Raw genomic sequence first — 103,175 nt, forward strand, 5'->3', positions numbered from 1 at the left:
CTAATTTAGAATTAGAACACAATGAAAATGTTAATTAGAGAGTATTGCTATTGTGAGATTACTCATTATTCTCCCAGTCTGTACCACCTCTTGCTATATATATATAATAACTTTCATTCTGATTCTCTAAGGAACCTGGACTTCGCTTTGTACATTGGAGGTGAAATATTGAACCGAAACTATTGAGAAAGGAAGAGTGGTCTTTGCTTCAAAACTTCTCAAAGTGCAGTGCAGACAAGCAGTATGATGTGGGAATGCAAAGATTCCTTCATGCATGTTACCTCGGTGCTCCCATACCACAGGAATGTGCTGTTAGCCCCTGGCTAATTTATTTAATTGCACATTTATAAGGCAATATATGAATTAAAAATAGAATAATATAAAAAAGATAATACTACTGTGTTTGACCTCTTTATTAACATATTTTATGTTCATATTTTACAATATAATAAGTTATATGTACAGCATTAAACAAAATTATTAGAAAGTAAGATTTGGCAAGATATACAGGGTTTTTTTGTTCCTGTACATCTTTTGTGTAACAATAAAAATACTGTATACTATATAAAATAATGTTAAATAGTCTGTGTTCACATTGGCACCATTGATTTCAAGACCCTCACTTTTTAAGGCCCAACAAATGTACGAAAGAGGATTCCTTTGGCTTCTTTTAAACAAATGAGTGGTGCGTACTATTAAATGAAACATGAAATAATGGGGATAGTCAACTGAATAACACTGCAGTTATACACTGGCACAAGAGAAGTAGAATCCTCCCATTCTATTTTTTTTCCTTTTTTTAGTAGCAATAGACTGAATCTGCAAATGTAGGGTCTTGGAAATCTTGTTGAAGATTGCAGAGCTGTCAGCAAACCTCAGAATCTTACTGAAGCCTGTTGAAGTCTGCACTAATTTGTCATTGATTTCAAGATAGCAAGAATCCCATCCATAAATTAAACATCAGTTAGCCAGTTAAATATTCAAATAAATGCAGTTTGCATCTTCCTTTATAAGAAAAGTCAAAATTCTCCTCAGATTTAGCACATGCAAATTAACAAAGAGTGAGTTAATGATACTGAAGAAATGGTGAAAGAACAGCGAGGAGAGGTTTTATGTTGCAGTATGTACTTCCTCTGCAATACAGATGAAGTGCTGAAAAGATCAGTAAATACAGACGTTAAAGGGTGATACTAAGTGTTCAGCACAATTATGATGCTATGATAGATAAGATCTGGTTATTAATGGAATTAATGGAATGCTGGTTACCAACGTCAGAGTTAGAGTTAATATTTTTCTCACAAAATTTTTTTTGGTCAAGCAATTTGGAATTGAAAAAGTGTAGGTTGGTAAGCGATGGTACTCTCCATTTAGTGATTAAACACTGAAATCAGTCATTGCCAATTTTAGCTACAAATTAAGGGCAGAGATTTGGCATCACCTTCTGGATTGGGATCTAAACAAGTTCACAAACCTTTTGACAAAGAAAATCAGAGTAGCTAACAGGAACAAATAATGGGATTTCTGTTGTGGTTTTTGATTCTTTACCTTCCAGAAGAGCTAATTTCCATCTGTGGGGTCTGTGCTCACGTTTCAGGTTTGATGTTAGGAAAGATTTCTTCTCTGAAAGAGTGGTGAAACACTGGAACATGCTGCCCAGGGAGATGATTTAGTGGGGAAGTATTGATGGTAAGTGAATGGTTGGACTAGATGATCTTAGAAGTCTTCTCCAACCTTGATGATTCTATGATTCCATGTTTTACATGCACTGGAGCACAGCATTTCCAAGCCACTCGTTTCTGTACTTTCCAACTATCTAAAGAAATCTACTGTTTTTGCTCTCAGCGTCGCACATGCCCAACTGTTGTCTGAATATTCCTCTGCTTGAAATATTGACATACAGACGTCACTATTGGAAAGTCAAGTTGTTTGTGCACAGTTTTTGCATTGCTTTTTTTTTTCTGGTAAGGAAGAGAAAAACTTGTTGCTCTCCTCTGCACTTGTGAGGGATCACTGCCAACTCACACTGCCCTTAGCCAACTGGTTTGTCTGCAGAGTGTGCAGTTTGAATTTACAATTTCTGAAATGAGGGTATGGACCACGAGTGCATTTACATGCATTATATACAGCGTTTAGAAGCGCTTCCATCTGTAAATTATCTTGGAGCTTTTTTTCATATACTATAATTAGTTTATCTGAGGACTGTGTATATACACTTATGCACATACTTTTAGATTTAATAAACCCATAGGGAATATAGAAAATGAAACTGGTTAAATATTAAATGTGTTAGAGCTGATAGAAATGTAGGTGCCTAATGTGTATTAATGGATACTGTGGCTGTGGTGCCATTTTTGACTGTAACTGCTAGACCAATGGTTGACCAAAGCCCCAGGATATAAAGCCATCTCCGGCGAGCAACTCAACAGCTTGCAAACCAGGCAGGAAGGGCAGCAGCAGGCATATCTGCACATGTACTCAAAAACAGGCTGCAGAATTCATGTTTTTGTGTCTGCTTATTGTCAGTAACTGTTTAACATAATTTTTTTGTTTCACCACCTGTTTCATACCAAGCTTCTTGGGAGAATTCTGTTCTTGTTTTGGTAGATGTATAACTTCATTTTCGTAGAAGTAAAAGAGAAAAGCTTCCCATTGGTTACCAGGAGTGATTATGTAGAAGAAATGGTCTCTTATCCAAAGTCTCCAACATGCTGCTGGCTGGGATCATTGTTCTCAGAGGTGTTGTGGGAGCACAGGCCCCAGCCAGGCCCATCAGGAAGTCACTGCTGGTTCAGGAGCAGGCATTGCTTGTGCCCACTCCAGGATATCTGCACACAGAGACTCGACAGCATCCAACCGCTCAATTTGTACCAGTTTGGTGAGCAGTTCTGGGATGCTGTAGCCTGCTGTGCTGATGCGGTCAAACAGCTGCATGCCATCTGTCATGCCACCAATTTCATCCCTCTTCAACCCGAAGCTCTCAGCAAGGTGACGCCACGTTTTCACTATGGCCTTCTCGGTGTTGTATGTTGAACTGAGCATTCGGCTGGTCTTCTCCAGGCAGTCAAACGGCAGCTCCGTAGGGCTCAGGCCTGCAACATGAAGGGTTCTGGTCAGACAGCTCTGTGTACAACTCCTGGCTGTTCAAAGAATTTCTTAAAATACTATTAGCAATAGGCACAGCTAAAATCTTCAAGTGTGAGTTCACGATAGGTATGTTTAGCTCCAAACAGGATAGGTATGTTTAGCTCCATATCTCACCTGGAAACAGTAGGCTACAACATTCACAGAATAATTAGAGTAAAAAGTTTGCTGGGGAAGAAGTACTAAACGGGCTGTGTGCATTCCTATGGTACTGCCCCCTCCTGCAACAATTCACTTGCTATGAGGAGTGTATTGGAAACATATCCCTCATGAATGGCACCTCTGCATGTCCAGCACAGCATTTGAGTCAAGAGCTCTGACCCTTCCCTGACTCCTTCAACAGCAGCTGCTGTAACATCACTGTAATTGAAAGTTGCCCTTGTAGGAATGCAAAGAGTGAGGTGCAGCAAAGACACCAGATGCTTGCAAGCATAAAAGTCCCTGCAAATGTTCGCTTGTCACTGCTAACACTGAATCTCTAGAGATTATTTATGTTTCATTCTGTGAGGAAAAAGTTATTCCTTCTCATACAGTTTTTGTTTGCACTGCTGATCACTGTAGTTTTGTTCACTGTTTCTGAAAACAGTCTTTTGCTTCTGTAGTTTTCCTGCTTCACACACAACAGCAGTAATTTGATGGGAGATAGTGCTCCCTGAATCACAGAAAACTTGTTCACGTGTGTGCACAAAGTATGTGAGACAAAAAAAGGTAAATGCAGTCACATCCTCTGTACTGCATGAACATTAGTTTGTGTATCTTCTGCTGAAATACTCCAGCTAGCCAAGTGACAAAGAGGGTTAACATGGACAACGCTGGCCTACTTGGAAACTCTGCTTGTTGTCATGAGAAGTGGGACAGCTCTTAGAGAAGCAGAGTAGGTCAAGACTTTTGTCTGAAACACAATCCTGACCCTCCACAAATCACACTTTCGTATTTGGACCCAACTTACGCCTTTTATCCATGCAATTAAACAGATAAACACATTTCCTTTAGGTGAAAAGGAAAGTTCTCTGCAGTTTGGTCTGTGTGGATGTCCACATCACTCTTGCATCTCTCCATCTGGAGAGCAGCTGTGGTGCACAAACCCCAACCTGAACAGCTTTGGAATCAGGGCAACATAGTGCTTCCCGCCAGACGGCAACAAATCTGCCCCCAGGAGCTTTTTCCAGAGTTGCACTTTCTTTCCATGAAACTGTCCTTTCCATAGGAAAATAGAGGGATTTACATTTTACAGCAAACAACTGTGATTTAATTTTGTGCTTTTACAAGAGGCACAAGTTCTGTACACTCACCTTCTGCAACATCACATACGTTAGCGTACACATCAAGTATCTTTTTCCTTCGACTTTGAATCTAAAAGAGAAGAGATTTGTTGCATTATTTTTTTGGTCATGAGAGTAAACAAATGGCACACAGTAGTGCAAAACCTCTGGGAGACCCTCCTTTCATGGCTCAAGAGATTATCACATCATGTCCTCAAGGGTCATTTTTGAAGACTGATGGAAGAGGATGCAACAATCCAGCAAAAAGTAAAAGTTTCTGCTTTGGCTTACCACTGCTTGAGGACTTTCTTTCAGTCTGTTCTTCTTTTAGATAGTGTCTTTTCTACTCTAAGTGCTTCTGTGTTTTGTTTCTCTTTCAGACTGAAGGAAACTCCAGATAATGAGGACAAATTCAATGTCACACGGAAAAAATGCAAGGGATTTCCAGGTAAATTGGAAATCAGACTGAAATTGCCTTCATTCAACAGTGTAAGAGAACTTTAGAGGGGATCACCTTTTCTGTCTTTTGGCATAAAACTGCTTACTGCATTGCTGATTAATTAGATATTTGCTTCCACAATACATTACTTGTGTGAATCTGAAAGATTTTATAGAGAGACAAAAAATCAGTAGCAATTTAGACAGGGAAAATTTAAGGTCGAGGGTGCTGTCATCATTTTTGACAAGAAAGAGTGTCAAACTGAAAACTTGACATCTTCTAAGCTGAAAATGGACATTTTGATGTAGTTTCATTTAGCCAAAATATTCTCAAGGTTTGGCCTTCGATTCAGCATGGATTGAAAATAAATGTCAAAATGTCAGGAGTTCTCAGGGGCTGGAATTGTCATCTCTCTGCCAGCTTTCATTAGGACTGAGTTCTTTGAAAAGCTGTCATTTTGATAGGACTCCAGCATTATCTCTACAAATTCACCGCTTTTCACTGCAAACCAGGATGAAAAAAAGCTCTATTATTTTCACTATTGTTTTTTAAAAATTTGTTTGTTTGTTTTTGGGGGTTTTTTTTAGGAAGATTTTTCCCATTTTATTTGGACTCTAAGTGGCAGGACACATCAATTACTTGGATTAATAGACTTGCAGCTGGAGACAACCAACTGGCTGCTCCACCCAATGCCTGTTTCACAGTATGCCATTTTACAGGGAAATGCAATACAGACATTGACTTATTCACAAATTCTGGGTACAGTTTACACATGCTAATCTTTGGGATCCTGATGTACATTTGATAAGCTGTTTCAGAAGCTTATAAACAGAAAAATTTCTTTTAAAGGAATTTGTTAAAATTCATATAAGACAATGAATAGGTGCCTATTTTCATTCTCTCTTCATTTTTAGAACAAGGAATGAGGGTAAAGAATTTCAAGCAGAAGCAAAATTACTCAGGATGATCTTTTTGCTTGAGCCAGAAGATGGGAAATTTTTAAAGCTTTGTGATGGAAGCAAGCAGGTGGATTTGGGTTTGGTGATCCTCCATGTGGTAGCACCTTGCATAATGGTTTTTGGTTTAACCAGAGCAGCCTTTGATAAGAGCAGGTCTTCGACTTTCTTTACCCCTCTCAAAAAGCTACTTAATACTCTTTCTAGTACTAGAAATGCTATTCAGTCTCTAGCCTCAAGCAAATTACCGCATTTCTAACTTCTGGCAACTGGCTTAGATGTGAAATCTTAGGTATGGGCTGGGGAATCTTGATGTAATCTGCACTTTCATTGACAACTTTGTCTTCAGCCTTGTTAGCAGGCCTCCGCTCATTAGCAATATGTAATGACAGTAGCTCTGAGAGAAAAGCTCAAGTTTCAGATGTACTTATGAGATACCTAAATTGCTCAGGAGAATGTAACTACTATGTACAGTCCTTAAAAGGCAAGCAGTTTCTTATTAAATGTTCTGAGTTCCTACTTGCCCAACTTATATAATGTAATTCTAAGCAAGGGCATACAGAAGTGTGATAATGTTGGATTTTTACAGAGACCTCATAAAACTGAATTTTAAAATAGGAATGTTAGAGTAGTAAGTTATTTTCAGATAGTCTGACTAACTACACAGAGAAAAAACATCTTTCTTAGGCTGAGACTTCGTGTGTCTGGCTTCAGCTGAAAAATGAGCTTTTTTAGAAAATCTGACAACCATCCCAGCAAAGTAAAACATGCAAACAAGATGCAATTTCAAACCTTTTTTATTCTTCACAACATAGCATCTCCCTCATGAGGAAAGGCTGAGAGACCTGAGACTCTTCAGCCTGGAGAAAAGAGGACTGAGGGGAAATCTGTGCTTATAAATATCGGTGCTTATAAATATCTAACGGATGGGTGTCAAGTGGATGGGGCCAAGCTGTATTTGTTGGTGACAGAACAAGGCACTAATTGGAACACAGGAAGTTCCATATAAACATGAGAAAGAGCTTCTTTCCTTTGGGGGTGACAGAGCACTGCCTGGATGCTTTCCTGTGTGACTTGCTGTAGGAAATCTGCTTTAGCAAAACTCAACAATCTCCAGAGTTCCCTCCAATCCCTGCAGTTCTTAAATTAATGATACCATTTTGTCCTAGATATTGCTATTTTAAAAATTATTTCTGAAGTTCTAAAAACATACAAAATGTCAGAGCAAATGCTTTCTTTTTAAGGGCAGATTCATCTTAATATAAACTAAACACTGTGTGGGTGAGGGAGTGCCTAACCCTGCTTTGAGTAGCCTAAGTGAGATAAACTGCCCTGAGCAATACAGATTCAGCAGGAAGAAGTGAGGGCCTTCCACAGCAAAACAAACAGTGCATTTACATTGCCCTTAGGAGCACAGGAGTGTTCTTAAGCACATATGTGTTTTTGGAAGTTACACGCACACACACACACAAAAACAACCCACTGAACACAACTTCAGATATTGCTGAAAATTCGAAGGCATAGAAATAGCCATGCCCCTGAGTCAACACAGGCAGATGCTATGCTATTGTGTGACTTCAGCCCCACTGTCCAATTATTTTTCTGTCTGATTTTCTGTTGTCAAAGTAGCTTTGGGGTTAGTTATATTAGCATTAACTATACTGGGGGTTTGCTGTTTTCCTTTTTCTTTCTTTAGACTGTGAAACATACAGTGCAAAAAACCAGACTTACTTCTTTTATAGCAAATGTGTTTTTCAACCCTGAAGAGTATTAATACATCTACACAGACACGCTCTTCAATATTCAAGGAATTTCATGTGCCATTATGCAAATGAGAGTCAGTAATAAAACTGTCAGAAGAAACTCTCTTGTATTTTGTGGATTAGTTCTATCTGTCTGATAGTGCATTTTTTTATAGTTTGTATCTTGTTTTCTTTAGAAAAAAAGAAAAAAACGAAAAAAACCCCCACCATCACCACCAACAAAAACACAGAAAGCAACTTTCAAATTTGAAATCTCAAAATTGCCTTACCCCTGTTGATTTATTGCTTGTAGAAGATTTATCTCTGGCCAAATGCACTAAAGATAACAAGCATCTCTCTGGTGTCCCTTGTTTGTCAACTGCAGCTTCTTCATCACTATCCATGCTACGACTTAGAAGTCGTTCATTCTCAGAAGATGCATCGTTTTCACTGTAAAATGAAGGATAAGGTTGTCTTAGTGAAGTCTCTCATGGTTTGACTCCAATGATTTCCTTTCTGCTATCCCAGAGTAATGGAATAGAAATGTTTTCCATTGTTTATTCCCCTGAAATCCTGTGAATGTAACCGCATTCATCTTCTGAGGATATATGTGCAATGCTCACCAAGTTGCACAATCATGCTTATCTTGCAAGAATCCTTCCAAAGAAGGACTTCCCACTGAGGACAGTGTTTGCCTCAGTGGAGTTCTGTAATTCAGCACAGAATCTCTGTAGGCTACAACCCAGAGCACATGGTGCTCAAGGTAATGTTTCAATGCATGGTGGCCTTGGTCACTTCTTCCAGAAACTAACCCCTGCAGCTCTTTCATTGACACATTTTTCCTTGATCTACCAGACTAGAAAACTACTTCTACTTTGTTCTTCATGAATTTCTCTGTACCAGGATAAATGGTGACTCTACCCCTTTCCTACTTCAGTCAAAATTGAAAGCATCTTTTTTTTTTTACCTACCTTTTAGCAGCCTTAGCTGGAGTTGCTGTAAGTTTTTCAAACTCTTCTTTCTCAGAGAATATCACAACATTATCTGCAGATAAACAGTTAGAAAAATTTACATTGGAAATGGGTATTCCAACTGGTATTCCAACTGTCTGAGGAGCTACCTTAGCTGGCAACCTTGCTGCGAATGGAAATCTCTCTGCTACCTTTTGAATTGCTATCAGAGGGTTAAATGACATTCTGGAAGTACAAATGCTATTACAAGAGGGCTGCTCCAAAAATAATGCCTCCTATTTTATGATGTTGGCCCACAGTATCAAGAAATGGATGTTGGTGGTATGGCAAAAGAAGCTGAACCTTCCTGCCAAAATCCATTACATGTTGTTGCTGTGTGACAGGTGGCAGCAGAGGGGTACTCTGACACAACAGCATCTGACATAGAAATGCAGATGAAACAGAGGGGTGTCAATGAATTCCTCCATGCAGAAAAAATGGCACCCACTGATATTCATCAACACTTGCTGAAAGTTTACAGAGACCACACAGTGAGCACAGTGAGGTGACAGGTGGTGCATTTCAGCAATGCTGACAGTGATGTAAAAAGCAAACCATGTTCTGGATGGTCATGCACAGCTGTCACACCACGAAATGAAGAGCATCTCAATCAGCTCATCAGCATGAATTGGTGGATTATGACCAGGGAACTGTCTTTGGAGCTGAGTATCAGTTTCAAGGTTTTGGAAACAATGATGGCAATACTGGAATATTGCAAAGTTTGCACCAGGTTGGTCCCACTGATGCTTATACAGTAACTGAAAGAACACTGTATGCAAGTTTGTCAGGACCTACTGAACCAATCAATACTGGGCAGAAGGTGACAGTTTCCTGGACTGCTTCATTACCAGTGACGAGACATGCAGTCACCATTATGAGCCAGAATAAAAATGATAGTCCACATAGTGGGAACATGTGAATCCCTCATTGAAGAAAAAGTTCAAGATGCAGCTTTCAGCAGGTAAAGAAACATGCAGTATCTTTTGCAATAGGAAAGGAGTGGTCTTTCTGGATTTTCTAAAACCTGGACAAACCATCAACTCTGACTGCTACATCGTGACACTGATTCTAACTTCCAGAGTCAGGCCAGAGAAGAAGACAATATTTCTCTTGAAACCCAATAGCACCAGGCCGCACATCAGTTTGAAGACCATGGAGCACATTACAAATCCTGGCTGGACTGTCCCACAACACCCACCACATAGTCTAGGTTTGGTGCCTGCTGACTTCTATCTGTATGGGCCGATGAAAGATGAACTGTATGAGCAACAATCTTCTAGCAACAGTGCAACTGTGAAACAGTGGGTCATTTCCACGGGTGAGGATTTTTACAAGCACAATATGCAGGCTCTTGCTCATTGCTGGTGAAAATGCATAGCTAATGGTGGTGACTATGTTGAAAAAGAGTATTTTGTAGTTGAGAATTTACTCTATCAAATAGTGTTTTTGTGCTCTTTGTATCTGCTGCAGTTTCCATGAAAATAAATAAGAGGCATTACTTTCAGATCAACTGATGTACATAATATTTTGTAAACAGACATTGAATGGGGGAATTGTAATTAAGAGAAATGTAATATGAATACTTAAGCCCAATGGCATCTTGGATAGAAAACGTAAAACTAAAGCAACATATACCTTGTACTTCTTTCTTCTCTTCTTGTGTATTAGCCTGAGCTTCGACATTTTTTACTGAGTGGCTCTTGCAACAGGCTAGAATGTAAAAATAACAATAATTATTCTCAGAAGCTATCTAAAATAGCATTTGCAGCAAAAGACTTGTCGTGCTGAACAATTACCTTGAGCAGAAGGTTTGGTTTTCACAATGTAAAACATTATGATGAGGACAATGGCAATTGCCATTATGAATATGGTAGACATTGCAATTATCAGAGCTGTAGCCAGATGTCCTTGTCCTGAAAGGTCTGCTGGAAAAACAAAGAAGTATTTTTGTAAATAATCAACTCTTCAGACCAAAGAATAGTTAACAGTTCTCAGTCCACACTACCATTAGAATCTGCACTCTCATTTTGTTGATCTGAGTCTTGTTTAAGCATTGCAAAACTAAATGCTTCTTCTCAAAGGGGAGCTATCTAATAATTTTCAAAATTGTGACTTAGGCTGCAAGAACAACTTAATAGTATTCATTCATATTCATATTAAAAAATACACATATTCAAAAACGTGATCAGATGACTATACAAAGATACAGGAAAGATACAGGGGATGGTATTACCTGCTGATAATACAAGAAACTATGTGTACGCAGGAGTAGCAGCGTTCCTAACAGTGAACTAGTGAAATAGTACTTAAAAGAAAGAAAAACAAACAACAAATACTAAACCAAAAAATCCCCACAAAATGGGCTGAGAGATAAAAGGTCCATTGATGTCTCTGACTGCCTCAAAATCTTTGCAGTAAGGGAGAACACAATGTACTTGTGGAATAAGTAATTTTTTTTAATAGACTTAAAACACAGCATGGCTGCAGGGTGAATTTAAAATAAGATATGCAGAAAGACTGAAGCAGAATCTGGATGGACAGGTCAGAATCAAAAACTCGTGAAAGAATGCAGAAAATATCAGGTATACTAAAAGGCAGGAGAATAATTTTTCTGAAAACATGATCTTCAGGATCTTGTTTACAGACAAAACGACCAGGAAGATCAGTGTGGTCTGTACCTCATTAACTGCATGCTTCCTGTTACATGTACTCTGTTCAAACATTTTAAAAGCCTAATAATCATAGTGGAGAACAGTTTAGAACAGTTGGGTAAGAGACTGGCTTTAGTCCATTTTTTTGCCACCATTCTAAATGAGGCTTTGCTGAGGCACAGTGCCCTATCTGTATCACCACCAATAATGTGCTAATTAATTGCTGGCACTGCCCACTAATGTCCAAGTGCATTTTAAGTCCATCCTCCTAGAGCAGCAGTATTGATTAGCCAAGAAATAAAAATGAATTCTGAATTGTTTTTAATAGCCATCTGAGAAATCTGGAAAGAGTGGCAATGAAATTCACAACAGATACCATCAGTTCAGTTGCACTTTTGCTGATGCTATTTTTGAGACCAACAGCTGCCGCATTCAATCCAGGAATGTCTTCTTACCTTTGTGAGCATGCTGGTAAGGTGAGAAGGTACTTGTGCCAGAGGTGCTTGGGAAAATGGCTGAAATGCCAGAGGTAGCCCCTGCACCTGCAAAAGAAAAACAGAAATGCCATAAACTTCCACACTTAGTTCATATAGTCAAAGCAGTATCTTAGCCCAGGTAAAGAGAGCCTTGGCTTTTCTTGATTGCATTTCCTGTTGGTTAGCAAAGAGCCATGAATTCACCGTGACGTTTTGAAATGTTGCTAACCCCAGTATGCATTGCTGGCATGTTGAAAATTCTATGTAGAAGACAATTTTGCACAGCATCTAGAAGGAGGAGAAGTCAAAGCTTGTGAGCGGTTATGAGCATAGACAAAACTCATCACATCAATGTTCTCATGGTTATCCTTCACTAGCAGGATCACCATGAAACTCTGATAGTAAGCAAGCCCTCACGACCCCACAGGAAAACCTAGCAAAAGCAACAAGCAGGACTGTTGGTTCTGTTTCATGGAGCTGCACTGTAGTAGAAAGAAATACTAGAATTTCTGCCATCTAGCTGGATAATTTTTTCTTATGATCCCCTCCTAAATCTGTATCCAAGGGAGAAAAAAGCCCTCAAAAACAGTGAGATGAAGTACCTCAAGTACTGCTTCTTGCAGGCAGAATGAGGTTGCCCAGTGGAGATTTTCCTTTGGTAACTTCTACAGTTGGGTTTAAAAGTTAGCTAATATTTTTATTAATCTTTCACATGTTGCCACACACCATATTTTCAAAGCAGTAAGCCAAGTCATAAACTAACATCTTTTCACAATACTAGACAATAGTGAATATTACTGGGAATAAGGTTGTTGATGAGAATGTCGTATGAAAATACAGGGTGGTATTGGCATAGAATTCCAAGAAAGGCATGAAAACATTGGGTTTGGAAGAAAACATCCTCTTGATTCTCAAATAATTTTTCAAATAATTGGTGAGGAGGTTATGCAAACAGCCACTACGAACAGCCAAGGAAAACCATCCTCTGGCTGGGAGCAGGGATAAAAAATCCCTTCTGCTTTATATTAGCTGTGCACAGAAAAAATCCAGTGATGACATTTAAATTCAGCAGACCTAAAGCCAGAAGACTGCTCCAATCACACAGCACATGGCTCAGCAAGCTGGTGTGGCAGCTAGAGTAGCTGAGAACTCACCAAGCCATTCTTTTGACCCAGTAAATATCACAAGAAATTCGACCCACTAGGTAAAGTTGACAGGAAATTAAGTGGCCTGGAATGGTCTGAGAAATGTTCCATGGTTAAGTACAAAGAAATGTACATGCTCTTCAAATTAAGAATAATGTTTTCCAAAAAAAGGAAGAAAAAAGATATTACCTAACATAAAATGTAGCTGCATGTAGTGAATGCAAAGTGTACATTCTTAGTATCCACAAAGTACAAGTTGCAGATGTCTTCAAAAGATATTTCCTTTAACAACGGTAAAATTTCTTTCAAACGTCATTTCTTGAAAGGAAATGAACTCATTTATTATGAAAACTGAAGGAATTTTTGAAACTGACAGAGTGTTTTCATAAAGCTTTAAATGCACTAATTGGTTAATTCAGATACTTTTACCATTATGTACATGGCAGGCAGATTGCATATATCTTGTTTCCAGTCCCTTCCCTGAAACAGTTCTTGGAAGAATTGTTTATAAGTTCCAGAACCTGCAGCACAGCAGTGGAGCATCCACACGTCAGTAGATGAAGATACCGTCCCTCTGTACTGGAGGTTGAAGACAGGTACTTTGTAAGATTGCTAGTAATTCTTCACAAACTGAAATGAATCACACTTCGTTTCAACCTTATATTTACTCATTTCAGCTGAGCACTGGAAGCAGTCTAGTCAATGGCCAATGCTGCAGCTAGAGAAAAGTCTGTTCTTTCATGTCCACAGCTACTAGGTTTATGCCTTTTCTTGCCATCTCCTGGCAAACCCAATTACAGACAATTGCAATTCTGTGCAGTTCTTACAGGCTGCAACAAGTCAACAGCAGCTTTCTTTCCACTGCCTTTCAATTAATATGGCAAACTGCTCTGCTCTGTCTGCCTGCAGTTTATCTAATAAGCTTGAGTTCATCTCCTTTATAAGCAGGGTTTATCATACTCTCTGTTCCTTCATTTGAAAAGTGGAGTAATTGAAGGATTTCTGCCTAATCCTTCAATCATTCAATCACTTGGTATTGGTAACGTAAGGTTTTTCATCTGTAGGAGGACGGAGAGCCTTGGTGGGATGTCAGGGAGCAGCACTTCCCAGGAATGGTAATGGGGAAGGCTGTCTGTTTGTCCTTCAACATTACTGCCACCCAGCTCTACCCACATGAAGATATTGCGTGGTGCCCACTCTACACACACTGAAGCTTCTCCAACATACAAGGGTGGTCATTTTCATCTTTGGAAGAGCCTGCATAAGGAATGGGGCTATGGTGCTTCTGTGCTGTCTATCATGGCAAGAGGTAGCCTGATGCTAAAACTCAATGGCCTTGCACATATGCCTGTGTGGGAGTTAGATATTATGCATATTTTAAGTCTATTATCAAATTTAATAATTTGATATATTCATTATGAGCCAAGACTTTTCTTTAGATGTGGCTTAGAAACAAGTGCCAACTCACGCACCTGCACTACAAGGGGAACCAAAAATGCCAGCTTCTGCAGAATTTCAGTTCATGCCTTTTTCCATTTGAGCAAAAAGAAGCAAAGTAACAAATAGAAGCAAAGCAAAGCAGTCATGAAGTACACCATGACTCCAGTGTCAGCTGTTCCTGTGCACATCCAGTTTTGTGTTCAGATACATTATTAAATTTCGTTCCAATGCAGATGACACCAACACAGTCTATGAAGACTTAGAGCTCAGGGAGAGACATCCTAACATGCTACAGCACAACATATGGAAATAACTGTTTTAAGCCCCAAAAAAGACTGATGGCTGTAATATAGCTGTGCAAAGGAGTGGTTTGTATTCCTAGACACCTGTAAGTAATATTATAGGAATGTGATAAAGACACTAGGAAGAAGGCTTATCAGTGAAGCTTTGCCATTTTTTGCATTATGTTTTTATTAAAAAAAAAAAAAGATATCAGCAGAGTCTAAATAATATTTCATTAAAAAGCAGCATATACTGATTAGGAGAACAATTTCACCTATATTCAGATTTGAACATTTGTTGTTGTTTCTTTCTTTAACTGGAAAGATAGCTTTAACTTAAATTGCCATGCAGACAGCCATTCATCCCCACAGTGAACAAATGCAGGATAGTAACATAACATTTTTGTTTTAAGGAACCATTCTGCTTTTTGTAACAGGACTATTGCTGTTGTTTATGTATCTCAAGACAGATTTATAGCAAGAAGTGATGAACAAATGTGCCAGATCTGTGGGACGAGGAGGGCACAGGGAGGGGAGGGTTGCCCAACATGCCCTCTCACAAGTGTTTGTGCCTGGAGGAAATCTGGTGCAGCAGGGACCATATGTGCTTCTGACATATGTTGCTGTAAGTGGCAGCTTACTGGTCCGTGCAAAGGACTGCTGCTCCTAGCTAGCAACAGCTTTTCGTGAAGTTTATTTAATACTTAATGACTCACTATAAAAACACACAAAGTGTGTATGCAACAGACTACCAAAGTGATCCTGAAATACAAAGTGTTTAAAAAAAATGCCTTTTTGCCTCTATGTGTCTGCTCCTTGCTACTGGGAGCAGTTTGCTGTCTCTCCTTTCGCACCCCACTTCCCACAGCCATGGCCCATTTATGAATGGCAATCCATACTTGTTACTGCCAGCTGAGCTGTGCCTGCAGGCACTGTGGCCATTTTAAATGGGTGAAGTAAGATAAAGCACCCACGCAAATTAATAACCAGCAGCCTGAAATATGAGATGGAAAAATATATTACATTGAGTTGAAGTTCAATAAAGGTAGGTAGAAAGTTTATGGCTGACAAACTAATCGGAAACTAGATTATAACTAAATCTGGTCATAAATAAAGACCTAGCTATTGAGAAAGCCCACATCAGAATTTTCAAATTAATGTCAATCTGTATTCAGGTACTTACAGAAAAGGTTTTCAAACTTAAGGGAAGAACTTCCTATGGAAAACCTGTCCATTTGGACAGTCATGGAACTGAAGCTGCTGTCAAAATCCAGCTGCTCTTCAAGGCATCTACATATGGACTTAGTAAACAAACATCATTCAACTCTAATAATATTGCAAATCACACACAGCAGAAATTATCTCAGGCACTGGAGGACTACTTGAGTGCTTTGGATTTTCCTGTTATTTCCAGGAGATATAAAGAATAAAGGCAGTTCAGTTCAATATTTACTGTAGCCTCAGGCAGATTCTTCAGTTAGTTTAGATAGTTATTAAATTGGGAAGAGCGAGAAGCAAACAAATTCCCTAGTTTGAACGTTTTAAAACTTGTGATAACCCTAACCCTAATTCCTACAGACTTTAGTTTCAGATCTGGTCATTCTCACTGTAAGGAGCCACTACTGCTCAGACACCTAAAGACATACTTTATACTCTCATGCTGTGTAATGTTTTTAACTTTAGTTTTTGTCTCCCATTATTTTGCTGGGGCAGGGAAAAGTGCTGAGGACAGTAAGATGTATGGCCTTAGCGTGACAATTTATTTATTGTTTTGTTTAAGATTTACTGAGAGCTTTAACTGTACAGTGCTATTATGTTGCAGGTAGATGTGCAGGGACACCTCACACTTGTGAGAGGGAATGGCCCAAAGACCTCAGAGTTTTCAGGTGAGCTGCAATTGCATCAGATGCCCTCCTGTGTGATACCCAGTGTTACCTGGGCTCAGCTTTCCTGGCTGCTCAAGAGGGCAAAGTCCATACTTGATCCTCAGATCTTTTCCCTGGAAGGTTTATGGCTGAGGCTGGCCAATTTTCTCCCAATATTAGGTATAGACAGGCCCTGAGGGAATGAGTACAAGGCCACACCACCAGTGAACAATAAAGCACTGCCTTCAATGTTTCTCCTGTTCCACATGTAAAGAGGAATGGGGTGTTCGGAGATCAAACGACTCAAAAATAAATAAATAAGTAAGTAAATAAATAAATAAAAAGTTTGTTAGCTCCAGCTAACAAGCCTATTCATTTGTAAGCCTAATTTGAAACAGAAGGAAAATATCCCAATGTTGATCGTATTACAAAAGGACAAAACTGGCAAGAAAAGAAAATTAGTGATGTTTCAAAGATTGGAGAGTTAAAACAAAAACCTATGAAATAATTATTTTTCAGCAAGGCAAGTGTTTTTGATGTTAGGCTTGCTTGTGTTATACGTTTCAGTTAAGGAGGCTCAACCTTAAACATGTGGGTATAGAAGCGACCCCTGAGGAGAGCTTGCTGCACTGAGCCCTCAGCCTGTTAGTAACTTGTTCTGTCTCATCTGCTCAGCTGGTTTTGAAGTCCTAACGATGCAACAATAGATATCATCTTTTATGTTTCCAGATGCTATTCACTCTCTCATAGTTCAAAAATAACTTGACTACATTTATTTTTCTTTGTTCTCTTCCTTTTTTTTTTTTTTTTTCTCCTCCCTTTTGTCTTTTGCTAAGCCATTACTGACTTAAAAACTTACACAAGTTGATCATTACAACTGCATTCATGCCTATGGCCAGGAAAAATAAATAAGAGGAGTTAGCAGTATGCTTTGTCCACGTATACACAAGAACACATAGAAAAAGAAAACCCCCAATCATTTGCTGAAATTCCCTACATCAATAGTTTGAGTGGATAAGTGTTTACATATTTATCTTAATTGGGTAATAATGACTTCAAAATATAATGTTCAAGATTTTCTAGCAGAGTTTGGTTTTGTTTTTCTCCATCAATTTTGAACTTAAATGGCAAACATCAAAGTTCAAACAGAAGAGCAGTTAACACACATAAACTGGCTGAGAACTGCAGCTGCTCAAAGATAACATCTCTTCCAGCAGCAGATGCACTTCTGCCAGAGAAAACTCCATGTAGGTTAAATTCTTCTGTCTTTTGCATATCCTTCTACATTGGATGAAAGCAAAATAATAACCAACAGCTCTGCATATTCAAAGGCCTCAAGTGACTTCAGTTCCAAAACTGCTGACAGCAAATCCAGCACCATTAACTCTGGGAAGCCACATCTTAAAGTGTTTTGGTGCTCACTACCTGCAATACATCATCCTCCAATTTGCAACAGAAATCTGCATCCAGTAGCTGCTTCCCTTACCCTCTGCGAAGCTGATAGTTGTCACAGAGGTAACACATCCCAGTTCAGTGTCAGCATGGGTCACGGATGGTTCACAATGTTCTTCATGCACTGCTGAAGGCCTCACATTCAATGTTTTAACACTGTGCTCCTCTGTGCCCAGCACAGCCGAACTGAGGCTCATACACAGTAGACGTGAGGGCCCAAAAGTCTTACAGAGGCATTTCACAGTACACAAGACATGAAAAATAGAAATCTTTATGGAGATGCTGACTCATTTCAGAAGACAAACTCTTTTCCACGTAAGGAAAAGCCTTCCTGCATACATAGTGGACATCTTTGTACTCACATAAGCACACCCTTTGTTCCCTACCAGCACTTTTCTCACAAGCCACCACCAAAACCTGACATTCCTCAACCTGACATTCCTCACAGGGCACAGAGAATTACTGCTTTTATCTTTCAGTCCAGAGTGAGATTTTCGGCACTGCATTCTGGTGATACGGTTATCTTGATTAAATATCTGACCTCTACATGTCTCTCTCTCCTCCCATTCTGATCCATGCTACTTGTGCTTTTTCCACTTCAGGTCCCTTGAGAAGAAAAAAATAAAAGCAACATGGGCCCATCGTGGAGTTTCTTTCTCACCTCCCATACCCTTTACACTAGTATTTCCAGATGTTGGGACATGGGGTGTTCATCTTGTTTCCTCAGCCATTTCAAGGTTTATTGACTGTTTAGGAGATGAAAGTTGCACAGCAGGCTCTTGGAGTTGAAAGCTGTTTGTTTATCCTTTGATCAAAACCAAATATTTTTCTACCAGGTAGAATGTATGGTGAGGCGAGGTCTTTGAGCTTTCCCTGCAGCAGCACACATACCTAGCTCAGTTCTTACTCTCTCCCTATGTAACAGGAAGATCAAGCAGCTCCCAGACAGTATTTTTCCAGCTAAGGAGAACACCACGGTCCTTCAAGTCAGTCTCAAACCTAAAGAAGGCCTAAAATGGGATTCCTCTGCCCTAATTTTTGTGTCTAGAAGTATTAAAGCAGAGCTTGGCTTCCTACTCATGTAATTTGCCACCCTTGTTTCCCTGCAACACTTTGGGCCACCTCTCTCCAGTTACATGAAAGCGTTTGGAGAACAGGCAGTTTTGGGCAGCAGCACTCTGGAAAACTTTAAAAGGTTGAAGCTCCTGAAGGCTGTTCAATGCTACTTTGAAGTCTCAATAAAGGAACTGAAGAGGCCTGGGGCTGTATGGACTTTGTTAATACTTCCTGGGTCCTCCATCATGACAGTCAGAGGGAGAAGCAATGGCCACCAATAGGCAGAAGTTCTGAGTATAGGAACCATTCATACCAAAGAGCTGATATTATCCTTCATGTGACAAAAATCACGTTTGCTTTGGAGCTACATGCTTAGAGTGCAGAAGTTAGATTAGTTTGGAATTTGCAAACCTCAAAAAATTATGGAGCTGTGCAACACTGACATGATAACTTCTCGATTGGTATGATCTGATGGTAATGAAGCATGTGGTAAATAAGGTAATAAGGTTTTTTATTTACTTATATTTAAAGTCTTTTGCTAACACCAGATTTTATGCTGCCTGCACAACAACAGTGAGAAAACATTTCCTTCAGCAAGACTGATTTTCCATTTGGAGTACCAGTTTTTGTCTGTGAGCCAGGAAGGCACCATTACAAACAATATCCAGAAGTTTAGACATTATAAACCAAATAATCTGATCTCAGTGATTTGAGTAATTTGGATTTTTAAAACCTTTCTGGTCTATTCAACAGTTGTAATCAAATGGCTAGTTTCATGGATCTGACTAAAATGATAACATTTATTATTGCCAGGACTAATGTTTGCTACATGAGTATTCAGACAGTTTGTAGGCTGTCTAAACTACTCCCAAAGATAATATATTTATTCTTCTGTTGGCCAAGTTTAAAATGCAAGTGGTTAATCAGTTGTATAATTCACATTTCCCTTGCAAATATACATTATATATAATATCTGCCAAAAAGGCAAAAATTTGTGTTTTGAATTGAGCAATAACTGTAAGACCTTCAGGTAGCTCCATGCCACATAAGTAAGCTACAGTATGTTTATGCTACTAAAAGATCCACTTCAGCATGTGCTTAAGACAGAGTATTGGAGCTTAAGAAGTGATTCATCTCAAATTAATCCTACTATCTCATGCCATCTTCTATTTTGGAAACAAAGCAAATCTGGGATAAAATGTGCATCTCTATACTGGCTGGTGGCATCTCAAGGAACTGTTGAGATGAACACCCCACATCTTGAAGCAAGCCTTGGCATGCTGGAAGGGCAATTTCATCGAATCATAGAATGGTTTGAGTTGGAAGAGACTTAAGATCACCTGGCTCCAACCCTCTTGCTATAGGCAGGGACACCTCCCTCTAGACCAGGTTGCTCAAAGCCACATCCAGCCTGGCCTTGAATGCTTCCACAGGGGGGGACATCCACAACCTCACTGGACAACCTGTCTCAGTGTTTCACCACCCTCACAGTAAAGAATCTCTTCCTAGTATCTAGTCTGTATCTACCCTCTTTCAGTTTAAAGCCATTTCCCCTTGTCTTGTCACTACATGCCCTTATAAAAAGTCCCTCCCCAGCCTTCCCGTAGTACCTCTTCAGGTACTGGAAGGTTGCTATAAAGTCCCCCTGGAACCTTCTCTTTGCTAGGCTGAAGAGCCCCAGCTCTCAGTCTGTTTGCCAAGTTTCACTGATCACCTGTTGATCAAGTCAGTCTGCAGAGCTCAGTACCATCAGTGTTGGGTACCATCAGCAACGATAGCACTGTTAGGCTCTTGGCTGGAAGTGGGTGTGACTATATACTCACTGACAGAGCAGCCAGCCTGCATAGGCATGCAGAAGATGTGTCTGCATCCCTTCCTCTTATCACATGCCCTCATCTCCCACTGAGACTCTTAGCCTTGTGTTTCTACTTAGCTCTCCACGTTCCTCCCACTTCTCACACCAGGGTCCTCCCCAGCACCCTTGCCTTGCCTCCTAGGACAGACCTTATCTCAACAGAACCACACTCCCTCTGGCCTTGCCACTCCTGTCTCTGGGGCAGAAGTACATGTTTTAGGACCAAGTGAGGTCCTGCAGCCAGGCAGGGAGAGGTGACAGACAGCTGAGCAGCCACAAGGCATACACGTGGGTTGGAGAATGCCTCCTCCTGGACTACCACCCTAGGATTCTCTGCAAGATGATATATATAATCCAAGCTCCTGCACTTTAGGAAAAATAATAGATGTTAATAACCCATCCTCCTCCTTTAAAGCGGCGTGCAGGTTACCAACCATACACAGTTCAGCAGCATCTGAACTAACTAATTGCTATTTCTGTACATAAATAAATGTTCAGGGAGCTTTGTGTCATCCACTGCTTTCAAATCAAGTAGGCAAAGTGCTGCAATTCCTTTTCATGGCAAAGATTTTAATGGGCTTTTCTTTTTACATGTAGCAGGTTTCTCTGGCAGATAGCTTGTATTTGTCTTTTATATATATATATATATATATATATATTATTCTCCTGATCTACTCCAGTTTCTCTGAGGGAGCATCCAACTCATTTGCTGTTTCAGAGGGAACTTTATTTTTCCTTTTCTTTTTCTCAATTTCTTAATGCTTCAAAGGAGAAAGCAGTCTTCTTGGGGAGCTACATCTGCATTAGAGTGCTATTGCAGGCTGTCTTTCCTCTTCCTGGCCTGAGGATGTCAGCTATCGCACACATGAATAGGAACTGCCAGGATGTCATATACACTTACATACATCTTTTTTCAATCAGCAAACTACAGGTTATTTTGTCAATGAAATCCACAGATTTAGCTCTCTTATCAGTGCTGACTGTCACACTCCAGCATCAGCCCCTGTGTCACCCAGAAACCAAAGGATGTAAAAATGTGTGATGCATTTTTTTGACATCTATGAATTTTTCCATGTTTTCTTCGTAGTTGAACTAAAGCTGAATTTAAAAAATTGCAGTTTTGTGATGTCCTACTTGGTTAAATAACCATAATAAGTCCTGCATGGGATGTCTTAATAGATGAAAGCTGGAGCATAACTGAACAATAGCAGGTCCTAAAATCAAAGGTTCTGATCTCTCCCCAAATGTTCAGCATTTGCTTCCTTAGTTGGCAAGGCTAGTTGGAAGCAGAAATTGCTTTACTGGAGACTGAGTTATTGTTTGAACATAATAATCATTGCTGAAAGACTTCATATTGAGCTTCCAGATGATCCAAGTCAAAACCAGATGAAATGCAGAGAAATTGATGAGCACTTACATTCTTTGGTGTTAGGAGGTGCCAACAAGCATGAGTAGCAAACCATTCCATATATGTTTCGAGGTCTGTTTTCCAGCATGTAGTAACTGAAATGAAGGGCAAGATGAGGCAAAACAGTGTAAATTAATATACTGCATCCAAGCATGGTTCATCAGCACACAATTATACTGAGATAAAATCATTTAAAAAAAAAAAACACTTTTATAAGCAATTTGATGCAAAGATAATTATTTTTTTTTAAACTGCCTGAATAGAGACAGTGTTTCTCCTCTTCCTTTTACCCTTAAGAGGCAATTAATCAACCATCAAGCGTGCACAACAAGAAGGTATCATTGCCTAAAACAACATTATTCTCCTTGCTGTGTTCAAGCTGTAGCATACGGCATACCCTGAAATAAGACTTTTCAGAATAAGAGAACATTATTTTTGAAGCAGGGGTCGCTCAGGCAAGACCATCAGTTAGATATGGTTGTCTGATTCTCTTCTCAAGCATTATAAGAATAATCTCAGCAACAGAACCAAATCTAAATAGCAAATGCAGGAAAACACTGCCCTTACAGGGACAGATTAGGATTTACAACCATTTGTGTTTTTTTGAAGTTCCCTTGATTGTGGAGTTACAGCATGACGAAAAACTTTTCATGATTTGAACTGGGCAGCCACTGCAGTTAGTCTTGGCAACTGGTTCTACAAGAATTGGATCCACATACAATCTAATGAGTAAAATACATCCAAATCGTACACAGTGGATATGCTTCTACAGATGCTAAATTTTAGTGAAGAAATGAATAGTCATAGTCTATTCTATATTGATAAGAACTCAATGTCATAAACACTAAGTAAAGATCTTCTGCTCTTATGCTGTCTACGTAAGTGCAGAATGTTTTGGGTTTTTTTTTTTCCTGGAAAATGTATACATCAGAAAGTTACTGCTGAAACCATCCATCAAAATCGGTTGGTCATTAATGAATGACCCAGCCTATAAATAGTATATACAGATACAGGAAATTAAGCACATTGAGTCATAGGAAGGAGGATGGTGCTTGGAGATAACTAAAAGAACACATACACTGAACACAGTTCCTCTTTTTGTTGTTGTTGTTTTTATTTTGCTGGCATTAAAAGATTTGCTCTTACTCTCCCCTTTGGCTCATGTGCTCCATCTGCCACTCTGCCATTCTCTCAAGAGAAGATCATTATCTTTTGTCTTTTATGGGGGGCTGCAAAGCAGTTAATAAATAAGCAGTAAATGGTTGCCCAACCACAAAAAAAAAAAAAAAAATAAGAGGAGCAGACCAAAGATACGTATAAATCTATAAAGAAAAATACAGAAACAGTCAGGATCCACAACCTAATAGCCACAGTGGTTTAGGGAAGATATACAGCCCTTCTGACAGTTAATTAAAACAAGCTGGTGGAATATTTCTTGGTTTTCACCACAATGCAGAGTGTTGGAGGACAGGCAAAGAAAACTGAAGAGGATGTTCATGGGCAAGCAACTGTTCTCATATGTGAATAGGAAGCTCTACAATTGCAAATATTAATGGTTCGTCTCTGAATTACTGGCAACAGACAAGTTTCTGGCTATGCACTAATATTTAAAGCAATGCTGGAAGTGTCTGATTGCTTTATATTACTAACTATGGAAAACAAGTGGACCAATAACAAAATCACTAATTTTCATGGTGCTATTCTTGCACTACAAAACCTATTATTACTCTTTCCTTAGCACTTTTTAGGTTATTTTGAAGTGTTAGAGGGAAGATGCAAAAGTGAAGGCTGAAATGAAAAATGAATGTGTTCTCCTGCTTAACAACACGGTATTTTAACTTGGACTGATCTTAGTGGTGCCATGTCAAACTTGGTGACTTGATCCAAGAAGAAGAATCTACAGCATCATGTTTAGGTCTTCCTCCTGCAAGTACCAGCGCACCTGGGAACAAGACAGTAGGACAATCTGCAGAAAGTAAAGGGGAGGTGGCAAGCACATAGGTGGAAGCATGAGCTGCCTTACCCAGAACTGCAGGGAGGGCTTTTATTTCATTAGAAACTGACTGGCTAAAGACCTAACAGGTCACTGCATTGAGGGAGGGGAATCCAAGCTGTAACTCATTCCCTCATTCTTTACATTATTTGTCATGCTTGAAGTGCTTTGGGATAGGAGCATAAGCTGAAGCCTGCATTGTCCCAGGAGGTTGAGTCTAAGTACCTCCAGAGATCTGAACTTTGGTTTTGAAGACTATGGATTTGGACTTAAGCCTTTACATTCTCCCTGTGTGCTCATCTTTTCCTTAGGCTGCTTTACTCAGCTGATGACAAATAGCGAAGGGATGAGGTGCCCACAGACAGAGACTGCAGTATGAGGGATGTTATGTGAAGAAAGCCTGCAGCATGTTACAGAAGCACAGTCCTCTTAAAATGCAGACCTTAATTTTTCACTGCCTGTGTCTTAGAGGCTCTTGGAGCACCAGAGCCCAGGTGAGGGAGCACTCTGCTCACTGCCACTCATCCAGCTTGGCTTTCCCTCTGCCACTGGGGCAGTGGCAAAGAATGGCCAGGCAGTACTGCCTACCAGCTCTTATGCTCTGTGTTTCCTTGTTGTGACACAGATGGAACTTCTGGGCTCTCCAGGTTGATCAAGGCTCCAGGCCATGTTTCAGCCCATATTTAATTTATCTTCAGAATTTCATCTCTTTGAACTCAAGAGTGAGTCTTTGTTTCCCCTTAACTGCTGGCCATACTACACCATCGCAGGAGCTGCACACAGCCAGACACCAGCCCAATTTCTGCTACAGGTTACACCTGTGCAAACACAATGTTTTCAGATCACTCCCCAAGTACCAGCTGTGCAAGCTGATTATTTTCAGCCAGCACCCCACTCCCACCTGGGTGACCTCATTAGTTCTGACAAAACTGCAAAACAGCAACTGTGGTCACTATTTAACTTTCTTGTTCTTTATGATGTATGAGGGGAAGTCAAGAGGGAGTTCTTTTAAAATCACATCATCAGTTTGCTTGGCTGGCAGTTAGACAAGTCCTTCTTTTTATTTGTAAACTGTGAAAACTTCACAGAGACTTGCTGATATAATAAACCTGGAGTCTTGTAGGGCCTCTTTAGCAGTTTCCTTTGCTGAGGCTATGCTGTGTCTGCAAACAGTACAAGAGGAAATGCTGGGAGGAGGTACACCTCTAAGCTAAAGTTGCATACAGGTAGAAATTCAGAAGTAAGGTGAGTTTGTATTATAGGGTATTAACTTGTTTAAAAAAAAAAAGTTGCAAAAGTAAATTCATCTTTGGGTTTGCAGACTTTAAAAGGAAATATAATCAACAATATTTTAGTAGCATATCTGATGTAACAAAATGTTTTCTCATAATTATTATCAAACTTATACTGAGTTTAATGGGCCATTGAAAAGATGGACTTAATAAAACAGCATCTATTTTAGCTCCTTCAGTGAGCCTTGGAATTTGTTTTTACTCTGTATAACAGCACACAGACCATGTTGGCAGCTCCTTAGACCCCTTTCTCTCTCCTGATTAACCATGATCCTGAGAGACTAACATTGCCTTGGTGAACCTCCTCCTAACAGCTATGTGAGCTAATGCTGTCAGCTGCTGACAAATTGGCCAGCTGGTCATGTTTGGAGAGGAGATATTTTATGTTTCGAAGCACTGACTTTTAGTGCCAACGTGGAGCCTACAGAGAATGCAAGGCATCTTCATGGAGCTCGTTTGTAGGATGCAGAATCTATAATGTGGCTTCTGATGTGCTGTTGGAGGCCAAGCTGGACTTCTTGAACACACCTATACTACATAAGATACTCCCTTTCTGTTTCTAGTAAGAGAAGTTTCAGTTTTTTCTAGTTTTTCTTTTTTCCCTGATGTTTGTTGCTTCAATTGGTGAGATTACAGTAAGAATGGTGACATGTCCTGATTTACTAGATTCACAAATACTTTTGAAATATTTAAGCTTATTGTTTTAACAGGTATTATTCACCAATGTTGTACCTACAGTCAGCTAGGACATGAAGAGAAGCTATCAGAGATTTTAATATTAAAGGAGTATTTTGCAGCTCTTTGGACAGAGCAAAGGTTGAATCCTTACCCTGGGAGACAAGGCCCACACTCTGCATCATTCTCTTGATCTCCTGGTGTCAGGACAGTGGCTCGAAAAAATCCCTCGCAGTCTTTGTGCCTTCTGCATATCTGGTAACCTCCTCTGGAAAACTTCTCTGACGGGCAGGGGATGCAGCCATAGTCCTCATCTTTGGTGCCATACCCACACGTCTGCAACAATACAAAGTCATTAGAAAACAGGCTTGTGCTGTACAATGGCTCGTAGGAAAAGAGAATGTAATATCTGGCATGATGCAGTATTAAGTTCTTTAATATCTGCCCTGAGAAGGTTGGGGAGGTGTGTGTATATATATATATATTTAAGGATGTAATACACTGTGTCCTGGAGAGGGAAGAAGAAAGCTGGAGCATCGTACTCCTTAAAAGTGACTGCTTAGGGCTATTTAAATCATGCTGTAGTCTTGGAAGTGAATTTCAGCTGCTGTTCACATAAAAAGCAATCTATAATTGGAGAGCAAACGAAAAAATTACAGGGGAAGGAGTTTCAGCAGGGATATTGGTGATCCTGCTTTCATGACAGATAAGGCCACAAGGACCACTAGAAAAAGCAAGATTTGCATGAGGTTTGGTAACCTCTGAGCTCACATGTCCTGGAACACCGTGTTTAGATTAAATAAAACTGGTATGAAGTGGTTATTATTCAAACATCCTTGATCAGGACTACCAACTGTGTGAAATTCTTGCAGTGGGATGTTTATCCCATTAAAACCAAACAGGATTTCAGTAATTTATTTTTTAATATTCAACAATTATCTGCTGTAAATCAAACGGTTACTTAGGAACCATAATTTAAAATGTGGCAGAAGCTTCCAAGTTCCTCTAGTGCCAAAATATCTTAGCGGGAGAGCAAAATTAAATTCTCTGTGTGGGGGCCAGCGAGCATGCCAGAGTAACCTATTTATCACAATGCTAGAACGGCACTGTCAGATTTTAAATAGCTGTTGAGATGAGAATGTACTGGCAGAGAATGTGTGTGAAACTTTTATGTTACAACGCTTTAAAATCTATGAGTTTTAACAGACAGGGCCTGGGATGTGGCTTATGGATGGATATGGGTGCATGGGGCGACTTTGTACACGAGTGCTCCCACATTAGGAAGGTGTGGCCTCAGTGGTACATTGCTCAAGAATCTATTTCTTTCTTCATTTTCTCTCATATCAAAGCATCACCACTACATAACAGAACATTTGTTTTTAGGCAGGACTAATTGCATTTTCCATCTTAAAACTTCCCACCAGCTTGCTAAGTATGGGAGTGTCTTGTGTTGCAGACCAAGTGCATCCTGAGTCCTCTTGGCCATCCCACAGAAGTCACATCTGGAGCTCAAAACATGCCCCCCAACCAGCAGAATGGATTGAGATGCTAAAGTTACCATGTACGGCTCTTCACCCGGCTCGCATTTGGGGCAGTCGTGGCACATGCCGGTGGTTTGGTTGTAGTATTCATTCTCACCACAGTTGGAGTATTCAGCGCTGGCAGAGTACACCAAGGAAACCTGCACCAGAGACACTGGGCTTTTACTGTCAGTGCCACCACCTCCCTTCCACACCCCTTGTTCCCATCTCTTGTCCAGCCATTATGGTGGGGGCTGCCATTGTACCACAAAACACCCCTTGTCCAGCCATTATGGTGGGGGCTGCCATTGTACCACAAAACATCCCTAAAGCTATCTGGGATGGCGGAGATCATGGATTTCATATAAATGACCTTTGTGTCTATTATCACAGCTGCTCCTCAAAATATTGAAAGCTGTGGTTCCCAATCTGATAATTCTCCTGTTTTCTAGCACAGCAAATGCATGAATTTACACCCTTACCCCTCACAATATTAATGAGCGTTCAAGAATATAACTGCAAAGGACAACTATAACAACCTGAGATATTGAGCTGCCTCAATCACAGCACGGCTGTGTTTCACGTGACACATCAGCCAGGTGGGCTGGAGCATGTCCTCTCTATTTCTGCTCCATTTTAGGTCCTTCTCCTCCACCCTCCTCCTGAGTGACCTCTCCCATATTAGGAAATAGACATTTAGACAGATGTTCCAGTCTAAGCAGCACTGAAGGAGATGCTTGAGTGCTACTTAGATTGGAAACCGATCATTGCTTTGAAGTCCAGAGCTCAGACACCTGTAAATGTGACATGTCAATTTATAGACGTTTGCAAAGACTCAAATGGCCCCTGCTGGAAATGGCCCCCATGCATTGGAAATACCTATAAGCACCTAGATACCTACCACCAGAAAAGGGAACACGTGAGTCCATTTACATTCTCCCAGGTGAGCCATGTTCTCTTGATATTTTACCTAAAAAGATAGAATTGGTGATTGTTTATGAATAATAGCAAATATGTGTGCGTGTTGACAAAAGAAGAACAGTAGGGCTCATCATCAGAACACAGGTTATATGGGAGCAATGCCCAGAGTTACACACAGATCTAAACAAAAAAGGGAGAGATGTGCACGTGTGCTCCCACACGCACTGCCTTTCTGACAAAGCATGAAGCAGCCTGGCCTTGCAACCTTCATAAAAATCGGTCAAAGATGAAGAGTGAGCTATGAACCCTTGGCACCTCTTGGGCTTAATGAGAAATCCTCCTGTGGAGAAACCGAGAGCTGCATTCTGACCGCAAAACAAAAGAGAGCTAGGGGGCAGTAGATAACCCTGGATTGTGCCCTTGAGCCCACTAGATCAGGTTTGTCTAGGAAAGGTCCAGATGAAGCGTCAAAAAGGAGAGCCAAGGAGTGAAATGAGGGCCGTCAGCACAGATAGATGCCTCTTCAGGGCTACACCTTCATCGCCGGCACCCATGGACCTGCAGGGAAAGCCCAGAGCAGCCTTCAGCAGCAAGCCTTGGCTATGTTTCATTCCTGATAGGGAGGCTGTTGATGTAAGAGGTTAAGCTCAAGGAAGAAGCTGAACTCTGTATTTTAAGTGCTATTACAAAGGCTGGAGGAAAATAAAGGCTGTGATCTCTTGTAAACACATGTGCTAATTTATTTCATTTCTTCAAATTCAGTTCTATGAATAACTTTGAATAAGAGCAAATGTTAAATATTCATGTACTGGATTTCTTTCTGAGGGATAAAATGAGACAGGAAAAAGAGGCACAAATTGTTTTGTATGATACAACATATTAAATGGTATTGTTAGAGTACATAATATGCCTTAGGGATTTTACGGCTTCATATTGCAAATGTTTGCAGCACGTAGGTCCTCATAGATATGAGCTGCTCTTTAAATTTTGCCGGTCTCAGATGCTGCAAAGTTTTAAGCTCTCAGAAGAAGAGTACAATTACTCTTTGTGCCACACTTAAGCATACGATCTATGTTAGAGCAGCACTTCAGTGTTCAAGATAGCCGCTAACATTTACATTTTTAAACATTATATGGATTAAGTAAACTTGCATCACGCCAGCATCAAGCTAGGAACTTGCTTTCTATGCTCCTTCTAGCAATTGGGCTAGCTGAGACAGGTAACCGGGTGGGTGGGTGGACAAAGTGAGTTATGAGTATATTTCTTTCTGCAGGAAAATGCACTTTGAAACCTAGAAACAAAAGAGAATCGGAGATAAACTGTCCTAAATCTGGAGGTGAGAGATAGAAAACAGTTCATGCCATGGCATGAACTGTCAAACACTTAAGTTGGACAAAGGCTTTGGCTATGACAGTATAGTTACTTGGAAAAGTTCCAGGGACATAATCTTCACACACACGTCTGTTAAACTGAATCCTAATTATAAAACAGCTTGTTCAACTTCAGCTATGAATATTATCAAGGCTGTTTCCACAGTGGTATTGCAAAGTCATCACATTTATTATAAATTGGGTATGGACCCAAATTTTCACTAGTGAAGTCTGAATATTTAACTTTACACTAGAAACATGTTTTACCACAAAAACATGCTTCACTGGCTTTCGAAGCACCCAGATGTTTACTGTTTGGGGTACTTATATGCAATCACAGCCAGATTTGAAAAATGGAAATGAAGAAGTCTTGCCTATTAACGTATAATACAATCTTCTCCATCCATTTGGTATTTATTTACACAAAATGTTGAAAGTGTCAAGTTATACATACATACATACAATATTTTTCTCTTTCAATATAAATATACATGTCGGGGTACGTTTTGTGTGTAAACATACATTTTTTCCTTGCATTCTATTATACGTAGCAATGCATCAAGCATATGGCAAATAGTTTTTAACTGTAAAAAACGCAACAATTCAAAGTGCTGAATATGGCCGGATATGAACACAAGGGGAGATTTCTTTTCCTCGTATTGGAAAAACAAAATGTTAAATTTAATTATTCACCCCCGTTTTCAAGTATGCTGCCTTAAACTGGCAATGTTACTTTCTAATTTGTGAGCATGTGTGTGGTTTTCTATTTATTTTGTTATTCCTTTCAAAGATAAAAATCAAAATATGTACTGTATTTTCATAGTGCAGAGGAGTGGGGAAAAGCAGATGTAGGAGGTTTCTGGCAGTTGGGATGTAAGTAGCTCCTCAGTTGGAATGATACCTGCTGGTGTCTACCAAGACATGCTGGGCTGCACCTAGGCTCACTTTCAATTTTCAAACATTTTAATTTACACCCACGCTATATAAGCTATCACACATTAATCTTGTCTGCAGAACAAGGGATTTTCTAAGGCTAAGATCACTTTCGTTTCTAACTGACATATGTGGAAACATGCAGAGCTTGGACAGTCAGCCTGTGTCTGCCAAGAAGCAGGGAAAAAGTATCCAATTATTATGGGCCCTAACCATTAAGAGCAATTAGCTGTGAGGAATGCTTGAACAAATTTACAGGTGGTTCCCCTCCCCCTCATATTCCCATGTACTCACTGCTCCTGGGAGGCCTCCAGGGGCCAAATGAGGAGCCCAGGGCCTCAAGGGAGAGGGTGAAGGGAAACACCGGGTTACACAAATTTGGCTTCCAAGACAGATTTTCAAATGAACAAAACAGAAATCAGGCATTCAGGATGTGTCTGCTATCTCAGACTGAGAGCCACAGCACTAGCCTTGGACACTGCTCCAGAACAAACCAAAGGCTGTCCCTGTGGCACAGGGCATGCTAAGGCACTTCTTAGTTCAGGAGATGAAGAGCGGATCATGCATCTGTGTAGAGCTATGCTGCTCTATAAAAGTCTTTATCTATGAACATTTGGTAGGCAAAGCTGAAGTTTGAGTCCACTGCTGATTTTCTTCATTGTTGGTACTGAAGCATGTGTAGGAAATCCAGATTAAAACACGTACTGGTGAACAGAAATCATTTTGAAAATCCTTTCTGCCCCTCCACCACACATGATTTTTGGGAAAGCTTTATGGTGGTTCTGTCCTACAAATCCAGTCCTTCTTCAAGTGCATGTAAATATCAGCTGCAGCAATGCATCAGCTGAAGAATTATCATCAGCTGAAGAACGCTTCATTATAAAAATGAAGAATTAACCAGTGTGGAGTAATGTCAGTCTGCCTGTTTCGACTAATACACAAATGACGGTCCCATAGGATGGCAGGCAGTAATCAGCAGGAAGGAGCTCGAAGTGTATTTTTAGAGGGATCACACAATGGCTCCTATGCAACATGGGATTTCCAGCAGCTCATCCAGCGAGTCCTCCGCACATCCTGACTCATGCCTCAGCTGAGGACAGGCGGGTGTCTGGAGAGGAGGTGTAAAATACAGACTCAGGTCTTTGCAGATCAGGTGTGCAACAGAGCAAGTCTCAGCCTGACTAGAGGGGGTTGCTAATTACAGCCATATTTGCCTTTCAGGGCATATTCGTTAATAACTGTTAGGAATACGCACAGAGGCTGACAGGAAAAGGAAGACTATTTTGCCAGTGGCAACCACAGCAAGAGGTGCTAGAGACTTGCTGTCTCAGCTTCTCTCCAGGAGACTGTGAGGCACAAGTTTGGCCTGGGGGAATAGGAAAAGAGACGCCTGGGTCCCTGTCACTCAAGTATTTCTCTTCCCAGATGAAAGGTCCCTCTGTACAGTCTTTGCGGCATCTTACCATGGACTGGCAGGTACACATAAATAGATAAATATATACATATGTCCCCAGGCAGAAAATGCTTGGTTCATGCTGTCTGAAGGAGAAAAAGCAGCATTCACTGTAGTCAGCCTTTGAATTTAATTTACTTAGATAATTAGGTAGTGCTGCCACTGTGTTTACAGTATCCGTGAGTAAATGGAGTAAAGAAGTAGAATACGCAAACAGTGAGGTTACAGTAGTTGGTGGTCTAAGCTAAACAGCTTTCGATAAATGGCCTTAACTGTTATTTTAGTTCTGTGGCTTCTGTATTAACACAGTGTAAAAACTAATTTCCTGTCATCAAGACTTTTTTTTGTTTGTTTAAATAGAAATTGATGAAAAAAGGAGAAGAAGCACATGGACCAAGGTACAGAAATCTGTTCTTAACGCTGCAGAGAAGGGGTTTTTTTTGGTGTTTCTTCATTCCTTTAATTTCATCACTAATGTGGATACACTTCAAGGATGCAAATCTTGATTTCACAAGAAGAAAGGCACAACAGCTGTCTCAGAGAGCTTCACCATTTTGATATTTCTGTACGCGTACAGATCCATTCTGGACAGGAGAACGAGAGACAAAAAGTTTTGTATAAATAAAAGGAGGGTTGATCATTATCAACTTCACAGGTGCCACCAACAAATTCAGAGCCTGCTTGAGTTCCCAAGGTTTACGAGAGGAACCTTGTGAACCGCCTTCTTGCAGATTATCACAGTTTCTTGCATGTGCGTGGTAGATAATCTCTGTCTGCTCCGATGCTGCTAAATCCTTCTTAACGGAGATAAGCATATAATCCTCACTGCAGGGCCTCATCCATTTCAGAGTTGAGCAGCAGAGTTCAGTTTGGCTCCAGCCTCGCAAAAACAAAGATGTGGTTTGAATTTTCCTTTCAGGAAGAAAGAGGCGTCTCGGAACACATCATTGAATGACAATGATGGCAGTGCAAGCTTGGAGAGAGAATAAACTTAGAAAACTATAAGCAAATGAAAACACAGAGGTTATGAAGAAAACTATTGTGTAGCCTTGGTTACAGTTTGTATTATTGTGAGCACCAGAAAACAAAACAAAACAAAACAGTGCACAGAACAATAATGCATTTGCAGGGTAAGATGAACTACGCACTTTCCAGTATCTACTTTATATCACTTTGACCTTACAAATACATCTTAAGAATTACCTCAGAAAAAGATACAACTCTGTCCTTCCTTTTACCTGAAACATCAAAAAGAAGCTACAACAGCTCAAGCTACACATACCTCTTTAATTGCCTCTGTGATCTGGTACCTCCATCAGAAAAATAATTAACTGCTTGGGCATAGCAAAATGATTTTTTCCTGTGGGAGTTATGTTGACTAGAGGGGACATCAGTGATTCCTTAATTTGCCAATGGGGACAATGCATGCTGAAGATGTGGGGGCTATTAAGACTAATAGCTATCTGTCTCCTCACAGACTGGCTTATCTGGAAACTGTATCTGGAAGTCTGTACCAAAGCTGTTTTCTCATCTTACACAAAGACACACGTTGGTTCTCGTGTAAGCAGGCCATCAGCTTTTTGAAAATGTTTTCAGGAAGAAAAATAAAAGAATAAAGGATATGATGCAGGAAAAAAACACAAAAGAGAGAAAGAAGGAAAGGACTCTCCTTACATGTTTTTATATGCAGCTTGTCTGCTTGTGGAAATTGGGGCATGCATTAGGTGCATCTCCAGCCCACTTCAGAGGTGTTACCTCTAGGAAGTCTGCTGTCTTGGTGGAGAAGTGACAGAGCAAGGATAAGGTCCTTAAGACTTCTGGATGCATAGGCAGCTGCTGCAGCTCTCCTATCAGTGCTATTTTATGCACAAAAGGCTCATGAGGGCAAAAATGTGAGCAGAGACTTGCACTTTCCCCAAGTCAAAAGGCTGCCTTGACCCTTAGGCTAAGTCATGTGATCTCTTTTGTTTTCTATAATTAAAAAAAATAATAATAATCTGGGATTTGTTCTAACACACAATTACAAAAATAAAAATAAAAATAAAAAAAAAAAAATCAGCACCCTCATGTCTGTAATGGAGAAAAAAATCTTGACTTCTTTTGGCCAGCCCCCATGAGGATTTTCCCCAGCAGGAGAGGCTTCCCAACCTTCCCAAAACCAAAATTTTTTGAAGGAGGCTTTCATGAAGACTTCGCTTTTGAGTCCCTCCTAATGCCTGCCAGGAAGTGCTACAACACATTCTTCCCAGCTTGGTCACTTCCTTCCTCACTTGGATTTGGTGGGCCATCTCATACAAAAGACCAGCAGCAGGCAGGGGAGTTGCTTCAGGGACCAAAACTAGCTCACAGCTGCCAGAGGGCATTGGAGTTTCCATGGAAGGAGGAATAGGACAGACCTGAATGAACTGTAAATGAGCATATCAGGCTTCTTGATCAAACACCCCCCATGCAAGAAATAACAAGGAACTGCACTCATATCTACTCTGTCTGCTGCATAACACCAGAGCCACATCAGGGCTCGGCCCTGCCTAAGGAACAGAACACTCACTTTTGGTACTGCACTTTCAGGGGTGAGCTGAAATTGCTGTGATGAAAGCAGCTCTCTTTAGATTCAGAAGCTCTCTTTAATTCGTGAGACATGTGTTACCTCCCATTTGGAGCAGAAAATCAGCAGCCTATTAGGAAAATACAAACCACTCAAGCAATGATGATGTTTTTCTAAAATCTTTTCCCTCTTATAGGGCTCTATGCTTTCTAGTTGACAGATACCATAATGAGAGCAGTCTGAGCTTTGGCTTGCATTATAAAGATCAACAAGGATTTGAGCTCACACTTTGCTTCTGTTCCTCAGGGTCCAATCCTGTGAGCTGCTGAGCACCTTCAAGCCTGATGATATTAGGAAGCAGATAAGTTTTAGAGTCTTAGAAGAAACAGATATCCTTTGTAGACTGTAATTGTTGATTGACAGTATAGAGGTGGAGAAATTTAGAAATACTTAACTGGAAGGAATTGAGTTGAAATCCTACAGTGACCATCAACAGAATTCACAGAAAATGTAAATAGAATAAACCCTACAGTGACCATTAATAAATAATGTCTGTTCCTAGCTCTGCAGCACATTTGCATTTCTTAGCTAAAAGACAGAAAAATTGTTAAGAGAGCTCAAACCACAGCTGTTTTTATTTTCCATGGATTGCATGAAAACATCTGAACTGCTGCGTCCCAGATGGACACAGAATAGCAGCAGTGGGCTTTCCAAAGGGTGAATCTCCCAGGAACAGGTTACTACACGTGAGAGGATGTCACCGGGATGGTCCTAGCCCCGACTTCTTGTCTTTGCAAGTGCATTAAGCAACACTGAAGCCTCTTGTTTTCAACAGGCCTCTGTCTTGCAGACAAAGGGATATATTTGCTGCCAACAAGCATTATTTTTTGTATTATTCTCCTTTTTACATAACTGTGTTTGAAGGGGATTTATTGCTCTTGCAAACTGAAGGCTGGCCACATATAAATTCAGTTATATCCCAAGCTGCCCAGGCCACCACTGTCAGTGGGAAGAGCGGGGCGAGGGAGCCTGGGGGAGCTCTTAGATGAGAAAAGGCCCCACACAGGCAGCAAGGCTACAAGGGTGCCTGAAAGGCAAGGTGGCTGGGGGCATTGCTCTGGGTGGTGCTGGAAAAACTGTCCCTGTGAGCCCCATTTATCCACTCAACCCACCAGTGTGGGTCCCACCTGTGGGGACAGAGAGGGGATGTGGCCTTAAGGCCAAAACGTGGCTCCCAGTGCAAGGCAGGAGGGAGGAACGTGTCAGAGCAGCCAAAGCCCAGTGTCTGTGGATAGTTGTGAGCTAAGGCCTGCTGAGGCTGCTGACTGCAGCCACCAGTGGTCCTACCCAAGGAGAGAACACCACCATGTCTTAACTGCAGCCCAAATCACAGCCCACTCCATGCTCATGCCCACATAAATTGTATGCTTACAGGCATGTATGTGTACACAGAGACTTCTATTTTACACCCACACGCTCTCCAAATGCCGGCTGCCCCTCAGATCATTTGATGACCTGGCGGAGGCAAACCTCTCTGCTTCACAGAGGCACAGTTAGGAAGTGAAGATGAGAAAATGGCTTTCTTTGCTGCAACACTTTCTCTATTGACTGGATAATCATAAAATCTCTCCACAAGTTCTCTGAGGCCCTCTTTTTTTTTTTTAATGAAGGTGTTTGCATTCCTAATTAAGGAGCGCGTTAAGCCTAGTGGTACCTTATCTGATAAACCCATTACTAGGCTATGTCAAGCTGAGTCTTTCAAGGGAGCAAGCTGGTTTTAAAAACTGGTTGTCCTCTGGGCTGGAAATGTGCATCCAAGAGCCTGCAATTAACTTGGGTTAATTACAAAATACCAGAAATGTAATAGTGTATTTAAAAATACATCACAGGTGCTAATGACCTTTTTCCCCCTCCCCCCCTCCTTTTTTCCCCCCTGCTCTGCAGGAGCTTACAGGCTGTCACTACCTTCCCAGTTAACATACCCCCAACTCCACAGGTGTTAACCACTGTTTTCTCTCATGTGGTGGAATTGATTAGCATAATAAGATTGATCTGAGAGTCCCTGCTTCCATCTTGCAGTTAGCATGGCTTACAGTGCTGCTTTTGGACTTACTGAAGGAGTTAGGTCTGAGATCTGTTTGATGTACCTGGATACATCTGTCAGTCTAACAAAAAGGAATTGCTTCACTACGTATCTATTTCCCCTCAATCTACCAAAGCCAGTGTGCATACACACACTGCAAACTTCTTGACACCACTAGCAGCTGTGTTATGGAAAATACAAGCTCATGAGAGTAAGTACATGACCTCCTTTCCAAGGAAAAGCAACCCTGCAACTGTATCCTAGGTATTTCAACAGGAATACTGTCTTCCAGCTTGGCATCCTCAACAAATTTTGATTGCAGTTTGCAACTTTTTATACTCTTACATATTTTGGAAAGTAGGCAGGAGCCTTTGGTTCAGCAAATCCTCGCTACAGTTCTGTGCCTGCTCTTTTTTGATATGGTGAACAATGTCACAGTGCTTTATTGAAGTCCAGATTCCCTATGGCTCCTGCATCCATTTAGAAATTAAAGCTTCCTGTCAAGGATGACTTAGAAGCCTGGTTTTACCTAGCAAGGTCATAGTGTATTGTGCATTTAAAGGAAGCCTCTAATTCTTTTATGATTTAACATAGGTGTATTTATTTTGCAAAAAGCACTAACCAAACTATCGAGCTATTGACCCCAAAAGTATCTGGGAAGGGAAGAATACCCTCTGCATTAAATACTATCATCCTCCCCCTACAAGCCTCACTGCTGAAACCATATGAGGCAAACCATGAAGCAGCAGGGCATGAGAAGGATGAATGACTGCGGGTCTCACCGGCCTACATACGCACCGGCTGTGAGAGGTGTCATGCTGGAGGAGGGGAGCTGAAAGGTGAAAATGTATGCTGGCAAACACTGAGTGGGAAGTTATGCAGTGGTACAACTCCTCTATGCTCCAAGGAGAGAGATTTTTATCTCTCATATGTACATTTATTTCCTCATCCCATTCCAGTGACATGATGGCAAGAAAACATGAAGATGTGGTTTTAAAAGTATTACTCTATCCTGATGCAGAGATGATATGAAGGAAATGTGGCAGAACACTGTGGGAAAAATGAAGAAGATAACATTCAAAGAGAATTCAAGCAATGGTGAACATCATGGCCTTGCAATATTGAGTTCTAAAATCTAGATTTATAGTTGTGTGTGTTTTTTTAAATTTAGGTTCATCCAAAGCTGCTGTTTGATGAAAGAGTCTCTGTGCAAGCTAAGAGTATGAATGTAACTTTGAACCAGATTGTAGATTTTACAATATATAGGAAAAATGAAACAAGGACGGGAAAAGGAAATCTGGGAAGCAATGTCAGTCCTACGATGTCTGGAAGAAAAAAATCCAATGAGAGAAAAGAAAAAAAAAAAAAAGGAAAAAAAAAAAAAGATGTAAAGTTATTCCCAGAAATACTGAGTATGCTCAAATAAATATAATTCTTTCCTGGTAGAAACCAGAAGCTGACATATTTTCCTACCAGATGATGAGGGATGTTGTAGTGAATAAAAACAGCTCCTTCCAGCTGCCTCAATATTACATGCAACATCTGGTCAGTCTTGAGATTTTGGATTTGACTGTTCTTTAAAAGTGAGAACTTCCTAAAGTTTCCCTCAGAAACTCTTAAGTGCAAAATGTCATCCATAAGCAGCTGAAGACCTTCTGCTCTCTCTGACTGCAGTTCTTGCAAAGAAGAGAGAACTTCTGGGACTGCATTATTTTATACTTCAAAATTTAAACTGCAGGCAAACTATCCTCCCCATAAAACACGTTTGAACAGATTTAACACTGTCCCTCAGTGGTTAAGTTAATGTTGTGATTTCATATTTCCCATATGAGTGTTTTCTTTATGCGTGCTACAAGCAAAGGTTCACAGAGCACGATTTCCCAAACCAGATCCCGACTCCACTGGGGGGCAGCACATTAGCACATATATTAACGCTGCACTCGTGTTTGCTTCCCTGAAAGCAAATTTTCCTAGAGAAATGTTCAGCTATGATGTGAACTTTTGCTTAATGGAACAAATGCACACAAAAAAAGATATGCACACTATCTCTTCTTATACGTGCTGCTTGATCACTGAATTGTTAGCTAAACAATCAAATCTAAACCTGAGAATGAAACCAAGTCTGAAAGTACAGAGCGAGTTTAAAGATAAACTATTTATTGGCACCAGGATCAACAGATTCTAAATTAGCTATAAAGCTGCAGGGAATAATGACATGTGAAGTCAGTTTTCTTCTTTTTTCTTTTTTTTTTCTTTTTAATTCTTAGCCCCTCAGGAGATTTGGGATGGTTTGATGTTCATCTGGAGACTTGACAAAATCCTACAGAAACTTAATAGCCTGCCAACATGGGTGGTTGTTGCTCGAAGGCATTTTAACATGGCAAAGGTCCTGTCTATGTGCTGCAGACCTGCATCACTTCAAGGCAGCTTGGAATGACATGAAAACAGGAGCCGCACAGTGTCAGGACCCCGCACGCAGCATTGCGAGGGTAACGTGTGCATATCCCCGCTTTCCCGGGGCAGCCAAGGTGTGGGAGGAATCCATTTGGCCTTTAATTATTCTGAGCACCACCTAAATGTTAAACCCCACAAGCTGCTACCACGCCTATATACCAGGGCTTGGGTGGGACAGAGCTCCTGCCTCTTGGTTAGAACAGAAATGAAGGCTGGAGGGCGAGTTGATGCTGGATGAAAGCAGGAAGCAGGGCAAAAGTCTAGGCACAGAGCTGGAGGGAGGCATGATGGGCACACGTCTAGAGTGAGAGGCTTGAGCCAGAGCAGGGCACAAGGCTGCAAACAGGAGAGGGGAATCTGGTGTACCTGGAAGGCAGCAGAGCCAAGCACAGGCTTTGGTTCCCCTTTGGTGGGGTTCCATCTGCCAGTCAGCTCTCAGTCGTCTGGGAGATGGCTGCTGTGTGGAACCTGGGTTATGTGACTCCTGAAAATGGCACAGGGCCTCTAGGGCTGGAGACAATGCCAGTCTCCTGTGAGCAAACCACAAAGGCTTTGGGAAGCAGAAGTGAAGCCATGCTGTGCAGGGAGGCAGGATGGGGAAGAGGATGAGTCTTAAACCATCCTTGATGTTCATGTCTCTACTTGAAGGCACGTGAGAAGATTGCTCCACAGAGAGCAGTGATGCCTGCCCTGTGGCAGCTCCTGCTTCTCCTGGTAAAGCTCTGCAACACTGTGCCAACCTCTTTGGGATGGTGACAAGAATAAACACCCTGGTTACATGCCATCCCAAAGGAAGGAATACAGATATTCCAGCCTGAGGTCAGGAGCTGAGTAGTTGAGAGATACATGCACACAGAGCAGGCATTGTAGGGGAAACACCAGTGAAGAAAAAGCATGGGCAGGTTTTAAGCTGGTGTGACTTTCTGAAAGAAGCTCTGAGCTGTACCTGTAGAAAAGCTGTTCAGCTGAGAGAAGCCTGATCTGACATACTGACTGGGATTGCTCACAGCTCATGCTGGGACCTTCACAGATTTTTGCAGTGGCACAATTGTACCTTCTGAGAGGAGACAAACGCTTTCATGTTTCAGATTGTGGAAAAATGTGAAGTACACATTGGGTACATTTGCCAGCACTTTAACCTTCTTGTCCCTGTCTATTTCTTGTCCCTGTCTGGGTACATTCAAACAGGTTTTGGAGAAGAGCTGGTAGAGCTATTTAGAATCTCTCCAGGCTAGAAAGAGGCAGAACTTGCTGGAAATTTGTGCTCACTCATCAGTCCTTGGATTTTTGTGCTAGTGGAAGAGGAGGTTCTCACTGTGCTTTGTGGGTTTTTGTTTTGGTTTCTTATTTTTTCAGGGCTGGACATGCAACAGATGGTTTTCTCCATGAGGTTTGCAGCCAAGAATAGGGCTTTACTTTGCCACAGGTTGGATGAACACATCTGGGCTTTATAAGGAAAAGACTTCCGAAGCAGCAGAAGGAAGATGAAAGAGCGCTCAAAGAAATGGCCCAGCTAGGTCTCACACAACTAATAAACTCTAGGATAGCCACAAAGGAAAAGAAGCAGAGTTGGATGCATCAGGCTACGGACAGGGAGATGGGCTGTTGGAAAGCAGCGCAGTAGGTCACAGAAATAAGAGAAACACTGTCTGGATGGAGATAGGTCACTTCACTACATTTGCTAGTGGAAGAGAAATGAAAAGCAGAAAGCAAAGGTGGCGAAAATTAACTGAGATAATTCTAGGAGGAATAAAAATATTTTGTTGTCAAATTGGGTATCAGGACGATAAGAACGAAGTAAACTTTACATCTGTAAATTCAAGTATTTACTTTTTTGGCATTTAAGAACTTACCATAATTACAGTGACAAAAGTCTGATTGTTCTCCTTGGATTAAACTTGCCTAAATTCAGATAATATTGCAAACACTTCTTCAGTTCATATGGACCTTTATTGGAAAATTTGGATCATAGATACTTACTATTTTGGGTTGTTGTATCTCCATGTTATGCCTTCATACATTCTATTACTAAACATGGAAAAAGCTTCATTCTCTCTAATTTCTTTCACATCTGACAGCTTCCTAGCTGGTGGCCAAGTACTTGAAAAGAAAAATTCCTTTTGCTAGGCCAGCATAGATGTTTTTCTTCTGCTTCATCCCCTTATTTTTGAAGAGGTAATTTTGATGGTGAAGTAATATTATGATGATAAGATACATTAAACTAGCCTAGTTAAACAAGATTTTTGCCTCTTCTCAACTGTATTTTTATTAAAAAATAAACCTCTAAGACATACATTGTATCAAAAGCAGCACACTGTAAAGACACTAGATTTTACAAAAAAATCAGATAAATAATTATGTATATATCAGTACAGTAAAATACATCTTGTCAGAAGAAAAATAAAAGGCATTGTGAAGTCTGTTTTTATCTGTGTTTATTGTAGATTTGTTATCAAATAATTCAGTCAGCAAAAGAAAAAGGACCAGACGGGACCTCAGAAAGTTGTCTCATCTATCCTTCTGTTTCATGCTAAGACAAAGTCAGTATCCACCATCCCGACAAACATATATCTAACCAGGTCTTAGGATCCTCCAGCAACAGAGATTCCACATTTTTTCCTTGGCCACTTATTCCAGTACTTTGTCACTCTTGGTTTAAGGCAGCTCCTCTTAATGTCTAATCTGCACCTCTCTTCATTCACTTGAAGATGCTGCAATTCACCTTGCCCACCACATACGTGAAGAACATACTGTGTTCTTCTGCTCTGCAATGGTCTACATATTTGAGTCTGATATCATGTCTCAGATTGGTTATACCTTCATACAAAACAACCCAAATTCATCCAATCTCACATCATTAGGCTGAGATTTTCAGAGTGCTGATTGTTGTTGCTTCTACCTGGATTTTGTCCAACTTGTCCCAATCTTTCTTGAGGTGAATATCTAAAACTGAATGCAGTATTTTAATGAAGACCTCGACCATCCTGAATAGAGCATTTCATTGGAGAGTTTATAACGTCTCTTTTATACATCCCGGGATTAGGTTGCAGTGAGAATAAAGAGTTGGCAGACAGGCAGGGATGAAATGAGAGAACCCTCATTTATTAAGCCACTGCATGTTTGATGCTGGTGTAGGTTATGACTTGTTCTTCTGCCTCCTTCCCCAAAATCTATGTTGGCATTTCTATCAAGACGTGAGAAAATATCTTGCATTTGTATGAGACGTAACAGTTTGAAAACTACTATTTATGCATCAGCAAATACATTCCTTTTGTATTGCCCAAATCCATGCCTAAACTGTGCTCTGGGTTTTTCATTCTACTGATGTAAACTCTACCAAATTTGTTTGCCAGTGATGCCATAGCACCATGTTCCCATTCTCCATGCTCCTTGCTTTGCCAGGTTGAGGAAGGGGATGTTGAGACTGACATGGTAAGAGTGTTTTCATCTGGAAAACAAAAGCAATCTGTATGCTCAGAAAGCTGTCATCGTATCTCCTGCAGACTGCTGAGCCATGCCAGCTTCAAGCTTTACACTGTGGTGCTGGATGAAAGCAAAGACTATAACATCATGAGCTGCTATTTTGAGTTGGATGCTCAAGTTGCTAAAAAAGATTTTTCTGGCAGAACATCTTTGCAATATTTCCACTACAGAAATCTGCTTTCATCCTCAAATCCTAATGCCTCTTTTTGAGGGCTGAATGTATTATGGGCAAACACACATGCATGGCCAAGAAAGAATCCAGTTGTGAGGGCTGGTAAAAACAATTCTGGTTTAAATATAGCAAAAAAATCTCAATCGTCTGTCCGTTGATCTGTGTATTGCATATGTCACCTGATGGCCAACACTGAGTTCAAACTACTGCCAGACAAGGCCTTCATAAACAATCTTTATTTTAGAACAGAATAGAAAAGAATAGTTTGATTGGAAGGGACCTTCAAATATCATAGAATCATAGAATATTCCAAGTTGGAAGGCACTCACAAGGATCAGTGAGTCCAATTCCTTGTTTCACACAGGCCCATCTAAAATTCAAACCCTATGTCTGAGAGCAGTGTCCAAACCTTGAATGATGGCAGTGTCAGGCCATGACCACTGCCCTGGGCAGCCTGTTCCATATTCACCACCCTTTGGTGAAGAACCTGTTCTTAACCCCCAGCCTGACTCTCTTGTGGAGATTTTGTAAAAAGCTATGATTGCTTCTGCAGATACACTTTCTCTGTACTTTGAAGACCAATAACATAGAAGAAACATGCAAAGCTTTAATATGATACAAGCCTTAAAACTGTCCTGTTATTAACACTATGTGACCCCTACTAAGTGGAAAAGCAGGGCATTCAGAGAATGAAATTTTTAAGTTTCTGCAGATGGTAAAGCTCTAAAGTACCCCATTTTACGAGTTTCAAGGCCGTCAAGCACTGAAAAGAGGTTGAATGTGAAAATACCTGTTTTTAGCTTTGTATGTTTGGTTGGTTTTTTTTTTTAGCTTCTTCAGAAGATAATGCATTAAAAATAGCTTGCAGTGTCTTCAAAAAAGTGTTTTACTGCTTGCTTGAATTCACTCCCAGAGAAAGCAATCTGCTATGAAAGGAGTCTAACAAACAGATCAGAGATCTACTAACATCATCACATGAGAAAGCCAGTGCTAACTGAATGCTTTTGGAGAAATGCAGGCAAAAAACAGACTGCCTGCCTGATCTGTAAGCAATTTGCAGTCCTAGGTGTTGGGATGGGACAGCGTTAGTTTGAGTTTATCCTAGAAAAAAAGCTAGTCCATATAGCAAAGCCAGAGCCATTGTTCTGGATTCATCTGAAATGGAGGAAGCCTGTTTTTTGTCTGGAACAGCTCATATGAAACTACCTTTATACTAGTAGCACCTGCTTCAATGTCTTCTGGAGGACTTCAAGGTGCTGCTTAGAGTCACTTAATAGGGTGATCTCCTCTCCTGAATGAGACAGATCGAATCCCAAATCAGTTTGATATTTTTTACGTATTTACATTTTATATTAAAAACATGCGTGTGATTTATTTGCAGAGCACACTGGAAAAAACTTTTGTCCAGAAAATAACACCTCCACATCTGGTGGGTCACCTTTGAAAAGGCAAACATTTATAGCAGTGTGGAGGCAGAAGGGGGGCACAGATAGGTTACAGCAAGATCAGCAGCCTAAATGAGACACCAAGGCTGGGAGCACTGCTAGGCTGTGAGGCTCAGGAGGAACTGGCATTGCTGAGGGCACTGCTCAGAATCCAGACACTGGGATAAAGCTAGAGGCAGGGCAGTTTGGCATGCAGTAAGCCTACAGCCCTGGAGCTGAGAAAGGTAAACCAAATAGCTATTTAAAGCACCAGGGGAAAAAAAAAAAAAAAAAAAGGAAAGAAAGAAACAACAGTCACACATTGTTCACTTCTTAAGTCCTAAAAGGTTATACAAATTGGAAACAGAATAGAAAAGACTGTAGAATGACAAAATTCACTTTCCCCCCCCCTTTTTTTTTTATTCTTAAACAGCTTTGTTTGCTCCCTGGTGGCTGGCAGAACGGCCAGCCAGTAGCCTGCTCTAGTCATTTATTCAGCTATCTGTATAGCTAGGAGGTTTATCAGCAGTGATCTCACCTTAAATTCTTCTTAATCTAAATAAACATGTTTCTAGGATTCAGGACTCAGCTCCCTTTTTAACCACTCTGAAATGCTGATGCTGCTGGATTACGTCTCCCCACTTCTTCCGATCTTGTACAGACTTTTACCAAGTGAAAGTGGTAAAAACCGAAACATCTAATAGAGAGATCTGTGTGATTGGAAAACCAGTGATGGTTATCTGGAGGCCAGAGGCATATAGTGTAAAATACTGACACTACTGAATCTTCCTAACTAAAAGTTTGTGGAAAGTATTCCCGATTGGTAACAAATAAAATTTAAAGTAGTCTACCCTACCCATCCTCCAGGTTCAAATGTCTGCAGGTATCAATGCATCAATACGGAAATAACCCAGACACAGGTGGTATGGGATCACACAGGTGATTGCGGTGTTCAGAGGATCAAAATAACAAGGGACTATCCCTCTTGGAGAAACTGTTTTGGTGAATTCAAGTCTAAGCATGAAGCAAGCAAAACATAAATTTTTGGTCTTTCCTGTCAAACACGATGTCTCGTTCCACTGGTTTGGAAAAGATCTTAGCTGTTGTTTCCCTTAGAACAATATGAAAGCCTAGAGGAAAATTAAACTGGGGAAAGATTTGGTATATGAAATGCGCAACACAGAATGCTGGAGAAGTCTCAGTTTGGGCATGAAGAAACACCCTTGTCACCAGTTGGCAGAATGTATACCTCCTATTTACACAAAACTGAATTTTAGACATTGCTCAGTATGTCTGGGATGCCTGGGTGAGCCTTTAACTGGCTGTGTGCTTCTGTGCAGAAGCGCAGGTTCCCAAATCCAGGTGTGATTGCATGGAGAAAAGCTCCTGCAGGAAGATATGTGACTCTGAAGGAAGATGTTGTCAATTAGTCTGTTGCTGGAGTACATAATTTGAAGAATTTTTGGAAGAGGAAATGCCAAGTTCCTAGTTAAACTTGTTGAGTATCTCTGGCAAATTTGAATGAGGAACTTTCTCCAGAGAGACTATAAAAATAGCTGGTTGAGCCAAGTAAACAATGTATTCAATGTGACAACTTTTGTCATCATGTCAACTCTGATTTTCACAGATTATGATGAATGCATGAGCGAGAAGCTAAAATAACACTAAAGGCTTGTAAACATGGGGGTAGTCTGCAAGAGGAGTTGGAGTGGGGCAATGAACTAAACTCATGCAGTTAAGGCACAGTAAACCTGTAAGGCTTCTTCTGAATGAGTCTGCTAGAACACTTTCAGTCACCACACTTAAATACCCAGCGCTAAAAAACCTGAAATGGCCTAAGATTTGCATCCTTGTGCAGTTAAGAACACAGTCTGAGAGGGGAAATGTAATTATTATGTCTTGCTTCACGTATCAACTGTTTACATCTTGTGTTGAAGTCCTCTGTGTTGGCAGCGCTTGTGCCTGGAGCTGTACTTAGGTGTGGGAATATGAAACCCACTGAATGTTTACTGCAGCTGGAAAATGAGAGTCTTCTCTTGATTGAGAAAGACAACACCGGACATTGCTCTACAGCACTGGAAAGGAATAATACTGCGTTTCTAGCCCATATAAGGCATGAGGAGACATCAGCCATGTAATTTTACACAGCTCCAGCACATCACGCCAGCTCTGCAGGGCAGTATTATTCCTGTCCCCGCTTTTGGCCACACTTTACCAAAGGTTATCGATGAAGCCGTCTTGCACAGAAGGGAGGTTATTCAGCCTGCTGCCAAAATGGGAGCTGGAGCTTAGCCTGGGCAGATTAATATTCCAGCAGATTTTGTTTGTCGTGTTGCATTGTAGAAGAATGATCTAATGCTATGAGCTGAAATGCATAAGAAGAGTTCCCATGACAGACTGATGGTTCTAGTGCATTTTGGAAGCAGCAAATAGGGAAAACATTTGCTCTGTTATGTAAACATGCTCATTTCTGTAAAGCCCTGGACCTGTCTCAGAAGGATGAGCTCATGTGCAGCTAAGGAGACTTTAATTATCTCACTATGGATCAGTCTGACAAGTTGCCCTACATGTTTCAAATAGCTTACAAAACCTGTAACCATCCCTGTACCCTGCCTGTGCACCCCAGCAGTCCTCTGGAGCCATTATAGTTGGATACAAGCTAATGCAGCCCTCAGGCTGCTGAATATACATTGGGGCCACGCCAGGGCAGGCAAAGCACAAGGCATATTTCAGCTTCTGTGCTGAGGCCAAAAACATTGCCACTCAAATGTATTTCTTCAGCTGTGCTCAATTCACAGCGTGCAGCATGCAGGCAATAACTTCTATCACACCTTGCACTGTGCTTGGCTGTTTTAAGTACAACAGTCTCTATCAGCTCTCTCTTATTTCCCACTTAACTCTTTTCCCCTTCCATTCAGAAATTTTGTGTTGTGTCACTGACCTAAAACCTCTGCTACGACCACAAGAGTTCTTTGGGAGGAGTGGTACTGCTGTGTCTCTGCGTGCAGCCCCAGGTGACCGTACCGTCCTGCACCCAGTGGCTCAGTGGTCACCCAAGTCCTCTGGACTGGGGCCCTGCTACCCTCTATGTCTCAGAACCTACACTAGGAGGGGCTGAGGGGCTCAGGAGTCCTGGTTCAAAGACAGAAGAGGGAATTCAGTATGAAGAAGAGGGTGTCTCTTTCCCTGAGGTGCTGTATCAGGCACAGCTGTGCAGGTGAAAGCCCACTGAAGTCAGTGTCAACAGTGAAATTCTCAGTGATGCTGACGGCATCTGGATTTGAGCCATGATACACAAAGAACACACTCAAGATGGTAGTTGACAGAATTAATAAAAGAGCACCAGGTAGATATAAACGCTCAAAGGAAGCAGACGTATAATTTGCCTATCAAAATAATACCACTACAAGCAAAAAGACCTACCCTAACATAAACCTTTACTTAACAGCCTGATCAGAAACCTTAAAATTCTCTTTAAAATAGCCAAATCCTAGCTTAGAGCCTGAAATGCAACACTCAATATATTCCACATAATGGAACACTCACCAGCACATTAACAGCTGAATAATAGTTCACAATTGGTGAAAAGATGAAAATCGCTGTAGCAAGCATCACTGTACCAAAGGACTTATTTGTAGTCTGCTGCATGCATCCAAATGACATATTACAGAAAGATGAACGGGGTCCGTTACAGACCATTTGAAAAGCCACTTCTTCTAGACAAGGCTGTCTGCTCTCATTCCTCTTCGCATTATCAGCTGCACTGCTGGCAAACAGTATTCAGGGAATTTTGGAGGGAAATAGGAGAGCGTGATACTTCCTTGTCACCACAATAGATTTGACAGACCATCTGAGCAATACACTTAGTATCCTGCCACACAAACTGAAATCTTTGGAAAGTTTTGGGAATGGTGCTCTGCTACTCTGCATCTGAGGTATGAGATTATGACTAGATACATCTCTTGCTCATGAATCACTCATTTTCATCCTTTAAATGTGTTTGGAGAACTGGGAATGGTTCTGTAACAGCCCACCTGGCTTGGCAATTAAAGAAATTCATTTCTCTTTGTTCCCATAGACTTGTATCTCAGGTTTTCTCCACTAAAGGTGGAGCGGCTCCCCACGCTGCCATACATCTTGAAGGAAATGAATACAAAAACTACTGTACGTGCAGTGTGTGGTCAGCAGTCACAGCTCTGGGAAAGGTCCCGAGCCACACCAAGGGGGCAGGCAGGTTTGGTGCTGCTGTCTGGAGGCGAGATGCCAAGTGGTGTGGGCACCCTGCCTCAGGGGGCTGGCACCCAACCAGCACATAAGCAAGGCCTTTGAAGTATCAAGCTGCTGACAGTGCTGTTTAAGATCAGTAAACAGGCATTCCGTTTCAGCTGTGGTTATGGGAGGATTCTTGGTGCCCAGGAAAGGGGGGTTATCAGGCTAGATTTTAAGGACCATAGGACTCTCTCTCCTGCTGCAGATCAACCATATGAAGTCTTGCTGATCCCTCTGACATTACTGTAGTAAAAGGAGTGAAAAAATATTATCTATTGTTTTCCCTCTGTTTTATTTAATGGTCTTCCACCACTTGACCACATGCTGTTTCTCAGTAGTACAGCATGACATGTTGGTCACATACAAACTTTGGCATTCTGCACTCAATGGGACTCTTCAATCAGTATCCCATCACTTTAACAAAATCCAGGCAGATGCTTCAGCAAAAGGCACAGTCCTCAGGACTTATGGCCTAATTCTTGTCCTCTTCCAGACTATTTCCTCCTAACCCCGACATATTCTGCTCATTTTTATTTTTAGGTGAGAGAAGTATGCACTCCCCACAGAGGACTAACTTTATGCCAGCTTTAAGCTTTCAAACATCATCCATCATTCTGTCACTTTGCCAGAGAGGGCAAAATGACTCCCCATCTGCTCAGAAATCTGAGGGCTCATTTTTCCTAATCCCTTTCTCTTGCGGTTTATTTTTTGAGGAGACTTCAGTCATGGAAAACTTTTGGAAAGCTAACCCTTAGCCATTATTAGGAAGCATACAAAGAGTTGTACAGTAATATCTTACCTTCAAGTGGCTAGGTACAGCTAACTTTGTAAGTTTAGGTGCTGTTTAGGAACAAAGGAGACCTCTGAAGTGTTTCAAGAACTTGTTCTACAGACAGCAGCAGTATTATTTTCCCTTGGCTGTTTTGGAGAAGCTCTGGATAACAAAGGGCTTGCTTGCTTGTTTGTTTCTGTATAGGATTAGTCTTCTGTTTTCAAAGATGCTATCCAAGCTCCCAGCATCAAGCTTGCCAGACTCTACCTGCTCAGATCCTCTATCATGTGTGATACAAAGATTCAAACCAAAGACTCTACCCGACATCAGTGGCTTTACAAGGAGGAAGCAGATGGTGAAGTACTGTGTTTAAGTGACTTCTTGATAAGAAGATTAATTAAAAACTACACTTTGCTCATTTCACTTTTTTTTTGGTGAGCCAGTATAAAATACCACTGTAATTTATTTTGGCCTGTGGGAATAATATCCCAGAAATAACATCTCCACTTAAATTCTAGTAGCTTAAGATCCCTGTAGAGCTGCTGCCTTTACTGCAAGACCTATAATTAGCCATCCATTATGGCACTGAGCAGTAATACTGAGGAAGCCCGTATTCCCCCTCGAGCACTGTATCCCAAATGTGCCAGGGAGCATGTAAGGGCTGACACCCCCTGCTCCCACTAGAGCCAAGCAGTACAGGAGGTCTAATTCCTCCCCAGGGCTCCTTGCAGAGCTCTTTTGCAGAGATACCCCATATAAATCTTGCCTTTCTCAGGTGTCTCACACTGTGAACATCAGGATTGCTGCACTGTATGTCCTAAAGCTGTAGTGGAGTGATTTGGGTTGCTTTCCCTCTTTCTCATCTGGAATTACTGCTGCCATTATTGACTTTGCTGGGTTCTTCCTGCGCACCCTGTTGCTGCCTTGCCCACCTGTGAGGTACAGCTTCTAATACATTTTGCCATTTTCTGTTGAGAAAATAAAGCAGCGTTACTTCTAGGAAGGATGGAAAACTGATAAACCAAGCAGTACTTTTTTCAGGAAGAAGGAAAAACTTGTCCAGCCTTTGGACAAAGCATAACCATAATGAGGAGGACAAGGATGGAGATGGCTCATCTGAGCAGCTCCAGGTCTGGCAATCACACTGGAACAGCTAACATTTTCCTGAATGGAGAGGGCTAGAAGGTTATTGGTCCAGCTGAAGACTTAGTTCAGATGGAGTGAAAACAGCACATATGAAGAATATCAGCGTACAGGTTTTTCCTGTGATTTTGGGAAAGTTTTTAACTTCCTTTCAAACACATAAATAAATAATAATTTTCTCAGGTAGTACAAAATAAACATATGAACTGTTTCTCTAAGAAAATCCTACATACAAAATAAGAATATATTTTCCAAAACTTCTTCCCATTTCATTGTCTGAAACTGTGTTCTTTATTAGAACTGAATTTACAAATGCTTTCAGTTGCTTAGAAACAGCATTGGCAAGGTTTATTTGTGAACAAATCTCTGCTGAAAGGGTTGCCCCTTTCTGTGTGCAACCTCTGCAAACATTAAACTCTCTAGTGGAAGTGGCCTAGAGGATTCTGTGGTGGCAAACATGGAGGTAGTGAGACTGGTACCCATCTCGACACACTGAGACTTGTGTAGAGATGTTCCTCAGATGTGCCAGATCTCAGCTCTCATATAACTTCCTCCAAACTGTCAGCCAACCTAAATTTATACTTAGAAAAGACACTGGATCCCCATGACAGCTCAGCTCTGAATTCTAATGAAGATTGTCAAGAATGCCAGCTCTTCAAGGTTCAAGAACATCAACAGGAATTTCATTTGAAGACAGCTCTTGTGTTGAACCCTCTAGCTCCAAGTACAAGGTACTGTAAGTAAATAACATTTTTACCAAACACTTCATTGCTACAGATCAGTTCTAGCACACTGAGCTAACACACTCAAATTTACTTTTCCCAGGTTCCACATAATGTGAACAAATCAATAAAGCCTTGGAATTCTGGGGTCATGGGCATGAAAGCATACAGGTTCTCTGTGAGCCTCTTAAATATCATTATTCCTCACAAGCGGTGCTGCATGTTCATCCTAGACAGCCTACACCAACTGTAACAGACTAATTTTTGACCTGCCTCAGATACAGATATATTTTAACTTCTCTTTATCAAGCTTCCTTTGTGAAGAAATGGCCACATTGTGAAGAAAGAAGAAAGGAAGATATCAAGATTCTCTAAAATTCCCAATAATCTTCCTCTCCATGATGACATTGAGCTGAAGGTTTGGACAAAAGTTTAATTTAGATCTCTAATCATTACAATTGGTCAGGTCTGAAAAAGCATTCTGCATTACTGGTTTGGTGCAGTTTCTTTATCTAGCAGTAATAGAACACAGTGAAATAAATTTCAGTAGAGTTCAGTAATGCCGGGGGCCTGTTCCAGGACTCTTTGGAAATGCAATAGTTATGTGCATAGGAAATGTACAATAATAATAATAATAAATAAAGTGAGCTCACTTTTTTGATATGTAATGATTTTGGAGCTAGAAAGCAAAAAAATCTGCCTTAATCTTGTCCAATGGTAATTCTTTGAGATTCCTTTCTCACCAGGACTTTCTTAAAAATTTGTTGAGTAATAATAACCTGTTCATATTGGAGATATTACAGCATCCCGGTCATTCTGAAACCCTACTAGAGCTTTGTAAAGTGCTTGTTTTTATATTCAAGTTAGGAATCTACTATACACAGTAGCAAGCATAAAATAAGTGGTTACTTGAAGAACTGGGAACAACCATGGGAAGCAGGAAAAAATAAATGCACTATGTCCTTAAGGGATCTGATGTCTGGGGAAGCTGATCAGGAGCTTTCTGGACCTGCTAACTCACAGCTAAGCAATTCTGCTATTTGGTGAACATGGAGGGTAGATGCAGCTTTCCATGTGCAGGTGTCTGATGCCATCTGAGATGTCCTATGGCCCCCTGCCTGACCTCAAGGCAGAACTCCAAAAGGGTGAAGTCAGACCTGTGTCAGACCAGCCAGATCCACCAGCCCCATGGTCTCCCTCAGCACAACTGAAAGGGCAGTGGCCATACATGTAGGCAAATCAGTACAGTTCTTCAGAAGGATCTTTTATTTATTAAAATTATGGACAGAAAGAAAAGCAACACTGAGAGATCTCATCCTTAAGATCACATACAAGTAAGATGTAGAGTGATTTTCTCATTTCAAGTTATGATGGATGTCAGGGGAAAAAAAAACAGACAAAATTCCAGTGGCTGGTGCCCACATCATGATTTATTTTTTACATGAACTGATGGCAAAAATACTATTTTCCTGATTTAATTCATAGCTTTACAGGTTGCAAGAGAAAATAATTCTATCATGTGAAAAAGCATTGTGTGGAGTCAAACTAGCTGTGTTTTCACCTATACACTGAGTGAGCGTATGTGTAGAGATATGCAGGATATTGAATAAAAGGGAGGGAAGCCAATCTCACTCTGAAGTAGGTCTGCATTTTGAGAGCAAGGTGAAAAGGTGGGGCCTCATGCAGCGGTTCTGCGGGAACAAGTGGACAGGCTGCAAAGACAGACTTGGCACAGCCTCTCCTCCCTCAGCAAATGGAGCCTGCTAAGAGCCAGCATGGTGACCAGAGCTTCCCAAACCCGCTTCAGTCTTTCTGAAAACTCTTATCAAAACCGTTCTAAGACAATGGCTGCAGTGAAAGTGCAGATACCATGGGGCAGCACACTGGCTGAAGAGTAAAACTGTCATTGTACAGGCAGCCTGACCTGTGCCCTGAGTACTGGGGGATGGACTGAAATCTTCAGGCAGCTACCGTTCTACCATTTCATCATGAAATGAAAGTACAGCATGTTCTGTTGCTGAAGTACAGTTACTCCCTACCTTCTTAGTAATTAGAAATTAATGCTCTTGACACCCTCTTATACCATACTCTATGGAAACTACTTGCAGCATAGATAAGCATTTTAGCTCACTGCTAAATGTGCTTGGTGTTGTGCAGTACACAAATAAAGGCTGTCTCTTCCTCAAAGATCTTACAGTCTGGGAGATAAAAACATGAAAGTGCTTGGGAAGATGAGCAACCCAGGGACTGTGGAAGGGGCTCATTGAAGTTACAACCTGAAAACCTCTCATCTCACTTAAAGAACCTGTACGTTTTGTTACTAGAAGTGTGTATTTCTGGGGTTCAACAGTTTTGCAGTTAAGAAAAAAAAATAAATAGTGAAGCTGTTGGCATTTGTTTGTGCCCAGTTTTCTAGCACTCAGGCAACATGCTGCTGCTAACTCCCCCAACACCACTAGGCTATCCCTTCATGCCAGCCTGCTACAGACCCACTTTTCCCCCCATAACCAACTTGGTGGTTTCTGAACTCAAGAGGGGTTCAAGGGAGGACTGCAGAGACAAGATGTCTCTTGGATGTGACAGATGCCTTTTAATTTAAATATGTGAAATCAATAGACTGACTCACTTTTGCTTTCATATACTTAGGAAAATTATGAGTCACTAATTAAACGGAATTAAGTATGATGCAATCAGCATGTGAAGTTTTTCATAGTCCATCTCTCTTCAGCCACTGAGCATAGGTTACACACAGGGACCACAGACCCAGCAGCACCAGACTGCTCTCTTCCCAGGCTGGCACTGTACCTCTTGCTCATTTTTGCCTCCAAGTTCCTGGAAGCAAAGCTTTTTGTTACTGGTGGCACAGGGTCGCAGCATCAAGCAGTAGAGACATCCCCAGGTTATAATTCCTTTGTATGTCACCTCTCGGATGGTGACACATCCTACAAAAAAAGGATGAATTCTTCTTCCTTTCTTGCTATGTTCTTGGTTATATCAGAGGTGGCCCTGTTTTGGGATCTCACCAGGATATCTTTTTGACATGGCTGATTTTTGCCTTACCAGTGCCAAAACAGTCATGATATTAACAGGAATGATACAGCTGCACCTTCTCTTGCAAAGCATTATTAATGAATATGAAACGAGTGATTCTCAGTGTAAACTGTGCAGTTGTTCTGTGCATCCCAGTGACACACTTGGAGACAAGCCTGTTTTGATTTCAGTCCAGTGAAAACCGGGTTTCCCTTTTGCTGGTGGAGCAGAAGGCAGCCAATGCCAAGGTAAAACTGCACGTTTCTCATCCTACATCTTTGAGTGATACATTCCAGAAATGCTCTTTATTTAATCATGTAAAGATAAATAAGCTATTACTTAATACAAACTAATTATTTTTTAAGCAGCACAGCTCAAAGATAATCTGTGCTACAGAATTCCTAGTGGCAGAGACATCCAGGATTTTTTACATGTAAAATCATGAAGCTTGCCGTGATGCTTTTGAAGTTTTAATAGGACATGCATTTGCCTGAAAACTTCTACGCAAGCTATAAGCACCCTTGGTCAGGTTCAGTCCTTTCAAGGCACAAGTCTTGCATTTCAGTTTCAGTCCTTGCAAACCTGATCTATCCGATAATAAATTTGTTAACATTTTTATTTCTCTATGCAATAAGAAAATTTGGTGTTTTCAGTATTGATTATTCTCCTCACCAAAAATTATTCTCACGGCTACAGCGGTAAAGAGTCCTGAGCAGTGTCTCTCAGAAGAGAAAAAAAGTCACAATGCTGCCTTCTTTACTTCTCTAATCACTGCAGATGTTGCACAGTCACACCTATGCAAAGCTAAATACTGTGTCTCTGTTACATTTTTGATCTTCATTAATTATAGCTCGGAAAAGTGTACAAAAAGCAGCCTGCCTCTTTAATACAAATAAGATTAATTGCACGGTTGTACAGAAAATAAACCACCAGTAGTTAAACAAAAAATGTTTGTCTTAAAGCAGCCCTTGGATGAAGGTTTTTTAAACTGTTACAGGAAGTGAGAAGGCTGCCAAATCACCATGCCCGTGAGCCTCTCTCTCATTATCAGCCTAAACGAATGCACACACCCCGACACTTTCATCCTCTTCCAGGCCCAAGAAAAAGCAAAAGGAGGCAGAAAGAAAAAAAAAGCAAAACACCACACAACCACCCCTCCACACAAAGAGGTGTCTCTGAAGTCTGGAATGCACCCTGGCTGTTTGAAGAGGAGATTTATACCTGACACCCTCCTTGAAGCTCATTGTTGAGACTCGCCTGCGTTCAAATCAACCGCAGACTGGCTGCTGCAGGTACTTCATCTTACGCCGACCACATAATCTGAGAGAAATGTGTCGGGAACTGCTCACACTCTGAGCATTAAAAAAAAATACAAGAAGAGAGCTGAACTCCACATGTGGACAGTGGGTGGAGGGAGAAGCAGATGGGCAGGGGCTGTGCATGAGGAGGTGGTAGCACCACGAGGGCTGGGCTGCCTCCATGGCACCTGTGCTTCAGCACAGCCAGGGCAGCGTGCGATGCCCAAGGGAAGCCCTGGCCATCCAGACGCAGAGCCAGACAGCAAATATATTTGGTGTCCACTTTGCAGTGATCACCCGATAAAAGATGGGGTGTTAGGATTCCATCCATGGTGCAGAACCACTTATGGTTCATTTCCCAGGGTAAAGAGTTACCATGCCGTTTGGAATAAGGCTGTATTAATTTATGGTACTGGAACACATTTGTGAGTTTTTTTTTAAAGTAGTGCCAAAAGAGACATGAAGGCCAAAAAGTGACAGTATATGAAACACTGTAATGGTTCTTATAACTAATAGATGGTTAATATAAAACGTAAAGTCAGAAAATCACGTCCTTCTCTATCAGTTCACAATGCCTACCTTTAATCCTGAGCCCAGAAAATCATCTGGAATTAACAATCCTTAAGGGCTATTCTAGTACTTCTGACTGACCCTGCCTTTGAGGAGGACCCATCAGTGTTTTCTGGATTTCACCTAAGAGACAGCTCTAATTTGGTTTTTTGATTCTCTCGTTTCAAGCAGTTCAGTGCTAGGCTTCTTCCAAAATTTTCAGGCTCACAGGGATGTTTGGGATGTTGAGGTTTGGGAAAAAGAAGCTACTTCAATCCATTTCAGTTACAGAATGCTTTCTATATTTAGGATTTAAAATTATGGTTTATTAAGGATGCAAATTATGAGCATTCCTAGGACTCTAGGTACTTGCAAGTCCCAGCTAGCACATAACCATCATGCCATTACAAATCTGAATAAAGCAGGTTAAATTTGCAGCAGATTTAAAATAGGGCAAAAGGGAGGGTGGGAAGAGAGATCACACAACATGTTAAACATCTAGCCATTAGAATGGGAGGAGAAACATCTACTGAACTGAACTGACACAACTGTTTTTGAAGCTACAGTATCAATCTCACCTTGGCCACAAGTATGCCCTTCTATTTTTGCAGTTGAAAGATTAACCATCTGTACATTTTTTTTCTTCCTTTTTTTTTTTTTTTTCATCGGGAGATAATATCTTCTATCTAGTGCCAGCAGGAGGAGGTTCTCAAAGAAATCAGTTTCATCAACCTGTGACCAATGTATTGAAAAATAGATCATGCCTCCATGTCACCAATCACAGCAATCCACTGAGGACACTTAGCATGGGGCCTCAATAATTTCAGACATGGAGCATCTGAGGAAATAGCATTCAGTATTTCATTCTGACATTTCAACTCTTGACAGCAAGCTGGAGAATGCTGCTTGAACCCAAAGTCAAATGCAATGAAAGCAGCACAGCTTTATGAAGAAAATATGTAAGCAAAGCAAGTTCAGCTTGCTGTATCTCACTGGCAGCCACAACAGAGGGAAACAGAAATACGTGGCTCTAGGCAGTCACTCCATTGCTGCACACTTGTTAAAAATAGCTTACTTGCAATTTTCAAGAAATGCCAGCAGGGCCTCCTAGTCTAATGAGGGCACCAGCAATCAATTAGGCAGCCAATGCCCTGGATTCCCCAGCACATCCTACTCCAGCCCTCAAAAAGATGTCACCTCCCTCCTCTTCCTCCAGAAGTTTTCTACTTTTCTTTCCAATCAGTCCTTTTCTTGGTATTAATCCAGCTTTTCTCTAACTCACATGCTTTGTCATGCCAGTGACTCCTTCTCTTTATTTCTGCATCATCTCTCTTGACAACAACCCTTGCTCTGATCCATCTGCTGGACTTGCTGTGTGGTGAAGCGGAGAGCAGAAAGTCCCCTTTCTCCTGCCTGGACCCGATGCTTCCACAACCACTGCTCACGTGCCCACTGAGTTTCATAAAGCCAAGAGCAGGACCTCTGCATCTTTTACTCCCTCTCTTCCATATGGTGCAATCAATGCCCTCTGCTCTGCCTGCTCTCCTGGTGCAGAATATTTAAAGCCAGGCTTTCAGCTCCTCCGCAAACTCAAAGTGGCAAAGACACACCATGCACATGTTGCTTCTGCATCAAAATAATCCCAGCTGGGGCACAGTCTCATCCAACTCACCCTCACCTGTCAAAGGCCTGATGCCACCAGTGCAATGCAGCATCATCAGCCTCTGTCCACAGTGGGCTGGGTAATGCTGAGATCATCTTTTAAAGTTAAATGTAAGAACTCATGTTTCTGATTTGTGAGGGCTGTGCCAACAGCCACTATCTGGCAAACGGACTCTTATCCAAGAACTAAGGACATATTGCCTGATCCAGTAGTCCCTTGGAATCATGCTGGTCAGGGGAAGCTCTTGGAAGAGGGCTCAGCCTCACTGAATGTAGGGCTCCCTGTATGTGGAGGAAAAAAAAATGCATGTACCTTTAGTACTGCATGTGTTAGCAAAACCATAGAACAGGAAGTGATTTAATCCAGTGACTATTTTCTTGAAGTAAATAAAGGGTTATAGGTTACAGAAGCAGCATTTCTGGAAGATAGACCTATCAACTGCACAACAGCAACTGAGGAACTACATTTCTTTTACGGCCTGTCTAAGATGTCACACTGTGCAGAGACCTGGGGGCATGTTTTAGTGATGTGCTTTAAACGGTGAAAATCAAAAGCTAATTCTTCTCAAAAAAGGATGCAAGTGGGAAACTAGTTTAAAAAACCAAGCTTTTGAGGGATAGCAAGTGCTTGTGTTTAATTGTGTTCAGGTCACTTTCAGATTCAGTTTCTGGACATCTTGGCTCTGCCTTCTACGACATGCACACAAATTCATGTATGTATGTTCCTAAATGCCAAATGTGTACAATGCATCTCAGCTTCGAGAACAAGTGACAGTTAATTAAAACCATGCACCACACACAGCTTATCGTTTCATGATAAATGATGGCACTGATAGATGCATCATTTTTATATTATGCTTAATTACATCAAAGCTAGACCCACCAGAGTGCAAAGGAAAGGGTAGCATTTTTGTTAGTTACTAATAAACTCTGTTGGCTACCTTTTTTCTACACCACTGACATATAATGGAAAGTGACCAAAACCACATACATAACATGTCAATTAAAACCATTTCATTTTTTTATCGTGTCATGACATACTGGGTATACAAATCTTTAAAAATAAATCTGTACTACCACTCTGTCTCTTGGCAGCTCATGGTGATGTGAGTTTAAAGAAACAATGACCGAGTTACCCTGTTCTTCCATTCTACCCATTTTCCTTGCTCACTGTTACACATACAAAGCTCCTCACCTGAATCCCTCAGGTCCTGTTTTTCTCCTGCACATCTATTCCTGTTGTAGGAAGAAGCAAGAGCTGAATATAGAACTGCAAAATGGCTCTTCCTAACTTATGTGCCTAATAAAACAAAACTCTCTTAAAGGGACTAACATCAGTCTTTAAAACATGAAGACCAGATTTTGCTGCCCCCATTCAGAGAGCTCCATCAACAGCTGAAACTAGCGGGCCTGCCATGAGGAAAGTGTATTCATACAGTTAGCCAAGTCTCCCATATAAAAACCAAACTGTCTACAATTAAAGTGTCTTTTTGAAGTCCACTTTGAGTGTTCAGAAATACTATGATTCACATAGACAGTCTTTACTTCAAAGCCCTACAGAAAGCCTGGAAATGAAAACCTAAGACTACCACATTCATGTCACCTATTACTCCTTCCCTGAAATTTGCCCCTACAACATCTTGTTCCTGAATTTCTGCTGTATTCTCCATTTGCTCTTTGAGGAACTGTTCTTGAATAGATTAAAAAATAGATTAAGAACTAAAGACTTGCATACGGGATATGGTTAGCACATTTCAGAGGAGTATATGGTTTCCATATATCAATTGATTATCGGAGTAGTAAGACACACTTTGAGTAAAATGGGACAACATCAAATACTCACTCTGTTTAATTTGGAACAGGGAGCTCCTGTCTCTCGAGAGAGTGCCAAAACCATGGGGTTACTGGTATTTATTAGATGGATTTCTTTTTTTATTCATCTGGGCTATTTCCCCCAGCTCTAACTGGATCCCAAAGCAAACAGACAGAGCTTGTGCAGCTGAAGAGTCATTTTTCTCCCTGTTTTCATCCGTGTCCCTCACCCCTTCTCCCTAGCAATCCTGCCCACACAGAGGGTGAAGGGAGAAACATAATCCTTGGAGGTTTCATGACGCAAGCGGCCATGCTGGGGCTTCTGGTGAGCCTGTGAGCCTCTGAGAACTGCAGGTGGCAGAAAGGTCTTTGCAAATGTCCCAGTGGGGATGGCTTCAGCCACAGCTGGCAATCAGTCATAAGACACTGATCCGTTGGAAACCAACCTTCAACCACGCTGGTGCCCCTGGAGCTGCCTGCCTTGTAACCTTCCCCAGTTTAAAACATCCTGGGATAATCTTGTACATGTTTTCCCTAAGAAATTTCTCTCCTTCACCAGAGATGAGAGCCAGGGACCAGATCTGTAACAGGAGCAGTGTGTGATGGATTTGAGTCACCAGCCATGGAGGCCACATTTAGTGGCAGCATCTTTGCTATTGCCAGAGCCTGAGAAGAGCCTCAAAATGGAGACCTCAAAAGCCAGCACATGTGCCCCAGTCATGGCTCTGGCAAGGCTCCTGGGAATATCCTACATAGAAGGCTTCCTCTGAACACCAGCGTGCTGTGTGTATGTGTGTCAGAGCATCAGCACATGCTGCCTGGAAGCTGTAGGGTCTCCTCTTTGGGGATCTCCAGCAGCTGCCTGGCCACGGCCCTGGGTACCCTGCTCCGGGTGGCCATTCTGGACACGGGGTGGGTCTGAGGGATCCAGAGGGCCTTGCCAGCATCAGCCATTCTGGGATTCTGAAAACTAGTTAGGCAATCAGCTCCCCCAAAGCCTTTCCCAGTGGTAGGTTTCCCTCCTTCGGTCCACTTCTCTTCCACAAAATACAGTACTACTACTGCTCTATCTCTCTGCACAAAAGAGCCCCGATGTGATAGCACAACAGTAGATGTCTCTGCCTGGTGGACGAAAACATTCTGCTGTGTTTGAATTTCAGTTTAAGACTCTTACCCCTTGGTAGCTGAGTCCCTGCAGGACACCCCCTGCCAGAGCTCTCCAGCTCCTCCCTGTTAAAGCTTTCCTGGTTTGCATCAGGCAGTTCTCTTTCTCACTTAGACAGATGACTCCTAAACCCAACGGAAGGGGCATCACCTGGGACAGGATTTGGAAACTGGGCTCCAGTTCTTACTCTAGAGAAAATTTAAATATTTTAGATTGAGTGTTCCCCACAGCCCCGTACACCCTGGCAAATACCCTAGCCAGTAGGTAACAGCACTGTTCTCTCCAAAGAGTTACAGATATCTACAGGGATGGAAAGATAACATAGAAAACACAAGAACCAGTGCTTTGGGGAGCACTCCAGGGAGTGTTAGAAACAGGCGGAGAAAGACATCAAGGCCCTGTCTCCTACATCCCAGCTGTGCAAAGGCTAAAAATAAAAGCTCATCCACCATCAGCAGCAGGACTCACACATGATGTACAGATCCATTTCTCCGACACAGACGCGGCCAGGTAAAGCATGTCCAGAAGCACACGTTCAGGCATGCAAGGAACTAAGCATGGGTGTTAAGGAATGTAGCCACCTCTGGGGTGAAGGGGCAGGCAAGCAAGGCTTCTAAGGATCTAAATTTTAGACTTCCGCTTGTGAAGAGACAAGTCTGAGGCACCCGAGTTCCTCTGTGGGACTAAGTCCATGAAGATGACCTAAAAGAAAGTTTCTGCTTCTCACCCCAAAGTGCTCCTGAATCAAAGATTCCTAATGTCTGTTTGTTATTCTACAGACTTCTCACACACCCACCTCTAATTGCTCTTCTGTGATTAAGGAAAAGCGTTTCATCTGTATATATGAAAAAGGGTGAAAACTCTACATGAAAAACATTGTGAAGTTCAGACAACTGTTTGTGAACTTTCATCTGTTCGGCAAAAATGGACATGCCTATGCAGCTAAGCAGAGGTCTGAGAGCAACACTTGTTAAATTAATCCAGCTAGCATCAGTAACGACAGGGAAAATACCACAGATAGCAGCTTTGCTTTTGTATGTATTTTTGGACTTCATTCATTTGATTTAATTAACATGGCTTTTGCAGCTTGTGCAACAATTTTACCCTTTCTTCAACTTTTTGTCCAGTTCAGACAAGGAGTCAGGCAACAGCAAATGAAAGCACAAAACCAGCAGTCTGCTAAAATAAATGGTGGAAACATCCATGGCATCAAGACTGAGAAAGCTTGTCAAGTCTTTGCATTCAAATGTTTCCACCAAAATTGTTTTGAAAGGGATGAACAGAAATTTCTGAAGGAATAAAACAACTCCAAACACTATATTTCCCATTCATTTTCTTTGCTTCTGTTTTAGAATTCCATAACAAAAAGCCATATGCATTTACAAAGAAACGTGCTTACTTGATGTGGTAAGTACATACATCATTCTACCACTGAGTTTGGTGGGGTCACTTTTTCAAGGAAAAAGTTTGCCACTTCTTATGCACATCTCTGAAATTCTTCAGGGATGCTTGTATAATTAGGAAGATCTTAGTGAATTAATAAGCCAGAGTACTTTGTAAAGGTATTAAAATAATGTAAGGGAGAGTCACACCCAGGCTACGGTGTGGGTGAGCAATGCATGGAATTGAGCAAGGCTCTAACATATTGCTGAAAGCAAGCATTCCCTTCCAGAGCAGGCAGTAGCTTTACCAGGTGTTAGCCCATAATTTCTCAGTCCCAGACTTGTACAGCGATGCTGTACAAAACCTTTTTAGCCACTACAAACCACAACAAGTTCAAGATGTGACTCATGTCTAAGCTTTGACTGGCTCACTGTTACCAGCTCAGTCACTGCCAGCAGCCCTACATGCAACTGCTGATCCTGTGGCATCCTCAGCACAACTCCCTCCTATGGGAAAGCCCTGGTTAGTCAGCCTCGCAGAAAGGTAGGGTATTGTGATATTTCTCTTACCATTGAGCTGCTTTGCTCTTCCTGCATTCCCATCTTAATCACTGTGCGAGCTGTTGGTCTTCCACGCTTTCTTTGTGTCTATGTAAATTCAGTGTTTGATGCTGCAGAGGCGGAGACGATTTCTAAGTCAGGGGGCAGGTGTGAGTGAAGGGAGCAACCCAACAGCCAAACTATTTGAAAAAGAAACCTTTAATGTCTCATCAGCTCAGCACTTGAAGAAAAAAAAAAGAAAAAAGAAAAGAAAAAAAAAGCCTTCATAACTTGCCTTGAAAACTGGAAAAACAGGGTGTCTGGCTATAATTTAAGACATTAATAACAAGGTGATATTGCCATTCTCTGACATATTTTGACTTTAGCATAGCAAAATGCTATCTTAAAAACTGAGGCTGGTAATTAATACGTGAAATACTGTCAGTGACAGAGAAACTACAGAACGGCTGATTTGTTTCTCATTCACTTCAAATTCCACATTTTCATTCACAGTCAAAATTTCAACATTTTGAGAAAAGAGCCCAGGCTGAATTGTAGAGCACATCTGAAGAAAGCTTTCTTTTGTTGTGTTGAACAGACTTACTGACAAGTAGTTTGGCCTGACTAGAAATTGGGGAACACTTACAGTACCGTACAGTTGCGACTTTATAGACTGACCCTGGGCTTCAGAATTATTCAGCTGCTACCATGAGCACCCCTGAAACTGCACCCTGAAGACCTGACACCCCAATTAATAAAATGTTTCAGGAAGAATTATTTTTTACCTGCAGCCTTTTCACAACAAAGCAGGAACACGCTGCACCATGAGGGCACGTAGGACAATATGAACTGTCTGAATTGCCACAATCTTATGTTCCAGAAAACACTTTTAAGCATTGCATTGAAGTTTTAAGACAGATAGTGGCACACTTGCCCTCTGTGGGAGTATTTGCCTGTTTGAAGCTGTGTGTGTACTTATAAGCTTGGCTGTATGAGTCAGGATATATAATGAGCAGTCAGATAAAGCCCCTGCACGTGCATCCTTACATCATAGAGATCCCAGTAAGAAAAAATGTATTTAAAATTTCCTATTGGAGTTGTTCTTTTTGCTGAAATAATCAACTGTTGAGACTCTTGCCTCATCCAGAACTCTTTATGATACTTGTAGATAGATGGGCAAATGCAGGCATCCTGCTCCTTACGCCTTCAAAGCTATCACGTAAAGATAACAGTGTTTTCTTTTAATCTTTTTTTCATTACTGAATATTATGCTTACAACAATCCTGCTTTGCTACAGATGGTTTCCTGTTGTTTCTGCCAAATGTGAAATAGCAATAAAACTTGAAAAGGTTTTGATGCTGTCACTGCATGAAAAATTGTATCTACGAGAGTAAATTAAATATGAGCCATAGTCTTTAATTGCTTTAATCTTACTTGGTAAGTGAACTTTTTTACCCCCACCTCCAACTCAAAGCTTCCGATAACATGACCTGAAGGGAAAAAATATAGCTATGTATTTTAGAGAGGTAGAAAGCCTTCATTAATAAAAGCAAAAAAGAGGAAGGGGAAGTTGATAGTTCTCATGTCCAGACCAACCAAACAGCCACCAACTCCAGCTAACAAGAGCAGTGCCTTTGGCTCTGCATCATAAAATATGTAAAGTCATTTCTGTTAGAAGACAGTAGAGTTCCTGTTTTCAGAGCTATAATAAGGAGATCTATCATCTTAGCAGACAAATTACTAGAAAATGGCTTACATGCTCCCAAGGGAACAGGGCCTTTGCTCCTTGCGTGGGCAAATCTCAGTGAACTCAGTGACAGCTTTACTTGAATGCAAAAGGAGTATTAAGCAGCACTTCAAAGAAAAACTGAATTTTATACATAACTTATATAATGGGGAGAACTGTTAATGTTCCCTGTAGGCATAAATTCAGTGTTGTATGGGAGAAGGACTGCAGAAAAGTGTTTTACCTGCAAATGCATGATACGGACACATTACTTACAATAACAAATGGGTGAGCTACATGGGCGCTCTCAAATTTCGGCCAATATTTGACTGGCACCCCATCAGGACAGTCATTTTCTAGAAAACAACAGTGAGCATTTAACCACATCCTTCTCCCAACAAGGTAAGACTGTATTCACTGCCGTGGATCTGTCTACACAAGCACTGAGGGCAGAGGCAAAAAGAGTAAATAGTAGAAACCGCTGTCATTTTGAGTACATTTGTCTGTCTGTTGCTGTGCATACAAGGCCTGCTATCTCAGGACTCTACAGCACAAGAAACAAGTGCTCTGTGTTACACTGGAGATTTGGCAAGTGCCCATTTCTGTGAGAAGAAAGCATGTAACTGTAGTCCCAGCTGACTGAGACATCGGCCTCACAGCTGCTCAGTCCTCTCCTGTTCCTTACTGGGGACTGATTCGATACCTGTTCACTGCAAGAAGTGATTTGCTCATGGTGGAAGAAGCTGGTGGGACTCCTGTTTCCTTTGAACTCATCCTGACTTTCCTTGTTCTGCAGGCTGGGATTGAAAAGCTGAGGCAGGGGTGACACTGTGGGCAGGAGTGAGTGGAAAATGTGTGCAGTCATGCAGCTGCAACCACGTGGATGTGGCTCACCCACGTGCTGTGTCCCTGGGGCATTTCTTCAGGGTGCCCTGGCACTTCCCCAAGCCAAAATCCTACACCAGAGATACTGCTCAGGGGTTTAGTTTGACTTCCACTTAAGCTAAATTAAAAGCAGCTTTGTACAAGCTTTGAGTACCCTACAGCTATGGACAAATCCCAGTACTTTGTCCCAGCTGTGGTCACTGTGAAGCTCTGGGGCAGGCAGGGTGCAGGGCTGCTTGGACCTGTGAAGCTGACATGCCGGGCCTGCTGCCTTTCCTGAGGGATGATGTCTCTATCTGCTGTCTGTTAAACCAGCATCATTTTCCCTGGGTCAAGGAAACGTCCATGGACAAGAACACACTTTCTCTTTTGCAGCATAGCCCACTTACATGTGGACATTGGGTGTCTACCAGATACTGGTGCACAGGTCCCATTTGAAGAGCTGCTGAGAGTGCTGGAGAGTCTCCTGTTGGCTTCACTTGGAAGCACATCAAGCCCCTGCACGTTTCTTTCGTCCTTTCTTAACAATTTTGTCATTTGGCCATCAGCTGAGTTATTGGCACCTTTCACATTCAGTTAAATAGCACAAAATGCTAGTGCAGGACATTTCTCATAACCGGTTAGAAACCATGATAGAAAACACAACCCTGCAACATCAGAGATGTTCTGCATATACTGCAGTGGATTTGCATCTAGGTTTCCTTGTTGCTAGCCAGTGCCATCTGTTATCTGTTTTGGTCTGCTTGTGAGAACTAGTAATTTCTGAAAATTTCGAGACAGGAAAGAACAATGGCTTTTCCCTTTGTATTTTATGTCCCAAAGAAACCAACTGTATCTATATATGCACACAGAAATATACCCCTTCAATTGGCAGTACACTAGCATATGCTTCTTCTATATGGAAAATTTAAAGAGACAAGGCCCATCAAGGGGCAATATTTGAACATAATGAAATAAATCTGTGCCCCACAGTGCTTGAATATTCAGTTCTGCTTTTGTCTCTCTTGGAGGGTGCTGACACTCAGACTTGGTGACGGATTAAGCAGTGACAGCTGAGATAGTTCCTGCCCTCAGCCGTGTGCTCTGCCCCTTGCTTGGAAATTACTGCCCTCCCACTGCCAGCACAACCGAACGCTTTGTGCATTTCAGACTGCCAGACTTCACGTGAACCTTGTCTCACGACAGTTTGCCAGCCTGTAAACTCCTGTGGCTTGCAGGCGAAGCACTGAGCTGTGCCGACCGCACAGGTGGAAAAGGCTGAGAATGGAAAGGGGGCCCAGGCCAGGCAGCAGCAGCAGCCCACGCAGAGCTCCCATCTATTTATGGAAATACAAAAGTTTTGAGCTCAGGGGACCCATTGTCACCGACTTCCCCCTGAGCAAAGAAATGGCAAAATCTCAAGTGACAAAGAGAGAACACGTCTTCAGCCTTTTCTTGGGGCTTTTGGGTTTTTTTGGTTGATTGATTTATCTTTTTTTCTTTTGCAATTGTGCTTCAGGGACAGTGTGAAAATATGCTCAGCACTGACTAAACTCTGTTCCTTTGAGGTCTGTTACATATTTTTATTTTTCTAAGAAAAGAAATTGTACTTTAGTAATTTTGAACTCCTCTTGGTTAGAGATGCTAAATTTCAGTCCCATGTTTCACAGTTCTCAACTATAGCAGGCTATGAACTAGCATCAGGTAATTTAGCAGAGTCTGCCATTTTAGCCTTTCACCTAGCCTGTTCCTCATATTTCTGCTGTTTTTCTCTTCCAAGATGTGTGATCTGGATGCACAGGGTCTATCTATCTCCTTTTCAGTGACAGAAGCCAATTTCTGTAAAGCCACTTTATCAGCTGTTAATATGCAGATATTCTTCCCTCCTCAGTCACTCTTCCAAGCAGCAGAGCATGTATACATTCAGGAGAGAAAAATGGGGCATGCCATAGAAATACGTTCTGGTCTGGATAATTGTAAATATTGAGTCTTGAACTATTAAAATGGTACTTGCTTAAGATTAAAGAAAAATCCTGATAGTCAATCTGCAAATAATTGCATGCTGCTTAACTGGCACTTCAGTAGTTTTCTTTTGTGATCTATCTGAAGCAAGAGATGGATGTACTGTCAGAATTAAAAGTTCTCTCGGTACTTGGCCATATGTTTTTGTTTTGGTCCCCAGACTGTTATACTGCTGAGCAAAGGGTAGAGACTGATGTAACAGAGCTTAGTATACAACATAACCTCTAGGGGAGGTGGGAAAAAAGTGAATCTTTCCATGGTTCCTTAGTACCAAAGATCTGTCTTGGACTTAGATTCAGTCAATTTTTGCAGCACCATGTCCTGCCTGTAATGTCCAATGAACCAGAGGCTCACTAACACGATCTACAGGGGACATACATCCATAAGTATTTTCAGGGCAGAGACAATGACAGTGAGAAACTGGAGCTCACATATCTTTATGCACCAGGCTTCGACATGGAAGCACATATTTCACAGAAGACCAGTTGGGAAAGGTTGGATGCTATAGGTTTGCAAAAAGGCTTATTGTGGCCTTCAAGACCAAAAGGATCTCGGGTCTACCAGTATTTCAGGATGCTGCAAGTGTAGTCAAGCTAAGCATTATAAACTGTTTCAATTTTCTCCTAGTATCTCCAGTGGCCATGGACTGTACCTAGCTAACATTCCCAAAACACAGCTTACACTCTACATGTGTTTATTATCAGAGCAGCTGCTGAAGCCCCTGGATGGCTGCATCATGGAAAACCTCCTAACCCTGGGAGCACAGCAATTTGGCAAGGGCCAGCTCAGATACCAGCAAATGCAGGAGAGCTACAGAGCAAGAAACAACACCAACACCACCTTTTTCAAGCCCCTGAAAAAGCCTTTCCACCATAAAACTGACACAACTCTGGCAGTCTCTTCTTCTGTGTAAATCCTTACCAGCCTCAAGAGGAAATGAGCAATATTTAAGGCATTAAATCCAAAAAAGCTCAATTCTGCAGAACTGAGACTGAAAATGAATAAATGCCAAAAACTATGAAATCCACCAAGGACTTTGCTATTTATTTTGCAGTGCAGATGGTCAGACATTAGGACATTAGGACAATTGGTAATGTGAAACCTGTTGGTACATTCATGGTGGATGATTCAGACCAAGCATTTTGGATTACCAGCACTCAAAAGCATCAGATCAGGAGGATGTGGCCCTGACTTTGTCTCCACAGAGACTTGAAAATCCACTGGCAAAGCTTCAACTTCTTTAAAAGATAATAGCAGATAATGTTTAAAATAGTCTTTGTTTATCTTTTATTCTTTTGTTTCTAATGAGTTCTTTATGAATTTGAAAATAACTTGCTCTCCACTTTTGTTCTGATTTCCATGGTGGGAAGAAACAGAAAGATCTGAGATACATCAAGTCAGAAGAAATGCATGCAACATTAGCACGGCTCAGGAAGCAGCGTTTGATCACTGAGCATTGCCACAGAGCCAGCAGGAGCTGGGCACACCAGCCTTGTGGGAGCTCTGCCATTGACTGAAGGGGCCCAGAAACTCAAGTTTGTTTTTTTATAGAATTGGATGAGCTATAAATCAAATAAAAGAACAAGAAGTTACTTGGCCTCCAAATAATACTTGGATGTCCTAGTTCTCTGCTGTGTGAACGCAGGTTCTTAGCTTTCCGGGAAAAGTATGGCCAAGTACTTTGCTCACACAGTGACCACAAAGGCAGAACAATATCTACAGAGGAGGACAGTCAAATATATCATATGTATTCCAAGGAGATAAATATCTATAAAGGATTAGACAGCAGTCAAAAAAGGATTTATCACCTTGGAATACATATGATGAGATCTCTCTGATTTTGCAAACGGCTTTCTGTCCTAACGACTCAGTGGCCAGAACATTTTTGTGTATTCAGAAGGAAGTATTTTCCTCGCCAACAGCTGCTGCTCCAGGAGGTGAAAAGAAGCACCTGTTATCTTCTGAAGGTGTCATAAAAGATAAAATACTGGGCCTTGAGTGTGAGGAGAACTCCAGAAGGCAGAAAAGACCTGGTTTGGAGAACAACCCGGAGGAGGAAAACAGATGTACCCCAGCTCCTCTCAAATGACTCATGCAGGGAGTGGCCCTGCTGGAACCTCTTGGTTCAGCCTTCTATAGACAGAAGCTCATGTTGCGATTTATCCTTTTAGCTGAGAAGCGACATAGATACTATCTGAAACCCAGTTCCGTCCTAATGCAGCTAAAGGAAACTACTCTGCCAAGGGTATTAGAGGGGAATTCCTCTACCGATGACAACATGAGAAAAACATTATCTTAATATTAATCTTACCTTCAAAAGCTTTTGCTGCTATTTTTTGAAAACTGAGACTTGGACCATTTATCTAGTATGGCTAAATGGATTCGATTAGAAACTGTAGACATGTCAAAATACTCCAGTCCTCCAGGAAGTGTCACCCTTACGCCAAAGCTGCCATGTTCTACGTGAAGTCATTTCCAGAGGAATGCTAAACACCGTTACAGTACAGTTACATTCAGCTCAACATTTCCAGTGAGGTGATTTCCACTGCATACAATTCAGTATGATTCCTCAAAAACGACCACCTCAAAGTCTGACATGAAAAATTAAAACATCACACGTTTTCCATCTAGGTGTAACAGAGGGGAAAAAAGCCTATTTGTGGCAGCAGTTTTCTGAAAAATCTATCTTTATTTGGAGAAAAAAAAGAAAAAAGCATACTGTCTTTTTCAAGGCATGTTCTCATTCTCATCTGAACTCTCTGTTGGGCTCAGGCACGTTTTTACAAACAGTAACATACCAGTGTTGGACCCTGGCAGCCAAAAGAGCCGGGCCAACCTTTGGTAAGAGTTTCAGTTATCAGATACCTCCAGTGAAGCTGGGCTCTCAGGAGAAATTGTGAGTGGTTTGTAGCCAAACTTGGCTGCTGATGAAAACAGTATATTTCCTTCAGCTGATTGGTTTTCTTTGCATCTCAAAATTACTTCCTTACTGGTATTGCTCTTCAGTAGAGGATGCCTAGAACTTCTTCTTATTTATTACATCTTAGTTATGACAGAGAAGGAAGGACCGAGTAATGCTGATCACAGACATGGATTTTGACTTCATTTTGCACAATGAAATTAATTTCCTTTTAAAATTCATCAACATCCATGGTTATTGTTGTTTTTTGTTTTTCTTTTTCATAGAGGTGCCAGACATTTCAAACATTTGACCCAAACATTTCAAGATCCATCAAGCAAAATAGCAATTCGCTACATGATCTCCTTTCTCTACTGTGGAGGAGTGGCAGCAGTAGTCATAGACCTCACCTGTTCCAACAAACAGCAGCCACAGGTGTGGAAGCCTTCATTGTAGCTGGAAGCATACAAAGAGGTTTTGGGTGGCACCCCTAAGCTCCTGGGTACCATTGCACTAGATAAGGGAATAGATCTGAAGCGCTACCCAGTGCCCCGCCGTTCAACATCTAAAATGTCACAGGTTGCAATAATGACAACACACTTTCCCTCAGGCATACAAGCACCCTTTCTGCTAATCCACAGCACCAGTGCTATAACTGTGGCAGCAGACAACCAGCTCAGTACCAGCAGCAGCCACAACCACACAAGGCTCACACAGGCCACTTGGCTCTGCTGCTGAGATGGGTGTTAGCCTAGGCTGAGCAATCTGCTCCCACAGAGGCGGCTGAGGTGGCATGTAAAGCTGCTCAGGTAGTACAGGTACAGGGCACAAAGCGGGTAAGCTTTCCTCTCCAGACCTCAGTCCCTCAGCACTCACACAGCAAGGCTGAGAAAGCAGAGGAAATAAAAATCGGCATGCTACAAACATGTATTCACATGCACATGCAGCCAGCCTCTATGCTGCCGCTGCTGTGCTAATTTCCACCGTGGTCGTAATTTCCAATATGTAGCAACAGTGTAAAATGCACAGGCAAAGCAGTTTGCAACATCAACGTGAAACCCAAACCAGCAGTCCCCTCATCCTCTAGAGAAATGCGTACCTCCACTCGAGGTTCACCAGGCTCACTCAGATCTGTGAGCAGGTCAGAACATTGAGATTCCCTGTAATAAATACAGCTAAAGCATTCTGAATCTAAGATGCTACCAAGATCTCCAACTATCTTCTGGCATCCACAGAAAATAAATAAATAAATAAATAAATAATCAAATAATCAAATAAAAGCAGTTCTTTACTGCTGGGAGCAGAGAAACTCACAGAACGGTCACTCCTAAACCCACAGAGTTTCCAGCCGGAGTCCCAGCGACAATCCTGCGGCACAGCAGGTCCCCAGGCAGCCGCACCAGCTCTGGGGACAGCTGGGCACATCGCCCGACGCCGGCATACCTCACAGACGGGGTCACCACCACCGCAGCCCGGAGGTGAGGTCCTCCCGCAGGCACAGGGCTCGGGGCGAGCGCTCGGACGGACTCTCACAGATGCCGAGGCTCGGGCAAAACCAGCACGCGTGTTCCGTCCTCACGGAGCTCGGCATGAATGTCCTCAACAGGATCCCAGGGGTCTCTGGCCCCCAGAAGCCCTCAGCTGTCACCGGGCGCTGCCTTCAGGCTCGCAGGGCTTCCCAAGAACTTCTCCTTGGCTCCTTGCTCTCTGCCGGAGAAGTTTTGCGAACTGCAGGCAACGGGACAGGGCTTCGGTCTGAAAAAACTCGCCTACCCCACCTAGAGGTGCGGGAAGACCAGGCGCCCAGCATCCTCTCCCGTCCGCCTGCTCCTCTCCGGATGGATTGGGGTTTTACTCGGGAGCAGGAAAAGAAGCGGCTTCTGCCAGCTCTGCCTCGTAAAGGGGAGGCAGGGAACATTTCTGGGAAGGTGCCTGGGATAGAAGGAACGAGGGGAAAGTTTGCTGATCGAACTTCTCATCTGCAAATGCCGGTATTTCAAACGTTTACACACAAACGGATTAGATGGCAGAGGGATGTTTATCACTGCGAGGGCAGAGAGGCGCTGGCACGGGCTGCCCAGAAATGGCCCATCCATGGGGGCATTCAAGGCCAGGCTGGATGGGGCCCTGGGCAGCCTGAGCTGGCCTGGTCTAGAGGCTGTGCATGGTAGGGAGATTGGAAATGGATGATCTTTGAGGTCCTTTCTAACCCAAGCCATTCTATGACTCTATGAACATCTTGATTTTGAGGGAATTTCCCTCCCTCACTTTCCTGTTCTTCAGCAAAACGTTTGGGAGCCCCAGACTTCCTGCAGGACTGCACCATGGGGCAGCTTGGGAGACCTCAAAAATCAATGGGTCCCCTGGAGCTACGGGCAGCTCAAGGCATGCACAGCTCCCTCTTGCTTGTAAAAAACTCTAAAATAATCATCTCAATGTTTCTCAGATTGAAAATGTCACAGCTACCTTTCTAAATCACTGATTCCTTTCTTCTAATGCAAAAAAAAAAAAAAAAAAAAAAATTCTTACAATGTTGAAATTTTTGACAGGTTGCAAATTCTAGCTGTCAGCTAGCTGTGCTTCAGGGAATGACAGTTATTTCTGCAGAGCCGGTGCTCCCTAAAATCAGGAAATGTGAAATAACTTACTCAGATAATATTATTTAACACTGAGTTGAAAATAAGATTAAAAAAGGAACAGCCAACCAAACAAAAAACCACACCTGCAAATGGCTTGAGTGCAACTGATACAGTTAACCCAGAGGTTGACATGTCAACATTGCAGCCAGATTTGTGAGCACTCAGCATCTGGTGTGGAAAGCTGACAGTGGTAGGTAGATCAGTGAAAAATATTTGTTAAGGGAAATCTTTCAGTGATGTAAGGATAGAAGATTCATAAAAACTGCATATTATAGGTATATATAGATGATAGGTAATGTATATAATTTTATTATTAAGAGATATAATCGATATTAGTATGTATTGATAGATATTATCTATTATGTTTAATCTATATATATAGTATAATAGATATAGATTATATATTGTGACTTTGGTCACAACACCCCCAGGCAACACTACAGGCTTGGGGAGGAATGGCTGGAAGGCTGCCTGACAGAAAGGGACCTTGGTGTACTGATGGACAGTGTGCTGTCATCAGTAATATGTCATATTTGGCTGAATATGAGCCAGCAGTGTGCCCAGGTGGCCAACAGGGCCAATGGCATCCTGGCTTGTATCAGGAATGAAGTGATGAGCAGGACCAGGGAAGTCATCCTGCCCCTGGACTCAGCACTGGTGAGGCCCCACCTCAAGTACTGTGTTCAGTTTGGGGCACCTCAGTACAGAAAGGACACTGAGGTGCTGGAGCAGGTCCAAAGAAGGGCAACAAGGCTGGTGAGGGGCTTGGAGAATATGGCCTATGAGGAGAGACTGAAGGAACTGGGGCTGTTCAGTCTGGGGAAAAGGAGGCTGAGGGGAGACCTTATTGCTCTCTTCCAGTATCTGAAAGGTGCTTACAGCAAAAGCAGAGCTGGTCTCTTCTCACTGGTGACAGGACGAGGGTAAATGGCCTCAAGTTGCACCAGAGTAAGTTTAGGTTGGATATCAGGAAAAACTTTACAGAAAAGGTTGTTAAGCACTGGAATTTGGTGGTGGGTGGTGGTGAGTGGAGACAGGACAAGGGGAAACGGCTGGAAATTGCAGCATAGGAAGTTCCGCACAAATATGCGCAAGAACTTCTTTACAGTGAGGTGACGGAGCACTGGAACAGGCTGCCCAGGGAGGTGGTGGAGTCTCCTTCTCTGGAGATGTTCAAGAGCTGCCTGGATGCCTCCCTGTGCGACCTGCTGTAGGGAACCTGCTTTGGCAGGGGGGTTGGACTCAATGATCTCTGGAGGTCCCTTCCAACCCCTACGATTCTGTGATTCTGTGAATTGGCTCCCCAGGGAGGTGGTGGAGTCACCATCCCTGGATGTGTTTAAAAACCGTTTGGATGTGGTGCTCAGGGACATGATTTAGCAGAGGGCTGTTAGAGTTAGGGTAGGATGGTTAGCTTGTGGTTGGACTCCATGATCTTTAAGGTCTCTTCCTACCTAAGCAATTCTATGATTCTATGATTCTTTATATCTTACATATTATATATTAGATAATATTGTCTATTATCTCTCTTTATATACTATATTATCTGTTATCTATTATCTAATACTACACAGCTGACATGAGTGTCACTATTCTGTTGGGCATTTAAAACAAGTGTACTTGTTTTGATGTAGCATATACCAAACTTTGTGTTACGAATCAGAATTAAGTTATGATTGGGCACTTTTTCATTGTATTAAGAAGGCCATCCAATTTAATGGCCCCAGTTGTTGAAGATTGACCCCAGAGCTGCATTGCATATGGTTTCCTTCTTGCCTGCAGAGAAGAAAAGCTTACAGTTGACACTGTGACAGTGCAGAGCCTGCTGACCTTCCAAAGGGGCAGCTGCTCATAGCAGCACGTGAATACTGCCTGAATTTAGTTCCTTGCTACAATGAGCTTAAATGAGAGACAAGGATGATGGTAGGATCCTGTGAGCAGGGCTGCTTAACTAGAAGTGATGCAGTAAGCAAGGAACGAGGTTGCTTCCCTACAGCCCACAGGATACAACTGTTCCAAAGAAGAAACAAAGATGGCAAGACAACAAAAGGCAAAAGATTTGGAGCAGAAGACAGATGGAGAACGGTAGGATTTTAGCCCTTTTTCCTGTGGAAATAAGGTTCACATGTTCAATGTTTGTGTTTCCTCCTAAAATCTTTTGAATCTACTTTCCAACAAAGATATGCTTGAAGAAGTCTGTAGCAATGCACAGCTAGTTAAAGATGGCTGTCCCCAGTTTGTTGCCCAAATCCAAGAAAAGCACCACATGAATGCACCTTATGAGAAAGCAACAATTACATGTGGAGCAAGACCTCACACATATTCCAGCCACCCAAAAAGCATACATCTTCTCAGACCACACAAGTCAGTCAACCCACAAGACACAAATCAGGATTCATTAGTTAAGTTACAGTTCTTCTGGAGCAAGATGTTTGTCTGAGGATGGTTTATCACATCATGGATCTGAGGGGTGCCAGAGGATTTTATGTTTTACATGTTTAGCCTAAATTATGCTATTTTTCATTCTGATTCTCCCTGTCCCAGTTTCTAGGCAGAAAAAAATCAAAACCCACAGCCAGAATGTGCTCTCAGCGACTTGACATTCCTCACATCAGAATAAACGCATGGAAGGGGCACACCATAGAATCATAGAATCACAGAATCATAGAATCACAAGGTTGGAAAGGACCTGCAAGATTGTCTAGTCCAACTGTCCTCCCATTACACTGCTACCACAAGCACTAAACCACATCTCGCAGCTCCTCATCCAGACGCCTCTTGAACACTGCCAGGGACGGCGACTCCACCACCTCCCTGGGCAGCCATTCCAGTGCCTGACCACTCTGAGAGAAAAACTTCTTCCTCATGTCTCCCCTGGCACAACTTGTGGCCATTTCCTCAGGTCCTGTTTGTTGCCTAGGAGAACAGGCTGACCTTCTCCTCATCTCAACCTGCCTTCAGGAAGTTGTAGAGTGCAATGAGGTCTCCCCTGAGCCTCCTCTTCTCCAGACTGAACAATCCCAGCTCCCTCAGCCGCTCCTCATAAGACTTGTGCTTGTTCTCCAGGTCCCTCACGAGTTTCGTTGCCCTTCTCTGGAAATGTCACTGTAATATTCCTTAAGTTCATTCTAATGGTCTGTGTCTTTCCTGAAGTCAGGCAAGTTCAACCCACAGCCCACAGGCTACATACACCCAGCCCAGCCCCTCCTGTGGCCACCCACTGCTACACACCATTATGGTGGTGGCTCTTCTCAGCCGAGCAGCCCATCCCAGCCCCAGGAGAGCACTCATTGCTCAGCAGCAACCAAACATCGGAGTGCTATTAGCATTGTCTCAACTGAAACCAGGACGGGGAAGGCTCACTGCAGTGCTGACTCAAGTTAAGGCAAATAATTATATGCATTTTGATACGCTGGCTAAACACAGAACTGTGAACAGAGAAAAATGCACTGCCATGCTTTCAGCTGTGAGAAATGAATTTGAGAATAGGTTTTAAGACCTAAAAAATTAAAAAAATCACAAAAAATCATCAATTTACGTTTGCAACTCAATTTTCAATTTATATAAATATGTTACTTTTAAATTTTCAAATGAAATGTATAGAGTTGCAGTCAGATATTCAACTAAAAAATTTTATCATGTCTCTTTACCAGACTTCTGCAAGTCCTCTGTTAGCAGACAGAAATATCCCTCACTTCACAGTCACACCTTATTCATGCCATCGCTTTTGGCAGTGCAGACATTTGTGAAATAACTGTTTGCAAGGATGAAGCACAGGAAGAGTAAGATTTCATCAACAATGTCTGAGGAGCACCTGGAAAGCTCACTGAGCACTGCAGCCACTGCCATCGAACCTGTCTGATGCGTCAGTGTCACAAAAACAGATCACATATCCCATCAGAGTTATGCTTTTGTTGCTTTCATTCTTTTGATGTTTTATTTTAAAAATTAAACTGTTTTGTTATTTATATATTAACAATATTGTTTATTTTACAAGGGCTGCTCTGAAAGTAATGCCTCCTATGTTATGATGTTGGCCCACAATGACAGAGGTGGATGATGGTGGTTTGAAGCTGAACTTTCCCATCAATATTCCATCACATAAGATGGCAGCAGAAGGGCACTCTGACACAAATGCCTGAGATGTTGTGTATGGAGTGTGTATGGAGCAAGGCTGTCATTTAATTCCTCTATGTGGAAAAAAGGGCACCTGTTGACATTTACTGATGCTTGCTGAACATTTATGGAGACCAAACAGTGGATGTGAGCACAGTGAGGTGGTGGGTGGTGCGTTACAGCAGTAATAATAGTGACAGTGGGTCACCTCCATTGGTGCAGGTTTTGACCAGCATGCAGGCTTTTTTCATAACTGGCAAAAATGCATGGATAATGGTGGTGACTGTTGAAAAATAACATTTTGTAGCAGAGAATTTTCTATATCAAGTAGTGTTATTGTGCTCTTTGTAGCAGATGTAGTTTCCATGGAAATAAATAGGAGGCATTAGTTTTGGAGCAACCATGCAGCCCTAGATAATTCCTCTTCACTCAGTGAGGCCATCTTTGTTCACATGTATTTTTTTGTATTGCAGTTTTTTCCCTCTGCATTTATGTTCTCCCTTTCTATGCACTGACATTTCTGTACTTATTGTTCGAAAATTATTTGCTTTGCCAGAATCTTTCCATGTTGTATTATTTAGTTTTGCTACTTGATGCATGTTATTTAGATGTTTGCCAAACCATTGGTTTCTTTTACTTATCATATTCATGTTTCTAAATCTTTGTCACGTTCTGAGAGAGTATTTCAGAAGAAGAGAGGACTATGGATATTTAGGAATGCAAATTTCTGATTCTTTCAAATTTATTATTTACTGTTCCAAACTTTAGGAGTATTATGATAAATTTCTTCCATCTTCATCTTTGACATTCCTGCCAATCTTATTAAATTTCAGATTCTCTTTGCTGAAATTGTCCAACATAGAAAATGCCAATGTCAATTTCCTTATCATTCTATCCTTTAGGAGAATCATTATGATGTGTATATATTGAATTGAAGTAGTTACACACATGCTGACATTCTGTCCAAATTCAACAAGAAAATGTGAGCTGATCTTGCACTTTATCTTTTCAGAACAGTCCTATTTTATCAGTGAATTTGATATCAAAATGTCAGAGACAATAGCAATTCTTTAGCTGCACTACAAGAAAGGGAGGTACTTTGCCTTTGCAAGTATTCAGCAAATGCTTTCATTAGTTTTGACTTACATTTTGGAGAAAGGAAAATTTGTAGTTTGCTTTTTGCTGTAGTCCACACCAATTTTAGAGAATTGAGTCTGAAAATTGCTGTTTACTTTTACACAATGGAAAGTGAGTTTTTCAATACTCCAAACATTCTTCCTGCTCCAACACTGTGAAAACTGGATAAACATTTTCTCTATAATCATTTATTCTTAGGCTCATGGCACTGCAGTGCCAAGGAAAGGAAAAGAAATCTTCCTATTATGCTTTTAACGGCCCATCTCTTGTGCATAGGAAGGATACAAGAGTTAGAAAGAAAGTTGAATGCGATTGAAGGGAAGAAAGAAGAAATGGAAAGGAAAAGAGAAATAATTATATTGCAGGGAACAAAGAACAGAAGGGGACAATAGCAGGCTAAAAGGATGGAACCATTAAGATAAAAAGGTGGAAGGTGATGAGAATTAAGAAGATGAAGAAAATTTTGCAGAGGGATGGGCAGAGATATGACTGAAGGTCAATATAATTTCAGAGAGTGGGTGTTCATTTCTTTAGTTTTCTCTTTTGATATCTGAAATTTAAACCTGAAAGGTTCTTATGTCAATACACATATCCATAGATGGACACATAGGTAGGTACCCACACGCTTCTGAAGGGAAGAGGGGACTCGCTAACAGATCAGAATTAATGCTGCAAAGCCAGAGTTTTAGGAGTGTCTACAGTGCAAGTTGCCTGTGCACTCTTAATCCCTGGACACTGGCTGTGTACCTGCCTCAGTCAGTGCACACTGAACAGGTAGCTCTTTTAGCAGTCCTTTTTTTCTTCCATGTGCCATGTGTAAGCACGAGCATTATTAATGAGAAAACAGCAAGCCCTGCTACACACGTATTAACTTTCTTATGAATGCTGCCAAGACATTATGGATGTCTCTGGTAAAAAACAGTATTCTAGAGCTTTGCAAGGAATATTGATTTTATTTTCATCTGCTGTCTGAAATGGTTGGTGTTAGCCTGGTTCTATAGAAAAGGGAAGGAGACAGGAGAAATGATGATCAGAAACTCCCAGTAATTTCAGATGTTTGATTTAAAATGTCTGAAGACTGATTTTTCAGGCCACATCACAGAACACAGCACTTGATATATTCCAGGAGAGCTTGCAGTGACTTCAGTGGCAACCAGTGTAAGAGCTTAGTGCTCTGTCAGGCCTGCACTGCACATCTCATGGGACACAGGATAATAAGGCACTGAGGTCCCAGGGCAATGTCCCATTGGAGGCAGTGTGTCCAAGACAGAGTCAAGCTGCATGAAGGATGAAAATGTGCCTTCTCCCCACACAGCCCCTTGCTTCTGCCATTGACAGCTCTGGTGATTAGGAGATTCATGCCTTTTTATGTTATGGCAGATGAGACAAAGTCTACTAAAAAGCAGGGTACATTGCTGTACAATTAAACAGAACACTGTAGTTGGTTCTTGCAAAATAAGTGATTCTACTTCATCCTGTGTAACTCCTGCTAGGCAGGAAGAGTTAGTTTCCAGCACTGACATACTTCTCTATTCTATACTCATCTTGCACATACAAATAATCCATTAACAGTATAAGAACCAATTTATTCAACAAAATGCTTTACTTCTTCTGATTACCTCAGCAAAACCCACAAGTTTTCATGTCCAAATAGGAAATCAAAACACTGAGGGTCAACTGTCAATCCAGAAGCTGCTCTCAGCCTAAGCCTAAGCCATCAGTGTGCTCTTGCAGCCCAGAAAACCAACCGTATCCTGGGCTGCATCAAAAGAGAGGTGGCCAACAGGGAGAGGGACGTGATTATCCCCCTCTACCCTGCTCTCACGAGGCCCCATCTGGAATACTGTTTCCTGGCTTGCCCCAACACGAGAAGGATGTGGAACTTTTGGAGCCGGTCCTGAGGAGGGCCACAAAGATGAGCAGAAGGCTGGAGCACCACTTGTATGAAGATAGATAGAGAGCCTTGTTCAGTCTGGAGAAGAGAAGGCTCCAAGGAGACCTCACTGTGGACTTCTAGCACTTACAGTGGCCTACAGAAAAGCTGGAGAGAGACTTTATCAGAAAGACTTATTAGTTTTAAACTAAAAGAAGTTGGTTTAGATTAGACATTCAGAATAATTCTTTACTGTGAGAGTGGTGAAGCACTGGCACAGGCTTACCAGAGAAACTGCAGATGTCCCATCCCTGGAAATGATCAGGGACAGGCTGGATGGGACTTGGAGGCAGCCTGATCTAGTGGAAATTGTCCTTGCCCTCAGCAGGGGGCTTGTAACTACATGGTCTTTAAGGTCCCCTCGAACCCAACCCATTCTGTGATTCTAAAGTGATTTAGCCAATTAAAAAGTGAATTATCATGTAGATGTTTGAAGCATGTCTTGAGCCTGTAAACACTTTGTTTTGGGGATAAAACTGGAGTAAGCTTTGAATGTTGGAATGTTGGAGTAACCTGCACTCAAGGAATTGATTACAGGGTATTGCTGGAGCAATATTTACGCATTTGATATTATTTGGATGGTCAGTGTTTTTTATATATAATAAATGATTATCACTTTAATTTAATAAAGTAGTACAAACAAGGCAGTGATAGCTTTGATGTAGTATGTCTTTTAAACTGAGGTTTCTAAATCAGCAGTGATTTGAGCCACTGATTCAAACCCAAAGTCTAATTGAAGTTTGCATCATGAAATTACGGGTAAAACCGACCACAATGATGTGGCAATTTGTCACTTCAACAGCAGAAAAAAAGTAATAAAGAGCCTTCAGTCACAAGTCTGGACAAAAGTCTGATAGAATATCATACTGATTCACTACCTGGCTGGTGCCAGTGCCATTTCTTCCAAGTGACAGAGTTAAAATTCTCATCCCTGAAAATCAATTACACCTTCCTTAGTCTTAATACGTGTAATACATCTTTAATCTAGGAAGGTTGTATTAAGAGGAAGTATGCACAGTGCTCTTCCAAATATCAGTATATTTCAGCTTGTAGCACATCTTTCAAAGATATTGCAATGAATTTCCATTTTGTTTATAACTTCTTCCTTGGCAGATTATTTGCCTTCATGAATGTAGATGGATTGCAGATTTGATTAATATTTTAATATGATGTCGTATCACCTGCAATGTATGACTGTGGTATATTACTAACTTGCGAAACACATCATAAATTCAAACTGTCAGCTGGTTAAAAAGAACAATCCCAACCTTGTAATAATACTTCTATATGAATGCTGATGATTTAAGGCTAACAGGCAATCTGAAAGCCCAGGTGACTCCATCATCTACACGTGAGCAATGTCACTTTCTATCAGGCCCTTCTCCCAGTACCCTTCTTATTTCCATTTTAAAGTTGAATTATAAAGGCCGCATACTTACTCATAGTTCTTACAGTGTCTCACCCAAACTGCTCAAGATGATCTGGCAAAAGGAATTCAAAGCTTTTTCCAAGATTTTTTCAAATGCTAATTCCTGAGAAAATATCCTCAGGATAGAAGGTATATGGAGGTGTGTGAGAGTAATGTTTGTTTGTTTCCCTTTCCAGCACAGCCAACAGAAGCATTCAAAAAATTGTATGTAATAAACTGGTGGCTTACAACAAGAGCTCTTCCAAGTATCTTCCCTGCATGCTGGTTAAAGGCTTTTATCTTCGTTTCTTTTAGTTTTAAACAAAAATGTGGAGAAAGAGAAAACTGGAATGACGTGTTGGCAGAAGCAAAAGATTTTGTTTTGAACTGCTGTGTTTTTCTATCCTATCTCTGGCTTGGGGTCTTGATCACTCTGGGCAACACTACTCATTAACACTAGTGAGCATGTAAACCATATCCACAGACTCAACAAACAAGGACAGCGGAAAACATCTCTGGGCTGACAGAACTGCACTGACGTCTTAATACATTCTATCTAAAGAGAGATATGTGAGTCAGTTTGGCACTTTTCCTTCTATCTTAAATTGACTTGGTAAACACATTCACAAACTTGTCAAATGTGGGAAAAGAGAATGAGGGTCATGAAGCCATATCTGGTGCTGGACCCATAGATCTTACTTGTGCCAGTCACGGTAGCATCCATTCTATCTGATTTATTTTCACAGAACCACAGGGTTGGAAGGGACTTTAAGACAATCTAATTCCAATCTGCCTGCCATGGACAGGGACGATTTCCACCAGATCAGACTGCCCAAAGTCCCATCCAACCTGATCCTGAACACTTCCAGGGATAGAACACCTACAGCTTCTCTGGGCAACCTATTCCTGTGCTTTACCACACTCCTCATAAAGAATTTCTTCCTAATATCTAATATAAACATGTCTCTTTTAGTTTAAAGCCATTACCCTGTGTCCTATCACTATATTCTTTGGTAAAGAACCCTCTCTTTTTCTTGCAGGCACCCTTTAAGTACTAGAAGGTTGCTATGAGGTCTTCCTGGAGCCTTCTCATCTCTAGGCTGAACAATCTCAGACCATGAGAAAGTAAATCAGTCATACTGACTTCTCATTATGCAAATATAATATTGGCTAAACTCCTTCATGGGTCTCCTTTGTATATTTTCTTCCTACAGCTTATTTAGGGTCTGAAATTCTACTTTTGTTTTCACATTCTTAAAAGACAGATAGCTGTTCCCACCTGTAAATCTTGATCAGAAATTAAATCCTCTGGCTGCAGTACACCACTTTCTTTCTTTCTGCAACTCCCTTTGCAATGTTTTGTGTCCTTCACCTTCTTATTGCAATACTGTTTTATTCTGTTAACCAAAAAGTATAACAAGCCTGACGATCTGTTTGCTGGCCAAGTATGACACAGGTCTATCTGGAAGTTCATGAAATACCTGTAAACTCTCTATTGTGGTGGATACTGGGCAAACAAATATTAAGTTGCTTTCCCAATGGCTGTACCTCTACTGCCATGCTGATTTGGTGCTCAAGTTTGTATTTAAACCCAAATTCCCTTTATCATAATGCATTATATACTGGTTTGTGGCCTGGCTCACATCTGAAAACAAGCCAGGCTGATCTATCCTTGGAAAGACAGGGCGTTTGAGGGTTATCTCAATCATCAGTGAATAATGTGAATGCAAGAGGCCTAAGCCTCAGCAAACTCACCCCAATATTTCGGTGCACCTAATTGAGACCTTACAGATGCTGAAGAAGCAAGAGGCACAGAACATGGAGAGCAGCAGAAAAGGAAACAGTGGCCAGGACATACTGCAGAGATGCCTCTCACCACACACTCATGGTAACAGTACAGTTTGGTCTGTGAAAACATCATCTCATCTGCAAAACTATGAGTAATTGAAGACTTGGTGACCTCTTTGTTCCCTTCTCCACCTTTGCTAATTTGCTAATACCACCTTTGCTTCAACAATACATACAGTTGATCTTAGCTTGTAATTTAGCAAAGACTTAATTACTGTAATTGTTAAGAAAAGTTAATTTAAATGCCTAGCAAAATCACTGGCCCAGTATGCTTTGTGAACTACTATGGTTGGGTACTGAAGTGTGTAGACTTAATGTACTGGATTTCTTTCCTTAAGACAAATACATGGATGGCTGTTCAAAAGCTGCTTCTTAAATTGCACATACAACATCTGAGCAGATTTCTGCCTACATGTAAGAAATCTGGTTCATATGCACAAATATAATATGTAATTTAAACATATGTATATATTACATATATATATAATATGTAGTTTAAACATATTATCTTCACGCTAAGAGAGTATGCAAAATGATGTCAAGGTAAACATGCAGACAATTTTCTATGCATCCTTAATATTAATAAGAAAATTAAAGTTAGTCGTTCAGAGTACCCCATGAAATCAGGCATCTGGGTTCTGCACCTCCTGCCTGTGCAGTTTGTGCTTGATTGGCTTGATGGAGCCTCTGTGAGGCTTAGTTAAGGACTGGCATATTTTGAGATTCTGTATGGAAAGCCATTTCAGGAATGTCTAATATCACTCTCCTTTTAAATACATTTAGAAATCACTCCCAGACTGTTCACTTTTTAAAAACCTTAGAAATATTCATTGCTCTAGGGATTTTTAGTCTTGCTGAACATTTTTCTACGTCTTCCTTTAGGTTAATGTAGTCATTTCCATCCCCTCTAGGGCATCACACTTGAAATTCTCATCTCTAGGTACAAAATAAGTGTTCTAGCACTGAAGGAGCATACTTGGTAATTCCAGAAGCCTCGCCAGTGCTGAAGAAACCCACAGAAAGGATGACTTAATGGGTAAGGAGTAAGTGGTGGATGTGTAAAAGCAGATTAAGAGAAAAACTTGGTAGGAAAATACTGGAGATTGAGGAGGGAAGGAATGGGAAACTGAGACTGGGAGCTGGGCAGCAATATGGGGAATGAGAGCTGAGCTGAGATAGAGACTGGATGAGCTGTTAGTGGAGGGAACATGGAGGGCTGGAAATACTGAGTGGAATGGGAGGAGACGGATCAGTGGGGAGGAGGAGGGTCTGGGGGAGCAGTGCAGAGCATTCTGCAGATGTGAGGTATGTCATTGAGATAATGACTACAGCCAGTGCCAGTGTACAGAGAATCGAGGTTGCCTGGGAGCCCCAGTGCCACCCCAACATGACTGAAGAACCTGAGTTAACAGCAGAATGGGTGTTGCCATGTAGGCTTTATCCGTGTATTACCAGTGGCAAAAGTGGTATTCTAAGACAAAGAAAACTGGAAGTCCGAGTTTATAATGCGAATGGTTTTAACTGCCCTTAACACTTCTACTTTACTGGAGTTGTATTGTACTAGAACAAGCTAAGATGTAAAGGGGCTGAGTATAACCAGCAATTATTAAGTAGTCATTTTCTCAGAAACGCCTCATCCAAGCAGCACTAGCTGTACTCCAGTTAAATCCACAAATAAATGTACACTTCTTCATAAAATTTACATTTTCTAAAAGGCTTCTTGAAACCCCCTCAGTGCTCTATACATCTTCTCTCACCTAATGCCACAAGTGTATCCGACACAGCTACTCTGTGCAAATTCTTGAGTTGGCAGAAGATTGTCTGTTTGGTCTCTAAATGCCAATATCCTGCCCAGGAAGCATTTGACATCTCGTGCTTCAGAGTTAGCTTAAAGAACTGAGTATTGTGGAACAAAATTTCCTAATGCACAGAATTTTGCACAGCTTTAGCCTTTTGTTGATACAGGATAGCACCTTGTCTTCAAATAAAGAATGGCTAGCATCATTCGTTTGTCTCTACTCACTGATGGGCTAGTCTCACACATTCCTCCTTGTTTTCATCATTTCTTGGCCACTACTTCTGTCAAATTTATTCAAGGTGAAGTTATCAAGATTAGCAATATTAAATTTATTCACTTACCACAGAAAAGCTGTAGACTGATAAATGGATAGTTCCATCTTAAATCTCTGCCCTGTTTAAAATTATCTGGAGACCTAGTCTGGTGACCAGAATACCTGAGTCCTCTGGCAGGCAGTGGATTGAACTCTGTAGACGTATACTCCCTCAGGATAAAAGTAAGGTGCTAAAATATAATAACATGTAGGCCATTTTAGATCCTATCAGCCTCCTTTCCCCACCATTAGCTGCTATTTCACAGGGGAATAGACCCCTCACAAGTCACATTCAAATGCCCTGGATATCTGAGAAACGTCAGATGGCAGTCAGAACCTGTGGTTAGACAACATAGCCCCACCAGCCATGTCTTTCATTATTTTTCTTGTGAATTTAATGTGAAGTTAAATATACATAAATCTTGTAAACTCGCAATTCCACAATGAATGCTGGAGGCAAAATCTGGCCCACACATGCAATATTAAGTCAATGTGGCCCATCTGTATTTGTATAGAAGACAAAAACATCAGTGTGGATAGATTTTGTGTCTAGAGAAATAGAGTTATTTTATTGGCAAATGGTTAAAAGTCAAAGTTCTATAAAATACCCGCAAATCCACAGCATTTTAAATTGGTCTTTTCATCATATGACATTAACTTCAGCCATAAATGTGCTGGTCTGTTAGTAGGTATGTTGCCCTTTTTAGCTTAGTGTGATTTATTTATTCACTTTCCAGAGTCTAATTATATCTTCGCTATTATATAATAGGTTTGAACTCTTTCCCCATAGACACAACCTGCAAGATCTGGGGGCATAAAATTTAATCATCTTTGATAATTGTATGATGGCACCCCTGAAAATTAAGTTAGAGTAGCTGCAAAACATGTGAAATAATGAGACTTATCTATATTATAGTCCTGATGAAATCTTGTAGAGACCTCACAGTACACTTTATTGACCTTCTCTTGGGTACTATAATAATACATCCTATGTCAGATCTACATCACTGTAATTGAATTTTAGAGAATTTCTGTGATGGCTCAAAAATTGAATCTGCTCCCTGGTGCCTTTTCCCTTCAATACAATCTAAATCCTTTTTTCATTTCTCCTTTTAATTATGAAGGTGGGAAGACTAGGGAGAAGTGTTATCAGTCTTCCTTGGCTTAGAGACCTTTGCTTATGCTAACATTTTCCCAGCATCCATCAGAGACCTGATAGTGAGTACGTCTTGTGCAAGATAGTCTTGGGAAGTCTTCTATTATTTTACATGTGGTAGACTAGAGACCTGCACCACCACACCCCAAATTTCAGTTTTCACGTTCTAACACTCATCTATGATATCCCATCACTTGTGCCCAATGGGACTCCACTCTCTGTACCTCATTCCAGCAGGGAGATGTTGGTGATGGTCATCCTCTCTGTGCAATGGCCATCTGATCATTAGAAGATGCGTCTGATTTCCACAGCTACAGCAACCCCCTCCTGGCACGGCTGAGCTCAGGGATGCCCATCACTGTGTATTGACTTCTGACATACTACACTTTAATAAATAAAATATGTGGGGACAATGTGATGTACCTACAGTTTTGGCCTCTATCTAAAGGCAAATCTGTATCGACTTTGAAAAACGTATTTGCGACGATTGAATCTGGTGGTGTTCTGCAAATGGCTGTTGCTTCAGCTCTCTCATCCCAGGATACGTATTCATGTATTTTACTAATGAGAAGAGACAACAAAAAATCAAGGGGAAGTAATGATACACTTTAGAGAGAGACTTTAGAGAGCCTCTTTCAAGAATCCACTTGACTGGTGTTAGTGTGCTGTGAGAGATACAGCCAGACCACTTTCTCTCTCACAACTAATGATGGCTTTCAGTAACTGACAGTGAGAGAAAGCACACTAGGTACACAGTGTGTCTTTCCCCTGCTGGGACATCGACTTAGATAGCTTTCTGTGGGAAGTGCCGGCAGTTCTTGTAGTTCCTCCTGTCTCCACCTATGCTGGATTTCTCCTTACAGTGGTATTTAAAAGAAAGAGTTTCATTGTATTTATAAAATGCTTTTTTTCCTGATAGGAAGAAATTGTCTCAGTAGGGTATGGAGAAAAAGTGTGTTCCTCATTACCAGTCTCCTATGCAGTGCGATCTTTCAAAGGCATCATGTCCCCCTCCTTCTCTCTGTGTGAAATTTTCCATAAAGGATATTGCCACCTCCAGGAACATGGAATTTCCCAGCAGAGTGCACGCTATTTGCTTGCAGGTATCTCTACAGAAATCAATTTATTTCTACTATCTAACACAACAGACCCATGGCAAGTAAAGTACAGGGAGCACAGTTCCTTAATACGGTAGGGTACTGAGCCTCGATTTACTGTGTTGTATTCTGTCATAGTTGTTCCACAGAGTTTATTTTGTACCTACCCATGTTAAATCAATATCTGGTGGCCGTGCATGTTCCCAAATGTGCTCAGGAGTTAACAGGCTGCAAGTGAATTTGCTCCCTTATCTCTCCTCACTCATAAGCAGTGACAGAGCTGTTTAACAAAACCTTGAAGACGGAGTCTACTTAACATCTTCTGTAGCCATGGTTAGATGGCTATAGAGAGAGAGTCCTCTTGCTGTCTGTCAGAGCTCTTTCCTTTCTTCTGAAACTGTCAAGACAAACAATAACACTAAAATCTGTCACTTTATGCAAATTTTCTACTTGATACGAAACTACAGTGTCAGGATTGGGGGAAAAAGGGAACTCAATATAAAAAATTCTGTATTTGCAAACTTTTGGACACATTTGGTCTTCTGTCTTCTCCTCCTCAGCCCTCCTCCTCTCTTTTTGCTGTTAAAATGGAAAGCATAGATGCTTTTTTCACCCTTGTGTTTGAGGCAAAATTTCCTATAAACTTTTTGAGAACACAAGCCTTTTTTTGTGGTGCCCTGAGCAAAGCATGGTTATGTCCAGGCCAGAGGAGGAAGCAGCATTTACCAAATAAAGTCAGAAAATGCATGGCAGGCTTATAGCACATGCAGGAAATACAGGTTAAAAATGCATAGAGTATGGCGTTATAATTAAGTAAATATATATTTTAAGAAATTGTGTAATCCATCCAATCTTATCCTGAACAGTCTGTGATATCTGTAAGCACACTACAGCTATTGAAAGTACAGTCTTATATGTAAGCCAATCAGTATGGCTTAAATAGATTAGTGTGCTTCATGAAACCAGGCACTAAGTGGATCTGCTTGTTTTCTATACTGAGTAGCTCGCATTTTAGCCTGCTCCAGAGATGAAGTAAATATCTCATTCCATAAATACTTCAGTGAGCCTTAGTCTGACGTTTGCCCACAGAACTGGCTTTGCCTCTGGTGCTAAAATGACTGATAATGACCTTCATATGAATAAATCATCGATGAATGTTGCACTATCAATCTTCAAACTGGAAATCAAATGAAATAGTCATCTGTAAGCCAGCTTTTTCTCCTGCGATATCAGTAGAGTGGTAATTACAGCTCAGTAGTCTGTTTTCATATTCTGGGACTTTTAATCAAAACTTAACATTTTGGATACCAATCTCCAGTAGACAGGTTTTTGGTTTTGTTGTTTTGGTTTTAATTTGTTGGCTATATTTTATACAGGCTATGGATTCTGAAGGTATAAAATACGTATTTTGTGACCTTCAGATATGCATTTTGTTAAGATGCCTACCTGAAAACGTAGTGGATTTAGAAATGAGAAAACTAGAGAAAAAAATGTTCACGTGGCACAAAACACATTAATATGATGAAATAGAACTGCCATGCTGTGTACATATCATGCACTGTGTTACATCAACCAGTGACAGTTCTGTGACACCTGCACCGGGTGATCTCTAGGAGCTCTCTGCTCTTTCATGCTTGTGTAGACAGGGCAGAGATGTGCAGTCATAGAATCATAACAATAATTAAGGTTGGAAAAGATCACTAAGATTATCTAGTCCAATCATATGGGATGGTACTAAAGTAAGTTTTTGTTTGAAGCAGACCTTCAAACCTCTGAGACAGGTTTGAACCAATCTGGGAGGGAACACAGCAGATGTATGCTGTGGATCCTGCACCATTCCTCTGCACCTTGTCATCTGCAAAGTTGTCTTGGACACCAGTATCTAAGAAACTGCCCTCTCCAGGCTTTTCAAGATTTTTCAAGATCCCTGGATCGCATTTTTGTGAAAACTACTTCCATCAGTTTGGAGATGAGCTGAAACTGCTATGCCAAATCCAGTGCCTCTAGCTGTGAGAAAGCTCAGTCTTGGTCTAGCTCAGAAATTCATCCCTCAGGCCATCGCCCTTACTAGTCAAATAAAATAGATGGGTATGGCAGGATAAGTCAGTGTCATCATATTACCTCCTTTATTAATGCAATGAAAAGTACCCTGATAGCCCATCTGAACATTCACCATGGCCTCAAGGTGGGAAAATCAGCTAATCAGCTGCCATTACAAGTCCTGTGGCAGCAAGATGGGATGCATGCATGGACTACATGGGACATAACATGTGCCTGGTCATGCTGGACTACAGGCTTGGCACTATAATTCCTTCTCAGTACGTCTTCTGAGAGAGAAACAGGCTCATCGGTATTTTTTTAAATTTATTTTCAGTACCAGAGATGGCCGTGGAAACTCATGTTCTTTAATAGCAATTATGTTGCTTTTTTTTTCTTGTGATGCTTGGCTAAAATACTAACAACCTATTTCTGTAAATCATTTATAGATCAACTTTAGTAGATTCAGCACAGGATGAAAGAATCTGTACGATTAAGCCCTCAAAGTACATTTTATTCAGGCTAATTTTTTTTATTTATTAATTTTGCTTTAACAAACACCTATATTACATAGATTACTGCTTTTCAGCTCCTGCCTGTGTCAAACCAGTCATAATAACAATTTTGCCTTTCAGAATGATTTTCTCCCAAGCATAGCATTATTAAAAGGTAACTGAAGTCCATTACAAGTCTCATTACATTTCCTGTAAAGCCAGCATTATATATGAGACACAGAGAGACAGACAGTGATATAATTTGCTAGCGGTAGTCTCAGTAAGGATTTGCTGGATCTGGTTCTCTCTCTAGGGATCCACTTTGCTTGCTCAGCACTAGTCATGCACGAGGGACCCTTCCATTCAGAAACAGGCTCCTTGCATGATTGGATTCTTTTAGCCAGCAATTTCTGCTCTTACAATATTAATTAGAAAGGAATTCATTATGCATAACAAGGTACAATTAGTTCTCTTGAATAAACCTGCATTGTCTCCCATAAATCCAGTAGATCCAAGTCTTCTAAAATCATTAGTTGTTTTTTTTTCCAAATAAATGGTCAATGTCTTTATTAATTTGAACTACGTGAGCCTAGGAATGATAAAACAGGAAATCAGATGCACAAATTCTACTTTCTTCAGATGATGCCATTATTCTGCTTTGTACAAACCCTATGGTTTTTAGAATAAAAAGTAGGTATGAAAAGGAGAGTGGCAGGTTCCTGAACAGAGATTTCTCAGTTCTTACAAAAGACGTACCTTTCATCGATTTATTATGTGTATTGCTAACTTTCAAGAATTAGCAATTTTTATTTACTCAACCAACCATAGAAAGATTTCTTGTTAAATTAAATAATCTCCTTGTATGGATGTTAATTTACTAAATGAAAAGCCCCGCTATGAAGAAAAAGTCAGACTATAATCTGAACAGTAAAAAGTGTATTAATATCACTAATTCTAGTTCAGGAGATACTAAAGTCGAAATGAGTTGCTGAAAGAAATCAAGTAACTAGAAAGAAGATTTATTCTAATTTCTAATTACTGACATTCTTAATGTTACTAATTGTCTCTCCATTACTTTTTGTATAATAAGGATCACTTCAGTTAATCGTTGTGATAAATGAATGCTGATTTTGTGATTGGATAAAGCAAGCTTTCTACGTAAGAACAGCACTAAAACCAGTACATGTTTGTTCATATTGAGTTTTGGAGTGAAGATGTCATCCTTTTTCTTTCCTAAATATTATTTCTCTCAAAACTCGTATGTCTGGAGTCTCATGACTAACACTGGTCTTGCATGTAAACTCAACAGCTCTTCATCAGTGGCAAACTTTGTGTTTGCTCTTCAAGATGCTGTGTAACTCTACTGCAGGAGATACATATCCATCCATAAATATTGCAGGAGATGCATATATGGGAATAATCTGAGTACTAACTCCTACTTGGAAGCAGTGTCATAGAACCATAGAATCATTAAAGTTGGAAAAGGCCTCTGAGATAATCTACTCCAACCACCTACTCCGTCATCCCCATTAACCATGTTCTTCAGTGTCACATTCACATGGATTTTGATCATCTCCAGGGATGGTGATTCCACCACCTCCCTGGGCAGCCTGTGCCACTGCCTCACCTCTTGTTCTGAGAATAAGCTATTCCTAACATCCAAACTGAACCTTCTCTGGTGCAACTTAAGGCCATCCCCTCTTACCATGTTGCTGTTATCTGGGAGACCCCCAGCTTGCCACAACCTCCTTTCAGGTCGCTGTAGAGAGTGATACGGTCTCCCCTGGGCCTCCTCTTCTCCAGACTAAGCAATTTAAGAAAATAATTGTACTTAAAAGGAGTTGACTAAGGTTCATTATTTTATGCTGTGTTTATCATACCAAGTGTGACAAGATTTTATTTTTTTCAGAAAGGCTCAGGGTGGAGAATGCTTCCCAGTTTCCATGCTCCAATCCCCCATGGCTGGGTGAGGGCTCATCTTGTGAGGCTGCAGTCTCAGCAAGTGACAGGAGATGTAAGCATGTCTGAAAGATGCTTGGCCTATTTCTCTTCTCTAAAAATAAATTAAGGAGACCTACGCAAACTTGTTTTGCTGGAGTTTGGTGTCTGAAGGAGTCCTCTGAGTCTGAAAGGAGAGGGGCTTGTCAAGGTTCTGCTCTTACGAGCAGTGAGAGCTTTTTTGAACTACTATGAACTCTCAGGTTCATTCTTCATCAAAGAGCTCCACATTCCTCCTAGCCAGTTTTCACAGCAAGAGCTGCAAGCAGAAAGAGAGGTTTACTGGCAACAGAAGAGTTAGGTCTCTGATATGCTCAAACTTACAAGAGGAGCTGGTGTTATTCTGCTGCTTCTGTTCACCATTCTTTTGTCAAATATTATTCCCTTCTGGGTTTCCACTGATCACCTGTAAGGAACAAAGAGGTGATCCTTTTTAGTCATTGCTTGCATAATTCAGCATGAGTGTTATCTTTTTTTTTTTCCTGAGGGTAGGAAAGAAGGCCCAGACAGGCACTCACAACTTCATGTGGACCCCAGGTGAGTGGTTAGTGGTTTCATCTATACTGACATTTTAACCCTGTGATTGCGGGAACCACAAATACTCTCAGATTCTCCTAATTTTAACCTGCTGCATTAAAAATTTCATAATCTGTCTCTTACTATTAGTCTTACAGCAGGACTTTTGTCTGCGGATGGATGAGAAATGGCTCTCTGAATGAAGCCTCCACCACTTTTAATGGCTGCACTGGATTCAGCCGCCCAGCGGGTTCCTTCCAGCCCTCTGCTCCTCTGCCTTCACCTGAGTCAATGTAAGAAAGGACCAGATGGAAACACCAGGAGTGTAAATGAAGAACTGATGTCAGTATGAGGTGCTGGGCTCATGCTGGGTTTGTTTGGTTCCCTTTTCCATCAGTTTGTTCTTGTGGTGGTCTTCAGTTAGTCTAGAAAGCACACACTGCTGACATGAAACACCAATCCCCTGGCACTGTAGAAAGCCTGAACCGGTCTTCAGGAATAGGCTCTGCTCATCTACCAGGCTCTCTAGGCACTTTTGGGTCCCCCACTGCAGGAAAGACGTTGAGATCCTGGAGCGTGTCCAGAGAAGGGCAATGAAACTGGCGAGGGTTCTGGAGCACAAATCTTATGAGGAGCAGCTGAGGGAGCAGGGATTGTTCAGTCTGGAGAAGAGGAGGCTCAGGGGAGACCTCATTGCACTCTACAACTTCCTGAAGGGAGGCTGTGGTGAAGAGGGATTTGGCCTTTTCTCCCAGGCAATGAGCAGAACCCGAGGAAATGGCCGCAAGTTGTACCAGAGGAGGTTTAGGTTAGACATAAGGAAGAACTTTTTCTCTCAGAGAGTGGTCAGGCACTGGAATGGCTGCCCAGAGAGGTGGTGGAGTCACCGTCCCTGGCAGTGTTCAAGAGGCGTCTGGATGATGTGCTGCAAGATATGGTTTAGTGCTTGTGGTGGCAATGGTGATGAGGAGACGGTTGGACTAGACGATCTTATAGGTTGTTTCCAACATTGTGATTCTATGATTCTATGAAATGACAGTCAATGGGAGAGGGACATCTGCTGGGGTGCAGATGAGCACAACACAGGTGGGATGTCTTTCCACAGTTCCAATGAAATAGGCAGGGATATGCTTAGAGACAGCACTTTGTCAAGAGCTATTTCTCATTAGCAAGCCTCAGCATGAAGAGTACGATGGTTGGGGATAAGCCCAGTGGCATCAAATCCCAGTGCAAGGCACAATGCAACCACAGCAGGAGACTGAGCTAATGATTGTCTTAGGTACACTGGGGCTTCAGGGGCTGGTGGCTCAGTGGAAAGGAAAACAAGTGATTTGTCACCACACAAGTCTTCTGCCATTTCACCACAGTCTTCTGCCATTTCACTACATTTAAAGGACCTACTTACCAAACAAGTAAACAAGAGGATCATTTGCTATTGTTGAGAGGATTTGGTACCTAGTCAGAGTAACCCACTGCAGTACAGGGAACTTGCAGCTATTAGATGAAAAACAAGAGCACACTTGACCTTGGAAAGGCATCTCTGAGACCCATATATCTTAAGGCTAGACCAATGCATGCATGCTGCAAAAGCTGTGAGAGGAATCAGTTGTAAAAATATCCCTGGACTTCCAGACATGCCACCAGAAAACCTGATGGTTGGATGTGTTCCCTCCTCAATTTCCTCTTCTCCAAGATGAGTTTGAAAAGAGCCTGCCTGGCTGGGTATGTCCTAACCCAGCTGAAGTAATTCCAGTTTATAGAGACAGGATGCTCTTCTCCACATCTGAAAAGAGTGGAGAAAAGAAGAGTTCAAAGAACCAGCAAATGCTACTTGCATCAGGCATCATTTTGAGTCTGGGGAGTTTAATTCCAGAAGTATCTTCTCTGGGAAAAGAGCCTCTTTCTGATAGATCATATGGTGCTGGTGTAAGCATGAGGCTGAAGATAGGCTCTTTCCCTTGGGTAGCAGTCTGGCAGCACTGAGACAGTGACTCTTTTTACAGCTCTCAGGCAAAATTCATGGAAATTTCTCCGGAAATTGCAAAGCCTCAGGCAGATCAACACCACCTCCCAGCTTGGTGTCACCTGCAGACTTACTGAGAGTACACTCAATCCCCTCATCTAGGTCATCAGTAAAGATATTAAACAAGATGGCCCCAGTACCAAGCCCTGGGGGACACCACTTGAAATGGGACGCCAGCTGGATTTCACTCCATTCACCACTGCCCGCTGGGCACAGCCCTCTAGCCAGCTCCTTACCCAAAAAAGGGTAGACCTGTCCAGGCCATGGGCAGCCAGTTTCCCCAGAAGAAGCCTGTGAGGGACCGTGTCAAAGGTTTTGCTGACGTCTAGGTAGACTACATCAGCAGCCGTTTCTCATCTACCAGACTGGTCACCCAGTCATAGAAGGAGATGAGGTTGGTCAGGAACCACCTGCTTTTCACGAGCCCATGCTGGCTGGGCCTGATCCCCTGGACACCACGTACATGCTGTGCAATCTCACCCAAGATGATTTGCTCCATAACTTTCCCTGATACTGAGGTCAGGCTAACAGGCCTATAGTTCCCCGGATCCTCCTTATGGCTCTTCTTGAAGGTGGGAGTCACATCAGCAAGCCTCCAATCCTCTGGGATCTCACCAGTTAACCAGGAACATTGATAGATGGCCAAGAGCAGCTTGGCAATCACCCCCTCCAGCTCTCTCAGCACCCGAGGGTGCAGCCCATCCGGTCCCATGGACTTGTGACAGTCCAGATGGAGGAGAAGCTCTCTGACTGTCTCCACTGGAATCACTGGAGGCATATTCTGAGCAGCGTCCCAGACTTCCAGATCAGGGCATAAAAAGCCCAGAGGATAACTGGCCTGGCTATATCACTCTTTAACTGGCTATTAAAGACAGATGTAAAGAAGGCATTGAGGATCTCAGCCCTCTCCTTGTCCTCAGTGACCACATTACCTGCTGCATCAAATATAGGATGAGAATTATCTTTGGTTTTTCTTTTGCTGTTGATATATTTATAAAAGGATTTTTTATTGTCTTTTACTGCAGAGGCCAACCTGAGTTCAAGTTGGGCTTTCACCTTCCTAACTTCCTCCCTGCATACCTTAGCTACTTCTTTGTAATCTCCCCAAGTAGCCTACGTCCCCTAGAGAGGACGTGGACTCTCTTTTTCTCCCTGAGTCTCAACAGTAGTTCCTGGCTCATCCACACCAGTTGACTTCCCCTATGGCTTGCCTTATGGCACTCAGGGAGAGCCTGTTCTTGTGCCTTTAAGATTTCAGCCTTGAGGAATGTCCATGCTTCCTGGGCCCCTTTACACTTGAGAAGCGACTCCCAAGGGACCCATGCTACAAGCGCCCTGAACAAATTCCTGAGTGCCCAAAGCGCCCTGATATCAAAGTCCGCCCTCTGGAAGTTCAAGAAGGTAGTTTTGCTGGTCACTCTATTGGCATCCTCAAGAATGGAGAATTCTACAATTCTGTGGTCACTCTGCCCAAGATGGTCCTCAACCTTCACTTCTCCCACCAGTCCTTCTCTGTTAGCGAAGACCAGGTCCAGCAGGGCACTGCCCCTGGTAGGCTCTCCTACCAGTTGCGTAAGAAAGCAATCTTCCACGCAGTCTAGAAACCTCCTGGACTGCTTCCTCTGCGCTATATTACATTTCCAACATATATCAGGGAAGTTGAAGTCTCCCATCAGAACAAGTGCTGGCGATCGCATGACTTCCGTGAGCTGCTCATAGAATGCCTTGTCCAACTCTTTGTCCTGATTAGGCGGTCTATAACAGACCCCCACCAGGATGCTGCCCCTACAGGCCTTTGCCCTGATCCTTACCCATAGACACTCCACTCTATCATTCCCAACCCCAAGCTCTCCAACCTCGAAACAGTCTTTAATATAAAGGGCCACACCACCACCCTTCTTTCCTCGTCTATCCCTTCTGAAGAGCTTGTAGCCACCTATCACAGCATTGCAGTCATGGGAGTGGTCCCTCCATGTTTTGGAAATAGCAACAAGGTCAGATTTAAAAACCTTGGCAAGTGCTTCTTTGAGGAGTCAAATAATAAAGCTTCTCTGGTCCCTCTCTGTGATGGCAGTTCCTTTTTATGCAAAGTTTTCAAAAAGCTCACTTCTCTTTTTTTTCTGCAGGGTGGTTTACCATAAAACCAGGCTAATTTCTGAGAGCTCCTTTCAGTAAGCAACAGACAGCTCTTGCAAGCCTGCAGAAACCTCCTACTTGTTTTCTGAGGCAGAGAGCAGCTCATTCTAATAAAAACAAAACAAAACAAAACAAAACAAAACAAAACAAAAAAAAAAAAACCCAAAAAACTAGGGTGAATATATAATGGCTTTTTCAGAAGGTCTATTACATTTTTATCTTCACATGCTACTTCAATAGATGTTGTGAGAACCGAGAGATAAGCGCTAAAAATGTGCTTCGCTGTCAGCCAGCAGTAGTCAAAGCTCTACCACCGGCTCTATAGCTCTGCCTAGGTGGAGGGACCTCTGTGCTATCAGTACCTCTCTGCGGATGGCTTCTCCAGACCAGTCTGTGGCTTAGTGCTTGTGGAGCAGCTGCAGCCCACAGTCTGGCTATGGTGTTTGTTTTGGAATGTGTTACCCCAGAGGGTGGTGGCAGAGGAGGGCATGCTGCTAGTATGAAGGGTTGAAGTTGCTAGGGTTGGTGATGGAGAAAGAGCTGTTAGCAGGCAGAAACGAGTGTGTGTGTTGTGGGGAGATCAGTCCCAAAGGCAGGCAGCTGCTTTGCCAGCACCGGCAGAGTACCAGCTGTTTGTGGAGATACCATGCACACTGAGCTAGGGTCCCTCTCCTCCAGAGCTGGGCATTTATTCAAGTTGCTGAGGCACAAACTGCAAAACATCCCTCTCTTTTGTTATTCTGGGATCTGCTTGCAATACCATGGGTGTCCATGGCGTCTTTGGCAAGGATATGCCTCCAAAGGAATGTCAGACAGTAATGCTTAAGCTGTTCATTTAGCCAGAGCAAATTGAACCTCTGCTGCCCTCAGTTCTCTTTTGATTTTTCTTGGCATCCATTCTTCTTAAAACCTTTTCTCCTTTGCATTTTTAAACTACACACAAGGTACTTTAAAAGCAAACATGCTAATTTGCATTTCTATGAAAGCAGAAGCTCATGCTTCCTTCAGTGATTTTAATAAACGTAGATAACAGAAAGAGCCAAACTGAGTCTCATATTTCATAGGAAGTCCTGTTTGGAAGTGCTAGACCTCATTTTTGCTTTGCCAGGAAGGAGTTCAATTGCTCAGACCTTTTTTTCCCCAAGATATGTAGAAGCCACTTTGCAAGAGTCCACCAAAAGGGACCTGACCCCACAGACAAGAGCTCTGTATCTCTGGCACTTTCAAGATACTGATGGCAGCATCAGTGCAAGCTGCTACTCAGTGCTTCTCCACAGCTGAGACTTCACGTTCAGGTGCCTGCTTTGGGAAAAACGCCTCACTGGTGTGCCCAGCCAATATTTCAGAGGTGTATTCTGATTTCTGTTGAGCACCAAAAAGGATGGAATAATTGTTATCCACTGCTTCCCACCAGTGAAGAATGTGGTTGCCGCTCTTCTTCTTCATGTATCTGTGCAGCACATCTTGAGGAGGCACAGATTCCGAGGGCTTCATTTTAGCTTATTATCAACATTTGTGAACATACTGATGCAAAGTAAAAGCAGGAAGTAGTAAAGCTATATCTTTTTTTCCCAGCTCGTTTTTCAGAAATATATTTACTAGTTTGATACACTGTTAATATGACAAGGCTTGGCCGGTTCATTTGCATAAACGGGCAGCTTGGCTCATTAGGAAGCAATCAAGCCAGTACAGCCCTACTTGCACAGAGGTCCACATCACATTGCCTCTGCACATTTTTGTTGTGCGATTGGTAAAATAAAGCACAGGATGGTGCTGTTCCTGAAAAGCAACCTGACTTCTCACTGGAGCGTATCATTTTCTAGTGATAATGATTTAATGCCATTACTAGTATACCTACTGTAAACTACTGTTAGGCTACAAACACCTCTTTTACATTCTACATGTGTCCAGCAGAGATGAGTTCCCAGCCAGAATTTTGGAGCAAACAATCTACACTGCACTTTTCCTGTGAGAAACAAGATCCTCTTCCACATTTCTCGACTTCTTGGACTAGCATTTCCTGCCCAAGCAGATTTTTACAACACACAGTAACACCAATGACATGCAAATGTGGTCTGGAAAGGCGATGTTGTAGTCTGTAATTTTATTGATTATGTTGAGTTTTAAGTTATGGGGTGGAAAACCTAATCTGCAGTATTCAGGGCTATATAATTTATGCTCTGCAAATGAGGTATAAACGCTGCTCTGCTGCTCCACATCAATGTTTTTTTTTTTGCACAAGGGCAAGTTATTACAGGAGTAAGCCTGTGTGAACTGGCCTTTCAGTTATCAGCTATTATAATTTGCCCTCTCAGTGGGAAATGAGAAAAAGGAAAATTAACACAGTTGAAAGAATCACTTTTTCAGTAAATAGAAAGCTAGATATATAGTGAATCTTGCTGTAAATGAAAGAAAATATGCTTTGATTGCATTCAATACCTTTTTGTGTTTTCTTTCTGTAAGAGATGCTGCAAACAAGTGCTCTGATTGTGATGCTCATGAGACAGGTAAATCCCAGAGAAGCTGTGAAAAGTGAATGCTGATTTGTGAATTGATGCTCACAGAGAAAGCCTGGGGCTGGTGATGGCTCTTCTCTACTCGGAAATTTTGAATGCCTCCATGTAAACCTCATACCTTGAATGCCATGCACTGGCTTCTTGGTTTATTACTGTGGTACAGATCATGTATTTGATATGACATTTCTGCATTAAGTATTTCTCATCAACAGAAACGGAATTTTTAAGGTTTCCTATGCTTTAAAACATCTTTAGATATATTCTGGATTGTTTGATAGGAAGAGATTTCAACAGTTCAACTTGGAGAGTGACTTGAAGTCAAACAGTGATAGCTGAATGGGTATTAAAGCTCATATAAAATTACAAAATCGAGTAGAATTGCAGATGAGCAGCAGCGTCAGATTGTGATGCCCCTTTTGCTGAATCCCACAGACATCAGGATCTGGCAGTTCTGTTTCCTGTAGAAGCAAAAGCTAATGACAGCAAACCTGAAATACTTCCTAACACAATTTCTTTGTACAGGCAGATGAGCAGCACTGCCACTGACTGCAGAGGGACAAGGTTTGGAGCTGCTTCTACTGATCATCTCCTCCTTTGATAGCTGTCCAGAAGTGCAGGCTGCACAAACTCCCTGCATCTCATTTACACTCCCTGCAAAACGCATAGGCAGCATCTCACTGTGCTGAGGATGATTTCCTATTTGGGGTTTAAGTGCAAACAAAGGGCTATTGATCCTCGGGAGGTGCATTGCAATGGTCTCTGCTAGGATAAAGCCTCCTTCTTTTGTGTTATTGAGATGGCTAAAGTCAGCTGAATGAGCTATTTCTGACAGAGAAACTGTGGCCTTTCACCATGTGATTCATTTCCTCTACTATTTTGACGGAGCTTGTTGACTTTTATAACCTCATTTGCAAAGGCAGACTGCAACCATAACTTTCAGTTGACCTCAGCAAAATCTACAAAGTGTTCAGCTTTTCCAAAAACACAGGTAATGGGAGCACAGCGCAAGGAAGCTTTACACCTTGCCCCCAGCTTTTTGCCTGAGAAAGGAGATGTCAAGCTGGGTTATCATATTAGGCTGAGCGATCACGTTCATTATTTCTGAATTGAGTGTTTGCCTCTTTGCTCTAAAGAGCCAATCAGCCTGTTAATTTTGTGTGCACACAGAGAAGTCGATAATTAGCGAAATATAAGTAAATAAGTCATTTTCTACTCAGACTACTTTTAGAAAATGCATTTCTTCAGAAAACTTAGCAAACTGAAGAGGACTTTTTCTTCCTTTCCTTCTTCTCTCTTCTCCTAGTTCCACCTGGTGTTTCTGTGTGGTATTGTTTCTTTAGCTATCATCAATGTTAAATACCTCAGAAGTTACATCTCTGGTTAGATGCTTATTTGCCTTCACTTAGCCAGTTTTCTCAGAAAATGTGAGATTGCTGCTTCAGTTCACACTGTTGGAAAATACAAGTTAGTCTGCACAAGAGCCTAACTGAGGGAAGGCAAAGTATAAAATCAGCACAAAGAAGGCTGGGAGCAGAAGGTTGCTTAGTGAGATAAGTCATGATGCAAAGTGGAGATGCTGCAGCCTTTCTTGAATTGGATATTTCAAAGCCACTGGACAATGGCACACCATATATACAATTTTATTTTCTCTCTCCTGTTATATTAGATAACAAGACAGCACTTCTTTATAGAGCAAATGTTGTTGTTTCCTCCTGTCTAATACTGGCCTATTGAAAATGTAGTGTTCGTGCTCTGGAGCTGTTATTACCAAGCACTTACGGAACATAAGTACTGCAGAGTTTAGAGATGAGTCATTTCTGAATTTTAAAGATAAATATATACTGAAGGATAAAAACATAGGAAAAAGATAAATACCACATCTTTTCTATTTCTCTTTGTAGGCATTGGGGAAATAATTACATGAAATGACTGAGGGAAAGAGCCATATAGCTGTAATGAGTGACATTTTGAAAGCCACTCTGTAGGGCATGTTTCTCTGTGTGCCTTCGGGGACCAGGCTGGCTTCTCTTCTTCCTCAACTCCACATTAAAGTCAAGAAACCATAATATAGTTTTCAGTCACATCAAGTCAGTTAATGAGGGAATTGAAAGAGGGAGAAGACAATACAGGGGCAGGCCTGCTGTCCCTCCAAGAAAATAGTCCTGTACAAATCCTTTTAGCCCTGGATTGGAGGATGGCAGACACTCATTCTAGGAATTAAGTCCTTGTAAGTTGCCCTGTAAAGCAAACATCAAAAATCTCTTCTGATGTAAGAGACCGCATCATAATCCCAGCAAGTGTGTCCTTATTAGAGCAGGACTTACCTCTTTATTTATTATTCATGAAAATACTACAATGTCTTCAAAAGTATCTTCTGCAGCAGGCAGTCTAGCATAGGAAAATAAAACTACATATGTCTGATGGTAGGAGACACTGTAAAGCTATTGTAATGGCATACCTCTTTAGCAATGGCAAAGTACTGCATTATAGTTTAAAACAACACAGATTACAGTTTGTACGGTTTTTCAGTTTTATTGGATGTGTGTTGCTAAGAAACAAAATTGAAATGTCTCTTTTGAACCTGAAGCCTCTTGGGAGTGTGGTATTGCAGATGTAGTAAATGTTTTTCACTTTAAGAAGGAGTAAATGGTGGGCCAAGAGAAGCAGGAGGGTTCATTAGTGTTGCATGTTTTCTAACCTATTGCCAGTGAACTGGGCAATTACAGTAGTAAAAGCTAGGTAAGAAGCTTCAGCTTATTCTGGGATGAAGTGTTGACAGCTGCTTGTTTGAATATTAATAAAGTCTATTGAGTTATTCGCTGCCTGTATTGTCTGTAGCTTGAAAGAGTGAAGACTTCTCTGTGTATTGCATCTTTATGTTTCTGAGTACACGGCTGTCTGCAGAGATGGTAACCATTTTGTTCCTAGAGATGGTATGCCTCATTATACAGAAAATTACAGCCTGGTGCTCTATTAAACATTTATTTTGGCAGCATTGTTGGTTACTGTTTTTCCTCTTTGATTTAAATAAGTCAATGCTGATTGAAAGAACATGTGTTTTCTCTTATGTATGGTAATTAACCATTATTCTTCCAACTTTTACAAATAAAAGTCAAAGTTATCCCTGAGCCACATGCAAGAAAATCAAATTAATTCTCCTTTAAAAAAAATTGTCAGGTCAGAGGTATGATAAAGAAATGAAAGATTTTATAGTTCATAGTATTCTTCCAGTTTGTGGTTTTGCTGGAGATGGTTTGTTAATAACTTGATGTTGCATCGATACACTTAGAGTAGTGGTTCCTGCAGACTGAGTGCTAGTTAAAGTTCAAGGAACATACTAATAACTTGGTTGTTCAGAACAGCAGCATCTGGCCCTTCTGGTGACAGGAGGCCTGGGGCCTTTGCTTGCGGCAGGTGGGAACCAGCCACCAAGGCATCTCCACTGCCTCTGAAACACACACAGCTGCTGTGCAAGACAGGCTCCAGAACAGCCACGGCTCTGGGCAAACGAGCTGCCTTGGTGGCCTGCTTCAAGCTCAGTAGCTGAGTTGCCCTGATTAAAGCTGTAAATATTGAGCAGCCCCAACTGAACACAGTTCAGTGTCTATGAGGGCACACAGCTAGTAGGCCTAGCAACTGAGCCTTTAAAAACAATCGC

The 103,175-nt window shown here is 41.5% G+C and overlaps 1 protein-coding gene across 4 annotated transcripts; it reads right to left on the reverse strand.

Moving 5' to 3' along the window:
- Window positions 1-395: 395 nt before the first annotated feature.
- EDAR (ectodysplasin A receptor) lies at window positions 396-72,306 on the reverse strand. 4 transcript variants are annotated; one of them, XM_052705667.1, is made up of 12 exons: window positions 71,796-72,306; window positions 28,561-28,629; window positions 27,698-27,820; window positions 26,294-26,475; window positions 22,189-22,274; window positions 11,657-11,743; window positions 10,347-10,475; window positions 10,186-10,260; window positions 8,512-8,584; window positions 7,831-7,990; window positions 4,434-4,494; window positions 396-3,089 (listed from the first exon to the last, which is right to left on the reverse strand). In XM_052705667.1, exons 2-12 carry the CDS (start codon window positions 28,609-28,611, stop codon window positions 2,770-2,772), a joined length of 1,347 nt encoding a protein of 448 aa, XP_052561627.1. In that variant the 5' UTR covers window positions 28,612-28,629; window positions 71,796-72,306; the 3' UTR covers window positions 396-2,769. The 4 variants fall into 4 exon arrangements, with proteins under 4 accessions (XP_052561627.1, XP_052561625.1, XP_052561624.1 ...); XM_052705665.1 differs by lacking the exon at window positions 71,796-72,306 and adding an exon at window positions 71,667-71,759 and having other exon boundaries at window positions 10,347-10,472; XM_052705664.1 differs by lacking the exon at window positions 71,796-72,306 and adding an exon at window positions 71,667-71,759.
- Between the last annotated feature and the right edge of the window lie 30,869 nt (window positions 72,307-103,175).

Source organism: Tympanuchus pallidicinctus, unplaced genomic scaffold, assembly GCF_026119805.1.
Source record: "Tympanuchus pallidicinctus isolate F22 unplaced genomic scaffold, pur_lepc_1.0 scaffold6, whole genome shotgun sequence".
NCBI classification, from domain to species: domain Eukaryota; kingdom Metazoa; phylum Chordata; class Aves; order Galliformes; family Phasianidae; genus Tympanuchus; species Tympanuchus pallidicinctus.

Coding starts and splice junctions, on each gene's coding strand:
- EDAR (XM_052705666.1), bottom strand. CDS start 62,904: ATGGGAATGCAGGAAGAGCAAAGCAGCTCAATG. Junction 22,275..26,293: donor TGTGGGCCTTGTCTCCCAGG/GTAAGGATTCAA, acceptor CCTTCATTTCAG/TTACTACATGCTGGAAAACA. Junction 3,090..4,433: donor CGTATGTGATGTTGCAGAAG/GTGAGTGTACAG, acceptor TTCATGTTGCAG/GCCTGAGCCCTACGGAGCTG.